This window comes from Lytechinus pictus, chromosome 16, assembly GCF_037042905.1.
Source record: "Lytechinus pictus isolate F3 Inbred chromosome 16, Lp3.0, whole genome shotgun sequence".
NCBI lineage: Eukaryota > Metazoa > Echinodermata > Echinoidea > Temnopleuroida > Toxopneustidae > Lytechinus > Lytechinus pictus.
In genome coordinates this window covers 7879709-8019070 of record NC_087260.1, presented here as the reverse complement: position 1 = coordinate 8019070, position 139362 = coordinate 7879709, and the positions used below count along the sequence as shown (strand labels likewise).

The window sequence follows — 139362 nt, the reverse complement described above, 5'->3', positions numbered from 1 at the left end:
TTGAGGAGGTAACCAAGACTGACATAATTTTTGTCTCACCTGCATAGCAGAGTGAGACTATAGGCGCCGCTTTTCCGACGGCGGCGGCGGCGCGCCGCCAACACCAAATCTTAACCGAAGGTTAAGTTTTTGAAATGACATCATAACTTAGAAAGTATATGGACCTAGTTCATGAAACTTGGTCATACGGTTAATCAACTATTACTAAACATCCTGCCTGAGTTTCATGTCACATGACCAAGGTCAAAGGTCATTTAGGGTCAATGAACTTAGACCATGTTGGGGGAATCAACATCAAAATCTTAACCTAAGGTTAAGTTTTTGAAATGTCATCATAACTTAGCAAATATATGGGCTTAGTTCATGAAACTTGGACATAAGGTTAATCAAGTATTACTTAACATCCTGCATGACCAAGGTCAAAGGTCATTTAGGGTCAATGAACTTTGGCCAAATTGTTGAATTACCATCATAACTTTGAAAGTATATTGGTCTAGTTCATAAAACTTGGACATAAGAGTAATCAAGTATCACTAAACATCCTATGCGAGTTTCAGGTCACATGATTAAGGTCAAAGGTCATGTAAGGTCAATGAACTTTGGCCATGTTTTTTTTTGGGTTAAATTACCATCATATCTCTGTAAGTGTATTGGTCTAGATCATAAAACGTGGACATAAGAGTAACCAGGTATCACTGAACATCTTGTGCGAGTATCAGGTCTGATGACCAAGGTCAAAGGTCAATGGATATTGGCCATGTTGGGGGTATTTGTTGAATTACTATCATAACTCTGTATATTGGTTTAGTTCATAAAACTTGGACATAAGAGTCTTCAAGTATCACTGAACATCTCATGCGAGTTTCAGGTCACATGACCAAAGTCAAAGGTCATTTAAGGTCATTGAACTTTGGCCATTTTAGAGGTAATTATTAGATTGCTGCCATAACTTTCAAAGTTTATAGAAATAGTGTATACAATGTGGATATAGGGGTAATCAAGTATCACTGACAAGTTTTAGGTCATATTATTAAGGTCAAATGTCAATGAACGTCGTATTGTATCATATGAATGATGTTTTTTGTGAATAATTATTAAAAGGTTGTTTTTCAAAGTCAGCACTGCTGCTATTAATATTGAATCGCGTGATGCAGGTGAGACCGCCAGAGGCATTCCACTTGTTTTTCAAAAGAAATAGTAAACTCTTGAGTAAGTTTTTCTATAAACCTAGCTCTACCAATGCATCATCATATGAACTGTAGTTTGATCCAATAATTATTCGACAAGCACATATATTTCAAATCATATTTCTGTCTGCTAGTTAGACCTGACGCAAAGAGAGGTACACAATACTCCAAAACGGGTCTTACGTAGCCAATATAAACGGGACTTATATAGCGCAGGTATCCATTTTGTTAGGTGCTCATCAAGACTTTTCTATATTGCCTCGGCTAAACTAGTCTACCGATTCCGGTGCTCAAAGCTTTATGAGGAATTACTTCCTGCCGGTACCCATTTACCTCACCTAGGTTGAGTGCAGCACAATGTGGATAATTATATTGCTGAAGGAAAACACACCCTGGCTGGGAATTGAACCTTCGTCCCTGAGATTGAAAGACGAGAGTCTTAACCCCTAGACCACGTTGCCCCCATTCATAATTGTAAATGAGGTATCACGTCATGCCTTCTCTATCATTCAATTATTGTTTGAATTTCGGGTGAAGAAGAGCTCTGAAAAATAAGTGTTTTTCATGAGGGGTGTACCCGCTTCTCAAGTGGATACTGTATGTGTCTTAAAATACCATTATACCAATTATCTTTTGTAAGCACACATATGCAAACACTCCAAAGTTCAAGCTATTGATCTATATATAGTAGTTTCGAACTAACAAATTTGTGCCGAGTAGCAGACTAATTACATGCATACAGCGATTGTTTTCATGTAAACACTATCGTATCGAGGTACCACATTCTTAGAAAACAAACTAAAAGATATTAAATGATAAACCTTTGACAGATAAACTATAATAATCAAAAACACATTTGAACACGCAAAGACCTGTCAATTCCAACATTTTTTTTATAAGCTCATTTAAAACATGCAAAGACTTGTCAAATATCTCTGAAACCATTTTTTTTAACACAAACTACATATCATATGAGCCTAAATCGAATATTTAATTGTTCTACTGATTCCCAGTTAAATACAAGTAGTCCTTGGACGAAACGTAAGCAGTAAATTATTGGATCAAATGCTTTTGAGTTATATTAATATAAATGTGTGAAACGTGGAATTCGACATTCTTTTAAAAGCCAGGCGTTATCGGCAAACTGGCTATTTATGCTTTTCAAAACACATCGAGTCAGTCCTATTACTTGTTTGTTTGAAGATGATGAAATATGACTACCCCAACAAAAAAGGAAAACATGAAGATTTTCGTTGAGGTGGAGGAAGGTGAGAAATTCAGCTCTGATATCAAGACGGGTTCTTATATTCTTGGGTCTGTCTTCAAAGACGAAGTGATTCTTACCGATACAGAATCAAATATCTATGCTGCGAGCCTTAAATTGAAACAAACCCACAAGGTTTACAAACAAGGTAAAAACATCCATTCCTGCGCATCGCTTCAAGATGGAAGGATTGTTTGCGGATCAAGCGATGGTGCACGTCTCTTATATTGTGATCAGCATTGGGAGTTCTTGAAGGAAACCAACCTAAAGAGATATTTTGGTAGTTCATCAAGCACTCAATCTTCCCATGTATGCGTTGACGTGGGTGAGGATGGCAAAATACTCGCGTCTATCTTTGATGACACCGTTGTTCACGTCTTCAGTGATGACGCTGACGAAGCGATGAGGTCTATCAAATTTGATGGCCTACGTATCAGGGATCTCCGCTCTTTGTCAAATGGAAGAATCATTGCTCGCATCTCTAAGGACACCGGCACTGATTTATCCTTGATCGACTACTCAGGAACTGTAGTGTTCCCATGGTCGTCCTTCTTTCATGATAAGTACATCTGGAGTGTGGCAGTTGATCCTTTACACGACGCCCTCTACGTCATATATTGGGATGATCAAAGTAACGTTTACTCGTGCTCGCTTTGTGATATCGACGGCGTCATCAATGAAAGAATGGTTGCCTTTAAAGACTCTGGGCATAGTTGCAACGGCCCTACGTGCGCAGTTACAGGACCTGGAAAGTTCGTCATATATTACGACGGATCGTTCCAAACTTATAGCGTGAAATTCCGTTATCTAACTGATCAATAATGCGAATAATATTGCTCTTTTTCGATAAAACATGCATGGAAACTGATAGAAAAGACAATATCTTTGAAGGTTTCTCAATAAAACTCAAACATTGTATAGATTATACTTTTACATGCTATTTTCTGTTTTAAAAAGGAAACATAATGTATTTGTCGATGTAATTTTTAAAAACCATTTCACTCATGAACTAATGACCGATACGCACTTGGTATCCGAAATGTCAAGAAGAAGAATAAATTAAGATCAAGCAGCTCTCAAAATACTGAAGAAAATCGTGAGTAGGCCTACCGGCCTGGTTCCATGAAGAGAGATGTACTGCAGGGCTGCATCATGCCACCAGGTCTGTTTGTATATCGTAAACGGTATCGTGATCAAGTGATATATCAAGCGAAATTGATTACGATATCATCACAGTTGAAGGATGGTGTAGTGAAAAGGGAGGGGGATGCTAAGAAGGGTCTCGACATGATGGTTTTATTTCCTTGAATCTTGTTATTATTCTCCCTAATTCTCAAAGTAATATAGAGGTTTCTCGGCCGGTGATAAGTTGAAGCAAGTCAGTGACTTTCAATGTTGGGCAGATGACTCATGCTGGACAGAAAGTCAGACATGCCAGACAGAGAAATGATAAAGCAACATATCGTCTCTAACAAGCTATATGATTATCAAGAATATCACTTGTACCAAATATAACTCAATATGTAAATGATAAAGTAGGGCGTGTATGTATAATTGCGTATATTCATCCTAGAAATCACCTGAATTTTAGAAATATTGATTATAGATTCATCAGTTATTTCCTTTTACACAGTCTCCTTCTGTAAAATACTTTTTAACTAGTTTAATAGTGAAAAAAAATACTAATGTCGTTCAATTCTTTTGATTTTAAGTAAGCGATTTTTAATCCTCTTGAGAAAGTAAAAGCAAAAATACGAAAAGGTTTCTCTTTTTGTACTTGATGACCCCATTTTTGGAGAGGGGGGGGGGGTGCTTGTCAGATCTTTCAGGTGGAAAATGTCAACCCTTCAACCTTCCAGGCACTCTAGGCACAGTCTTTACTCTCTGAAACAATATCATATTCCATAATATAAATATTTATTTATAGTATTTGCTTTACATGGAAAGTTAATTAGACCAAAGTGCATCTAGTTACAAAAGAGGCCCTAAAGTATTTTAATCACCAAATAACGGATTTTTCGAAGTCTGAACGACTAGGCATTAAATATGAATGTAAAATGAATAAGTCATGATGAAAATGTTTGGTTTTGCACACCTACTCAGATTCGAAAAATAAGTCTATCTATTTCGAAACATGATTTGACATATTGTAGATGTGGTGCAATACACGTCAAATTTGAAGTTGAAATGCGCATTGTAAATAAAATGCATTCATCTTTTATAACAAAGGTTTGCATCCATTTGTAGTAGTACCAATAAAATGTAGTCTAATTGTCATATCTAACACTTTTAAGACTTAGCCCGCCTGGTGGGTGTTTCATAAAGCTGTTCGTAAATTACAAGCGACTGTACAAACGACTGGTGATCCCTTTTTGTTGTAAATGATACACACCAAATGTTGATGTAACCCCTAAGAAATGATCACCAATCGTTCGTTAAGTCGCTCGTAACTTGTGAACAGCTTTATGAAACACCCACCCGTTCTACTATCAATTTTGACTTGTTTATCCTTTTGTCAATCCATTGGTCGAGTGTCCACCTCGTCTACTTAATATTTTGTATTTTTAAAAGACAAATTGGTTAAATAGTTATAATTATCATAAATTGATTGGCATTAGACCAAGGGGATATTACAAGAACTGAATGTGACCTTACTGGAAAATTTAACAAGTGGAGCGCCTCTGGCAATCTCCCTGCATTACGCGATTCAATATAGCAGCAGTGCTGACTTTGAAAATGACTATAAAATAATTATTCACAAAAAACCCACCACCATTCATATTATATGCTACAACGTTCATTGACCTAAATGACATTTGACCTTGATCAAGTGACCTACGACGAGATGAGCAATGATTACCCCTATGTCCACATTTTATTAACTATATCCATAAACTTTAAAAGTTATGATGGCAATTCAACAATTACCTACAACATGGCCAAAGTTCATCGACCTTGGTCATGTGACCTGAAACTCGAACAGGATGTTCAACGATACTTGATTACTTTTGTGTCCACGTTTTATGAACTAGATCTAAAAACCTTTAAAGTTACGATGGTAATTCAACAAATAACCCCAATATGGCCAAAGTTCATTGACCCTAAATGACATTTGACCTTGGCCATGTGACCTGAAACTTGAATAATATGTTTAGTAATACTTCATCACTCTTATGTGTAAGTTTCATGAACTAGGTTCATATACTTAATTATGTTATGATGACATTTCAAAAGCTTAAAGATTCGATGTTGACGACGCCGCCGCCGCCGCCGTCGGTAAAACGGCGCCTATAGTCTCGCTCTGCTATGCAGGCGAGACAAAATTGGTAAAAAGGCTAAACGGCAATTACATAAAAATGATGGAAGCTTAACTGGTAGATGACCCAGGTTAGACCATGAGAAAGGTTATGAAAAGGAAAGTAGACGAACGGCGTGTAGACCAAATGGTCAATTCATCGATGGGTTCAGTTAAGGATTACTAAAAGGCTTCACGGGCCTAATTACAACTGGCAGGCAAAAGATAATTCTAGCCAACCCATTCTCAATTTTTAAATTTTATTTTGCTGATTGACAAAAATGTATGACTATGACTGACAATCTAACACTGATTCTAGGGAGGGTACCTATTGAACTTCCTTTTCCCAAATTGGAAAGATATATCACCACTTTGGAACTTTTTTTCACTGGCGGAAGAAGTAGGGCCATTTTACTCTCTCAAGTGATGAATTTGATAATGTCAGGTGTAGTCTTCATAAATGCCAATTTATTTTGAAAATGAGCCGGTCGAAATACCCTTTTCTGGTTAGATATGGAATGTCAGACATATATCCTATCCACTGGTAGTAAACAACCCTCAAGTTTCCTCCTTATTTTTTATGATTTTTTTTATAGTGCCACTTTAACACACGAGTCTATGGGAAATTATTTAGGCCTGTGATAACAAGAATACTAAGAATACTGAATTAGTTTGACCCCGCCCCTATGCATCGGAGAAGTACCAGAGCTATACCCTCTTTGGGTTGAGTATTATTTCCAAAGAAACGTTTGATGACAAGAACTGACAAGCTCAAGTGGGCAATAGAATGACACATCAATGACATTAATGCTATCAAAACATTACTTATAAAGTTATCTATAAATGACCGCTTTGTAAATTGGCGGCGTAGATGGGGGCAAAGCTATAAACAGTAAAGCAAACCCAATGATGAAAGAACATCTTTTGCAATGGAGTCCTAATCATCATCTTTCCATCAACGCACATACCTCCCCCATCCCCTTTTCTTTCTGCCTCTCTCTTTTTGTCTATGGCCCGTATTCTGAAGTCGGGTTTAATTAAGACCATGGTCTAACTCTGTGCTAAAATTATGGAAAGCCAAAAGTGTCAACATTTTATTAAGTTGTATGTTTCTTATGTTTACTGTGTTCTTTCCTGATTCATCGATGGTGAAGACAATCATCTATTTATACTTCCTAGACAATTATGAATGATTTGAGAGCCAAATGAGCTTAAATATGATATCTCTATACTGTTAGTGATTTATGTAACAATTGGTCATCCATACTTAAACTACAACTTTAAACCTGAGTTTATGTTAAACCTGACTTCAGAATACAGACCTCTGCTTCCCCCCTCCATCTATCTCCCTCCCCCTCTCTCTCTCTTTCCGTCTCTCTCTCTTTCCGTCTCTCACTTCCTCGCTTCTGCCATCCCCTGCTGAACCCACATATCTCTGCGTTTACCTGAATGTTAATAATAAATGTTTCACACCACTTTACATTTACAGGTCAGATTTATTTGACTATAACCATTTATAAATATAATAATTACATCAAAAGAATAGACTTCATTACACGAGACACTGATATTTTTTATCCCTGCGATGGAATATGTATGCAGCGCCCACAGCGTATCGGCTCTGGTGCATATTATAAAAAATAGAATGTAATTAAAGCATATTTCGTCACTTGTTTACATATCCTAATAAAAAAAGCTGTTTCTTAAAAAGTACTGCTTATAAAGATTAATAACTAAATACATTTTTTTTCTAGTTAAGGTTTTTCTAATAACAAAAACATCCTAAAATATTACATTCCCACATGTAGAATTACAGATTCTTGAAAAGCGCGTCAATAAATTAGCACAATAAAATAATAAAAATAAAAAAATGAAAAGCAAGATGTAAAAACAAATGGACTGATTTTCACAATTTCATATGAAAATGTTTCCAAGGGTTTATTTCAATATTATTTCAAAGTCGACTCTGAGTTTATACTGGACGTTTATTGAGGTATTGATTGGCTACAACTTGAATTGCATGTATTTTCCTTTTTCCTTTGCGATAAATAAAAAAAATTGAAACAAAATAGTACTTATTATCATGGGGTGTTTCACAAATATTTAAGTGTGAATCAAAGTCATGCTTAGTGCCTACGCGCACATGATATTTACAGTGCAATCTCACTAATTAACCGATTTTTATTTTCATCTTTCTTCATATATCTATTTAAATCAAGGTACTGTTAGATAATTCGTTTTTTCTGATTTCGAAACGGAAAAGGCAAAAAACGAAATGTTGAGTGAAAATTGATTCTATTTGTCAAAATATATTGAAAATATTGAAAAATGACCGTTTTTCTGCTTCAAATTTCGAAAATAGAATCAATTTTCACTAAATATTTCGTTTTGGCTTTTTCTGTTTCGAAATCAGAAAGACGAATGATCTAACAGTACCTTGATTTATTTAACAATTGTTACTGAATTAGTGTAAGATCTGAAATCTGAAATTGTTGTTCTGATTGTCAATGTAAACTGATGATTTTCTCCAATACTCATGTCGGATGACCTGAGGAAATAACAATATAATTATTGTCATCAGCGGCGCGCGTCATCTAACCATGATGTGGCCAATGCTGTGATGTGTTTCATACTACACGCAACCCCCATTTTAAAGGAATGGTCTAGGCTGGGGATATTTATATTTCAATAAATAGAGTAACATTCACAAAGCAAAATGCCGAAAATTTGATCAAAATCGGATAACAAATAAAGAAGTTACTGAAGATTTCCATTATTCCGGTGAAACAGTTCAAGGCATGTCTTTATGTCTTCATATCCCCACTTGTTCTTTTGTATTTATTACATGAAATTAGGTTTATCAAAAAAAGTTTACCAAGAACTAAAAACATTTGATTGACAACTGATTAAGTGCATTAGTGATTTATTGCCGCAACTTATTTCATCATAATGGAGACACATCATTTACACATGTTAGAAAAAATGGAACATTTATTATTTCATGTAATAACCTAAGAAAAAGGAAATTGGGGATGTGACATCATCAGCCCACCTAATGAATATAAATGACGATGTACATATAACTGTTTAAACAAAATATTGATAAACTTTAAATTCAATAACGAAATATTTGTTATCCGATTTTGATGAAATTTTCAGCATTTTGCACTATGAATTTTACTCTATTTATTTAGATATAAATATTTTTGTCCTGGATCATCCCTTTAAGTGCAAGTTTTATGCATTCACACTTAAATATTTGTAATACACCCCCTGATTTGCGAATTTAATTGAATTGAACTTCATAGACAGCACGGAAGCCCCTTCCTTGCACAGTGGCGTCAGACCTGAATACCAGCCCGAGTTCCCCCGTGTTGAGCTTCAGCTCGTTCGGTGGTGGATCAGCGCCGCAGAACCTAAAATATAAATTAGTGCCAATAAAAAACAACAAATGATGGTGGTGGTGATGGTGATGGCAATGATAATAATGGTGATGATGACGATAAATAATAGTAATCAAAATTACTAAATAATAAAGAGACGATGATAGTGAATTTCACAATGACAGATAGAGTTTCCATCAATGCAGCCGTTACCAACAGTAGGCATATTAATACTCAAAATGACATTAACAACCAAAAACACAACAAAAATAACGACAGCATCGCCAAAAACAATGACTGGTATCATGTTGTTATTTGAGGACTGGAGATACATACGAGAATTGCTATTTTGTGTTCAGTTTTCCCGTTTTATTTTCTTTTACCTTTGACGAAGTCACGTTTATTTTGCTAAGTTATTCTTTCTTCTATATTTATGAATTATAATAATTGTCACGCACATTTGACTTTATAATGTTATATCACTGTGTATCCGGGAAGGTAAATAAATTCAAATCTCACATTACATTCTAACAGTTGGGCTTCACTCAACAATACTTTATTATTTTCATTTGTTTGGCGTCACCTGTGACGGGGAGGCGAAAAGCGAACTGAATCACCCGCAGGTCTCTCCTCCCTATAACTGATTGGGGGGAGTGCAGGTGGACCACTTCACCGGGGTTTCCCCCTACTCTTATACGAATAGTGCAGTGGGTTCTTAACGTGCAAAGGTGGTGACTTTCCTTTACATGATGCCTCCATTCAATGTCCTATCCGAGGGACGGAGTGTTTTCCATTGTAACATAGCCTGCATCTATGAAACATGGGAGAGACGTTTACACACAACGCACTGGTTTCAGTCATCCGCCCGGGTTGGACTCGAACCCACGATCTTTGGTTCGACGGGCAGACGCGTTACCGACTGAGCCTACAACGCTCTCATAAGTTACTTTGTCATTTGAAATTCACGTACCTTCCTATATGCGTCGAGTTGACATTGCTTTCAGGACCATCACGGATCTCAAGGTAGTCAAACAGGCAGCTCGATTCGTATTCGACATCAAACTTCTCGTAATGAAAGGCAACAGTACTGACATTGGATATGGTCCATGTGCATTCCACCTTGCTGGGGTAACTATTGGGGAAGCCAGGGGTCTCGATGACTCCAGTTTCTGCCGGTGGATGAATGAAATCATTAATAACTAGAACTGCAATCGTATCAGAACAATGTGCATGCATTGACGCATGTGATTTTGGGGTTTCAAAATCAATAACAAAATTAGCAATACAGCAATACCTGAAAATACGACACCCTTATTACGTTACGTACGTAACGTGCCCTATCTTGAAAAAGACATCCTTTTTACATGTTTTTGGGGTCGCGAATGGTATCCAATCGTCAATGCAAATGCCCCCCCCCCCCCGAAGCATAAGGCAATGTCCCTGCCTGTTCCCCCTGGGGAATATTTAGGTAAGGAGACTCACCATTTAAAGGTCCGCCACATTTGAGTATGGAGTCATCAGAATCACTTATAGTCATTGTAGTATATTCAATTAGAAAGGTTCCCTCGTGCGGCCATTCGGAGTGGTAATGAACCCAAGCTCTACTGGAGGTCATATTGTAGGTGCGTTCCCAGCTGTTATTACCACAAACTCGAGGATATTGTTCAGAATGCCCCTCTTCGCCACGTATTAGGATATAGTCTGCACACGAACTGTTGCTTGACCAATCGAGTGAGTCTAGGCTGAATGAATATTAATAATGTGAGGAAATAGGAATGAATATATAGAACTGGGCTCAGTTGAACTTCATTGCATTTCATATTTGCATATAAAAAAAAAACCCACAATCGGAGCTTGATGCATTTAATTGAGCAGAGTGAAGGAAATCATGATACACAGAATAGAAAATATAGATTGCTGACTTCTCAAGCTGAATTTAAAAAATCAGATTCATTCCCCTAAAAACAAAACCAACTTAAAAACATATAACCTATAAACATATATCATTTGATAAACCTGGTAAATTGAATATAGTCCTGGTTAAATGGACTACTCGTCTTAATGAAGATGTAAAAGTTAACTAAACTCAATTACGAAATTAAATATATGAGACAACAAAGGGGAATATTTACCAAGGAAATAAACATGGTTGCAAGAAGTGTTATTCTGCTGATGAATAAAATTGAATCGAAAGGAAAGAACTTAACTATAATTTACTTAAAGGTCACAGAACTTTGTTTTTCTGCCAATCAAAACCCTGAACAATTCAGACGCCAAATATTGATTGAAACACTCCCGACTCTACCGACCTGGGGAGTGTTTCATCAACATTTTCATCCGACAAGTTGTCAGATCTGACATCTCTCTCTGATGTTGATTGGCTGAGAGGTATTGTTACTATGGTAACTGTCGGATAAAATGGGACTTGTCGGATAAAACGTCCGACAAGTCCTTTCATGAAACGCCCCCAGAACTGACGATAATGACAGTTAATGGTCTTGATTTACACGATAAACTAAAATGGTGATTGTAACTGATTTGTGGGTTAAAATGTGAGGAAGCTGAACCAACCAGAAGGCCGACCAATCAAAATCAAGAAAATCTGTCAGATCCGACAACTTGTGAGACAAAAAAAAAGGATTAAACGCTCCCCTTTAAGTGAACTGACATACTATGTACTGGGCAGAACTGGAATCGAACTGAACAAACTTAAAACTAAGCTGAACTGAACTGAATTGAACTGAACTGAGCTGATCTGAAGTAAACAGAATTGAACTGAACTGAATTGAACTGAACCTATCTGAACAGAACTGAACAAAATTGACTAAACTGAACTGGAATGAATTGAATTGAACTGAACTCAACGGAACAGAACTGAACTGCAATCAACTGAATTGAACTGAAAACAGCAAATTATTTCAAAAGAAATTGAATTTTATGAATGAATTGGTTCAGAACTGAACTAAACGGGACTGAAATGAACTTTATTGAACTGAATTGAACTGAACTAAACGGGACTGAAATGAACTTTATTGAACTGAAATAAACTGAACTGAATGGGACTGAAATGAACTGTATTGAACTGAAATAAACTGAACTGAACCTAACTGGACTGAAGTGTGAACGCTGGCGTACCTGAGGGATAGTCTGAGGTGATCCAATACATCAATGAACCAGATACAGGCAATAGAATTAGTGTTGTTGGTAGGAATGTAAGGTCGTGTTATGACGCCCTCTACGCCATGCATGAATCCTCCGCAACCCTGTATCACTACAAGAAGAGTAAAATTTGAAGACAAAAATGTGATTCCATTATTCATTGAAAACCTGACATTTTTTATTATACATAAAACATGCAAATGATAGAATGAATCTTCAAATCTCTCCCGGATATACTGAAAATTTCGATAGTTTGAAAAAAAAAAAAAATCAGGGATACTTATGTCTAGCTTACATTTGCTATGGTCATTATACAGTGTGTATCAAAAAAAAGTTTACACTTTTTAATAGAACAAATCCTGTAAAATTATATATTTGTAATATCCTGAAGATTTTCCCACATTTTAACATTGGTACAGATCCATTTAAGCAAATGACGATATAAATGTCGAAAAATATTTACGCTTGAGTGAGCACCACTTACTTTTGAAAAGTTAGTGAAAAATGATTTGCGCAGAACTTTGAAATAGTTATGCGAATAAAAGTAGACCTTAAATCATAAAGAACTAACACGTGAAATTTAGCTAGTAAAATTGATTTGAAGATATCTGTTACCTTTTTTAACTTGTTTCCTTGCCCAAAACACTTCGAAGAGTGCATTGCGCCCCACTCCCCCACTCACCGAGGCCATCGTGACGATATCTGCTTTACACTAAGCTGTGATTTACATGACATGGCTTAGGCTTGATTTTCATTTTGTTAATCATTGTCAAGCTTGGGAAAAGTGAGGAGAAACAAGTATTAAAGGAAAAATGAAATGTAAACCCACTTTAAATGATAAAAACTTAGTGAAAAAATGCTGGAGATGTCTGATATAAACTTTTGTTCAGATTCAGTTATGTCCTCAGATCCAGCTGGCTAAAAGGGGGTAAAGGTCGTGCTTACTAAGTGTTGAAATTTCAATATGGGTAGCAAAATTGTTACACAATGCTTGAATGTATCCGTTTTATTTCAATTGACTATAAGCGCAAGGGAAATCTATGAGAAATGTTTCGCAGGGTAAGTTTGATTTCGCCCTTTCCCCTTGACACAGCGTGAAAACAAGCATTTCTGCGCAAACAGATTTCTGCGAGCTTTACAAAAATGGACAGTGCTCACTCAAGTGCAACATTCTGTCAAAACTTTTACTTTCATTGGATAGATGAGACCCAAACCCAAGATTATATGTGAAAAAATTACCCACATGTTGTATATTGTTTAATTCCCAGGGCTTTTTCAAAGTGTAAACTTTTTTTTGATACGCACTGTAGAATTGTCTACGATTTTCAGACGACATCGTTGTGTATGGGCTACGGTTTTTATGTTTACATTATTAATCGTACGATTTCATGTATTGGTACAGAAAAAGCCATACAGATGGCGTACGGCCGTGCGTGCGATTTCTGCATGGAGATCGCACAATTTCCTATGCTTATCGTACGTTTACTTCACAGTGTGGTTCAAAACTACGATCTTACGATTGAAAAATCAACCTCCGTATACTAAACGAAAGAGTAGACCCTAAGGCCCGTATTCTGAACTCGGGTTTAAATCAAACCCTGGTTTAAAGTTGTAGTTTAACTATGGAAAGCCAGATGTTACATAAATCTCCAACAGTAGAGGTTCATTGTATCACCTTATTTGACTCCCAACACATTATTAACTGCCCGGGAAGGATAAGTATGACAGTTGTCTTCACCATTAAAGAATTAGTAAAGACCACAGTAATCATGAGAAGCTATCGCTGTAAACAAAATTTTGAAACGTTTGGCTACCCATAATTTTAGCAAAGAGTTAGACCATGGTCTAAGTTAAACCCGACTTCAGAATACGGGCATAAGAGTCTCCTGAATCTGTTCGAAAATCGCACGATCGCGCTAAGAAACACTACGTTGATCGTAGACCAAACGATCTTTCTGATAAGGCCGGGGTAATGATAATACCACTGAACTAAAAATACGTATCTCTAGTTCAGTGGATAATACTACGGAACGGCCGAAATGTATTATTTCTATATAGATGGCGCTGCGTATTATATTACTCGAACTTCATATTGAATTTTGTACAATTAACTACATATTAATATTTTTATACATTTTTTAGGGCCCCAGAAACAGGGTGATGAGGATTTTGCCCTGAGGCTGCCATATATTAAAAGTTTAAAACACTTTTACCCGATTGCTCAGAATTAAGAAAGCATATATACTTATAGGCAAGCAACAAGAGGACCGAATATTCAAGGTAATCTCCAAGGAACCTGGCGGGTGTTTCATAAAGCTGTTCGTATGTTAAGAGCGGCTTTAAGAACGACTGGTGAACCTTTTTTGTGGTAAACGGTATGAGGCGATGGTTTAGCGCGTAAGAAAGGATCACCAGTCGTTCTTAACGTCGCTCTTGACTTACGAACAGTTTTATGAAACGGCCCCCAGGTACAGTGAGGACAAATGCCTTACAAAAGGACATGTGATGGGAAAGATGAGATGTATATTCTTACATTCACAGCTCATCCCATCCATGCTCAGGATGAACCCTGGTTGACAGGAGCAAGCGAAATCCCCATAGGTGTTATGGCAGTGATGCTCACAGATGTCAAGGTGAGGGGAATCACATTCATTCACATCTAAACAAATAAACGGACAGGTAAACAAGTAAACAAGCAAGTGAACAAACAAGTAAACCAACAAATAATCAAAGAAACAGGATTTATATATACATGTATTACATAAATGGGGTATATTGAAGTTGTAAATAAAAACGCGTCTCGCAAAGTGTTTGTGCGAGTATAAGAATAGATTATTCGATTATAAATCTCGTTTCGGTTGTTTCATAATTGTGACAATAACCACAATGATAATGATCATGATGATGACAATAATGATAATTATACTACTACTACTACTAATAATAAAAATAATAATGATGATAATAGTAATAATAATAATAAAAATAATAATAATTATAGTATTCATGGTCAATCAGTAAAATATTTGAAAGTGATCTACATACGCTTTTTTTTGGCCTGCAGATTTTTCATCATTGAGAACTAATACAAAGTAGCTGCAAAATTCATTACTTAGTGTATCAAACGTATATGGTTTAATATCCCCAATATACTTGGAAAGGACTATTGATAAATACCATTTCGTCTTCAGAAATCAGTACCGTTGTCATAACAACGAGTACACGAAACGAGGCATGGGGCATCGCCTCGGCGGTGCGGCAGGTGTTTCCAGTGAATAGAGAGGAAAGGCGGTGACTCAATACCTCAACAAAATCATACAAAAACACCATCGAGAACGTGAATCAGTTTGCCAATGCAGAAGACATGCCTTCCTCAATTAGGCATGTCAGTTTATTCATTTAAAACCAGAACTGCATTAACCGCTGTTGATAATGTACACTTTTTTATCAGATACTAAATTTGAAGTACAATACATGGAAGGAATCACATACCGTTAAGGACACTATTTGTTACATGATATCCCATGATATCGAACTAGGGAAACAACCAATATGACAAGAAATAACATTCGAGGAATCTCCACTCAGAAGACAACTATCAATAACGACTGATTTAGCCTTTGCGATGACTATTAGTCTATAGAAGGAGATACTCGTTGACAAATTATTGTTTCGGGCCCTCGTATGAAATTATTATTATTATTTTTTGGTCAGAATATACATTTCGATCTGTGACAATCAAGAAGATGTCCAGCTATCTCAGAACTTCATCCAGTCACATCTCTGATGAGATGGAGTACGAATACCTACCCCGTTATGAGAGGATGGTGCTCATGAAAGACTGGCAGGAACTACACCACAACTACAGAAATTTGGAGCATCGTTTGGACACCATGCAGTCTGACCTATCACAGGTCAGGCTACGAACAACAGAACTCACGTCTAATCTTCAAGACCACGTAGACCAGTGCTGCCGGGTCGAACGACGATTGACTTCCCTTCACGGTGAGTTTGCTTCCCTGAGTGATACAGTGTCGGATTTGAAGCGCCAGTACGTCGACAATAACCCGACATCAGCAGTGGAGGACGGCGATCATTCCATATCCTCCAGTCATTTAATTCGTCGGAACGAAACAGTGACGAGGAAAAAGACATATTCAGTGACAAATTCTGATCATCAAAACATCGATTCGCATTCCTCTCGTAGATATACAGATGACAGTATCGTAAACATTCAAAGCAGGAGCTACAATGATGATTTACAGGAAGCATCTGCTACTGTTTCAGATGAAACCAATCTGTTAACCAATGCTTCATGGGTTGACAACCCTGAAACGGAAGAATCACAAGGAGACTATTATAGCAAGACGGAAGGTCGCCATCGGGGCATGACGGTCATCGAAGAGGGTAAATTTGGTTCTCACCTAGATCATGAGGAACACCTCATATCAGACGAGAGACCTTCAAGAAGGTTTGAAGATATCGCTTTTGATGGAAATCCTGTGGAAGAATGTGTTCATGCAGAAGCTACAAATAGTGAAATACATGTAAATGAATCTTTTCATCACGAGCATGGTGAAGTAATCCGTAGCCTAGAATATTTTAATAATAATGATGATGACCGTATAACGGATTCTTTGTGTTCGACGGAGAGGACAACATCCTATCATCACAAAGACAGTGATTCGGGATTTGTGAGTAAGGTCCTACACGAAAGCGCTGCTTTACAGAGCTGTACTTCTACACCAAATAACTCTTCTAGCCATGCAGACATTTCCCTTGAAAGTGAAGAGTCTTCTGCAGACCTGAGCAGGAGAGCTGAACCAGAAGGAGCTAGAGTGTCATCATCACTTGCGACTAAGGAATCATTGTCCACTTATACATGGCAATTCTTTCAGGTGTTCGATAGACTTGTGGATCGTCGAACGAGCAGAAAGCAGCGATCAAGGTATATTCCTGACAGCTGCTCTTCGACAGAATCGACAAAGGAGAGTGGACCAAGCGACTCTGACTGGGACAATGTGACAGCACGTGGTTCTTCACTCGACATGAAACGGCGCTCACGCCGTGCAATTCTTCGCAGGTTGTCCATGAGCGAAGCTATGTTAGCTGATCTGCAAGAATTCAGCGCGACATTGGGCCACGGCCTGGCTGACTACTTCGACACATCCTCCGTGACATACGCTGACGTCAAGAATCTTCTGTCTTGGATACAATCTGTTGGTCAGGAAGACTTTCGCCGAGTAGTGAAGCTTGAAGACGTGGATCTTAGTGGCAGTTTAAGAGAAGCTTTGCGCGTTGCAATTGCAACAGTCCATGCTACACTTCATCCATCAAAGGAGAGTGAGGATACTGATAGAGATTCGTCTGTCGATATTCATCCATTTTATTCATTCCCTAGAGATTCATCAATCAGCTCACTGCAGGAAATTTCTGGTTCAGGTTAATATTCGGCATGAAAATGTATTTTCTTTTGTAGCCTCGAAGAGTCTTTCATATCTATTTCTTTAGAATTCAAATACTGATATGTATTCCCATGTTGTTTATTGGTTATTCAAATAGTATACTCCTGAACATTTTGTTTGATACAAATGAATCAGCGCCGTTATATATTTTTTTAAATAATATTTCATCATCACCATTATTACAATTACAATGAATTTACTAACTGTTATGATTATTAGTTGTATATATTATTGTGATTACTAGTTATTATCATTATCATTATTATCATTATTCTCATTATCATAATTTGTTATTATTATCATCATTCCCCTCCTCATTATCATCACAATATCATCATCATCATAATCTTCACCATCATCTTCATCATCATATCATACGTCATCATGTGTTTGGTGATAATTTTACAGATCATGAAGCCTGTTTCATAAAGCGTTATAACTACTGTAACCTTATCACTATGATAGCTACCATGGTAACAGGGCTCATCAGCCAAACAGAATGAAGGTTTCCATGGTAGTTGCATATTCTAATGATGGTTAAGTTAATTTCAATAGTTATATAAAACGGTTATAAAACGGAATCTGAAGTCCGTTTTATAACCATTTTATAACCTGGACAGTTTCTTGCATTATCTCATTATGAAAGCATGAAAATTAGTGTGTTTTAAATCCATTATTTTTACGTACTGAATCATTATCATGTACAAACCTTCACAGTGTGTGCTATTATAGGATGAGATCTGTAAACCAGTCGGACATTCACATCGGTAGCTGCCTATCAAGTTCACACACTTATGAGAGCATCGTCCGTTTTCAGTAGCACATTCGTCAATATCTGTATAATAAAGACGGATTAAAGAACGGGGTGTCAACGGGTCTTTGATGTCTACCGTCCCTTTGAAGACAAAGGGACGGTAGGCGGGAAAACCGGGGCGAACACCCGGATGCGGTAAAGATCGACGGCAAAGAACGCGGCAGGGACTTTTAAAGCCTTAAACACAAACGCCCGTGTTTTAATGTCTAGTTTAACTTTAAACCACGGTCCTTCTCGTTACTAAAACTAGAGATGCTCGGCGGGTCGCGCGGCCGAGCACATGTATCCCCGAACACACCGCATCATCCGTCATCGCGATATAAAGCTTACACAGAAATTTGACAAATAAATACGATTATGATGGCAACAATAACCCTGCCCACATTTTGCCTGTGGGGACCAAATTTTGATGACAATAATATGACGTAGCAGCGTGACTCTGCAGAACCTAAAGTATTCTACAGTAGCACCTATTGGGGAAAACAATTATAGAGTAATCTATATATATTTTGTAAACCTAACCCTAAGACCTCCCTCCCACAAAAAAAAAATGATAGGCATCTTCGCTTTACCTTCTAATATTGCTTCTGTGTGGCAACTGCTATGACAAACTTTCTATATGGGAACATCATGATATTATGATACATGTACCTAGGAATGAAGTAACCATGATACATTGGATTGTCATAATTATTGATAACACTCACTTGGATTGTTACCATGTCAATAAAGACCCCCCCCCCTTCACCAAGAATAATAGGTATCTTCGCTTTACCTTCTAATATTGCTTCTGTGTGCCAACTGTTATGACAAACTGGAAAAAAAGCAGCAGTTAAAGGTTTTACCAAATTTTCCACAAAAAATATGGTTACCATGGCAACCATGTCTCCATCCACACCAAAATCAATAGGCGGCTTTGCTTTACCAAAATGGACTTCATGCCACATTTGAAGCTGGTAGAGCGCTCACAAGGACATTTCTGTTATTCCACAAAAACTCTTTTTACCATGGCAACGATGTCTCCGCCCACACCAAAATCAATAGGCGGCTTTGCTTTACCATAATCGACCTTCATGCCAAATATGAAGATGATCAGAGCAGAAATGAAGCTGGTAGAGCGCTCACAAGGAAGTCTCTGCGGCGGCGGTGGCGGCGGAACGAGGCCAAATCCATAGGGTCCTCCGAACTTTGTGCGGGGGTACAATCATGGTGAGCCGAAAATGTCAAAAAATTTGTTTACATTGTTGGTATCTTATCTTTACTTGTCTCTTTCCTGCATATGATGAAGACTTTTTCTAGTTATTGTTTTCCAGAAGTTATGAACGATTTGAGTGTCCAACAAGCTGAAAGATTGAACTTGTACTGCTAATTATATATGTCACCTTTAGAAAAAACTACAGCTTTAGGCCACAGTTTAAATCAAACCAGAGTTCAGAATACAGGCCAATGAAATTAGCAATTGATGAAGAGTTTTAGCGTAAACTGAGACCGTCGCAATTCAACCTTTCACAATAAAAATAATTAAAAAAGTACTTCGTATCGATTTAGATTAAAACCTGAAAAGTAAGTATTCTTTTAAAAAAAAATATTTGGACAGGAGCCCATTGCACAAGTCTCATGTTTGAACCGAACTGCGGACAATCAAACACAACTCGTTTCATTTAATCAGAAAGGTACGTTTAATGGGTGGGGGAGGGGGGAGTATGAGCTCAGTGCGATTGGCCCGTATTCTGAACTCGGGTTTAAATTAAGCCCTGGTTTAAAGTTGTGGTTTAAGTATGGAGAGCCAATTGGGGCACAAATCCCTAAGAGTACACATCCAATTTATTAACTCATATGACGCCCAAGTTGTCTGGGAATGAGAAATTAACTATTTTGAAGTATATTTCTTCATTATAAAAGCCAAATATTAAACGTAAGAAATATACAATAGAAACCGATTTTTCAAATTTTGGCTCCCCATAATTTTAGCACAATAGACCATGGTCTAAGACAAGTTAAACCTGACTTTAGAATACGGGCCAATTTAATCTACTGCATTTAATTACACGTTTGTGAAAATGGCTTCGGAAAGGGGGGAGGGGTGTTTACCTGTACAATGATGATAATCGTCGGCCATGTTATAACCATGCCTACATCCACATACGTAGTGACCAACCAGATTCATACAGGCTTGCTCACAACCTCCGTTGTTCTTACGGCATTCGTTCAAATCTGAATTCGTGATAGAAATAAAAATGTATTAGAATAAACAAAACAAAATGTATTATAGATATATAACTAGAATTGTTTAAGTCAATCAAGAGTTCGGTAAGTGAAGTTCAATGTGGATGATTCAAATGTTTTCAAACAGTTACAATGATTGTACCGCATACATTCGTAATTCCGAAGCTTCGTTATTCCGAAGGTTCGGATATTCCGAAGGTTCGTTATTCCGAAGGTTCGTATTTCCGAAGGTTCGTAATTCCGAAGGTTCGTTAGTCCGAAAACGAAATGAGGTTCGTTATTCCGAATGTTCGTTAATCCGAAAAAGAAATGAGGTTCGTAATTCCGAAGGTTCGTTAGTCCGAAAACTAAATGATTAACTAACCTTATTTCGTTTTCGGACTAACGAACCTTCGGAACAACGAACCTTATTTGGTTGTAAAATTGGATGTAAAATAAGAAAAATATGACATTTTAAAGTTTTGCTTAATTTCACAAAACAGTTATATGCACATCCTGGTCGGTATGAAAATGGGGAGACTGATGACGTCATCTACTTACTATTTCTCTTGTATTTTATTATATGAAATATTCTAATTTTTTTCCTCATTGTCAAGTGAAACAACGATCGATTCCTCCCTGAACGTGTGGAATTAGCATTGTTTAACACTACAAGGTTCAGTCAAGTTGGTCCTCATCGTCAAATAAAAAATAAAAAATAAATATTGTATAATTCAGACAATAAAAAACAAAAGAAATAGTGAGTGATGGACATCATCGACTGACTCATTTGCATGTCACTGAGTTGTGCATATCACTGTTTTGTGAAAAATAAGCGAAATTTTAAAGTGCCATAACTTTTTTTTACATTCGATTTTGATGAAATTTTCTGCATTTTGCTTGTCTGATTTTTCTCTATTGTTTCAAATCAACATTTTTCTGAGGTGGACTTGACCTTTAATGACTAACAAAAGAAAAAGAAGACAGAGTGGGAGAGAGGAGAAAAAAAGCATAACAAATTAGATGTATACATGTAGGTAGTGAATGAGGCTGTGTGTGTGTGTGAGGGTGGGTGTGTGTGTTGATAGGAAACGACACTACTGGCCAGGGGAGCGTTTCATGCATGAAAGTACTTGTCAGACGTTTTATCCGACAGTTACCATGGTAACAGTGACTCTCAGCCAATCATTCTCAAGGAAAGTTGTCAGATCTGAAACTCTCCCCAGGTGTGTGTGTGTGTGTGTGCGTGTGTGCGTTTGTTGACGTACGTCAGACGTACGTTTGTGTGTGGGTGAGTGGGTGGGCGTGTTGGAGGCATAGGTTCGAGGCTAAAAAAAAACCCACCGTTTTTGGCTTCGGCGTCTTGGGAAGACATATACTATTCAGCACTCTTTTATCATACATGAAATAGGTGAAAATGCTTTAATCATTATTAGTATCAACGTGCGCACCTGTTTCGAAAAACACAGATAAAAACGACCACAAAAACTGCTCTTTCGATTCATATTTAAAATATGAAGATAGATGAACAGAAGCTGAGGATCATACACTTGTTATTATGTTGCTATTGTTATTTTTTTTATTGGGGGGGGGGGTCATTCAGCATAAAGAATATTTACTATTGCTAAACATGACATTCGATTGTACAGGACAATCGAATTCCAAAGTCTGTCAAAAGGGGGAAATTTAAATAAAAATTAAACGTCAACTCCGCCCCAATGAAAAAAATTGATAAAAAAAAATAAAAAGTCGATCAAAACCAACTTTTACTGAAGAATTCATTTAAATTGGATGGAAAATAAGAAAGTTTTGACATTAAGTTCTTTTCTTTTTTTCTCACAAAAGAGAGAAGTGCACATTCTGTTTTGGTTTGTAAATGAGAACACCGATGATGTCACACAGTCGATTATGGGAAATGTAAAATATGATTCAATTTATATAAATGCGAAACTGCATTTGATTACTTATGGAAAATTTTAGGTCATCATCAATATTATGTATCATAAAATATCATGGACCTCTGTATCATCAAAGTCTATAAACAAAAACGTACACTGCAAAAACTCTGGTGTTGATCTAACACCAGCCCGGAATCTATATATGTCCACACCAGAGAAGTGTTAAACAACACCCGTTTCGTTTTGGTCTAACACCAGATTAGTATTAAAACAGCATCGGTTTGATTCCAAACTGGTATTGTTTCAATACTTCTCTGGTGTGGACATAATATAGATTCCGGGCTGGTGTTAAATCAACACCGGAGGTTTTTTTGCAGTGTATAAATCAAATTAATATTTCATAACGCAAAAAAAAAAAGTATGTGACGTCATCGGCTCCCGTATTTGGATACTGATTTGGATGTGCATATAACATATACTGCAAAAACTCCGGTGTTGATTTAACACCAGTTTGGAATCAAACCGATGCTGTTTTAAAACTAATTGGTGTTGTATAAACACCTATCTGGTGTTAGACTAATACCAATTCGGTGTTGTTTAAAACTTCTCTGGTGTGGAAATATATAGATTCTGGGCTGGTGTTAAATCAACACAAATAACTAATGAATAACGAAATGAGGCAGTGTGTAAATGTTTTTTAAAGATGTAGCAGCATCTTACCTCTGGCAAGGTACTTGGCCAAGAACCTGGTTATGTCACCGTGGAACTTCTTCGCCATTCCAACCGAGTGTAGCTCAATCCGTAGGGAGGGGCCGGATGACACCACGCCCACTTTCTTCTGAGACCGACAGAGCTTCGTGATGAGTTTCGATCCGCTGTCTGCCCCGTCGATTAGCTTCAAATAATCACCATGGCAACCGGTGGTTTTGATGTGAGGTATCAGGAGTTCGTTGAGACGGAGTTGAACGATGAACCCCTCCCCGACTTTGATCTGCCACATGCTGTCCGTGTCGGGGGGGAAGGAGAGGGGGTAGTTCATGCTCTTGATGATGCCTCGCGTCGCCGTTAGGTGTCTCTTAAATTCTGTCAGTCAAAAATGACAAGAATATATTTCATTGAAATCAGCAAAACACGTTTATGGCTAATGAATCACATCCTATCTTCGTCTGGTTATATGAGAAGTATCCTGCAACAAGAAATGCGTATCATCTTTTTCTTAGGCTTTGACTAGGATTGCAATGCCTGGTCGACGTCAAGTTTCTCTTAAATACTGTCAGACATAAAAAAATCAATAAAATCTGTTAAAATATCAGCAAATACACCCCAAAACAAGGATATCACCCCAAATGTAAGGTCATTTCGACCAAAATTAATTTGACAAGCAAAAAAAAAAAGTTATCTCTCGTCCAAAATACACGTTTTATTTCGATTTTGAATGATGTATTTCTTTCCATCATAAAATACAAAAAAAAATAGTAGGGGGACATTTGATATTGTGTCCCCCATGGCAAAAACACGTTTATGGCAGAACACCAAATGAATAACATCATATATCCGTATGATGAGAATCCTCCAGAAAAAATGGTTGAAGTGTCATTTTGTGAGGGGCAGAAAATTAATGTAAAGGGCAAAATATTTTTCTGTCTGTGAATTAATAACCGGACTGTCTCAACTTAAGAGAAATGCTATCCAAATACAACCGCGTATTTTTTTTCATCGTAATTTAACACAGGGTTGCGTTTTAGGCCAATCGGAAAGCACCTTTAACATGTTTAAAATGAAAACAATCCATGGTTTTATAATATTATATTTCATCCGTCTCTCTTTCCTTTTCCCTTTTCTTTTCTCGGTCGTGATTTTTTTTCGGGGGGGGGGGGGCATGCAAGCGCCCCCAAGCTCACCCATCTTTACGCCACTGATTCTTTCGACATGACAAGATATCTCGTCAAATAGATGGCACTTTAAAGCTTCCTAACATTCAAAACATTTCATTTGAAATGAGTTTATTTATTAAATTACAAAAATCTACAGACTGTTCCGACATTACTTACCCACCGATTGGTATCGTGCAGCGAATCCTGAAAATGTACGATGCCTTTTGCGACCAGATTGAAAGCGCAACCAAAGGAGGCCCCCATCGTTGAGAATGACATTGGGTTTGACGTCACCACAGAATCGACCAATCAGCGGCGATTGCTCGCCTTGTCCTTCACGTACCTCAACATACGAATCGTCGCATTTTCCGTCATCATCCGCTAGATAACATAGAAAGTGAGATAAAAAGTCGACGTCGGGGAACTAAACTTCGACCTGTCCTTGATATTGGCATATTGCATTTTTCATTGGTGTTATCCACTAATATAACCTATGATTCATTCTTTATCCCAAACTAACTACTGTACTGTACGATTCTTAGAATTTATCAATTGCCCAGGAGTTTCACAAATAAATCAATGGTACACACACACAGGCGCTTGCAGGACGCATGTACAGTTGCTGTAAACATGTTCGCTTCATGATTTTTCTGTAAATTGAATTTATTTCGTGTTTGATATTTTAAACTGCAGGGCGCCTTTGTAAAGCAGTTTTAAGAACTGAACAGGCCTACCCTGCAGTATAAAATAAATAAAACAAAATAAATAAATAAATAATAAATAATAAGATCTTTCTATGAAAGAAAAAAAAATGTTTAAATAGGGGGACAAGATGAGCCAAGGTGAATGTGCATTCTAACCGCAAGTATATGAACCTTTTTTTTCTTTATTTTCTTTGATATATTAATATGTCCTTTTTCTTCTCTGTCTCATTTCCCCCAGCTTTTCCCTTTCTTAAAGTTGAATTAAGAAGGGGGTGAGTTTCCATAAATATAGGTTCTACATACAATATAGTATATATAAGTTGTTCAAACACATAGCATGTCACAATAATCCTCTGCCTTCTCGATATTTTGCTTTGAAAGTCTATGAAATTAGCCACCTGTCAGAGCCCGAGAGACGAGTGTACAGAAAAGTCACTCGGAGTGTGACGTCACCGGGGGGAATTTAGTATAAGAGGTGCCTGAATGTCATACAGAAATGCTATGCAGAGAGAGAAAGATATTTTACAATTTTTTTTCAAAGCAACTCAAATCAAACAAATAGGACTGATATGCACAAATCTTTACTTTCCCTGTATAAAAAACAGTATGAATAACCACCATGAACTCTTCAATCATGATGTAAGATAGCAAACAGTGAGTTATTGAATGATATTTTCACTATTTCTCATTTATTTTATCACGATGTTCAATCAAGTGAGTAGCTGGAAAGTAATTCCGGCGGCTAGCTCAGCGCGCGCTGAACGCATAATACTAGTACACACAACACCCAGGCATTGAGTGTACTGTTATGGTCTGGTATGTCGACTTAGTTCATGGCCGTGCAGCGATCCCCTGGCGTTTTTTCTTCTTTTCTTTTGTCTTTGACTCCACTTTTATATCCTCTGGATCATTTCCACTCATAGCTCATTCCACAGAACAATCTTGAACCAAACGTATAGTATTCTTTCTCGGCCTTCTGAGTTGTTTTCTATATTTAATTACGCTAGGGGTCACCGTCACACATACAAACGCAATTCGGAAGTGAGTTGAAGACAGAAAGATATATAGTAATTAGTATACATCTCTATGGTTGAAGACAACAAGAACGGTACGGTAGCTCGACAGCTAGCTGCGCCGGAGCGGGCGGCCGGTCGGCACAAAGCAATTCCGCAACCAACTGTGTTTTTTTGCAAGAGCCGTGTCACACGCGGATAAATATGTCATAATAACACGTCTGCTACGTTATCGACTGGTGAGAAGATCTCGATCAAATTTCATATTATTCACCTTGAAATTATTCCTTTAGGGTCTATGGTATCATTCTGAGGGAATTCACATATTTGGAATAATAGTACGGCCACAAATATTTTAATCATTTCCTCTTTGCAAGTTCTATGGCTCGCAGATACAACTTCAACTGCAGTTATTCCATAGTAGTAGTACACAAAACGGCACTGCCTTGTTTACTAAACCGGGACCGAATACCCCCCGGTGACGTCACACTCAAAGAACACCCGTCTCGGTAGGCATTGCAGGAGCGAACTCAGGGAAAATGGGTAGGGATAAATCGTTCAAATTCACTAATTTGAAAAAAGAAAATGGGGGGTCGAATCACCTATTAGTGTTTGGGGGGTTGTAAGGTTGCTATTAATGTAAATATCTCAATATTTGGAATCGTCTTCTTAATTCAACTTTAAAACAAAATGATAGCGTGGCGCTTCCAGCATATAGTAGAGACCTATGCCGTGTTTTATAGGCCAAAAAAACTCTCAGTGACGAATTCTTTAAATATACGTGTACTTCAATACATACATCATTCTTGAGACTTTCTGCCAAAAGTCTTAAATTTTAACTCAGAGGAGTGTTTTCATGAAGGCGTCCCGTCGATTATTTACGCAGAAAAATTACCCTCGTCCAATGATATTCAATGATTTCAATAGCGTATAACAGCTGTCAGTCAAAATCACTTCATGAAAAGCTCCCTCGCATTGTCAGAGTGCGCGTAATACTTACATGGGAGGTCCATATCCAGAAATTGTATCTTGAGGGCGGAGCCTCGAGGGGCAGCGATTGACCAATCACATGTGATGTTAGGTGACACAGCATGAGGATAGCTGGATGGGGATATAAACCCCCTCCCATCGTATAACGTCCCTCCGCACTCTGTGTAATTGAAGGTTATAAGTAATTGTATAAGAGAGTGAAGTTTTTTTTGCCCCGGAACGAAGAACGCTTTCAAGAACATAGGCAATGTATTGTCAAATGCCCTTCATGACAATGATCAACCAAGAAATCTTTGTCGAAAGTTGGTGAATTACGTCCTAGACAATGGACCAACGACAAATATGCAATTTTTCGTCAGCTCCGAAACTGAGGACGAACTGCTGATCCAGTTTACCAAATTTGGACTGGCGTAAACACCTAAAATATAACAAATGCGACCCTCGCTGCTATGATCACGATGATGGCGTATTGACCTTCACTGATTGGAGTCTACGTAACCTATGCAATGCCATTTATTATTACCCGTATCAGACATCTGGGCTGGTCATTTACAAAATCTATTGCTCTAGATTTTCAGAATATCGGGTAGGGATATGTATATTGTTTGTATTTTGCTCGGTTTCTATGCTCGTTTTGACTTTACATGCAGAGACGATGCAAAATATACCCTTGTATTTTCCCTGGTCTCGCATCCGGGCATTTGAGGATGCTTAGAAAAGAGACACGCTTCATAATGATCCGGGATGCAACAATATACGTCATATTATAAAGGCATCACTGGATATGGGCGCTTACCAGTGTCATAATGGTAAAGTGCAGACCCTAGCCCCTGATATAAACATGACACAATAGATCCCTATTCTTAATAGAATTGTCTAAATTTTAATGATTTTTGCTCTAGATATCTAATTTCGATGATAACAAAAATATTGACTGGCTCTTCTGTCGGGGAAATTGCCCTTAAAAGAACCATATTGCCCTCGTTTAAAGACTCGGGCCAATATGATTTTGTTGCGGGCAATATATTTGATGTTCCCCTCAAGGCCGGTCAATATCATATAAATATCATCTGTCTTTTTTATCCGTCCACCAGCTAGTATGTAGCATTATAAACGTTTATAGAAAATGCAAGCCGTAAAAAAAATACACATTTTCTATTGATTCCGATAATCAATTGATTTTATCATTTTATAACCCTTATAAATATAATACGCAGCATTATCGATAAAAACAAATAAAAATAAGATTTAAACGAACAATACCTCCTATTAAATTAATTTTAGTTCTCCTGACCTTCGTATAAATTCAAACGTAAAATAAAACCGTTACATTGGTTGAATTCAAAACTTAAGTGTTTGAAAACCAATGAAATACATACCTTGCTTACTGTGACATCTGTATAGTATTTTAGTCTGTAGTATATCACCGTCGCTAAGACCTTCTCTTTGGCCGATCTTCCGGTCCTGTTTGGGTATAAGGGTATCTGTGCCTAGACTAGTAGTGAATGACTGTCGGCCATAGTGCATGATGGAGTCATAGTCATAGGGCTGGCCCAACGAGTGGATCTAGGTGGGGATAAAACAAGAGAGGTTGTCGAGAAACTTTGTCGTCGTACATCAAAACAATTAAACCTTCGACAGAATAGATTGTTTGAGGTGTTATTTTTTTGTAGATTATTGACTATAATTCGCTCAACTACGCGGAATGCAATCCTAGGACACAGTAAAATGAAAACCTGAGAGGTCTTGGTCGAAAGATAAGTGAACCGGTACAGATGATCGTCCTAAGATTCGGAGCCGACTACCAATTGCAAATATGCCATTTGTCCAGTCACGGACGATACTACAGTTTTGATCCACCGATTTTCGACAAAGACTACATAGTCATGAAGGGCTTTTGACAATATATTCCCTACGTCCCAGAAAGCGTCTGCGGAGTGTTTGCAAAAATCCCCTACTGTTGGGACAACGCATTGTAGAGGTGTTAGATCTATCGTGTCAGAATACAGAAAAGGTTATCTAATTTACACGAAAATTCTTTGATTTTGTCGTCGTACATCAGTACAAACTTTCAAACAAGACGGCAGTATATATCAGAATAGATCGTTAGGATATAGACATGACACGATCCAAGATCTAGTCATCTGATCATCTCTTTTTTTAATGATGATGACTTGATCCGTAATTCGGACGTCTGATCATTTCTAGACATGACGAGATCCCAGATCATGTCATCAGGGGGGGGGGGGGCGTTTCATGAAAGGATACTTGTCAGACGTTTCATCCGACAATTCCAAGTTTATCCGACAGTTACCATAGTTAAATTGCATCTCTGCCAATCAAATTCAAGGAAACTTGTCAGACGAAAATGTTGATGAAATGCTTCCCTGGTCATTTCTTTTAAAGGATGAAGACATGACCTTATCTTAGATCTATAAGTCATCTGATCATCTGGGTGGCACTTCTAATCTTCCATACGTTGGTTATTATGCAGGGACCTGGCCATGGAGAATTATTCTATTGTTACTGGGGGGTGCTGAGCATTGTCACAGCACCCCCAGTAACAATAGATAATCCTCCGTGGCCAGGACCATGTGATTATGCCATTTTATAGAAAAGAGCAATTTGCATTGTGTATAATACAGTAGGGACTTTTCGATCTGTATGTTCACCATACTGGACTAATCAGTGGAATGAAGCAGTTATCGCAACCACTATACGCAGACGCTTTTTGGAACGTTGAGAATCTATTGTCAAAGGCCCTTAATGACAAAACAGTCTTTGTCCGCGAAAATCGGTGAATCAAAACAGCAGTGTCATCCTGGACTCTGGACGAACGACATATTTGCCGTTTTTCGTCAGCGCTGAATCTTAGGACGATCTGCTGTTCCGATTCACAAATTTTTCGACAATGACCTCTAAGTCGTGATTGAGATTTGACGAGCATTTTTAATAGATTCTCAACGTTCCAGAATGCGTCTACGTAGTGGTTGCAAAAACTGGCTACTGTGCGAATATAACGGAGAGCGTTTCAACAGCATTTGTCGTTTGACAAGTTGTCAGATCGGACAGATTTCCTACACTGCAAAAACTCCGGTGTTGATTTAACACCAGCCGGGAATTTATATATGTCCACACCAGAGAAGTATTGAAACAACACCAGTTTGGAATCAAACCGATGCTGTTTTAATACAAATTGGTGTTGTATAAACACCTTTCTGGTGTTAGACCAAAACGAAACTGGTGTTGTTTAACAATTCTCTGGTGTGGACATATTATATAGATTCCGGGCTGTTGTTAAATCAACACCGGAGTTTTTGCAGTGTATACAAATTATTCTGATTGGTTAATTGAGAAGCACTGTTATTATAAATTATGGTAGCTGTCATTAAAACAGACTCTGTTTGCGAAATTCTTGTTGGTCAAAACATTCTACAAGTCCACGCATCAAAAGGCTCCTACGATCTCGACATTGTCTGACATATCAACTATTCGTGACAACGATTCCCCAAAAGAACGTCTGTGAACATTGTATGATAGAGCATGCTCTGTCTGTGTATGGCGACGCTTTACTACATCGACGTGGTATCTGCAGTAAACACGAAGCAGACAATTATGACACACTTAAAGGGATGCTCCGGGCTGAAAATAATATGACACAAACAGATAAAGAAAAATCAGACAAACAAAACGCTAAAAATCTTATCAAAATCGGACAAGGAATAACAAAGTTATGGAATTTTTAAGATTTGCAGTAGTCCGGTGAAGCTGTAATTCTAGGCATGTCTTCATGAATATTCAATGAGCAAATTGATGATGTCACATCCCCACTTGTTCTTTTGTATTTTATTATATGAAATTAGGTTTATTCTTTTTTTTTTCTACCAAGAATTGAAAAAATGGATTGACAACTTATTCAATGCATTAGATATTCATTGCTGCAACTTATTTCATTATAAAAGAGACATCATTCACATATGTATATGAAAAAATTATGATTTCATCTTAACATAAGAAAAGGGAAGGTGGGGATGTGACATCATCAGCCCAACTAATAGATATTCATGATGACGTGCTTATAACTATTTTTACAAAATATTGCCAAACTTTAAAATTCAATAACTTCGTTATTTGGCATCCGATTCTGATGAAATTTTCAGCATTTTGCTTTGTGAATTTTACTCTATTTATTGAGATATGAATATCTCCAGCCTGGACCATCCCTTTAATGTCATAGTCCCTTCGCGAACGTGCAGATCGGAAAGTCCCTAGCGTCAATCTACCTACTGTTTTCTGACCGTACTTGTTGAAGTTATGTTTATCCATCTCGATGATGTTATCTTTGACTACTGTGACGTAATCGTCTCGATCAGTTCGACTTTGCTCGTGCCAGAAGCCGATCACATGACCTATCTCGTGTATCATGGTGCCAAAGGTCATACAGCCATGTCCCAAGGAAACGTTCTGTGCCCCACCCTGGCGTCCAACGCTGGAACAACACCTACAAACAAACCAAAATCAATTTCTTGTCTTATGATCTTCAATAGTAACCATGGTAACATACATAAATTGATTCAACTGCACGTACGTGGTGACGGTCTCATCAACGGAAATTTTATATCAAAGAGAAACTGGAAGGTTTACAATCATGATATAACTCAATAAAGTCATATTGGCTGCTCGTGGATTTTCAAAGAAATTAATGAATTCTCCGTGAATGAATTTTTCATAACGAATATTTGCCTGCAGGGTTTAGTAAAATCATGGAGCCTTGCACGAAAGCAAAATAACTCAAAATAATGCGTCAATAAAACATGTGCGCAACCAAAAAAAAATGCACAAAAACTTAATTTTAAGCCCGTCGCAAAACTATGCGATCCGGTGCGACGCGATTTTTCAAGAAATCGCATTTTGCATTAGATATGAAGGTTCCAAGAAGTAACTTTTTTATTCAAAGTTTGGTATATTGTTAGGAAAACCAAAATCATATGTTTACTTTGCGGCAAGCCCTATGGTCGGAGTTAAGTCCAAATCGGCTTCAAGTCGCAGCCGATGATGACGTCATTACGATTTGGAAGTGAATTTGTTTTTATTCATTCAGGGAGGCTCTAACTGGACTGAATTTCGATTTCAGTAGTCCTACCACTATTTTAAACTCTGATCTGTTATATTTTATTAGTTGGAATATCCATATCAAATGTTATCACAATTCATTTGAAATTCGGATCGCAACGAATCGCACAGTGTGAGACTGGCTTAAGTTTCTTTTGGGGAGATGCGCGCAATTTTCGATGCATTATTTCGACGACGCTTGAAATATTCTGTTTTCATGCATTGTGGAGTTGTCAGGACTTGACAAAGCCCTCTGGGCAATAATCCGCTAAAAATAATTTTCCACGGATTATCAATGAAACTACTTTCAAGTATCGACAAATAGTGTTATAACAGTAATGACATCATGGACCTCCTTGGTCCGTGACGATGTCAAGGTACCTACCCAACGCCAAATAGAAAGCGAACATAGTGACTTTGATTGGTCCTTGGTATAAACTGTAGACAGGTGTGCTCCATCCAATGTCTCATACTCTTTAAAAGTAGATCTTTGGTTTCATCTATTAGGAGAATAATTTAGTAAGGGGTCATTATTAAAAAGTCATATAACAGAAGTACTCCCCCATATACCTCCACAAATACATCAAAAGAGTACTGCTGCCGGGCTAGCGTAATGGGCGTCAACGGACGCTAACACCAATCCTTATTGATTTTATTATTAGATATCCCGTTTTCTAGCTGATCATATGTACATAAGATATACTTCAGCTCGCTTGCCCTATAGTTATTTTGTCAGTGATGCAATATATTCATGATTAAAATCAAGTGCTTAGGATTTGCCCGTTTTCAGGATATCTAAATATAAAGAAATCTAAGCTCGCGCTTCGCGCTCTCATTATAGGCCTTTATATTATCCTGTTCACGAATTCCTACAAACGTTCTTTTGTTTAATATGTTCCATTGTTAGGTCAGTAGGCCTGAAAAAAAATCAGCACGCGCCTAGCGCTTGCATTATTTGTTTTATACGAATTTTGTTGAAGACATCAAAAAGTGCTTAGAACGAGTAGAGGTCCCGTTTTCAGGTCAGAATATAACAATAATAATAATAACAATAATAATAATAATAATAAAACAAGAAATAAAAATACAAATGCCAGCTCGTGTTTCATGCTCGTACTATTCGTAAAGTTATACCTCGGTCACATTTGCTCTACGGCGGCCGTACAGCGAGACGAAAACAGCCGCTTTATTCATTTTTATTCAAACCACCTATAATGTAGCTGGTACAAAAAATGTTAAAACGGCTGTTTTCGACTCGCCGTACGGCCGCCGTAGAGCAAATGTGACCGAGGTATTAAACACATATCCTGCATGTTCATACTATTCCCCATCTTGCCCTATAGATTGATAACTTACTGTCGAAATCGACATCAATAGTATATGGGATGGTTCCATCAGGCCAAATTCGGTAATCGTCATTGGTAACAGCACGACGAGTACGATGATGATCACGACGATGATCACGGTCAGTTATCAGCCATTGGACCTTCTTCGATCTAGAGTTTGATAAAGAAAAATTCCAGTCGACAAGGTGACAAGATGATCCGAAAATATATTTTTCGCAGAGTCTGGGGCAAGGTATTAGTATCCACTACTTTAACTCATAACAAATTTGCCTGAGTAAACGGATAAAGTTTTCTGCGCTATATTATACAAATAATGAACGATGTGCGAGAAGAGCCAATAGATATACTGGACCGAGGTCCGCAGGACCGAGTGCGGTAAATCCATTTGGCAAGTCGAGCACAGGGTTCATTATTTAGGTCCTCAATGCACAAGAATGCGTACATTGTTACGAATGCTATATTTGATCTAAATTCTAGATAATTCCAGACCTCGCACTATATCCTGCACTCTGCATGACGTCAGAGTGCAGGATAGTGCATTTCGTATGACGTCAGAGTGCAGGATAGTACATTTGGTATGACGTCAGAGTGCGGGATAGTGCATTTTGGATGTCATAGTGCAATTCGCTGAATATCATGTGATCCGATTTGGGCCAATCAGATAACAGATTCTTGGGAGTCGTGTAAGATACTTTATCATTGTTTTCGTTTGGGTACTGAAGGTTCTTTGTGTGTGTGTGAGTGACCGTGGGTGCGCGCGCACGTGCGTGCTTGCGTTTGAGTACATTCCACTTGATACCTGTTTGTGTAGGCTATCTCTTGTCCCAACCCCTATTATTGACAATCTTCCTTTCGTTGTAACCCTATATACAGGCGTATACCGACATAAACTTTACTTTTCGGGACTTACTCTCTAAATTTTAAGGAATATAAAACTAAAAGATTTGACTTTACATCTTTCAAGATTTGAAATAAAATAATCATTAAGATTAAAGTTAAATCCAAAATTTGGCTGGTCACTTTTCACAACTGAAATGGAATAATCTTGTTCTTAATCCTTGAAATTTATAGTGTAGGGTTAACACCAACCTGAACTTGATTTCTCCGGCGTGTCTCGGAGCTCGATGACCATGGTCTAATTGACCTTGGCTTGACCACCGCTGACCAGATAGTTGACCATCACCACCACCTGTTCGAGCGCCCCCTATGATGTCCAGCTGGTACAGACCTGTAAATAAGAAGAGACGGTTGACCAACGGGGTGAGAAGATGAAGGCTTCTCTCAGGGGCGGATCCAGGGGGCACAGCCGGCCCGTGCCCCCCCCCTTTGAGAGGCACAATTAAAATTTGTAATGTAAAAATGCCGTTAAAGCATAAGTGGCCCCCCACTATTTTTTAGTGAATACCTTATTTTTCTTCTTTCTTTCTTTCCTTCTTTCTTTCTTTCTTTCTTTCTTTCCTTCTTTCGATCTTTCTTTCTTTCATTTTTTTGTTGCTTTTTTTGCTTTTCTAAACAAAAAAGGGTCCTCACTTGCCGGCGCACGACATATTCATTCCCCTAACAAATATTTTGTATGGCTTTCAGAGAGGGGGGGGGGGGGGGGCGGGCCGGATGTGCCCCAACCTTGATCCGCCACTGGCTGACGTACGCTGTCCACCCAGGTGACAATAAGTTGTTATTGATAAAAGCAGAATAAACATGATAGTGCAGTGCAGGTTTGATGAAAATCCTTAAAAGAATGACAACGGAGTTATACAATTGTTTTTATGCTGTGACGTCACAAAAGAGGAGCCCTTTCATATACGTCGTGTGATATAAATTCTAATAAATACAATTTTCTTTTGTTACTCTTTAATTATTACCCCTCTAATTAAACGAGAAAAAAGTTCGCCCCCATTAAAATCTACTTGGGACGCCCCTGGTAACAATTGCTACCTTGCTAATAGAAATCCCTTATGAACAGTAGATTATTTCACATCAAATGAATAAGAAGTCTGTCCCAAGGAGGTGGTGCCCCCAAGCCCCCCCCCCCCTCCAAAGCTTTTAGTCAGGGTTACGGAGGTATACAGTGACAACATGGGCACCGTGGCACATAAAAAAACACCAAACAAACACGTGGCCGAGACCAAATAAGGAAAATCTAAACACATTATTGGAGCAAGCAGTGAAATCATGCTGAGTGTATTACACAGACTGATTTGACGCTAGCACCACGTCCATACCAGATTTTCCGATGGTTGAAAAAAAGGGCGAATAAAAATGTTTATCATCCCATAAAATGCGCGCACTCTCTTTCTGTCCCCCCCTCCTCTCTCTCCCTCTCATATTTATCACTCTCTGTCTCTCTAACTACCTCTCACACACACATGCCCCAACACACATAAACCCACATAAACATACGCACCCCACCCATCCCCCCCCCCCTTCTCCCTGTCCCTACCCTCTCTCCCCCTTAGTATCGACAGTTGGCAAAACATGGAAAATGTAAAAATGAATTTGTTTTGGCAGACAAAACCGTAAGCCAGACAACAAAGTAAACATAATTTGAATGAATTATTTATGTTTGGATGGTGTCCCTTCTCTCACCATTATCTCCCCCCTCTCTTTCTCTCTCTCTTCCCAGGCCAACTGTTCATGCAACAGTCACACTAGCGAAACCGGCTTCATGCACACCAGTGGCGCAATGAGCAAAAAAATGAGAGGGTCAAATAATGGCCGTATCGGGTAAAATCAATTTAAAAAAAAAAAGCTGCGAGCGAGCAAAAATTTCCACATTGGTGTTACAAAATCCAATTTTGTGACAGATTCTGACATAATATTCATAAAATGATGATAATTCACCTCTCTTTCCTTTTCTCTCTCCCTTTTTTCAATTGGTCGTGAAATATGGGGGGAGGGGACAAGCGCCCTCACCCCCTCCCCAAATCTGTACGCAGTGCTCCGGAGTGACAAGCTATTCCATTATTTCAAATGACATACCATTTGTTGGTTACGAGTCATTATTTTTTTTTGGGGGGGTGACCGTCCCGATTATTTTCAAAGCAGTGAAAAAAAAAATCGGTTTATTTCCAATTCGTCTAATGCCAATTCGTCCAATTGCCAACTCGTCTACCATCATTTGGTATACCATCAGTTCGTCCACTATCCACATAGTCTAACTGTCAATTCCTCCACTCAACATTTCGTCTAATACCATTTGGTCTCATTGGACTGTGTTCAGTGTGCCAAATGAATGAAATTGAAATGGACATTGGACCAACTGGTTATGAGACGAAATGGTCATAGAGGAAATGATGATAAGACGAAGTGATGATTCGACCAAATGGTTATTTGACCAAATGGTTGTTAGACGAAATGTGGATGGACGGAATGGCATTATACTAAATGAAAGTAGACCATGTGGGGTGTGGACGAGTTGGCATTAGACGAATTGGCAATTTATCAAAAATATAGTGTATAACAAGTGGAGGTGGGGTCGTGTAAATCTCTAATGTATGAACACGCTCATTGTCTAAGTGACTTACGGTGGATTTTATTGGCACGGTGTTAATACACGGCATGAAATTTTCTTATATAATTATAGTAACCAAGAACGGATTGTAAATATATATATTTTTTTTAAACAAGTGCACACCTATTTACCAAGAATTCGTAAAGCATTTCCATTTATTTGAATGCAGGATAAAAGAGCATTGTCGATTGAATGCCTTGCTTACGGGCATAGGTGTCGCGGCCAGGGATCGAACCCCGGACTTTATATGTATAGTCAGGCGCCTTAGACCACTCGGCCACGGCGCTTCCTTGAAACGACCACTGGGATCCATCGTATGAACACACTCTTGGTTTTCATAGCACATGTTCCTACTGACCTAAAATAGATTGTATAGACGCGACGGGGATCCCTAGCCTCTGTGGTTTTGTTCTCTAAAGATATTTGTCCAAACTATTATCGACTTATGGAATCAGCATGATATTGTATAAGATCCTTTGTAGTAAAATATACAACAATAAACCCCCAAAAAGTTCACTGTAAAAAATGAAGTGCTAATTTAGCACTTACAGTGCTCGTATACTTGCTGCACTACATAAGTGGGTATTTTATAGTTCAAATTTAAACTAGAAAATCAGCACTCGTAGTGCAGTCACTATATACTGAATTTTCAGTGTTAAAGCATTTTTCAGTGTTAAAACGAATGCAATAGTTACGACACATTTCGTTTTCGAAATGAGCAACTGTAATTAAATTGATGATTCGCCCCCCTCCCTCTCTCTCTTCGGACCTTGTCACAAAGTGTTAAATTTAGTGTTTTTCAACAGATGATAGAATGTCTGATATCCGATTGAAGGACATCACTTTTACACTTTTGGGGGCAAACTTCGAAAATCTGAGGCATTATTGAGGGTAGGGACAAACCTGATGAAAAGAGCCCTACGGTTTCCACTCCCTTGTATGACGATGTCACCCCCTCCTATAATAGCAGCACACTATAAATATACAATTTGGTGACGTTCACCCTGACAAAAAGTTTATTGTAAAAAAAAATAGCAGACAAAATAATAAGATATATTGGTAAATACTTGAGGAAAATCCATCAAAGAATACAAAAAGTTATCATAATATCAACCTTTCGATTTGTGGCGTCATATTATGCAAGCAGCCTCTCTATAATTATATCGTGAAGTAAAAAAATTAATGAAACGTCATTTTCTAAAAAAAAAATATATTATTAATAGACAAATAATTTCACACCCGCTCCTGAAAGAAAAAAAATCATCATGAACCAATAAATATTGAAATAAATACAATTTTTATTACATAACATATGGGGCAGCTGCTCGTATTATGACGTAAGAAAAAAAAATCTAATAACTATCCTAACCTTTGATGGATTTCTCCAAAACATTCATCAATATTTCATTCTATTTTTTTCGTAATTTTACAACACACTTTCATTCAGGGTGAAATTATCCTTGAAAATACAATTTCAACTGTGTCAGTCAACCTAACATGGGTTTATTTTATCTCTTTGAATTATCGAAACTGTCATCAATCTGTCAGAAAGGAGAAACCGGCCCCATTCCTAAGTGGAATCAGGAACTTTAACGATGTTTTAACAGATGATATTTAACCCTGCGGCTGTCTTATACAGAATGATGTCTGTCTAGTAACGCATGATGGTATATAAAAAAAAAGGTGAGCCCAAAGTTTTTCAGAATATCATAAAAACAAAAGTGCATTTCAAGCAAATTTTACACAAAATAATTTAGATGCTTGTGTTTTCTTTTTCACAGTAGGAATAATCAGCACTGGTATATTCTACATTAATTTTAAGCATTGAAAAAAAAATAATGAAAGCTCGAAGCGCGAGCAGATATTTTCTTGTATATTGACTCGAAAACGGTTCAAACGCAGTTTAATCCTCTTGAACAGGATTTGAATCAGGGAAAGGGAGCGCGAAGCGCGAGCCGACTTTATTTTTATATGGTGACCTGCAATTTCCCAATTTTCTCTCCCCATTATTTACTTCTTCCTCTTCTATTCCTCTTTTTATTTTCTTCTTTTTCTTCCTCCTCCAGTCCAGTCCTTTTCTTTCCTTTCTTCTTTCCACCCGCTTTTCTTTTTGTTTTGCGCTGCTAATATGGGGCCCGCGGCCACTACGGCACTCTGTACCCGCCTAAAAGATACATCACGAAAGATAGACTACACTAAATTTGGATCACCATCATAACCATAATAAAATGTTACGCAGGTCTGGTCATTTCATTTAAGGAGCTGCCACACGCTCCGTTGTTTCTAAGAATCTTAAGAGAGAGACAAAAATTGTCGCAAATCAAGCAGCAGCCCTACATATTTGTATATTATACCTATTTCCATCCCTGCATATTTATATATGGTCACTCAGGGGGTGGTTTCTATTTATAAACATCTTATATGTTTACTATTTGGAGAAAAGTAGCTGGTCGTGACGTGACATCAACATACCCATGCATGCACCATCAATCACAAACAGCTGACCGGCAACTGCACATCCGTTTTTGCATTAGTAACTGCTATATATCAATCTCAACTTTGTTATTTTCGATAAATCATGACATTGAGAGTTGCTGAAAGTCTTTTAAGGGATGGTCACACCTGGGTCCCGTAACACAAAGATTAGCGATTGATCTTAGGCTTGATTTTTACGATTGATTGTACATTGTAGTCAATGCAAACAATAGTAGAAAAATGTTCTACGATCATTGCTAAGTTTTGTGTTACGTCCGGGCCCCTGAATATGTTGGCCAGCGTATAATTATGGCGACGTATGGAGGCCGTTTTCTACTGAATCCCCGTCTAAATCGCATTTCTTGATACCAAGAAATACATTTTGGTTAACAAATGATTCTTAGTAAAAGAAGAATTTGAATGCCCGATTTCATGTTGTGATTAAAATGCTGGCTAATACCGGTTTCAGGAACTTGGGATTTTTTTTATCTGCATCACGCCCGCACTAAAATAGTCCACGTCACAAGCGTTTCAGTAAGTTGTAACTACTGTACAACAGAGTCGCGCAATATCACCATTCCGAATACTCGGCATAATGGGATGACGCTGGTCTGGCTCCGGAGGGGGGGGGGGGGGTTGGGCTACTCGAATTATAACATGATACCTATATGTGCCACACCAAAGTCGAAAATGGAGGGCTCGGGAACTAAATATTGGTTTGCAATCCATCTCTAAATGCCAATGACCAATCGAGATCATTTTTTTAGTGTGTAATAAGTTCAAAATACTAACCAGGAACCAATAAGAGTGCACCTTTCACATTTACAAATTAATCACAAACCGTTATGTTATGGGGCCAAGGTGTAACAGCCCTTTTATCGATCGGGTTATGGCCTTTTATAGTGTCCTCGTCCAGTTCATAAAGTGTTTTATTCCTTCCGACATGCATGGTCATGGTTTCATAAGTAGTGAATAAAACCAATGAAACTTAAAGATTCGAAGTAATTTTCAGGGGCAATGCTCAAAGCAATATTGGGTCGGTATCTCTGCCCTACACTCTTCACACACACGCGAGCTCCCCAACGTCGCACAAATTGCCGATAAATTAAATGGTTAGTAAGTCCATGCAGGACCGGTATTCATTTCGATACTTAAGACAGAATTTGAAGTATTTTTACTCAGTTATTGCTACTAAAAGTAAAAATACTATACCATCTTTGTTATTGAATAGTCTATTTTTGGCTAGGTGTTTTGCTTAAACTTTAACCAATTCTGATTTCAACCTCTGATGGAGAAATGTATATTTTGATGTTGTGCATTGTTTTCAAGAAAAAAAAAAGAATTTCAATTGGTAGTGAGCACCGAGGGTGGTGATCGGGAGGCACAATTCCCCTTCAAATGTCAAATTTTGCACAGCTAGTCTAACTGAGAGAGGGACGTTTTGACCCCCCCTCCCACTCTTGCTGTAGTGGCAAGAAATCTCGCGAAATCGCCACGTATTTGTTTTTAAAGGGAAATGAAACCTTTAGAACAAATATAGTAGGCTTGTGTCGAAACAGAAAAATAAAAGAATAAGAACAAAGAAAGTTTGAGAAAAATCGGACAAATAATGATAAAGTTATGAGCATTTAAATATTCCAATCACTAATGCTATGGAGATCATCCTATTGGCAATGCGACAAGGATGTGTGATGTCACATGTGAACAACTTTCCCTTTGATGGACTATAAAATACCCTCAAAGTGTCTCTCATTGCTTTTTCTTATGGTGATACAAACTCTTTCTCCATGATGTATTCTTTAAAAATCTGTATTACATGCCCTCCTATAGAAAGAACACATGATCTACTGATAGATGTAATAAAAGAGGCAATTTAAGTGAAATATATAGTAAAGTAATGGGGAAAGTTGTTCACAAGTGACATCATACATCTTTGTCGCATTGCCAATTTGAGGATCTCCATAGCATTAGTGATCGCAATATTCAAAAGCTCAGAACTTTCTCATTATTTGTCTGATTTTTCTCAAACTTTTGTTGATCTGTTTCTTTGATTTTTCTGTTTTCACACAAGTTATCTTGTTCCAAAGGTTTCATTCTCCTTTAAAGATGTTTTAATGTTTTTCTCTCAAATCAGATTCATACAATACAGTTCACAAAGTAACAATTGTAAAGAATAATTCTAACAGATTACTTAAACTCTTCTACATATTATGCACATCATGTAATATTATTCAAAGATACTGCATCGTACCAGATGAGGTGTGACTCACAAATATCTCAGAAAAAAACTTATAAAAGTATATGCGCGATTGTACCTATATGCGCGATTGTATAGGTATATATGTTTCAGGCTCCTTTTTTCTTTTAATTTCATTGAGACCTACATTAAATTGTATCGTTTTGGTCTCAATAAAATTAATATGGCCCCTTGACTTACAGCGAGTTGTGGTAACATAGCAACATATTAACATTATATCTGGGGGACCCGCGAGAGGGGGGGGGGGCGGGGATCGATTGGGAGAGAGAAACATACAGAGAAAGGCAGAAGGACAGACTGGCAGAGCAAGGCAAACCCAGAGTGAGAGAGAGAGAGAGGTGGTTGCGGGAGGAGGGGGGAGGCATGGCTCTGGACAGCGGGGGCGCTAGGGTGCTTTGGGGTGCTAAATCTGTTAAGCACTTTCCCCAAAAATTTGACTAGGGGTTCTGCGTGTTGTTCCCCATCGGCAGTACCCCCTGGAAACCAGATAGGTATAATTATAGACCTACTATGCTAAAAAGTAGGAATTTAACCCAAATCACCTTCAATTTTTTGCTTGTCAAAGTTGAAATGAGCAAATTGAAACATTTCAGAAAATATACGAAGTGATACCGGACTTTAAGGTAAAATGGTAAAGATGTTTCCGAATTGAGATTATTTTGAGAAACCACAATTGCTGAGAGCGAATAAGAAGGGAACCTCAATGATAGACGAGATTGTTGCAGTTTGCCTAAAGGGGTTACTGGATAGCAAGTTGCTACTCAGCTGCTAGACATACCGACGCCTGGCTTTATCATAAAACATAAATTCTTTATTTTAAAAACTCCCTTTGTGTAATTTGAAAACAATTTCTATCTGGACTCGGGGCAAGGCGTTATATTATTTTGGTCATATTGGGACTACTTACACCTGCTCCCCGAGACTATGGACCCAAAGCCCAGAATACGAATCAGCTGAGATATCAATATTTTATCTGTTATCTGCTGATCCTATCATGATTTTACTTTTTGGCATTAATAATAATAATCCGCTTTTTGTAGCGCTTAATACATCGGAACAACGTGTCTAAACGCTTTACAAAGATATTATTACCCCGGTCATCGGATTCAATCAGTCAAACCGCACACTGTGCACATCCTCCACTCCCTGGGGAGTATTCCAGTCAGTCGCCGGTGAGGCGCACACAGTACTGGGGCCCGTAACACAAAACTTAGCAATGATCGTAGAACATTTTTCTACGATTGATTCCATTGACTACAATGTACGATCAATCGTAAAAATCAAGCGTACGATCAATCGCTAACCTTTGTGTTACGGGACCCCGGACAAGCTACATTGACTTTAGTCACATCCTACCAGGTACCATTTAACACCTGGGTCGAGAGTGGCAAAGTGTGGATTAACGCCTTGCCAAAGGACGCCAGACCGCGGTGGGATTCGAGCACACGACCCTCTGTTTACAAGGCGAGAGTCAGAATCACTACACCACGACTCCTCCACATTATTATCGACAGTCCGACATTATTTGGTAGAGCAATTCATTTCAACCCCCTTTTCATACACTTTCTGTCTTTGTTTTGTTTCTATTTCTCTCTTCAATCCCCGTTTCCTCAAATTACGATAAAAATACAAAAGGAATCTCAGTTGTTCATAGATGAAGCATAGTTGGAAGCGCCATGGTGTAGCGGTTCTGACTCTCGCCTTGTAATCAGAGGGTCGTGTGTTCGAATCCCACTATGGCCTAGCGTCCTTTGGCTAGGCGTTAATCCAGAATTTGCCACTCTCCACCCATGTGCTAAATGGGTACCCGATAGGATGCGAGAGCCTATGTAGTATGCCTAGCAATTGAGTCTTGGAACTCTTGTTGGAATGCTCCCCAGGGAGTGGAGAAGGTGCATACATTGTAAGCGGGCATGCAAGGATCCGATGACCGGGGTAATAATATATCTGTAAAGCGCTTTTTAAGAGCTATATAAATGCGGATTATTATTATTATTATTATTATAAACGCCTCTAGAAGAGGCATAATGAAGGGACGAATGTGCTCAAGTGTCAACCACACAATTAAACAGCAACAACAACGGGTATTTATATCAATCATGGAATAACCTCAACTGATGAAAGTCCGGGGTTCGATCACCCGCCAGGGCACCTATCACTGGCGGATCGAGGGGGGGGGGGAGGGCACAGCCGGCCCGTGCCCCCCCCCCTTTTGAGAGGCACAATTAAAATTTATAATGTAAAAATTAAAACAGAAGTGTGACTCCCTCTCGAAAGTGAAGACCTTTTTCGGGGACGAAATATCACTGATTTTAGTTAAACCCCCCCTTTTTTTGCTTGTCAAATTTTTCCTCGAAAAATGTGCCCCCCCCCCCCCCCTTTTGGAAAATCCTGGATCCGCCCCTGGCACCTATATATACCCGTGGGCAAGGCATTTAATCGACAGTGCTCTTTTATCCTACATTCAAATAAATGGAAATGTTATATGCATTATTGGTATGTTTTATGTGTGCACTTGTTTTTTAATACTTTTTTTCATTGTCACATGCAATATTTTCAACGATTCAATCATACTTTTCTTTGTAATGTAATGGTTAGGGATTTGGCTTCTTAGTGCGCTAGAGGCAATAATAAAAAAAAATCAATTCAAAACTTTTCTTATATAAAATCCTGACATTGAAGGATCATCATAAAAAACAAAGAAATATAAGAAAATAAAATAATACAACATAAGCGTAACATAGTAACAACGAGGTATTCAAAACAAAACAAAAAAACCAAACAAAGAAAAAAAACAGAAAAATACCAATCTTGGATGAAATGTTGGATGCGAGATACATATCAAAAAAGGAAATTAATATAAGAAACATATTAAGAACATTAATTCTTGAATGTAACAAGACAGGGTTGTTTGCAGGTCACCTTCTCATTCTTCATGACTTTTTTTCATCGTAGTAATGATACGATGTTTGAAGTTCATATTTTCTCGTCTCATGTAACTATATCGTCATATTCCCCCATCATTCCAGCTCCCCCACTCAGTTTCGAGTGCCGATGAGATTGACCTCTGACCCCACGTCTCCCTCAATCAGACGATCTTCAACTTTCGTCAGATCAACATCATCTGTGTATATGGGGGTGTCTGTCGCCCCCTCCTCGATCTTCATCTATCAGTATCATCTTTAGTGGTCTTTCTTGTTTTCTGCTTCTTGTATTTTGTCTCATTTTATCCGACTACGCCTATATAGTGAAAATTACCATCTATAATTTGTTTGATGTACTATAATGAGCCCCACTTAGGCTCAGCCATTCCCACTGTCAAAAACGTGTCCCGCACCCCTGTCACGACCCTTCCATTTCTCCCCTCTCACGAATCTCATCACTTTTAGATCAATGTCTCTCACTACCACCAGCCTCTTCTCTCTCGCTATCTAGATCTTCCTTTTATTTGGTCTTTTTACAGTCTCTTTTCCCCAGCCCCCGCCCATCTCCTTAGAGTTATAACATGCAGTGGTTGACCCAGGGTGGGGTGGAAAGAGGGGGGCAGGGGGTGACTAGAGGAAAACAGTTGATTTTTTTAAAACACAGTTTATAATAATCAATCAAAGGATGTATCGTTGGGTAATAACCGGGGGGGGGGGGCTACTCGAATTATAACATGATACCTATATGTGCCACACCAAAGTCGAGAATAGAGGGCTCTGGAACTAAATATTGGTCTTTCAAATGGGGGTCTCCGCGGAACGGCCCTTGAATCAATAATTGCTAAAAATGCATTGCTCTGGAACTGATCACATAAAAAATGGGGGTCTCTGGAACTCAAACGACTCCTCGTCGATCGAGTTCTCCGTCCCGATCGACCGGCTGAGTAGTTCATGATGGGCGCACACTGGAACGAGAAACCACAAATTTGAGGGTCTCTGGAACGGGAAAAAAAAGGAATTTCTATGACTTTTTAAATTGGTGATGCTCTGGAACGAAAATTTAGGCTGAAAATGGGGGTCTAGACCGCGGCACATACATTTATGCTAAGTGCCCCCCCTCCCCCGGATGGGGGGGGGGGGGGCAATTGTGCAACCCAATCATTCGAGAAAAGGCCGGGGGGGGGGGTAATAAAGACTGGTGAATCCAACCCGGTCTGCAAATGACTTTTTTTTTCATATGCAGACATCAAGCAGCAGTTGCTGTGTTACCCTCGTGGTAGTGTTGGAGAAGCATGAATAACTTATCATTTACAGTTTATAAAAACAAATGTATAGGGACCCTATACTCCTGCATGCGTCAAGAGGGTATGATAACCTTACACCAGGACCCCGTCTTACAAAGAGTTACAATTGATCCAATCAATTGTAATTCAATGGATATCCATCAGTGTCATATTTTTTTCTACCAGAAATTTGCACAATGTCCTAGGTAAACAAAGAGCAGCACAGTGACTTTTCAAGAACACATGGAATGCACGAATATACATCCTAGTTAGAAAACATTTTGAACAAATATGCATAATAGATGTTGATGTTGCTGGCCGTCCATAGTTGCGATTGATCAGATCAATGTCAACTCTTTGTAAGACGGGCCCCTGAACATGCTCCTCAGGAGCGGATGAAGGATTTTAATTCCTATAGGAGGACACATTTTTCCGAGGAAAAATTTGACAAGAAAAAAACATGGTCTTCACTTTCAAAGGGGGGGGGGGCACTTCTGTTTTAATGGCATTTTCACATTACAGATTCTAATTTTGCTTCTCAAGGGGGGGGGGGGCACGGGCCGGCTGTGCCCCTCCCCCCTGGATCGGCCACTGATGCTCCTATAGATCAGCTATATTCCGCAGCAAAACGTTGGCTTATATGTATGATGCAAAAAGATAAAGCCAATTCTTTGGCAGGGCGATCCATCTCATCATCTGGGAGCAGAGGGATGACAGATGTCTGTTCGAATGATATTGAAAATGATGACGGATGAATCTATCTATGATATTGTTATGACACGTGTGATCACCTCCATCGCACATCGTACTTATTCACACATGCATACATGCAGGCAAATAAATTCAACAAGAAATGTCTGTAACTCGACTTGATGAAATTTTAAGCGTATTACTTGTTAGATTTTTCTCCATTGATTCAAAATAACATTTTTCTTGGGTGGACTTGACCTTTAATGATCTTTTACTGATTTATCGATCAACTGGTCTCCGAGCACTGTTAAGTGTCCAGCATATATAATAATAATTATGAACCATTTAGCGCGTCAACTTTACTAACAACTCTTATGCGCTTATCATTACCCCGGTTGTAGCCGAGTCGCCATTTAGGCGCTCAAGCATTAATTTTCTTTCTATACCGGGTACCCATTCACCCCACTTTGGTGGGTAAATTACTTGCTGAAAGGAACACGCAATGGTTGGGAATCGAACCCACGTCCCTCAGATTGAAAGACGAGAGCCGGTCGAGACCACTAAACCACGACGCCCCCAAACATAATGGAGCAAATTGTAAAGCGATTTGTAACCGAAAGGAGAATGCGCTTAACCACATACTCAGTGTATTTGAATCTACAACCCCGTCTACAACCTTCGTTCTTCCAGTGAAATATCGTGCCGATGTCTAGATACACTTGAAGATCTAACAACACCTTGTATTTATCCAGCGATCTTAGGGCGCCAGTTTCAAGGTTTAACTATCTGCACATTCGTGAAATCACCTATGGAGGCCCGGTCACACCTTAGGCACACCAACGCGTGATCGATCGCTACCCAACCAAGACATCAACTTGGTCTACACATGCCATTTGGTCAACACTATATACTTGGTGTAGTAATGGTCAGACGGTCTCTAATTACTTTAAACATTGTCAAACGAGAATTTGGTTCAAACAATATTGATAATTAGGCCTATTATCAGAAGTCGCTAAACGCTCTACAGCAAGGCAACATACCCTGTCTTGCCTTCGCAGAGCAACTGGTACGCGCACTGTGTTTTAAGGAATACCCATTCACCTCACCTGGGCTGAGTGCAGCACAGTGTGGGTAAATATTGCTTGACGGAAAACACGACATGGCTTGGAATCGAACCCACGTCACTCAGATTGAAAGGCAAGAATCATAACCACTAGACCACGACGCGGACCCACAATTCATTCAATCAAATTGGAATAAGTGGTGCTCGAGTGGATATTAGACGAAATGGGTATAGCCCAACAGGAAACTCACCATAAATGGAATATGGGATTCTAGTAAGTCAGGAAATTTAGACCAAAGGGTAGGTAGACGAACGAAGAGGCGGACTAGGAATGTAGCTTGTGCCTGTCCAAAAATAATAATTGTCATTTTTATATAGCGCTTATTACACTTTGCCGGTTTCTAAGCGCTCTTCATTCAAATTATTATAACCCCGGTCATCGGATCCTGGTATAATACCCGCACACAATGTATGCACTTTCTCCACTCCCTGGGGAGCATTCCAACAAGAGCTTCCAAGCAACAAGAGTTCCAAGACCAATTTGCCAGGCATGGTGGGTGTTTCATATAGCTTAGCGATTTTAAGAACGACTGGTGAACCCTTTTTACGCGCTTAACTATATCGCCAATGAATATACCAATTATCACAAGAAAGGATCACCAGTCGTTCTTAAAGTTGCTCTTAACTTACGAACAGCTTTATGAAACACTCACCGGGTACCCAATTATTACACCTGGGTGGAAAGTGGCAAAGCGTTGATTAACGCCTTACCAAAGGATACTAGCTAGGGCGCGGTGGATTCGAACACACGACCCTCTGATTACAAGGCGGGAGTCCGAACCGCTAGACCACGACGCTTCAAATATATAGGCCTACTATTACGAAGTTTACGAACTTGAAGGCACGTTGTGCCAATTTTCTGGATGAAAAATGTTTGATCGGATCAATCATATATCTCAGTGAGACGGGACCCAGAGCCATCAGTGTGACTGAGGCCGTTCAAACATCAAACTATTTTTACATAGTTAACCCTTGAACATGCCTGGAGTAATGGGTGTCCTCTCGTTAACCTCATATACCAGTCATGCCAATACGGGAGGATCAGATTAAGAATCCAGAGACTTAGATCGGAGAAAGGGGGTATACCAGATGGTTAGTATCCCTTTTCCTGGGGGTAAAGGCACAGCGAGGGTGATGGAGAGGTTTATTATCAATCGGTCTATAAAAATGCCAATTCATCCAATAACCAACTCGTCTACTATCATTTGGTCTATACCGATGTTTTGTTATACCGAGGTTTTTTACCTGACTGCTAAGAAAGCACGAATGCCTGTGAGCAAGCAACCAGGAGACCAACGGCTGAATGTCCTCTCCGAGGGACCTGGTAATGAGGATAAATGCCTTACCAAAGGGCACTAGCGCACCACTTGAGAATCGAACCCAGGTCACCGGAATCCGAAACCCCCGCTCTACCGTCTACCAACAGTTCGTCCAATATCCACATGGTCTAATTGCCACTCACCATTTCGACTTATAGCCAATTGGTCCAATAGCCATTTGGTCCATATACCATTTGGTCTTATTGGAATAATTGTTAATTGGGCGAAATGAAAGAAATTAAATGGATATTAGACCAATTAATGGTTATGAGACAAAAAGGTCATAGACGAATTGGTGATTAGACGAAGTGACCAGATGGTTGTTAGATGAAATGTTGATGGACGGAATGGCATTAGACTAAATGAAGTTAGAGCATGTGATGAGTGGACGCGTTGGCAATGTACCGATTGAGGCATTTGCAGATCTAAGGGGGTAGAGATTTACCCCCCCCCCTGGGCTCCCTATAGGGAAAAAAGGAAGAGAAAAGGGGATAGGGAATCAAATTCCAACAACCCAATTCCCCGCTGACGAGGGTCGCAAGTAGAACAGTGGCGGATCTGCGAGGACGCAGTACGTCACAGCTCATCGTGATTGGGTCATACCAACTCCCATCCTCTTCGTAGCAAAAAGTTACATCTGCCACTGGGAGGAACAGACGAGTAAGATTTAACCCCTTTTCACTCCGGCATAGAACTCTTCGTAATATCTTCGTAATAATCATAGTTTGGGGTGTCTTCAACAAATAGGAGGATCAAACCTTTATTTTCACTTACTACTCCAAGGGGTGTTTCAAAAGATTTAATACCGGATTTAATATCGCACTCCCATATGAATGCGAAGATGCATCAGTATTTGGATGCAGGATCTTCCGTGCATTCTCTCATTGTCAAATTTTGAGAAAAAAATAATTTGTGCTGTTCCTTTATTAGTGTGTATAATTCCAATTCCATGTCCGTATTTTACTTGATGAAGTGACTGAGTGGGAAATTTAACCATGGAGCCATGATTTAACTGTGTATCACACATAGCATGGAAATCCAAGGGGGGGGGGGGGCGAGCGAGAATGGGATTATGTTTCATTATAACGCGAAGCGCAGTAGCTTTGACATTTCATAATATTGAAAGATTTAAACATGAAAAGACACAATTGAACTAAACATACGTCCCACTGTACCTTATCATAACTGATAGGAATAATTTCCATGATTAATTACCTTGCTTCTTGCTGACCCATATCACCATATGCGCTCTTTCTCCATCTTGTCCACATGCGTTATCAACGCCCCTTCCTTTCGACGCCCCCCCCCCATCATGTCTACATGCGTTATCAACGCCCCTTCCTTTCAACGCCCCCCCCATCATGTCCACATGCGTTATCAACGCCCCTCCCTATCGACATCTCCCCCTTCCCTCTATCTCTTTCTCTCTCTTATACACACTCTTTCGCCTTGCATTCAACTAAATGAATTTGTGTATTTTTGTTTCTTTCAGTTTTTCTATTTGTTTATTTATTTAAACATATAATTTATCATTCTTTTCTTTAACATCTATTTGTTTATTTGTTCGTGTATTTATTCGTTTATTTACAGATTGCATTTTTAATCAATTATTTAATGGGAGAGGGCTATGCACCTGCCCCAAATTTCAATATTTCTCACGAGTACACGTTTTAAAACTCTTTAACCTTTATACCCCTCAGTATGCACTTATTAGCATGATTACCACTAGCGTATATACCTAAGGGGGGCAGACTGCCCCCTGACGAGTAATGTAATGTAAAAATGCAATGAAAACAGACGTGTGCCCCCTCTTTTGAACTTGAAGACCTTTTTTTTTTTTTTTTTGCTTGTCAACTTTTTATCTGGTACGAAATCTCCTTTATTTGCGGTTGAAGACCTTTTTTTTTTTTGTGTCACATTTTTTCGCGGACGAAATATCCTCCCAAAAATTTGCCCCCCTTTTGGAAAATCCTGGGTACGCCGCTGATGCTTACGGAAATATCAAATTACCATAATATAAAATGCACAAAGTTTCAGATTTTGTGAAACACATACACAAATAATAACAAAAAGAAAGGTCACTTTTGTTTAATTGTATTCTTATTTTCAATATTTTTGGAAGAACTGCTTATATAGCTAAAGTGGCTACCCTGGGCAAATACGAGTTATTATTATCATCAAACCGGGTTTGCATGATGACTTACTTATTTCAACAATGCACATGTGAATCTTATGTGAGATGTCAGAAACAATAATAATCGCTTTTTACTTTTCATTGTAATAACTGCAATAGTTACATTATCTGCATAACGGGCCAAGCTAAAAATAGTTTTCGCTCAGGGAAATTTGGAAAAGAATGAAGTTGTTTCTTCTGTGGATTATGTGTGTGAAACAATGATTTGACGCAAAGAAAAGGGACACCAGGCCGGGCCCGTCTTACAAAGAGTTGCGATGATCCGATCAATCGCAACTATGGAAAGCCAACAAAGTCAACATATCAAATGCATGTTTGCTTAATGATGTTTTCTAGATATGATGTATACTCATTCAGCCATAAATATCTTGACGATTCGGCGTGCTTCTCTTTGTTTTAAAGGACATTGCGTACATTTCCTGCAGAAAAAAATGGATGGATATATAGTTGAGGTTGATCGGATCAATCGTAATCGTAACTCTTTGTAAGACGGGGCCCATATCTACAACGTGAAGACCATCAAATAGCTCCAGCTTCACACTTTTGGCTCAGCCCCCCCCCTCCCCACACTTTCAACATCGTTCAACGGCTCATGCACATAATGTACAAAAATTAGTATCAGAATTTTCCAGCCCGGCGAGAGTATAGGCTTTGTACTCCCATAATGGTTTTATTAAAGTTCATGTCTATCAGGTGTTACTTTACACGTGCTGGCCTTGGTCGATCTAGATAAGTTCGAGATTCACTAATGTCATTCATTTGTTCCGACTTGACTTTTCCAGAATCGTTCAATGAAGTCTTTCACTTTCACTCCTCTTGTCATTATCAATTACCAGGGGCTCGCGCTAGTTGCACGAACCTACATGTACATCTAACGTAACCCCCTAAAAATAAACATGAACTTAACTAAATGCGACCATTATGTTTGATTGTAGATAAATAAATAAGTAAGTTGGAGCTGAGATTGCGGACTGAGGTGGATTGAAAATTGATCTTATGCGATGAGCTCCTGGGTAAATCGCGCAAAATCATCTCAAAGCAGTGGGCGCAAACACCGGGAAACAGTTCAGAAAGGGGAAGGGGGAGGGGCGAGGGAGGGTGGGGTTACATGCCAAGCCCCCCCCTGGTCTTGCCACGGTCTCGAAGTCTTTAATTCGTTTTTTTTTTAATCATCACTCTTTTTAAAACCAGGATTTGACAATGTCCCCCAAATCCGACGATCTGCTCCGACCTGCTCATACGTCCTTTTTAGAATGACCTTTCGCTTTAAACGTGACCTTTTAGATTAGGTTAGTACCCTGGAACTACTTCGTCGTTAATCAGATATAAATTAAATTTACTTCCAACACACATTGGTATGAGATGAGCGTGAGTAACTTTTGATTTTTTTTACCAAGGAATTGGGAGAAAAAAAATCAAACTTCGGGTACCAAAAGACAGTATCGGGAGTAAAAGAATTAATAAAAAAGATCGAAAGTATATAAATGTTTCTGTGAAAACTCAAAACTTCTCAATAATGAAGATATTAGTGTCTATGATAAATACTTACTAAGAGAATGACAGGTTAACCAGGGGCGGCACCAGGGTTTTTTATAGAGGGGGCGAGGTAAGTTGACGTAAGTTTGACAGCAAAAATTTTTTTTAGTTGCATTGCAGGCCTGGGTACTATACAAAAAAGGTACATGCCCCCTAGATCTCATCCCTCCCCCCTCTTCTCATGTTCATTACTTGAAAAAACATGGCTGGCCGCCGCCGATGAAGTTGAGAGCAGTACACAGTAAAACAAAATTATACAACGCTGTTTACTATATGAACCTTACAGGAATTGTTTAAACGGTTTAAACAAGTGTTTAAATCTTAAGCAACAAAGTTTAATTTTCAATATCTGATCTTTAATGAATTAAACATGATTGTTTAAATGGTTAAACAAATACTGTAAGGTTCATATAGTAAACAGCGTTGTATAAAATCTTAAACAGCGTTTTTACTGTGTATATAAAAGGGGAGGGAAGAAGCGGGGGGGGGGGGGTCAAGAGGACGACAAATAAAAAATATATGGGGCAAGTTTGAACCCTGTTCTACCTTTTGTGTGAAATGATACAACTTGTAAAATCTTCTTTTAACAATACGAGAATAGTGAGGTGGTTACTTTCACATCCTCCGTTCGATAAAAGTTTGGATACGCCTCAGTTCATAGGAGCGATTTAACTTGACAGATGAGTTTATTGATAAAGTGGATATTGCATTTGCACTTGGTTTATTTTGACTTTTGACTTTCGCATTGATTGCATCAACAGATGCCCTTTCTTGTATACTTTTGACCCCCTTTCCCCCCGAAGAGGTTTTCCATCAAACTATGCAGCGTATGATTAAAACTTATGTAGAAAATAAACCATAACCCTTATAGGTTTATATTTCATATGTTCCCAAATATCATTGTGATCATAATTCTCAGGGCGGGTTGAGGATTTCAAACAAGCTGGGGGCGGGCGGGCGGGGTGGTTTAAGATCATGGGAATTCGTTCGCTCTCTGGGCATGCATGAATGCATGATAAACGATGTATTGTTTGATTTATGAAAATAACATATCAATATGACAAAGGCGATGACAATGAAAACAATAGCAAGGATGAAGATGATGAGAAGAAGAAGAAGAAGAAGAAGGAGAAGGAGAGGATCGGAAGAAGGAGAAGAAGGAGAAGAAGAAGAATAAGAAGAAGAAGAAGGAGGAGGAGGAGGAGAAGAAGAAGGAGGAGAAGAAGAAGGAGAAGAAGAAGAAAAAGAAGAAGAAGAATATGATGATGGTGATGATGATGGTGGTTATGGTGGTGATGATGGTGGTGATGATGATGATCGATGATGATGATGGTGATATGAGATGGTGATGATGACGGTCATGATGATGGTGGTGATAGTGATGATGATGATTATGTTGGTTATGAAGAAGACGATGATTATGATAATGGTTGTTATATTTCTACTAAAGATAATGAAAATATTATCAAAATAATAATAATAAATCTATGTTGGCAATGCAATTAATAAAAAACTATCAGGAATTAATTATAGATACGTACATTAAATACAAAAATCAATTCTTTTAACATAAATGCATTGCAATAAAAACTGGATCAGTGCGAGTAACATTCCACACAACTTGTTCTGCTATAAGGACCTTAAAATATATGGGAGCACTTACCATCATCATCAAAGCAGGACATCTTATATTTCGTGTGCCCCGAAACAGTGTCACCATCCGAAGCTAGACGACGGAGATCTTCTGTCTCGTCTTTCGAGAGTTCGTCCTCTGACCTAGCGGCCACTCCGCCTTTCATCGCCGTTTCGAATGTCTCGATCCCCGGAGCCACTGCAAGCACAGGTGCTGATGCAGCAAACTCGGTCCCGACCATCTGCGTGTCATCTGCGCCCCGCACCCCGCCGGCTGGCATCCGCTCCCCATCCGGTGTAATTCGGCTACCTCCCTGGCGCTGGAGCTGATGGCTGCCAAAAACAGGTACGCCTAAACACAACATTAACACAAACATAAGCGGGTAACATGTCTTCTTATCACGCCGAAGGTGATCCGACTCATACCTCTCCGGATGCCAAGTCATGGTTGGTACATAGAGGTGATAGTATCTTAAGAACTACTTGATACCGTTATGCCATCATTAACTGTCAGTCTTTAGGGAGCGTCTTTACGTAGCAGCCGACACACAGAGAGTTGAGAGCGCGGTCAAACACCGTCTGGTGGAGTTGATATATATAAGTGGATGTGGCTATAGCGGTTTGTCAACTGGGTCAGATTAGACATGGTGTTGCACCCCTTAGCTGCCCCCCTGACATACATGGGGATTGGTGGAAAACGAGCCAGGCTGTCATCCATCCCTCCCTCATAACTCATCGCACAATGTCTCATGTATTTATTTCTCAATGTGGGAGCCCTATATCTATACCTTTAAAAATCATCCCTAAAAACAAAATTAAAAAACAACAACAATAAAAACTATTCGTCGGTCATTGCGTTATCCTTTAAATGTGTCCTACTTCAGATGTTGGTCCTTAAAACACAAACAACTAAACTCTATTTCTTGTGACTATCTTTCATTGCGTTCTAACTACTTTTAGAAAAATGGTCCCAATATGTATGGACAACCTATTTTCTGACAAGCCCCCCCCCCCTCTTAAAAATGCCTACAAGACTTTATGCATGGCTGATCGTCAGCAAAACAGAGGGTCAAATAAGTCTGAAAGCTATCCTGTAAAAACTCTTCATTTTATGAAATTATTGGAATTTCAGCCTATATATTATTTCAAATAAACAGAACTTTTTTTTATTTCTCGACCGTTCTCTGTAATTGAGGTATCAAACTAAAGAGCAGATATTGAACTTTTTAAAAATGTGAATGACTTTTTGGTTTCCTTTCTTCAAATTGTTTTTGCTCACTCATGCATGAATGAAGAATAATCTAAGTTATTTTAAAAGATAGAGGACACTAAGCTTTACAATGACAGGTCGTTTGTCTATTATATTTGCGATTAAGGTATGATAAATCATCGATAAATCTCGGTTTCGTTTTTTGTGGGACGCACTGTATAGTGAAATTAAGCGAATGTTCATCAATCATCAATATGAAGTTTCCAGGATAAAAATTAATTCATCTTTGTCACATGGATATACTCAAATAAGACTCACTTGTGCCACTCAATATCAAACTATTTACAATTTAGTTCAGTGGAATTTGGTTTTACAATTAGAAATGAGTCATTTTCTTTCTGATGAAATATTAAGAAAAAAGTGTAAATCTATCATAACTATAGGCCTATTACTTGTTTCAACTTCAAATTTATCTTGTCTCTAGACACCCAAAATAAATATAATTCTTCACAATTGAATGATCTTTTGATCGACCTATGTCAACGCTTCATTTGTCTATTTCCACTACATCATAAACAAAATCTTGTTTTTATTTCCTCACTACTTCTTCATTATGAAGGATCCTGTACTGACCCACTCATAACCAACTAAATCATATCAAAATATTACATACTCAATATTCAGAATAACTCATAAACTCCTTCGAAACTAACCACATATCAATATATCATTTTATTTTAACTCTGCATAATCCAGTTCACCTTTTTACAATCGAACATCATAACTTCAAATATAACATCAACTTCACTTCTTGTATCATCAACGTCTTCCTAAAACAGTTTCTTTTCTTTCTTCTTATTTATCTTTCTCACCATTTAACGCATCTCTAAACATCAACTGAGGATCCTGTACTGATTCATCATCCCCCCCCCAAAAAAAAAAATCAACTGTCAATATCCAACGTCAGTCAAGGACTAAAACAAAAGAAACAATAGCAATTGAAAATTCTCACTATATTTCCAAAAAATCAGTATCCAGATCGCTGAACTATTTATCCATCAGAATATGTATATATATAGCGTATACGTCACCATTGCCGACCGTATATCTTGCGAACTTGGGTTCGGTTACTCTCGGTGACTAGCGGCGAATCTCGGCGTCTTTCGGCAACTTTCGACTACTCTCGGCTCCCGTGGCCATTAGTCTTCGGGGAAACACATCCCACGTCGGTATCATCCATGAATATTCAGCAAAACGGGCTTAAAAATTGGTTTTAAAGACCTGTATTCTGACCTCATGCAGGTAGTAACGTTGGCAGCTCAAAATCAGGATAGCATGCTCAGAAGTAAATTAACCTTTAAGTTTAATGTAATAAATTCTGTTCTGGCTGGCTCGAGAAAAACTGCACAGAGATGTGTGCTCTTCAAAGTCTGGAAACGGTGTGTGTAAAAAGCTAATGGAAAGCTATACTGAACACTTATACTCTTAATTGCCCAGAAAAATCCCAAGCAGCTGGTCAAAATGATTGGATCCCTGCCTGGGACAAAAGGGGAACAAAAGGGATCTATTCAGGCAAGGCAGAGAAAGATCACTGCCCTGGAAAAAAATTATTTGAATTACCTATAGTCATCGATGGTAAAGAAGCACTGCTCATTAGAGATTCCTGTCTCTTTTAAGTTGCTACCTTATCTCGAGCCCAGGGTTAAATTGTTTGGGTTAATTAAATCAGAAAATAAATTAATTAATAATTAATTAATTAAATAAAATGCGTTTTTCAATGTGACAATCTTGTTACCTAAAAAAAAAAATATTTGATACCTGTGAAATATAATCTTGCCATCCATAATATGTCAGTACCATTTGTGTGTGTGTGTTTTAGTTTTTTCAAGGTTCAGTGATAATTTATTGTATGGAAGCCAGATTACGACTTTATGAAGTTCAATATTTATGATATATTGATGAGAGAAGTAATATTTTTGTGAGAAAGAGTATATCATCGGCAGAGTATGAAATATCAAAGACTGATGAACAATTTACGAGGTGCATTGATATACAAAAGAAAAAGCAAGGGGCCGAGGACGGACGCTTGCGGAACGCCGTGTGATACATGACTTAAATTCGAACACTCGACCCATGGAGGGGCAGATCCAGGATTTTCAGGGGGGGGGGGGGCATTTTTGCAGAAAACCTTTGGCAACTTAAAAAAGTCCTGATCATTACCAATTCGATGCCATTTTGATACATTAACATTTTTAACAAGCAAAAAAAAAAATCCTCACTTTCCTATGCATTACATATTCCACTAAAGCTCAAGGGGGACTCGACCCTCTGACTCGGCGAGATTCAGAACCACGGTCCGCTACACCACGACGCTTCCAAGAACTATACTGAACTTTGTTGAGATACAAACACGTGCGACAAGAACAAGAAATTTTGCGGGTTTATAGTTGGACGAAAAAAAGAAGATATTTACCCCTGACACGACTCTTCAGGGACGACCAGATAAACTGCCTACATTTAGTATTCTGTGTTTAATGTTACAAATCAATCCACATCACGCACTACTGTGAGTAAAATCCTGGGATTGAAATATTAAAAAAACCACAACCGCTCCAGGAATTTCAAACATGTATGTAGCATAGACAATTCTTGTTTGTCTGTTTTGCTGGGTTATGCAGTTTATCTACGCACACCTGTAATACCCATTCAGTGTTTTGATCTAAACAATTAATCTGCAAATTAAGTGATGGCTATGTTACCCCTATTTTTCTGTATCTCTTTCTCTCGCTAGTTTCCTCTTACAAATATCACATTCCTGTTCTATAATTAACAAACTGGAGCACTTCCAATTTAAAGCCCCCATCACACTTATTCCGAATCAAGCAGAATTGGCCTGAATGAAAGGACTATTGTTTGACCACCAATTGGTCATTTGAATCTACTTCCAACATCGTTCGAGAATACCCCTCGAATGTTTTGAACATGACTAAAACCTTCGGGACGGCCAAAAGAAATGACAAAAATATTTCGAATGCACTCAGAATGCAGTCAGAATATTTAGAATGCCCCTAGAATGTCCAAGAACGTAGCACGAATTATCAATCTGACTCCATTGCGGTTCATTTTGACTAGTGTATGATGATACACCTGGTCAATTTACTGAATTTCAACTCCAGTTTGATGAATTCATAAGTTCCTCCCAAAAATTTCTAGATTTTTTGAATATTTTTTCTTTCCAGCTTCTGCTCGATTCCTGCCGATTCCGAATAAGTGTGACGGGGGTATTACAAGTGACTCAAATTTTCACCGCAAGATGTGGTTTTTTTTAGGGGGGGGGGTAGAAATTCTGCACCTTTGTGCGTTTACGGACAAACGTAATGTGTCATACAAATGGTGTGAATCATCTCCATCATCACTATCATCTTCATCATCACCATCATCATCATCATCACTATCACCATCATCACCATCATCATCTCCATCATCATTATCATCATCTTCATCATCTTCATCATCTTCATCTCCATCATCACCATCATCATTACCGTCATCATCATCATCATCACCTTCATCATCTCCATCATCATCATGATCATCATGATCATCACCATCATCACCATCATCACCATCATCACAATCATCATCACCTTCATCATCTCCATCAGCATCATGATCATCATCATGATCATCACATCATCATCATCATCACATCATCATCATCACCATCATCATCACATCATCATCACCACCATCACCATCACCACCATCATCACCATCACCATCATCATTACCATCATCATCATCATCACCATCACCATCATCACCATCACCATCATCATCATCATCATCATCATCATCACATCATCATTATCATCATCGTCTTCATCATCATCATCACAATCATCATCATCTTCATTATCGTCACTATCATCATCATCACCAGCACCATCATCGCCACCCTTGCTGCCATAAAAGTCTTTGACCTCATCATCATCAACACCATATTCATCTCCATCTTATCCATTTTTGCTTAATTCGTTGAAGAGGTAATAAATACCATTCTTTTAGCTGATCATTTTCAGTACCATACAATCATTTTTGTCTCGCCCACCAGAGGTGAAGGGATCCAAATGTCGTCCGTCTGTCCGTCACAAACATTATGACACATAACTCCGCAACCGTAAGTCACTTTTCAACCAAACTTGGATGATGTACTTCGGGGACCTGCATGTTATGCTGCAGTCAGAGATCACATGGTAAGGTCAAAGGTCATTTTAAGGTCAACATTAAAGTTTACATGCAACAAATGTTATTCCATCCCAATTATTTCAAAATGAACTCTTGATACAATTTGCGTGCCCTTGCAAATCGTGATATTTCTGGTCATTTTCACAAGTGGGCGAGACACAACATCGCTTATGCCTTGTTTCTTCCTTAGTATCATCATGAATAGTATTTTTTTTTCCTAAAAGAAAACCCCAAGAAAACGAATATCCTGAAGCAAACACAAATGATATTTATCTGTTTCTGAAGTCATGTTTATTCCCTTGACAAGAGTTGATGTACATAACTTCAAATAAACTTACATGCCGTAAAAAGTACAAATAATAACAAACATACAGTGATATAGTTATTAGAGATATAATCTAAACCATTTACATCCATGGGTAGCAAAGAAAACAATTCTAGGATTTTTATATATTCCTTACTTTTACTGGAATTCTTGTATTTGGATTTATGGTTTACCATGTATCTTTCAATATTTCAATGTGAATTTGAAATGACTCCATGATTTTAATACACAATACCTGTAATGAAATCAGAACATTTGGTTTGCAAGCAACAAATTTACTCTGTTGAAAAATTATCTCATACTCCAGAGTGGTCCAGTTGATGGTATCTTCAAAGAAAAACAATTATTTAGACAAGACCATTAATTAGTCTGCAAGCAGACTCATATTTGACACTCTAACCAATAACTATGTCTAGAGAGAAGACTAGACTTCAACCTCTTTGTGGCAAATACAGCCAGCCACGGTACATAGAGAATCTAGTCTAACTGCTTTTAACTCCGCATTATGCAATTTTCATATTCAATGAATTACTTGAATATCTGGGGAAACATCACATTACCATCTTTATTACCACATTTTATTCAAATGTCACTTATCCCTAAATTTCAAGGGAGACCTGGAATGTTATAGGTGTTATTTTAGGACTCAAAACACCGATGATGACAAATTCCAAAACAGGAAAGAGAAATGATTAATTATCAAGTATTTAATTCTTCAACTTACTTCCACCTTTTCCAACTTAAGCATGTTCAGACAATAAAATAAATTATCTCGTTTTCAATGCTCCCATGAATAACATTCATGTGCTGTGAAATCTCACGTATGTGAAAAAAAGTTTTATCTGCAAGTAAGACATACAACAATACTTTATTGATTCTATTTATACAAACATATTAATCTATAGCCAATTATTTGTACATGATAACGACAATTTGAAAATTCAATGCTACAATCTAAAATTTCAAGATGGAGTCTCCCAACATTGTTTGCACATACATAAATTGTTCAAGTTATCCAAGCCAATCCATATTTTATTGTTTGTAGAAATACTCAGAAAATTTGTTTTGTTTTGACCTAGGTCTACAAGGCTCTATCGATTTAATGTTGAATGCCAAACAGGGTAGCAGCAACTCCCAACTTCCCGGTTGTTGAGACGGAAACTCTACCAACTGAGCTAACACAGAGGTTATACATCCTATTTTCATCTTGTTGTATTTTCTATGGGGATCCTGAAATTGTTTTGTTTTGTACACAAATTTTCAGATTTTCCTCATTATCTTTCAAATAGCATCTTGCCTCCTTATGAGCACAACATATGTCATGGGAAAATATGATTCACACCACATATGTCGAGGTCAGGGGAGGATAATGTGAAATATGAAAAAAATAAAGGGGAAAATCTGAAAATTTGTGTACTTTCTATGGGATCCTCAAATTGGCAAACGTTGTTGTTGCTAATATCAGGAACAAGTGGGGCAAGAATGTCTAGTCCAAAATGGTGGGGACATCCCTGATGGTAAACAGCAATGGCGTTATCATAGTTCACCTTTTCAGTTTTGAGAGTTGTCCTTTGTTCTTTTTTCCTCCATCCAGTAAAAGATGTTTCCCACTCGAAGATGAAGTTTTAAACCTTTCAGCACATGAAATACTTTTGCAGGACGAGGACTACATACCCTGTTTCATGTAAATTGCCACTCGGTCTACGCCCACTTTGACAAGCGGGTTTTGCCATGATGGTATTAGCCAGTCTTGAGGATTGGACATCTGCTAGAAGACCTAGTGGGTTTAGCCATGACGGTGTTAGCCTACAAACCTTTTTACAAATCTTGATATCCTCAACTGTCTCGGTTCAACTATCTAAATCATGATTGACTTTCAATAAACGCGCAAAATATCAGACAAATTATCCTTTTTTCCCTTGAATATCCCATCAGATTGGAAGCCTTCACATTGGTAAGATGAGATTTGCCATAAGATCTCTGATAGCAGGAAACAAGGTGCACTCAGCTGAAAGAAAAAAAGAGAGAGATATTGGTAACAGTTTGAAATTTTAATGTAAAAAACAAGTTGTGCAAAAAATGGGTCAAGGAATGGTTAAGGATACAAGGACCTGTCAGAATAATAATAACAATAATAATAATAGGCATTTATATAGCGCAATTTATCTAGAAGAAGATCATCTATCATAGGAAAGAAATGCTCATCACATTTATAATGCACTCATGAGTTTCTTTGCAAATAGTTACTAAAGAAAAACACAGAATTCATGGGGAAACAGAATTTGGGCAAAAACCTACAAAATACAAAAGATACAGTACAAAAAAACTTGATAATTAAAGCAAATTCCACTAACACATGACTAAGAATAAGTGAAATATCTGCCAATCAACCTGTTTGCAGTATTTAGCTATTTAGCATGTGTTTGCCTTAAGTTACCTGCATGAAACCTTACAATTTTCTAAGTTTTCACTTTTTACAACTGCTTCATCACTATCTTTGTACATGTCAAGAAAGAATACCGAATGTGTTCTTTAAAAGACAGAAGAACACCCTATTTCACTTCAAATTTTCTTTTTTTGCAGATGTCATCTTTGCAATCTAATTTAAAGGTTTCCACAAAGAAAAATTGCGAAAGCCAATTTCTCCCTTATGTATTTCTTTGTTTTTAGAATTTCTTATGTATTTCTCTGCTTTTTCATCTTTTGTTTCTCATTGTTTTTTTCAATGGAAATTATTACAGACCATTTAACAACTCAATTAAACCCTAAATTAATCAAGCAGACCAATTAGAAGGAAAAATAATCACTTTTTTATGAATTTCATCTCCCATAGACTTTGTACCCCACAGTATAAAAATGAGCCATTTTCGGCATGACATTGCCTCGTAAAAAGTCATGTGACATCGCGATGGTATCCCCGTATGTCACGAATTTGGTCTCAAAAGTTGCGCGAGACTTTAAAGAAAAAAGTCATAAAATTTTGCAGCGCTATCTTTTTGCGTTTCGTAAATATCGCGCGAGGCATCGAGGGGGGGGGGGGGCATCATGGCCCCCCAGTCCTTTTAGGGTTAAGATACTCACGATTGTTGGGGAATTCCGCCCATCTCCTAAGCATGGTGGCAATTGTACCATCGTTCTGACTGGTAGGAACGGAAGGTTTGATGGCCGAGATGTGTTGGGTGGTGTTTGCTTGCATGTCGTACAGCACGGGGACGATGACCGAAGGAGCTTCCTGACCGACCATGGGGGCGTTGTCCTGCCTACGCAGCTGGATCTGCAGGTAAGAACGATAAACAAAGCTTAAACAGTACAACACAATCTAAACCATATGTGACCATCCATCCCCAAAACAGCAGTAAGTCAAACAGAACGAATTTTCATCTTTCCACAATCCATTTTGTTTTTACCTTGTGAGTTTTCACCTACTTGTTTCTGCAGGCTCCTTCAGACTTGCGCTGACTTGCTGTAGATGGAGTCGTATCAGCAGCGCCACAGTGTGAGAATGGGAGTGCATGTCGTAGAAAGTATGTATTGTCTGGCGTCTCGTTTCATGGAATTTGCCTGGTTCTTCTGGATGTGAATGACCTCCCTGGTCCATCTTGTGTATTTATTGTCATATCTAGCTAGGAGTTGGCTCTTATTCCATTTTATACAATAAAAACTTACTACTACGTGCACTCCCGCTCTCACGGACTGCTGATACTACCCCATCTCCGGCGATAATTCTTCAGCGCTAGTCTGAAGAAGCCTGCAGAAACGAGTAGACGAAAGCTCACAAGATTAAAACAAACTATAAAACCTAACTTAAAACCCTACTGCAACCCTAACCCTACATCTTAGACGAAGTTAAGCCAAGAGCAGTTGTCACAGGAGCAAGTGTTGTGTTACCCTCCAATGTGCATACATGAAAAAGTAACCACCTGCAGTGGACAAAGGCATCAAACACTTACAAATAGGAGCATTTTGGTCTTGATGACCACAGCTGGGATGCCGGCCGTGGCAAAGGTCTGTCCTTGGGGCACGGTCAGGCAGAGCTGCATTGACCACTTCAACGACGGGTCTGGCTGGAGCTCCAGATGCATCAGCTGGATCAGGTCCTTGAAGACGCCAGGCATGGCACCCAACATACGGGCAAAGGATGTGATAGCTCTGGGTTTGAACGGTGGGCAGGCAACCTGAGGGGGGGAGGGAGGGGAGAAAATTTATTATCATTCATGATGGCAACAGACTATATCAGATCTTTAAAGACACTAGGCATGCCACCCAATATAAGGGCAAAGGAGGTCATATCGCTGGGTTCGAGCGGTGGGGGGGGGGGCAACCTGAAGAGTGGAGGGATAAGGAATGACTTAACTATGTTGAAAGGTATAATCTATGTCTTCCTGGTGTCATTTGTGGTAACAATTTAGAAATACATGTAAGTTCAAACATAATCCAATAAAATGACCATCCTAGTGTGGTCTTACATTATTTGCCGATGATTCTTGGAGAAATGAAAAAAATAAGCATGGCATTTCGACCAGATGTTGGGTGTTTTTCAAAGCAACAAAAATACACTGTCCCACATGTGCATATCTGTGTTGGTGATCTAAGGTGTGATCATTTTTCAATCTTACATTTCATTTTCACAGAGTTTGATTGATGTAAATGAACTACACCTAATCCTATGATTATATGATGACAATTAATCTTGATTTTAAAGACTTTCTCATGAAGTCAGCATTTTCATGAACTACAGTACAGATACTTGTCTTTAAGGGATGGTCCAGGCTGGAGATATTTATATCTTAATAAATAGAGTAAAATGCTGAAAATTTGAATTTTAAAGATTTGCATTATTCCGGTAAAACAGTTCAGGGCATGTCTTCATAAATATTTATTAGGTGGGCTGATGATGTCATATCCCCACTTGTTCTTTTGTATTTTATTATATGAAATTAGGTTTATTCAAAATTTTTCTATAAAGAACGAAAACAATTGGATTGACAACTGATTAAGTGCATTAGTTTTTTATTGCCGCAACTTATTTCATCATAATGGAGACACATCTTTTACACATGTATGAAAAAATGAAACAATTATGATTTTATGGAATACCATAAGAAAAAGGAAAGTGGGGATATGACATCATCAGCCCACCCAATGAATATTCATGACGATGTGCATATAACCGTTTTCACAAAATATTGATAAACTTTAAAATTCAATAACTTTGTTATTTGTTATCTGATTTCGATGAAATTTTCAGCATTTTGCTCTGTGAATTTGACTCTTTTTATTTAGATATAAATATTTTCAGCCCGGACCATCCCTTTAATATAAGGGTATGGTACAAAGACTACATCGCTCTCACATTCACCTTGTTTTCAAAGTAAAGTTCAATGACCTGTAGTTCCTCCTGACTCCACCGTTCTTTGGCATCTAGAAGAAAGGATTAAAAGAGAACAATCATGGCTTTGATATTATTTCAGTGTGGACATGAAGTTGTTAAAGGCCCGTATTCTGAAGTCAGGTTTAACTTAGACCATGGTCTAACTCTGTGCTAAAATTATGGGAAGCCAAAGGTGTCAAAATTGTTATTAAGTTGTATATTTCTTATGTTTACTGTGCTCTTTCCTGATTCATCGATGGTGAAGACAATTATCTTATTTATACTTCCTAAACAATTATGAATGATTTAAGAGCCAAATGAGCTGAAATATGATATCTCTACTGTTAGTGATTTATGTAACAATTGTATATCCATACTTCAACCACAACTTTAAACCAGAGTTTAATTTAAACCCGACTTCAGAATACAGGCTATAAGAGAATGAAACCCTTGAAACTACATATACTTAAATTCATATTAAAGAGAACAATCAAATAAACATATCTATGAAATTTTGAGAAAGACTAAATAAATAACGAGAGTCATGAGCATTTGAATAGTGAAATCACATTGGCAATGCGAACAAGACCTGTGAAGTCATTAGCCTTTAGCCAAAGCCATGTGTCTGAAATGACGCATATATATCAGAAACCGCGTGACTAGTAAAAAAGACTAATCGCTCAAACCCAGGTTAATGAGCCATCCACTATTATATGACACCTAGATAGGTCCTTGTCATTTGATTGGTTGTTTGATATCGATCATTCAGCCCATTTCACAATGATGTCATCAACCGTGCAATTTTAGACCCATTCATCGTGCAATTTTGGATCCATACGATTTTGTCCATTGCAAACGCGCACTCTGACTGCAGGCACCACTGTTGTATGTACGCGTATAGTGTTCGCGATAATCAACAGATCGAGCTCGCACTGTATGAGCATATTTGCATCGAAATTCACAAATTTCATATGAAAAAGAATATATTTTTAGGTGTCATATAAACCAAATAATGAATGTTCTTTTCATTCGTGCAATGGACAGAATACTTCATTCGATGAAAGATGTAATGAATGATCCATTCAACGAGGCGTAGCCTCTTTCATCTCATGAAGTATTCTGTCCATTGCACTCATAAACATTCATTATTTGTATATTATTATTATTGTTGTTTTATTATATAATTATTACAACTTCTTCTACATTACATGACTCTACCTGGTGTTTGCTTGGCCTGTAGATGGAGCTGCTGCATATGGGCGGGGTTCAACCAAACACGGAATATCAGCGAATCATTCTTGAAATGGAAACCTTGATCACTAGGGGGCAGCAAACTCAGCTAGAAAAAAAAACGAGAAAAAAACCCACAATGATTATTTAAACGTGTTATTTTCATGAAATTTACCGTTCTGTCATTTATATTACTTGAACTCAGTCAACTTAACTCTTTTCAATTCAATTCAATGTAATTCACTGACGTTTGATTTTCATTTGACACGCAGTCACATTACAGTGCACTAGCAATGTGCACTGCCTGCGTCTGTGATGTCGAACCTGAAGTTATAAATTGACCTGTTCGCTGCAACCATCAAGTGTCACACCGTATTGTTAATTCACCGAATTAACAATAACAAAGCTTTGATCTAAAATATATATATTTTAAAAAATCATATGATGATGATGATCCGCAGCATTTACATTGTGCCTATTTCTGTTAAAACATTCATAAGCTCAGGCTCATCCAATAAGTTAATTACTACACATCTGCTAAAATAAGTGAGTTTTGAGGGACGGTTTGAAGAGTTCAATGCTGCCAATTTCACGAATCGATAATGCTTTATTTTCGTTTAAAATAGCCGCTTGAGCACTAACTTTATATACATCTATTCAGTAATTTGATATTAGAAAGCTACTGATAAAGACCAAATCCTGAAACTTTCAGCCCATTGCATGTTTGAGAAGGTCTTTCATATACTTTATTTCCATCAGGCACCCAACCAAATTAAATCTTGGTGAAAAATTGGTAATTTATCCCATAAAACACATTTTGGCCCGTATTCTAAAGTCGGGTTTAAATCAAACCCTTGTTTAAAGTTGTGGTTTAACTATGGAGAGCCAATTGGAGCACAAATCCCTAACAGTACACATTCAATTTATTAACTCATGTGACACCCACATTTGTTCATAATTGTCTGGGAATGATAACTGAGGTATTTTTCTTCATTATGAAAGCAAAAGGAAACAAAATAGTAAACATAAGAATCATACAATATAAACAGAATTTTTAAATTTTTGGCTCCGCATAATTTTAGCACAGAGTTAGACCATGGTCTAAGTTAAACCTGACTTCAGAATACGGGCCTTTTAGTTTATATCCTTTCACTCCAAAGTTGTTTCCTTTCAGGGCACACATATATAATATGATCTAGTAATGCACTTTTGGGAGGGTATACCATGGGCCCGTCTTACAAAGAGTTGTGATTGATCTGATCAAACACAACTATGGAAAGCCAGCAAAGTCAACATATAAAATGCATGTTTGTTCAAAAAATGTTCTAGTTATGAATGCGTATCCATAAATTCATTGATTTCTTGGCAATTTGGTGTGCTCTCCTTTGTTTACAAAGGACACTTTGCAAATTTCCTGTAGAAAAAAATTATGACACTGATGGATTTCCATAGAGTTACGATTGATTAGATCAATCATAACTCTTTGTAAGACGGGGCCCTTAACTAAACATAGGCTTTCATATCTTACCTTTACTCTGCATCCTTGTTCTGCAGCTTGCAACGTCTGGGTCTAAAGGACAGATAAAATATTCATTGCGATTAATAAACAAATGATTCTAATTGGTCGATAAGGTGGGACAAATCAAACAACAAGTTTGCAGTTCGCTCATATTCCAAATGACCTCTAATATCCGCAGATATTTCAAATAATCTGCAAATTCTGCATGTCTAGATTACGATATTTCAGGGCCCACTGGGAGAACATTTTTCTGAACTCAAGTGGCTACCCTGGGTAAATATGCCATCATTATTATTATTATCATTATTATTTTTATCAGCATCATCATCACATAAACAAATAAAAATATTTCTACTAATCTGTGTACACAGATTATAATATGTACATACAGACTAGATTTCTTATTTTGTATCGCTTTATTCAAATATTCACAAAGGATCAGATGACATATAAAATAAAACATTCGCATAGTAATTTACAAACATACATGTAATTAACAGAGGAAGTAAAGTAGTCCAGGTCCTGGCACATTACTGCCGAGGCAGGACGTACGGTATAGAAAATAATACAAGATAGAATAGAGAACAGAATAACATATCATAGCAAAGATATTGATTGCGATTAATCTTGTGATAAATTCTCATATTCTGTAGTCAAAATAAATAAATCATGTAAACATGGGAAAATGCGAACAAGCAAATTACTGATTACCGTACTCGTACTGTAATCTCTATCTACAGATTGTTTGAAGAGACCTAATCTGCAGCCTACTCACAGATTAGGAGAAATTAACAGCTTAGGAGAAATACTTCCTCCCCCCTGGCACTAATTGTGGAGGCGCGATAGCTCAGTCGGTAGAGCGGGGGTTTCTGATTCCGGTGACCCGGGTTCGATTCCCAAGTGGTGCGCTAGTGCCCTTTGGTAAGGCATTTATCCTCATTACCAGGTCCCTCGGAGAGGACCTTAAGCTGTCGGTCCCCTGGTTGCTTGCTCACAGGCATTCGTGCTTTCTTAGCAGTCAGGTAAAAAACCTCGATATAACATAACTAATTGAATTTCATAGGATCCTCTTTACCTGTTCAGCGTTTAAAACCCTCTTGAGATGCCTTTGAAGGTAAGTTGATCCAAGGAAGCGTTCTATCGGAGCACAGAGGTAGGTACTCGGCGTAGTCGGCGTCCCGTGGATGGCCGCTGGGGTGAACATACGATTGAGCGCCTCGTGGGAGAGAATGGTAGGCAAGGAGGTGGCCAGGTTACGCGGCGGGAGCACCCTCGTCTGGCGTTGAACTGTGATGGGACGAAAGGAGTAAAATGACAGAAGACATGATGTGGCTTATTTTCATTCTTATTCAAATGATTTGAATAAATTAATGTTTAAAATAGGAGCTGACAAACAGGCCTGAAGCACTATTACACATTTATTGATTAGGTCATTGTGTATACAATATATATATATAAAGTATACAATAAAGAGAAACAGGAAATATAAGAAAAGAGATATTCAACAAGTTAAACTTATATTAAGTGAATGACCATGCGTTAAAAATATTTATAACACAAGAAAAAGAATAACCCATTCCTATAAGGTATTGAGACATTCACATTCATTTATAAAAGAAACTAAAGTAGGGCAATTTTAACATTTTCAATGTTATTCTTCTTCTCAAATGCATCCTTTAGGTCAAATTCCTTGAATAGAAATCTTGTTATCAGTGTACTTTGTAGTATATTCCTTTCACTCACCAATTTGTCCCGGCTGGCCCGTCATGCCGCTACTCCCCGGAGAATGAGTGGATGCTCCCATGCTGCCTGGTGACTGGGCCATACCAAAGCGCTGGACGGGGGAGGGCCCGGGCATGGAGGGACTCCCGGGCCACTGACGGGATCCGGGGGACGGCATGGTCAGGCCCATTGAAGAAGTGAACGGAGAACCTCCTTCAACTAAACCTGAAAGGGAACAATCAAAAGGCAGAGAATAAGAGAGTTTTAGAGAGCGGGCAGGAAAACGTGCAAAAAAATAATGCAAGGAGAGCAGTCTGGGTGCATCATGGTCTAGTGGTTAAAGGACAAGTCCAACCCAACAAAAAGTTGATTTGAATAAAAGGAGAAAAATCCAACAAGCATAACACTGAAAATTTCATCAAAATCAGATGTAAAATAAGAAAGTTATGACATTTTAAAGTTTTGCTTAATTTCACAAAACAGTTATATGCACATCCTGGTCGGTATGCAAATGAGAAGACTGATGACGTCATTCACTCACTATTTCTTTTGTATTTTATTATATGAAATATTATCATTTTCTCCTCATTGTCAAGGGAAACAACAATTAATTCCTCCCAGAACATGTGGAATTTGCATTGTTTAATACTATATGGTTCAGTCAAGTTGGTCCTGTTGTCAAATATGTAAAAAAATGAAATATTCTATCATTCAAACAATAATAAACAAAAGAAATAGTGAGTGATGGACATCATCAACTGACCCATTGCATGTCATTGAGTTGTGCATATTACTGTTTTGTGAAAAATAAGCGAAACTTCAAAATTCTGTAACTTTTTTATTTTACATCCGATTTTGATGAAATTTTCAGCGTTTATTTGTGTGATTTTTCTCGATTTATTCAAATCAACATTTTTCTGGGGTGGACTTGACCTTTAAGACTCGTCTTTCAATAAGGGACATTCATTTCACAAAGTATTCAAGGAATTACTTCCTACCGGGTACCCTTTCACCTCACCTGGGTTGGGTGAAGCACATAGTTGGTACATTTCTAGCTGAAGGAAAACATGGCAAGGCTGGTACTCGAAAGACGAAAGTCATAACCACTAGACCCAATTATACCAATTGAAAAGTCGACGAAACGGAATCATAATGGCAAAATAAGGAATTGCCAATTAAGAAGGAATATCTCTTTAAAATCAGACCTGCCAACCTCTGGAAATGACAAACTGTATTCTGGGATCCCTAAAACTTCATTTCGAAATAATGACCTCCAAATGACCTTTGACCTTCGTCTAGTTACCTGAAATTACATTTGTCTAATTTCCTATACTTGTGTGGTTGTTTTGTGATATAGAGACAATCTTTCTCAATAAAATACAAATTTTTTCTATAGCAAATCATAAGTTATGAAGAAACTAGAAATTTGATGTGTCCAAAGGACACTGATGCCCCCGCTTATTGCGATCAGAAATTCATTCAATATGATTGAACCAACTCGCATATATAATGACCTGTAACCTTTGACCTGCGCACTCCGAATTCGAACTTAGCCTGTATTTTGGTGTCATCTACCTACACACCCACATTTTTAAAAATCTGTTGAATATTTCATAAGTTATCATGTGGAAACCAACTTGCATATTTAATGAGCTGTGAACTTTGACCTGCAGACTCCGAACTCAACTTAGCCTGTATTTTGGTGTCATCTACCTACACACCAAATTTTTTTTTAAATCCATTGAATATTTTTCGACTTATTGCGCGGACACCAAGTGGGGGGACGGACAGACGGACAGGGGCAACGCTTAATGCCCCCTCCGGACTTCGTCTGCGGGGGCATAAAAAAATAATGCCATAATTTGGATGCAATAACGTAACAATTACGGCAAAAACGTAATGGTCTGATGAGTGGAGAGGAACCTACCTGGTGATGGGGTTCCCTTCATGACGGCGGATGGGGAAGGTCCAGGGATGGATGGAGGTGAGGCTAGAGGGTATGCACCAGGAGACATTGCATAATGCTAGAAGAAAAAAAGAAGAATAACAAACACATTTGACGAGTTCAAGTTAGGTGTCGACAACGATTGTTTTCAGGTATACTCTTGCAACACCATATGAATCTACATGGTGGGACTACGTGTAGACTTTGATGGTGTTGACCGAGTGTAACATCATGAAACGATCTTTCAGAGTCCAAAAAGAGGTGAATATTCTGAATTGCTTGATAGTTTCCGACTTAATCAAAACTATTTCAAGGATATAGGAATATATAAGATAGATGGCCATTTCATGTATTTAAAGATGCAAAATGTGAAATTTCAGCAACTTTTGGTGATGGATTTTTAATAAATTTTTTGCTACCCTAGCTGGTTGAACGTAAATGCCCAATTATTAATAGCGTTTACACTTGATTCAAAATAAATGTAATGACTCGGGCCTTATCAAGATCATCACCATTATCATTCTCATCATCATCCCCATCACCATATAATTAATGAATATTACCCACCTGTTGCGATAAGACCGACGTATGGGGTGAGGCCGGGGTGGCCGGATTGCTACTTCCCGGTCCTCCCGGTCCTGTGGGTGGGGTCATGGGGTAAGCAAAGCCCCCTGACCCGCTCTGACCCAGCCCCGCCCTCGACATGGGCGAGGCTCCGGAGGGGTAACCCGCCGAGACTTGAGTGGGGAGGTACGGGTCCGGCGGGGTGGGGCCTGCATCGATGTTCATCGGTGACAGAGGGTTGCCGTCGTCCTCGTTTGCCGGGAGGGTACGGCTGTTACGGTGCTGATGGTGGTAGGAGACCGTCTCATCGATGAATAGCTCCAGAAAAGCCTGGTAGGTGATAGTAAACAAATATTAGCATACCAAGGAGGGCAACGGTAAGAATTACACACACAAGTTACTCTTGGAAAAGTTCTTACGCGTCTGAAGTCTGGTATCACAGCTCTACAAATTTAGGCTGCTCAGTATTAAAGATTAAAGTTACTACTAAAAGTTGGAGAGCTGGTGCTTTGGATATTTTATGACTACTTTGTCAGGTAAAATGAAAAAGAGTACATAGATTGTCTAGAGCCTCGCCCACTCAATGCGACGTGATTGCACCATGGTTAGATTGCAAAAAAATCTGCCAACCTATAACACGTTGCAACTGTGATGCGCTTTGTTGCTGTAGGATCGCAGACCAAACCTCAGAAATTTGACATGTCAAATCTTTCTGCAATATTGCTTTTTTTAACCAATCAGTTTTGTTCTATATGATGACACTTAGCTGCACTTCTGCAGCGCTGACAACATACGCGCAAAAGTAGAGGCGCCATGAGATACAGCGCGTTGCAGAGCTGTTGCAATGAATGCGCTGGCCTGCGATGCGATTGCACTGAGATGGGATTGGCAACTTGTTGCAATCAGGGCACCGTCTTACAAAGAGTTACGATTGATTCAATCAGTCGTAACTCTATGGAAAGCCATCAGTGTCATAATTTTTTATACAGGAAATTTGCAAAATGTCCTTTGTAAACACAGGAGAACACACCAAAATGTCAAGAAATCAATAAATTTATGGATATAAATTCATATCTAGAATTTTTTTTGAACAAGCATGCATTTTACATGTTGACTTTGCTGGCTTTCCTGAGTTGCGATTGATCGGATCAATCGCAACTCTTTGCAAGATGGTGCAATCGTGTCGCATAGTGTGCGCTGGGCTTTAGATCATCAGTTTCAATATGCAGGTGATATTTTACCAAAATTTATTCAGAAAAATTGCAAAAATCTGTAAAATATAACGAGTCCCGTGCATGGGTGTTGTTCAAAGAACCCTCATCTGTCAGAGCAAATTTCATGCAGGGAGCTGCCCAAAAAAAATTACCAGAGTGTTGCGTGGATGTTGATACACAATCTTTTTGATTTATCAAAAACTCACCAGAAAACATCAGTTGAATAAAATCAAGTGTCAAGCATACATATTTTCATGGGATTAAAACGATATGAGACCATTTTGAGACCATTTAAAAATAATGTATGAAAAAACCATAAGGATGTCAGACTTACCTTGAGATTAGGTACAGTGTAGAGACCTTCAACAACTTTCCTCACGTCAAACAAACTAAATGCACCATCTGAAAGGGGATAGCAGAAGACAGTTTTACATCAAATTCAAATAAAGAACTTTACCCTTATTTTTTCTAATCAAAATTTCAAAATTCTGTGTAGAAGTTAAGCAAAAAAAAATCAAAATCGGTCAACAAAAAGAGATGGAGAAGCATTTTTTATGAATTTTGAAAAATGAGCATAAATTAGCATACATGTATTCAATGAGTTTAAAATTCTGTGTAGAAGTTTTTAATCCCCTACCTAGTGCTATCATATAAAGCAAACAGAATTGACATCGGACTTGAAATGACGAAGAAGAGGCATTTTGAAATTGTGGACGGACGACGGACGCCAAGCCACGGCATAAGCTCATCTCGCCCTTCGGGACGGATGAGCTAAAAATGAATAGAGAATACACTACCCACCTCTGACAGCAACAGTATTCTTCCCTTTGCAATGAACATCCAAGCAGAACGCATTGTGGAAGACCATCCGATAATGTGTGCTGGATTGAGGGCAGAGAGCAAACTTATGGATAGGCCCGGCCACCTGGCTGGTTGCCGCGATCAGACCCAATGATGGGATCAAGGGGAGTTTGCAGATTGAATGCAGGGGTCCTTGACTTTCACATAGACTCTGGGATGGGTTGAGGAAAGGTGGGAAATTGTAAAAAATAATGTTATAGAAATATCCCTCAACGGTCCTTGTTTTATTAATTTTCTATTAAAATTTAGTGAAATTATACAATATGTTAAAACAATAATTGCTCATTGAGGAAAGAAGAGTAGCTCTCCAAAATAAAATAGCCCCCAAATTTATCAATTGCCCAAATGTGGGGGAAAAAAATAGTACCTTACGTTTACATTTCAACAATTACAAACAATTGATAAGCATAGATAAAAAGGACAAATATTGATTATAAAAACCTTGATAAGTTTCAGGAGATATTTTTTATCATTCAGCTCGTGTTCTATGTACATGTAAGACTGGATCATGATGAGACAGTCGGCTGTATTTTATAATTGATGTTTAGTCAATGAAATTACCCCCTACAAACCTTGGTAAGTTTAGGGAGACTTTGTTCTTCATTCAGGTCATGTTCGAGATAAGTCTAGATCATGATATGAAACTCAACTGGAACTTTATAACTGATTTTTAGTTCATGACCCCTCCTAAACCTTAAAATTTAGGGAAACTTTGTTCCTATTAGGCATAGGATGTATCATGAAACTTAGAATCAACTTTACAATCGATTTTAGTAAATGAAAATTCCCCTACAAACCTTGATAAGTTTTGGGAGACTTTGTTCTTCGTTCAATTCATGTTCTAAGTAAGACTGGACCATGAGGTGACAGTTAGCTGTCGAGGTGGAACCCACGGCACTGAAACTAAGACGAAACTTCAGACTATCTGGATCCCAATACACCATAACCTAGATAACGACCAAAAGAAAGAACAACATGTTGTAATTAACTTCTAACCACATGAGGTAGTAGTAGTATGGTCTTATTCACCAATCATGGCAACCCGTAGGCTACATGGTTCATTTCCTATCCGTCCAGTTGCCAACTCGTCTACTATCATTTGGTCTACCATCGGTTCGTCCACTATCCACATGGTCACCCACATGGTCAATTTGCCATTTCGTCCTCTAACCATTTCATTTACTAACCAGTTGGTCCAATATTCATTCAGTCCATATACCATTTGCTCTAAATGGACTAAATGTTAATTGTGCAAAGTGACAAAAATGGAATGGATATTAGACCAACTGGTTATGAGAAGAAATGGTCATAGACAAAGTGGCGATTAGACGAAGTGATGATTGGACCAAATGGTTATTGGACCAAATGGTTGTTAGACAGATGGTTGATGGACGGAATGGCATTGGACTAAATGGGGCTTGAATCATGGGATCTTTTGGGTGTAGTCGATATGTGCAAATCATTCATGGTGTGGGTAACGGCAGCCACATATAATTCAGGTTCGAAGGGTTAAGACCTTGTCATAGAAGACAGGCATTAGACTCCAACCTGTTAACATCATCTGCAATACAGAATACATTTCATTATACAATCAACTCCTTGAAATCAAATAATACTCACAGTGCTTGATCTGTCCTTTCCATATGCGATAGTGATCTTCTGGTATGTGAACGACTGAATATCCACCAACGTTGTGAATGGAGGGTTGTCTAGTCGAAGAAAATTAAAAGGGGAAAAAAAAACATCCTTTCATTTCTTGACAAGAAGTTTGGGAGCATTAGTAAGTAACAAAGCAACAATTTACCAAAGAAGGGAGGTGTTTTTACAAAGAGTTAAATGTGACTTAGGCCCATATTCTGAACTCAGGTTTAAATTAAACCCTGGTTTAAAGTTGTGGTTTAACTATGGAAAGCCATTGGGGCACAAATCACTAACAGTACACATCCATTTTATTAACTCACATGACACTCACATTGTTCACAATTGTCTGGGAATGATAACTGAAGTATTTTGAAGTATCATTCTTCTTTATGAAAACAAAATAGAAAACATAAGAAATATACAATATAGACAGAAATTTTGAATTTTTGGCTCCCCATAATTTTAGCACAGAGTTAGACCGTGGTCTAAGTTAAACTGACTTCAGAATATGGGCTTTATAGTCATGTTTAAGTGCCGATGCGCATATGATATGTAACACGCAATCTTATTGATAAATAATACGCTGTAGCGCGCATCCTCTGAGCCTTTTATAATACACGCAATCAGGAATTCAAGCGCGACTCTTAGCCAGACTTATATCTTTGTGAAACTCCCCCCGAGAGTAAACAAGTAATTCACACCATCAAGACCATTAGAAGAATTTGCACACACGAGGTACCATTTGGATCAAAAGGAAACTATTGTTGTTTAGTGATTTGGATCGTTGTTATTTGACAGGGTGACACAACATTTGCTCCTGGGACATTTGCTTCAGTCTTAATTTCTTAGAGGGCATCGGGATAGAGTTAGGAATGTAATAATTTTGATTCAGATTAATGTAAAGATAAAGATGAAGGTTTATCTAATTTTGGAGGTTAAGCTTTATGCTTGGCTTAACTTGCAGATTTTCCACCGGAGCAATTGGTCATTGAAGCAAAGGTCATGGAAACATTTGATAGACCATGGACCTATGAGAGATGGACATTCAACGCTATAATTTTTTTGATCGAACAAGATCCGCCGCCTATATTGATTATGTGCATCTTAATGAGAACATAGTCAGGTGTTTTGACAATAGCAACTACCAAGGCGTGTCTGATTATTTACAAAGGCACAGCTTTCCTGGTTTTGGTTTTGTTGGCTGATGCCCTGTGTTAAAAAATGCTTTTCAACCTTCATGCTTTGAATTTGTGACATGAAATATGTTATCATTTGATACGCACACTTCCGCACGCACAAAATTTCCTAAATAATAATAAGAGATAAACGCTGTCTACACAATATGAGCCATGTATCTCTGGAAAATTAGGAGGAAAATTTGAAAAATGGGATTATAAATGATAGACAATCTATTACAATATTGCCTCTATCTTAAAATATGCATACATTTTTTCAAATAAAAGACACGGAACTAAGATTGCCAACGGTAAACCAAAGCTGCTCTGATGAAGCTTGAAAAAAACCCAAGCAAGTGCTTAAACGCACAAACAAAATGTTCGCTTTATGCATATGCTTTTTAGCAATAGCTTAATAATCGTCAAGGAAATGCTATCAGTCAATCAGCGATTGCTGGAACTTACTAGCAAAAGCATTTGCTTGCTTATTTTTATGCATATGGAATCTAGCAAAAGCCAAGCAAAGCCTAGCGAAAGCAATTGCTACTCTTTATGCCTCTGACCCATTGACAAATTTGACTGTTAGCTAACATAAATGACTGCTCATGTGATAGACTTCAGCCAATCATTAATTTAGCCCAGACCCTGCCAAACTCTGGAAATGAAAAATTGTATTCTGTGATAAAAAAAAATGTATTTTTCCCCAAAAAAGTGTATTTCATAATAAAATGCATGGCGCACTCGCTCATCGCGGCGCTCAAGCTGCATGCAAGCTAAAACGCGCACTGATCTTGCCAAAAAAAAAAATAATAACTGAAAAAAAAACAAGTTACCTGAAATTACATTGATCTAATAACCATATTTGTGTAAGTTTTATGAAATAGAGACATATAGAGATGATTTTTCTCAATTTCTTTTATTTATTTTTTTACAAAAACATTTTTTAAAAGAAAAAACGTATTGCCGTATTTTGGTTGCAAAAACGTACTAAATATGCCAAAAACGTACTGGTTGGCAGGTCTGTATCACCAATTTATAATAGTAACACAAAGTCTTACCTTGTATCAGTCCCGAGCGCGAAGAATGAGACAGAGTCAGATAGGGCAGCCATATTGGCAGGTCAAGGGTCAAATGATACAGGCGGCCGATGGAGTCCCAGTCGCGCAGGAACTGCTTGACCACGGAGTGCATGCCTAGCACCTTGTAGAACAAGTAGACGAGGCGTGTGGAACCTGAAAAAACAATAAACCAATAATATAATAATATTCCGCATTTATATAGCGCTTAACACATCGAAACGACGTTTCTAAGCGCTTTACAGATATATCATTACCCCGGTCATCGGATCCTTGCATGCCCGCATACAATGTATGCACCTTCTCCACTCCCTGGGGAGCATTCCAACAAGAGCTCCAAGACTCAATTGCTAGGCATACTACATAGGCTTTCGCATCCTACCGGGTACCCATTTAACACCTGGGTGGAGAGTGGCAAATTGTGGATTGACGCCTTGCCAAAGGACGCTAGGCCATGGCGGGATTCGAACACACGACCCTCTGATTACGAGGCGAGAGTCAGAACCGCTACACCACAGCGCTTCCACTGTGTGAATTAGCTTTTGTCCTCGGTCGGTTGGAGAAATGAAAATAACATATACAAGAATGTTGACAGAGAATACATGTAGAACTGCAGTATTCTGAAAAGTGAAGACAACATGATCTTTTTACCGAACAACTTTTTGTTCCAAGAGAACTGTGAAGCAATACAGTGTTGTTGTTTTTTTCAGAAAAATTAACCATACAGCCTTGTAGAAAACATTGCACACTAATATTATGCCAGTTTTTACGGCGCTCATGTGATTGGGGCCAAGATCATATACCCCCCATCTCCCTGACCATTTAACACACACAAAATTCCAGACTGGTTAGGGTTAAACCAGCTCTATTTTCAACACAGAAAGTAGAGGGAAAAAAACAGAAGAGCAAAACAAGTTAGAATATGACATTATGTGAAAAAAATCAAGATTTTACACTCAGATTAATTTTTTTTTAAACCATTTATCTCAAATGGAAAGCTTGGTTCATCTTCTATACCGAGCATTCAAAACAAAATTGCTTTCTGTTTAAAAAATGAGATAACAATTCTATTTAAAGGTCAAGTCCACCACAGAAAAATGTAGATTTGAATAAACAGAGAAAAAATCAAACTAGCATAAGGCTGAAAGTTTCATCAAAATCGGATGTAAAATAAGAAGGTTATGAAATTTTCAAGTTTCGCTTATTTTTCACAAAACAGTGATATGCAAAACTCAGTGACATGCAAATGAGACAGTCGATGATGTCAATCATTCACCATTTCTTTTGTTATTCATTGTTTGAATTATACAATATTTCAATTTTTACAAATTTGACAATAGGGACCAACTTGACTGAACTATATAGTATTAAACAATGGTAATTCCACATGATCAGGGAGGAATTAATCGTTGTTTCATTTGACAATGAGGAGAAATTTAGAATATATCATATTTCACATAATAATTAAAAATACAAAAGAAATAGGAGTGGATGACATCATCAGTCTCCCCATTTGCATACCGACCAGGGCGTGCATATAACTGTTTTGTGAAATTAAGCGAAACATTAAAATGTCATTACTTTCTTATTTTACATCCAATTTTGATGAAATTTTCAGTGTTATGCTAGTTGGATTGTTCTCTTTCTATTCAAATTAACTTTTTGTTGGGGTGGACTTGTCCTTTAACTTACCCTGTTCTCTGGTGGAACAGCTAGTAACAGGACAGTTTGCAAAGACCATCTGAAAATTGAAAGAAAATCAATAAACAGGTTTTGATAACAGAACGAATGAAAAATATGTTCTTAATCATGAAAAGTATACAAAGAATAGGTTTTAAATCATACAGTAGATGAAAAATAGGTTTTCAATCGCAAAATACATTATAAGTGTGGTAAAGAACATTCTTCTATCACCCTACAATCCGATTTCTTGAATTCTATGACAGCCAGACTACACAGACACTAAACAGATTAGACATGAAAAAAAAAACCAAAAGACTCCTCTCTCGTTCAGTTGTGTTGCATTATGTAGCTTAATGGGCAGGGGAGATTTGTATTTAATGAACCTTTGAAAATACAAGGCATAAGCGATGTTGTGTCTCGCCCACTTGTGAAAGTAACCAGAAATATTGTGATTTGCGAGGGCACGCAACAGAATTGAATCAAAAGTTCATTGTAAAATAACTGGGATGAAATAACATTTGTCTTGCACGTTAACTTTAATGTTGACCTCAAAATGACCGTTGACCTTACCATGTGACCTCTGAACACAATAACATGCAGGTCTCCTAAGTACAACTAGAACCGAAGTTTGGTTCAAAAGTGACTTACGGTTGTCGAGTTATGTCATAATAATGACATCAAAATGACCTTTGACCTTACCATGTGATCTCTGACTGCGCCATGATATGCAGGTCTCATAAGTTCATCTACAAACCAAGTTTGTGTGAAAACTTATTAGAAAATTAGAAATGAATTAGAAAAGTGACTAACGGTTGCAGGGTTATGTGTCATAATGTTTGTGATGGACATTTGAATCCCTTAGTCTAGCCTTCACCTCTGGTGGGCGAGACAAAAAACCATATATAAATATTGTCTAAACTGAAATTCTAGACCCAAATTTTGACCCCAAACCCATTCAACATATAACAAGATAGCGTTTCGACTGTGTGCTGTTTGCCTTTGTCAGATAAGGAATTAATCACAGACCTAACTTCAACAATTTCTGAATGATGATCTTGGGTAAGTTTTCAACGTTGACGATGCCGCCACCCACAGAAAAGTGGCGCCTATAGTCTCGCTCTGCTATGCAGGTGAGACAAACAGATGAATCAGTGATTTCAACCAACCTGAACTTGCCACATGCCATGCTGATTCTTATGAAGTCTAAATGAACAGTCCAAGAGGGCAGCATTCAATGCTGTACTGGTTTCCTTGGCAACGCCTTTACATGGTGGGAGTGAGCAGAGCTTGATGACGAGCCCGACGCCTTCCCCTTCCACTTGAATACCCTGGTGGGCGAGGTTGTTTTCCGACAGCTGGTTAACACCAAAAACAGAGAAAATTTTGATTAAAATTATGGTTTATTTTTCATGGTCACATTTCATAGCCAAGAAGCAAAGAATTCATACATTCAAAAATTTACAAAGTTCTCGGACTTTCTCTCACATTCCAAGGGCCTGGTGAATACTTGAGAAGATATAAAACGGTGATATGGATCCTCATCCAATGATTGGCTGAAATCAATCATGTGACCAATCATTTCCATTAGCAAATTTGAAAATTTGCCAAGGACTGATACTAATGATTAGTTGTATTGACTGGGTATGGTTTGTAGACGATGGTTTATCAATTAGCAAGGATTCCTGTCACATCGAAACCGGTGTGTTGGCTCAATTAATCGGGAGTTCAAGCCCGGCCGCATCAGACCAACAGACGTTAAAAGATGGGAGTTGCTGCTACCCATTTGGCATTCAACAATGTACGGATAGAGCACTGCACAGTGGCTTTTTATTCATAAAGATTTCCATTTCGAACGATAAAATATGGATTATTTTTCATGTGTCTTATAAAGCATAATACATGTACACATTTTGCTCAGGTAATAAAGATCTCAGCCGCGTATTGCGCGATCACAACGAAAATTTGCATGATGGTAGAGAATGACGTAATCTACGCAGTTGCATTGGTTAATTTCACTGAATTCATATATTTTTATTTCATATGAATTAATTATGCTAATTTATTCATGAAATCATACTCTTTGCTCAGATTCACTAAATAAAGCTCCTAGAATGCTATTTTTGGGTGAAAATATTCTTTATAGCATTCCTAACAATTGTGAATGAAAAAATTCTGGTACCAAGACCGATTTCTTATGTATTTTATTGTTTTTTAAATTTCTTATGTATTTCTTTGTTTTTTTATTGTTTTTTCGATGGAAATCGTTCCAGACTTAATTCTGATCATAAACAAGGCAAAATTAATTAAGTTTAATCAGTACAAGTAGAAATAATGATACATTTATGAATTTTGGCTAATACACAATCTGCATTGGATTTGTACATGAAATCATGTTTATGAGCAATTTGGGGTCTGACATGGACTTACATAATGTTGCGTAATGTCGTAACCGCGTACCGGGCGTCACAAATTTGGTCTCAAAATTTGCGCGAGACTTGAAAGTAAAAAGTCAGTGAGCGGCGAGGTCAAAAAATTTTGCACAGCAGATATATCGCGAAAATTGTCGAGGGGGGGGGGCCATTATGGCCCCCCCCCCCCCCCCCCCCCGGAGAATTAGGGTTAAATCATGGTCATTTGATCTTTGAAAAAAAAAAAGAGTGCCAGAAGGCAGACTAAAAACATATAATTTCTTAGTAAATGTACTGATATGAATGTTACAAATATTAGAAGGAAATCGTCAGTCACTGATGTGAGTATGACTTCTACTGCACATGTCAAAATATTTCAAGTGTTCTGAATAAAGAATGCTGGGTTATGTATGTGTGGGTGATTGAACTTTTGCATACGTGTATTAATCCTCTGCTGTGATTGTTTACATCTAGGGCCGACATTTAAAGTCATCATCCGAAAGACGTCACCGGGGCTCAAACCTCTGCATCACTTCATAACTTCCCCAAGTTAGCTTGGATTACAGACGCAAGCCACAAAACCCAGTTATCATGAGCTACTCTAGTAGCTACAAAGTGGGTGGTGCATAGTGGCTTTCAAACTCACCTCTTCGCAGAGTTTGATGAACGGTATGCGTATATTGCATAATGAGATGACGTGAGAGAGCGTGTAGTTGAAGAATTCACAATGACTTGTCAATTTCTTCTTCTTGGGCTTCCCTGTCGATGTGTAAACAACCTGAAATGACAAAGAGGGGCACGTAAAAAATCAACATGCTTTTGCTTCGCTGAATTGAATGAATAGCAATAAAGAAACGGTGTCAAATACATGTACAAGAAAAAAAATATGCTGTATACATTGAATGGCAAAATAAAAGACAGCCCGACCTTTCATTTCTTTCATCATGATAGGCAGATTTCAAAGCAAGATATTATGTAAGCATGCTTTACATAGCAGGATGCAAAGTGGTGACTACAACAGCACACCAATGAACACTATGTAAAGGTATGTGCTGCATTTCTACTTTGAATGCATTAGTATGTTGTTCTAACGATGTACTAGGCCAACTGTGAAATAGCAGCCGATAGTGGATGCATTGTTGTTTTTTGTTGATCTAATGCAAAACACAATTCAAAAGAAAATACGAATAATCAAGACATCAAAGTTGTTGCTTATCTCATTAAATATAAAACCACCATGACACTTTAGTACAAATGACCTTCTGATTATGCGCAGAATGGAACTTTGAACTGGCTTACTTATTAATGTAGATTCAACATACCTTTCTTTTATTTTCGTCATCATATTCACCCAGGTCTGTAAGAAACAATACAGAATAGAAATACAGAAGATCCACAAAATATACATGTATGCTGTTCAAAGCTAAAGGAATGCATTTGCAGTAAACATGGATATTATGTCTTCAAAAACTCTTATAATCAATGTACAATGCTTAAACATTTCATGAAATAAAGGCATCCAATAATTGTTCCTCCCATCTCCCCAAAGTGAGTGAGCAAATAATGTCACATATCTAACTCAGTGAATAGGGAAAGTGCTTATACATGTATGTCCTAAATATCTGTGTTTAATATTCAGCCACTTGAGTCTCATTCCAGTTGATCTCATGCCTACCCACCTACATGTATCAAGCCACTAAGATAATAATAATATTCCGCATTTGAATACCGCATAATACATCGGAATGACGTCTCTAAGCGCTTTACAGATTATTACCCCGGTCATCGGATCCTTGCATGCCCGCATACAATGTATGCACCTTCTCCACTCCCTGGGGAGCATTCCAACAAGAGTTCCAAGACTCAATTGCTAGGCATACTACATATAGGCTTCCACATCCTACTGGGTACCCATTTAACACCTGGGTGGGGAGTGGCAAATTGTGGACTGATGCCTTGCCAAGGGACGCTACGCCATGGTGGAATTCTGATTACAAGGCGAGAGGCAGAACCGCTACACCACAACGCTTCCATGTCAAGATATCCTTAATAGGCAAGCTTTATCTTGATGAACAAATCCCTATATTAAGTGCATCATTTTTTTTATTTGTTATTTGTAGTTCATATGATAATTTTTGTCCATTAATTATCTAAATGCAAAAAGGTCAGACTTGTCTTTACCCTGAAAGATAAAAGACCTTTTGATATTTGAAGGGCAGGTCTACCCCCCCCTAAAAAAAGTTTATTTCTATACATCGAGAAAGTTTAAACAAGCATAGCACTGAAAATGTTATCAAAATCAGATGTAAATAATAAAACAAGTGGAATGCCTCTGGCCGTCTCACCTGCATCACGCGATTCAATATAGCAGCAGTGCTGATTTTGAAAACTACTATAACTCGCACAAGATGTTCAGTGATACTTGGTTACTCTTATTTCCACGTTTTATGAACTAGACCAATACACTTATAGAGATATGATGGCAATTCAACAAATACCCCCAACGTGGCCAAAGTTCTTTGACCTTACATGACCTTTGACCTTGATCATGTGACCTGAAACTCGCACAGGATGTTCAGTGATACTTGATTACTATTATGTCCAAGTTTTATGAACTAGACCAACACACTTTCAAATTTATGGCTGTAATTCAACAAATACCCCAATTTGGCCAAAGTTCATTGACCCTAAATGACCTTTGACCTTGATCATGTGACCTGAAACTTGCACAGGATGTTCAGTAATACTTGATTACTATTATGTTCAAGTTTCATGAATCAGATCCATAAACTTTCAAAGTTATGATGGTAATTCAACAGATACCCCCAATTCGGCCAAAGTTCATTGACCCTAAATGACCTTTGACCTTGGTCATGTGATGTGAAACTCATGCAGGATGTTCAGTGATACTTGATTAACCTTATGTATAAGTTTCATGAACTAGGTCCATATATTTTCTAAGTTATGATGACATTTCAAAAACTTAACCTTAGGTTAAGATTTTGATGTTGATTCCCCCAACATGGTCTAAGTTCATTGACCCTAAATGACCTTTGACTTTGGTCATGTGACATGAAACTCAGGCAGGATGTTTAGTAATACTTGATTAACCTTATGGCCAAGTTTCATGAACTAGGTCCATATACTTTCTAAGTTATGCTGTCATTTCAAAAACTTAACCTCAGGTTAAGATTTGGTGTTGACGCCGCCGCCGCCGCCGCCGCCGCCGCCGTCGGAAAAGCGGCCCTATAGTCTCACTCTGCTATGCAGGTGAGACAAAAATTATGACATTTCAAAGTTTTCAACAGTTATATGCATATCCTGGTCAATAAAATACACCTGTTTTTTTGGGGTGGACTTGCCCTATGAAAATTACCTTCTACATATGTATCTGGCCCCCGCAATATAGTGGAATGATCCAGATCAACAAATGCGTCTGGTTGGAGGTACTTCTCTGTGGTCTCGCTAGCTTCCTTCTGATTGGTCGGGGTAGTCCCACCCTGGGGTACGTTCTGAGTGTCGACGTACGCGACGGAACTACAACGCATCAGATGGTACCGGCAAACAAAGTCACTTAACCCCTTTCCAAGGGCAAAGTCTACGACCTGTTCATAATAATAAATGACAATAATGATAGTAAAAAAAAAAAAATGATATGAAGAAAACTACTACTACTACTTCTACTACTACTACATGTACAACTACTACTACTTCTACTTCTACTAAGTACTACTACTTCTACTTCTACTACTACTACTTCTACTACTTCTACTACTACTTCTACTACTACTACTACTACTTCTACTACTACTACTACTACTACTACTACTACTACTGCTACTACTACTACTACTACTACTATTACTACTACTACTACTACTACTACTACTACTTCTACTACTTCTACTACTACTACTTCTACTTCTTCTACTACTCCTACTACTTCTTCTACTACTACTACTACTACTACTACTACTACTACTACTTCTACTACTACTACTAACTACTAACTACTACTACTACTACTACTACTACTACTACTACTACTTCTACTACTACTACTTCTACTACTACTACAGCTACTACTACTACTACTACTACTTCTAGTACTACTACTACTGCTATTACTACTACTACTACTACTACTACTACTACTACTACTACTACTACTTCTACTACTATCACTACTTCTACTACTGATGATGATAATTTGGATAATTCTAGACTTACCACATAATACTGAGGATGCTGAGTGAGTCGTAGGTAGATATAGTTTGGCAAGAGACGTTTCAGCGGATGATCGGGTGACACCGTCACAAGAGGGAGCTCCTTCATGAAGGTGACAGGCAGCATAGAGACGGAGTATTGACAATGACGCATGTACAACAAAACCCTTGAATAGAATATTGTGGGAATCAATCAGAAATCAAACATTATTTTTACTGTCATCTTACATCACCATCATCATTCATAAAGGTAAAAGGCAGCATAAAGACGGAGTATCGACAGTGACGCATGTACAACAAAACCCTTGAATGAAATATTGTGGGAATCAATCAGAAATCAAACATTATTTTTACTGTCATCATCACCATCATCATTCATAGAGGTAAAAGGCAGCATAAAGACGGAGTATTGACAATGACGCATGTACAACAAAACCCTTGAATAGAATATTGTGGGAATCAATCAGAAATCAAACATTATCTTTACTGTCATCATCACCATCATCATTCATAAAGGTAAAAGGCCGAATAAAGACGGAGTATTGACAATGACGCATGTACAACAAAACCCTTGAATAGAATATTGTGGGAATCAATCAGAAATCAAACATATTTACTGTCATCTTACATCACCATCATCATTCATAAAGGTGACAGGCAGCAGAGAGACGGAGTATTGACAATGACGCATGTACAACAAAACCCTTGAATAAAATATCAAAATCAAAATCAAACATTATTTTTACTGTCATCATCACCATCATCATTCATAAAGGTAAAAGGCCGCATAAAGACGGAGTATTGACAATGACGCAAGTACAATAAAACCCTTGAATAGAATATTGTGGGAATCAATCAGAAATCAAACATTATATTTACTGTCATCTTACGTCACCATCATCATTCATAAAGGTAACAGGCAGCATAAAGACAGAGTATTGGCAGTGACGCATGTACAACAAAACCCTTGCATAAAATATCAAAATAAAAATCAAACATTATTTTTACTGTCATCATCACCATCATCATTCATAAAGGTGACAGGCAGCAGAGAGACTGAGTATTGACAATGACGCATGTACAACAAAACCCTTGAATAAAATATTGTGGGAATCAATCAAAAATCAAACATTATTTTTACTGTCATCATCACCATCATCCTTCATAAAGGTGACAGGTAGCATAAAGACGGAGTATTGACAGTGACGCATGTACAACAAAACCCTTGAATAAAATATTGTGGGAATCAATCAAAAATCAAACATTATTTTTACTGTCATCATCACCATCATCCTTCATAAAGGTGACAGGTAGCATAAAGACGGAGTATTGACAGTGACGCATGTACAACAAAACCCTTGAATAAAATATTGTGGGAATCAATCAAAAATCAAACATTATTTTTACTGTCATCATCACCATCATCCTTCATAAAGGTGACAGGTAGCATAAAGACGGAGTATTGACAGTGACGCATGTACAACAAAACCCTTGAATAAAATATTGTGGGAATCAATCAAAAATCAAACATTATTTTTACTGTCATCATCACCATCATCCTTCATAAAGGTGACAGGTAGCATAAAGACGGAGTATTGACAGTGACGCATGTACAACAAAACCCTTGAATAAAATATTGTGGGAATCAATCAGAAATTAAACATTATTTTTACTGTCATCATCACCATCATCATTCATAAAGGTGACAGGCAGCAGAGAGACGGAGTATTGACAATGACGCATGTACAACAAAACCCTTGAATAAAATATTGTGGGAATCAATCAAAAATCAAACATTATTTTTACTGTCATCATCATCATCATCATCATTCATAAAGGTGAAAGGCAGCAGAGAGCCGGAGTATTGACAATGACGCATGTACAACAAAACCCTTGAATAGAATATTGTGGGAATCAATCAGAAATCAAACATTATTTTTACTGTCATCATCATCATCATCATTCATAAAGGTGACAGGCAGCAGAGAGACGGAGTATTGACAATGACGCATGTACAACAAAACCCTTGAATAGAATATTGTGGGAATCAATCAGAAATCAAACATTATATTTACTGTCATCATCACCATCATCATTTATAAAGGTAAAAGGCAGCATAAAGACAGAGTATTGACAATGACGCATGTACAACAAAACCCTTGAATGAAATATTGTGGGAGTCAATCAGAAATTAAACATTATTTTTACTGTCATCATCACCATCATCATTCATAAAGGTGACAGGCAGCAGAGAGACGGAGTATTGACAGTGACGCATGTACAACAAAACCCTTGAATAAAATATTGTGGGAATCAATCAAAAATCAAACATTATTTTTACTGTCATCATCATCATCATCATCATTCATAAAGGTGAAAGGCAGCAGAGAGCCGGAGTATTGACAATGACGCATGTACAACAAAACCCTTGAATAGAATATTGTGGGAATCAATCAGAAATCAAACATTATTTTTACTGTCATCATCATCATCATCATTCATAAAGGTGACAGGCAGCAGAGAGACGGAGTATTGACAATGACGCATGTACAACAAAACCCTTGAATAGAATATTGTGGGAATCAATCAGAAATCAAACATTATATTTACTGTCATCATCACCATCATCATTTATAAAGGTAAAAGGCAGCATAAAGACAGAGTATTGACAATGACGCATGTACAACAAAACCCTTGAATGAAATATTGTGGGAATCAATCAGAAATCAAACATTATTTTTACTGTCATCATCACCATCATCATTCATAAAGGTAACAGGCAGCATAAAGACGGAGTATTGACAATGACGCATGTACAACAAAACCCTTGAATGAAATATTGTGGGAATCAATCAGAAATCAAACATTATTTTTACTGTCATCATCACCATCATCATTCATAAAGGTAACAGGCAGCATAAAGACGGAGTATTGACAATGACGCATGTACAACAAAACCTTTGAATGGAATATTGTGGGAATCAATCAAAAATCAAACATTATTTTTACTGTCATCATCACCATCATCATTCATAAAGGTAACAGGCAGCATAGAGACGGAGTATTGACAATGACGCATGTACAACAAAACCTTTGAATGGAATATTGTGGGAATCAATCAAAAATTAAACATTATTTTTACTGTCATCATCACCATCATCATTCATAAAGGTAACAGGCAGCATAGAGACGGAGTATTGACAATGACGCATGTACAACAAAACCTTTGAATGGAATATTGTGGGAATCAATCAAAAATTAAACATTATTTTTACTGTCATCATCACCATCATCCTTCATAAAGGTGACAGGCAGCATAAAGACGGAGTATTGACAATGACGCATGTACAACAAAACCTTTGAATGGAATATTGTGGGAATCAATCAAAAATCAAACATTATTTTTACTGTCATCATCACCATCATCATTCATAAAGGTAACAGGCAGCATAGAGACGGAGTATTGACAATGACGCATGTACAACAAAACCCTTGAATAAAATATCAAAATCAAAATCAAACATTATTTTTACTGTCATCATCACCATCATCATTCATAAAGGTAAAAGGCCGCATAAAGACGGAGTATTGACAATGACGCAAGTACAATAAAACCCTTGAATAGAATATTGTGGGAATCAATCAGAAATCAAACATTATATTTACTGTCATCTTACGTCACCATCATCATTCATAAAGGTAACAGGCAGCATAAAGACAGAGTATTGGCAGTGACGCATGTACAACAAAACCCTTGCATAAAATATCAAAATAAAAATCAAACATTATTTTTACTGTCATCATCACCATCATCATTCATAAAGGTGACAGGCAGCAGAGAGACTGAGTATTGACAATGACGCATGTACAACAAAACCCTTGAATAAAATATTGTGGGAATCAATCAAAAATCAAACATTATTTTTACTGTCATCATCACCATCATCCTTCATAAAGGTGACAGGTAGCATAAAGACGGAGTATTGACAGTGACGCATGTACAACAAAACCCTTGAATAAAATATTGTGGGAATCAATCAAAAATCAAACATTATTTTTACTGTCATCATCACCATCATCCTTCATAAAGGTGACAGGTAGCATAAAGACGGAGTATTGACAGTGACGCATGTACAACAAAACCCTTGAATAAAATATTGTGGGAATCAATCAAAAATCAAACATTATTTTTACTGTCATCATCACCATCATCCTTCATAAAGGTGACAGGTAGCATAAAGACGGAGTATTGACAGTGACGCATGTACAACAAAACCCTTGAATAAAATATTGTGGGAATCAATCAAAAATCAAACATTATTTTTACTGTCATCATCACCATCATCCTTCATAAAGGTGACAGGTAGCATAAAGACGGAGTATTGACAGTGACGCATGTACAACAAAACCCTTGAATAAAATATTGTGGGAATCAATCAGAAATTAAACATTATTTTTACTGTCATCATCACCATCATCATTCATAAAGGTGACAGGCAGCAGAGAGACGGAGTATTGACAATGACGCATGTACAACAAAACCCTTGAATAAAATATTGTGGGAATCAATCAAAAATCAAACATTATTTTTACTGTCATCATCATCATCATCATCATTCATAAAGGTGAAAGGCAGCAGAGAGCCGGAGTATTGACAATGACGCATGTACAACAAAACCCTTGAATAGAATATTGTGGGAATCAATCAGAAATCAAACATTATTTTTACTGTCATCATCATCATCATCATTCATAAAGGTGACAGGCAGCAGAGAGACGGAGTATTGACAATGACGCATGTACAACAAAACCCTTGAATAGAATATTGTGGGAATCAATCAGAAATCAAACATTATATTTACTGTCATCATCACCATCATCATTTATAAAGGTAAAAGGCAGCATAAAGACAGAGTATTGACAATGACGCATGTACAACAAAACCCTTGAATGAAATATTGTGGGAGTCAATCAGAAATTAAACATTATTTTTACTGTCATCATCACCATCATCATTCATAAAGGTGACAGGCAGCAGAGAGACGGAGTATTGACAGTGACGCATGTACAACAAAACCCTTGAATAAAATATTGTGGGAATCAATCAAAAATCAAACATTATTTTTACTGTCATCATCATCATCATCATCATTCATAAAGGTGAAAGGCAGCAGAGAGCCGGAGTATTGACAATGACGCATGTACAACAAAACCCTTGAATAGAATATTGTGGGAATCAATCAGAAATCAAACATTATTTTTACTGTCATCATCATCATCATCATTCATAAAGGTGACAGGCAGCAGAGAGACGGAGTATTGACAATGACGCATGTACAACAAAACCCTTGAATAGAATATTGTGGGAATCAATCAGAAATCAAACATTATATTTACTGTCATCATCACCATCATCATTTATAAAGGTAAAAGGCAGCATAAAGACAGAGTATTGACAATGACGCATGTACAACAAAACCCTTGAATGAAATATTGTGGGAATCAATCAGAAATCAAACATTATTTTTACTGTCATCATCACCATCATCATTCATAAAGGTAACAGGCAGCATAAAGACGGAGTATTGACAATGACGCATGTACAACAAAACCCTTGAATGAAATATTGTGGGAATCAATCAGAAATCAAACATTATTTTTACTGTCATCATCACCATCATCATTCATAAAGGTAACAGGCAGCATAAAGACGGAGTATTGACAATGACGCATGTACAACAAAACCTTTGAATGGAATATTGTGGGAATCAATCAAAAATCAAACATTATTTTTACTGTCATCATCACCATCATCATTCATAAAGGTAACAGGCAGCATAGAGACGGAGTATTGACAATGACGCATGTACAACAAAACCTTTGAATGGAATATTGTGGGAATCAATCAAAAATTAAACATTATTTTTACTGTCATCATCACCATCATCATTCATAAAGGTAACAGGCAGCATAGAGACGGAGTATTGACAATGACGCATGTACAACAAAACCTTTGAATGGAATATTGTGGGAATCAATCAAAAATTAAACATTATTTTTACTGTCATCATCACCATCATCCTTCATAAAGGTGACAGGCAGCATAAAGACGGAGTATTGACAATGACGCATGTACAACAAAACCTTTGAATGGAATATTGTGGGAATCAATCAAAAATCAAACATTATTTTTACTGTCATCATCACCATCATCATTCATAAAGGTAACAGGCAGCATAGAGACGGAGTATTGACAATGACGCATGTACATTACCACGAAACCCTTGAATAAAGTATTGTGGGAATCGGTCAGAAATCAAACATTACTATCACCATCATTCCAATTGTAAATATTACCAATAACAAATCTGAACTTTACATGAATATATCTTCATTATCACTAATACAGGATTTACTGTTTGTTCTTTTATCTGATTTGGAATGCCCTTAAATTTTCTTGATCCAGGGAAGTTCATGCTGACGACAGATTAAGAGTTTCGCATTAGCAGAAAAAAATTGAAGAAAAATATCATTAAAAGTATGACAAAAATCCAGCACAGAGAATAAGAGTTACAAGTTTTTTAAAACTTGAATTTATGATGTCAACTGCTCCCAAATATAATGACTGAAAATATTCTAGGGGGTATGAAATGTGTCACCAAATCTTCACCAATATGTTTCTTTTGTCTTTCTGCTTTTTATCAAAACCAAATTCACGCCAGCATGAACTTCCACTTGAATCTGCTCTTGAAGAAAAGTTGAGCGATAACGTTGGTTTACCTGAGCTTTGCGATGAGAGATTCCAATTTACTACGTTCATGATTCAGACTGTTATCTATCTCATCTAAGAGTGTAGTCCCTGAAAGATAAACAAACATATTTGAATCATTTTCTTTTCTTTTTTTTCAATTTCAGATTTTCATTTCGGCATTTACCAACAATATTCACATGAGATGATCTATGTAGGTTTGCATGGTGGAGTTTGTAACGTGGAGAAGGTTTACGGTTCACCATCTGTAATATGAAGAAGGGAAGGAAATACAGGCAGAAAGATTGAAATAGAAAGACAAGATAGAATGAACAGAGAAAACTAGAAGTATTCTTTTCTTAAAAGTGAGTGAAGTCCTGAAAAGGACTGTAAACCAGATGAGATGAGCTGAATATGGCTTGAGTAGCGATGGTTTGAGTAGAAAGTCCTGAAAAGGACTGTAAACCAGATGAGATGAGCTACTCAAACCATCGCTACTCAAGCCATATTCAGCTCATCTGATTTACAGTCCTTTTCAGGACTTCACTCACTTTTAAGAAAAGAATACTTCTAGTTTTTCTCTGTTCATTCTATACTGTCTTTCCATTTCAATCTTTCTGCCTGTATTTCCTTCCCTTCTTCATATTACACATGGTGAACCATAAACCTTCTCCACGTTAATATTCACATGTTTGTAGATTATAATGAAACAAATGAAAGAAAGTGTCACAGTCTAAATGGGAACAGAAAATAGAACGTTCTGGCCTGTGCACACATTTTTTTTTTTTTATGGAGGGGGGGGTTCACTTTGGCCAAAACTTTCTTTACCTAGACCAAACAAATGCCAACCAGAGAGGTAAAAGCTAAGATCACGGGAATCAGTACCGTAGCTGAAATATAGGAGTACCTAGCAGACCTAACAAGGATATGTGCGCAATAAAAGTATTCAGCATTATCATCAGATAGCTCAACGAAAATTAACAAGCAAAAAAAGAAGGGTATCAACTCTAAAAATTATCAACATTTTATCCTATGTAAATTCCTGCAAACCCTTACTTGGTACAGCCTTGTTTATGCAGGTGACTTTGTAAAAGTTTGATCTGGGCCCCGTCTTACAAAGAGTTACGATTGATCCAATCAGTCGTAACTCTATGGAAAGCCATCAGTGTCATAATTTTTTATACTGGAAATTTGAAAAATTTCCTTTGTAAACAAAGGAGAACACACCAAATTGTCAAGAAATCAATGAATTTACAATTCATTTCTAGACAATTTTTGGAACAAGCATGCAATTTATATGTTGACTTTGCTGGCTTTCCATAGTTGCGATTGGTTGGATGATTCGCAACTCTTTGTAAGATGGGCCACTGATGATACAGGCTTCATAGAGAAAATTATTATGGTGAATGATGACTTACCACAATGTGCAATGCTTGGTATAAATGATCCAGTCTGCATATCAACGGATACCACAAGCTGCTCGTCATCGCTGCATGGCTTTACAACAGGGATATATAACAGCGAGGGAGAACCTTCAACATGACCTGAAATAATCAAATAATAATAAGTATTAGTTTTGTATGGGGCAGCTTTTATATGGATACATTCAGCTGCGCTTGTTCAGAGCTCTTTTATTTTTATTCTACACAGCAAATTTTCTTCACTAAAGAGGTATGTTTCTAATTTTTATTTGAAGAGAATCAAGGATGGAGAGCTTCTTATGTCAATTGGCAGGCTATTCCATAGTTTGGGGGCAGCAAGTGCAAATGCACGATCACCAAGTGTGACTTTTGTTTTGTGAAATGGGATCTGGAACAATAGTATATCTGTGGAACTTCGCTATATCAAATAAATCTGAGGTTTCCAAAAAAGAAAGGATGGCAGCCTCTTCCCCAAAATATCAGTATTTAAAGGGATGAAAATAAAATTTTGGGTGGAAAATAGTACCTTCATCTTTTCTGCAATAGATACATTGTATGTCATATGTGTATAATAAGATTTTGGGGAAAATGTATTTCTTATAAAACCTGTAGTATATTTATCCAAGAATAGTACAAAATACTGCAAAAAAATAAAAGTTTAAATCCTTGTAATGACGCAGTAACTTTTCATCTACGCTGCCTGAATGTCGAATAGAAAACAGCCGTTTTTTCTATTTCTATAGAAACCACCTGCATGTACATAGATGGAACAGAAATGATTAAAACGGCTGTAGTCAACTTGCTGTATGGACACTGTAGGGAAAAGGTGACTGTGCCATACATGTGAATTATTATTCTTTTTCTTTTTCTTTTCTTCTTCTGTTTTTTTTTCCTCCGTTGTCTTTTACTTCTTCTTCTCCTTTTTCCCTTCTACTTCTTCCTTTTCTTCTTCTCCTTCCCTCCTCTTCACCTTTCTATGATTCCTTTGTAATATTTCATTGATGCTTCTGTTTATGTTAACATTTTTTTTCTCATATATATTGTTCGTTAAACACTTGTTTTTAAATGTTTACAATGTCAATTGTACATCATGTTCCACATGGCCCCAATGGAAATCAGTCTGTGAACTGTTTGGGCTTTTTAACTGTGTATAAATAAAATCAATCTTATCTAATCTAAATGGGACGAGCCTACAATGATTAACTTACATTTGACTCCAGGGAGGTCCTTCTCCAGTTCTTCTTGTAATCCCTGAATAAAAGTTTCAAACATTAGAAGAAAAAACAATTGACATCATACAGCTAAACTTGCATTAATGGACCTTTCATAAGTCAAATGCTTGCACTGGTAGTGTTTCATAAAGATGTTCTAAAGTTAAAAGTGAGTTTAAGAATGACCGGTGTACCTTTTTTCTTTTGTGCTAAATAATCACCAATGAACATTTGGTGAATATCATTTACCACAAGAAAGGATCACCAGTCGTTCTTAACCCTTTGGGCGCATGCCGGCGAATCCAAAGAGTTCTCCCTGCGGCGGTGCCGTTTTGGGTACACTACCGGTAATTGGATCTGCAGCGGTGTTTTTCGAATTAATTGCTAATTGCGCCAAACTGGCATGTTTTCAGGATTTTTAGTTAATGTAAAGATGAAACATCATACATTTTCCTTTCTAGAAATAAAGGTTTTGATTCTCAAATCGACAGAATAGTTGAGAAATTTACGAGGAAAAAGCTGTGTTATTTATGTTGTGTGATATAATTTTTGAATAATGCAATTTTGTCAAAAAATTGAAGGTGAATTTATTTGTGTGGTGGATATATCACCAGACACATTATTTGAAATCCCCTTCTATGAGAACAATTTTATTTACATCATGTTCCATCAGAAAATTAAAATCTATGGAATTCATATTACATGGTATATGGAGAGCTGCTCGCATCTTGACATCACATATACTTTTTTTTCTTATTTTTCTATCATTAAAACCTTATTGTCAGGGTAAACTTCCCCTTTAAATCTTGTGAAACAACATTTGTGCATCAACATACCTTGAGTTTGATTCTTGACCTGACCAGGACAGTCTCTACAAGGAGCCTCTCAACGGATAGATGATCACACTGAAATAAAAACCAAATTAAGATACTCAAACCATTGCATAACATTACTTACGTACAAACAAACATATCAAAATGATAGTAATGTCATAAATCATGGGAAAATGGGAAGCTTACTGCAGGGTGCTACATAATTTTTTAGAAGCACTTGCCCAGTTGGGCAAATACATTTTTACATACTTGGAATATACTTCCCCAAAAATCTATTACACTTGCCCCCCAAAAAATAATTGAATAAAAAAGTTTTACCTCTTCAAAAGAAAGTTTTGCGGCTTTATAATCAATTGACACTTTTCTCTCTTTTGACATGAACTGATCTACTTTGTTATTGCTTTATTTCTTTTTCCAAAATGATTTTATCTTGCCTGCCATGACCAAAATTAAGGTCAATATATCATATCAACCCTAATTTTGGTCATTCTACTGTGAGCATTTTGCTTGCCCAATTTGGGCAAGTAGTTTTGGTCTTCACTTCAAAACACTGGCCCGACTCTACTTTTACTTGCCCCGGGCAATCGGGCAAGTGCTTATGTAGCACCCTGCTTACTGTATTCACAAATGGCCTATTGACTTGCATATTATGATCTGTCCGTCTTGTGAGACTGTCGGACTAATGTGATAAAATCACAAATAATTTCCTTTTTATCCTCATTCGGGCAAATGCAGAATTTTAGGCGATATTTCTTTTATTTTAAGGCTAATTTTTCAGGGAAACAAGCAATTACATGCATGCAAGTAAATGCAAATATCATTAGTCTGCCATAATTAGAATATTGGTTTTTCTAAATAATCCTGAATATTGTTTGTGAATTGAATTTATTAGAACGTCACTGGCATTCGCCAATATTTTGTTCAAAACAAAAAGTACATACATGTATCAAGGGGCGACTCGAGAAAGAATGGTTGGCCCAAATCATGCACTTTGGGGGAATTTTAGAGGTGATTTGGGCTGTCATGAAGGTGAAATCTCCAATTTACCCTTCATGTATTTTCTTCGCTGCTACCACAATTTGTGGGGGGGGGGGAGGGGCGTTAGACTTACCCTAATAGCCTGATTGACACGGACAGCATCTACCATATCAAGCGGAGGGTCATGCATTACTTGAAGAGGCTTAGCTACGTCATCATCATCAATGCTCACTGTCAGCTTGTATAACTCGGCCTTCTTAGAAGTATGTAGGCTTTGTGATCTGAAATAATTAAATATCATAGTTGCTTAATACAAACAAATTACAAAGATAACATTTTTAAAATTTTAATCAAGTGGAAGTTTTTGTGTTCAGATGCATATATATATGCATCGGCTGATGTAAAAAAGCTGTTGCTGTCCATGTTATTTATCCTGTATAAAATGTTTCTATAAATATATTCAAATATATTCTTCGGCAGTGTATTTATCACATATTGCCTGGCCTTAAATACTGTATAATAATAATAATAGCTGGATTTATAAAGCGCTTTTTGCCTAATGATACAAAGCGCTGCTATTATTACCCGGCTTTAGCTCGAGCTACCATCACCGGCACTCAGTGCATGCAAGGAATTGATCCTGCCGGGTACCCATTCACCTCACCTAGGTCAAGTGCAGCACAGTGTGGATAAATTTCTTGCTGGAGGAAAACACGCCATGGCTAGGATTCGAACCCACACCCCTCTGTTTGAAAGGCGAGAGTCGGAACCACTAGACCACGAACTGCCCACAGACCAGGGGGGTGTTTCACAAAGATTTAAGTATGACTTAGAGTCACACTTAAATACCGAGTTGCGTACGGAATGAAATGCTTGACCGCATTGGTCAGATCGTGTCATGAGGACGCGCACTAATGCGTATCTATCAATAAGATCGCACGTTGCATATCATGTACACGTCGGCATTTAAGTGCGACTTAAGTCATACTTAAATCTTTATGAAACAGGGGGCCGTTTCATAAAAAATTAAGTGGGCCGTTTCATAAAGAATTAAGTATGACTTAAGTTGCACTTAAATGCTGACGCATACATGATATGCAACGCGCGATCTTATTGATAGAAGATGCAAACACATACCTCCAGTATGACATGATTAGGCATTCCCCGGCAGTGTATTTATCGATTACAACATGCTCTCCCCATCTCTCGCTGATCAGCCTTTGCACCTGAAACACAAAGATAAACAAAGCAATGATACGGTTTCTATTTCCAGGTGGGTGTTTCATGAGGCAGTTTGTAAAGTTACGCAGGACTTTAAACCCTTATTAAACTGGGGGGGTGTCAATTTGACCCCCCTCGACAAATTTCGCCACTACGCAGTCGTGCAAAATCGCTCACTGACTTTTTACTTACAAGTCTTGCGCATCTTTTGAGACCAAATTTGCGATGCCCGGGTACGCGATTCCGAAATTATGCAATGTTTTGTAAGTGCATGTCAGACCTGAAATTGCTCAAAAACGTGATTCCGCGTACAAAGTCAATGCAAATTGTGTTTTTCAACCAAAAATCATAAATGTATGATTATTTTTACTTTTGTTGGTTTAAATGGATTTATTTTATGCTATTTATGATCGCAAAAGAAACAAACAAGAAAGTATATACTGGTCCATAATAGCCCAGTTAAGATAATAATAATAATAATAACTGGATTTATAAAGCGCTTTTTGCCTGAGGATACAAAGCGCTGCTATTATTACCCTGGCTTTAGCTCGAGCTACCATCACCGGCGCTCAGTGCATTCAAGGAAATAATCCTGCCGGGTACCCATTCACCTCACCTGGGTCGAGTGCAGCACAGTGTGGATAAATTTCTAAGATAGGGTTATCCACGACTGGTGACCTTTCTTGTACCACGCTATCCCCATGTAGCCGACGTTATAGCACCTAAGAACATGTTAAGTTGTGCGTAACATTACAAACAAACAGCTTTATGAAACGCCCAACTGGTCTACTAGCAGTTGGTCTTCTACTCAGATAGTCCAATACCAGATGGGCGAAATCTTCTCGGGCCCCGTCTTACAAAGACTTGCGACTGATTTGATCAACCGCAACTACGGAAAGCCAGCAAAGTCAACATCTAAAATGCATATTTGTTTGAAATATTTTCTAGATATGATGTAGATTCATACATTCATTTCTAAAAAATTAAGTGAGCATTTTTTTTCTGTTTACAAAGGACATTGCAGAAATTTCCTGTAGACAGAAATTATGATGTTGATGGATTTCCAAATAGTTGAGGTCCAAGGGATCAATCAAAAACTCTTTGTAAGACAGGGCCCTGGTCTACTTTCAATTTGACATTTGCTGCTTAGTTTACACATCACTTGGACACGTAGTCTTAACCCTTTAGCACCTGAACCGCCCGAGACCGCCCTTCCTATTACACACTGAACCGCCCTTAACCGCCCGTACGTTTTCTTTGCGCTATAGTATCTCTTGTCTATGATTTACCGTGGTAATATTGCGTGTGCATACCGTATAGGTTGGCTGCTATATAGATCTGCATAGAAAAGTGTATGCTCCTATTGAGTATAATAGAGAAAAACCGATTGACATGCATCGGTGTGTAGCAAGTTCCAGACTGTTGCGCAGTCGATCTCAGCAAAGATGGCTGCGTCCATGTCTCGGAAAACCACTTACTTCGCCGAAGAAGCTCGGGCGTTGCTATATGTTCATCAAAACGTTGGATATCACACAGAGTGACATCTAGATGTGAGTTCGAATTAATTTTTGACATATTTGATCCAAGATTTGGCGAAAACTTTAGTATTCTGTCAGTGATACTTTACATTTTTTTGAAGTCGTCGGACTGGGGCGGCTGAAATCCGAACTTTTGTTTTTTTTCTTCTCGCTCTGCAAACGATTGTCAAAGGTCAATATTCGTACATCTGATTGAACTTTGCCATGTACCATTCTATTCAACAGGTCCTATGCTACAAAATAAATATAACTTGTAATGAACAAAAGTAAATTTATAAAAAACTATTTCAATTTGTTTGGAACAATGCCTACTTATTACCAGTTTTATTGTTTCCTCCAGTGAGTAATTGCCATTATGCATAGAAATCTGTAGGTGCTATAGGGTTAAGCCTCCGTTGGTAAAATCCACTTTGTTTACTTATTATTTGTTACTTTGTGGAACGTTGTGGCCTTGTGGATTAGTCTGCGAACTCTGAAAAAAAAGTCATATAGTCTTTCTTCTGCTTCTTCTTATCATTATCATCATTACTGCTATTATTGCCATAATCTAGTAGATTGATAAGTGAATATTACAAACCTGTGAATATAGAACCTCAAGCTGCAAGGACTGGCAAAAGGTGTCTGAGAGGATTAAGTTAAATTCAATTAACATCACTAGTAGATTTTCATCAAGAAATTTGTTACCGACTCCCCAGGGCCCTGTAACATTCTTACATGTGAACAACTTTCCCTTTGATGGACTATAAAATACCCCTAAAATGTCTCTTTTTGCTTTTTATTACGGTGATACAAACTCTTTATCCATGATGTATTCTTTGAAAATCTGTATTACATGCCCTCCTATAGAATGAACACATGATCTACTGATAGATGTGATAGAAGAGGCAGTTTAAGTGAAATATATACTAAAGTAATGGGGGAGAGTTGTTCACAAGTGACATCACACATTTTTGTCGCATTGCCAATGTGAGGATCTCCGTAGCATTAGTGATCGCAATATTCAAATGCTCATAACTTTCTCATTATTTGTCCGATTTTTCTCAAACTTTCGTTAATCTGTTTCTTTGATTTTTCTGTTTTCACACAAGCTATCTTGTTCCAAGGTTTTATTCTCCTTTAAGCTTAAACCCCAATTCTATAGAAAGCAAGACCTCTGAAAGACTGTTGTGAGACCATGAAACCTTCTTGATCTTTCAAAGCTCTTTCAATGAACTTTCAAAGACGTCTAGAGGACTTCCACGAATCCTGATGGATCTTTCGGTGGTCTTCATGGTCCTCGTGATTCCAAAAACTTTTTTTGAAACGATTCAAAACAGTCCTTCAACGGTCTTTCAGGGAAATGGCATTTCGGTGGTCTTTCAGCGGTCTTTCAATGAACTTTCAAAGTTCTTATTAGTCTTTCTATTATCTTTTGAGAGTCTTCCAAGATTTGTGAGATCATTGAAAGGCCAAAGGAAAAGTCCATGGAAAGAATTCTGAAAGATCACTTGTTGCATAAAAGATCTCTGAAAGACCATTGAAAGATATCTATCACTGAAAGGCCAGAAAAAGTCCATGGAAAGAATTCTCAAAGATCACTTGTTGCAGAAAAGATCTCTGAAAGACCATTGAAAGATATCTATAGGAATAGTCTAAGAATTATCAATCCGTCTTTCAGAGTTCTTTGAGGGGTCTTTTGGAGCCATTCCACAGAGATGACAAATTTCAGTGATCTTGGAGACTGTTGTAAGACCTTGCCAATTTTTGGTCTTTTAAAGGTCCTTCAAGGTCCCCCCCTATGTGGAATGAGGGCCCTAGCAATTGATCATGGGGCATTTTTGTAAAACTGATGATACTCAACAATTTATGCAATCATTCAGAGTAAAGACAAATGAAGAGTCAAGGTCTATCTCAAATAAATTGCTACCATTTACCACTCTCATCGAGAGTTTTTTCTCAATTGAGGAATCAATTTACAAAGGATACGTAATACGTTGTACATGTCGACTAGGGGTTTGTCGTCACCAAACAGCCTTGACTGGACTAACTGATGAATGCACATGACCTGATGGAGATAAAGAAATGGCAAGAAATAATCAATGTGTAAAGCAAAGTTCAATTAAAAGCATGTGTATAGGGTTGTATCCACTTGATCTACTATCTTTGGTATAATTACCATTTGGTCCTGACCTTCGCTAAAATGCCTCTCCGAAATATGCCTCGCATCGGCCTCTGAATTGACTCAAATTTGATGACGTGTATGATGGTACCAGAGACGTGATTAGCTCTCCCACATCAAGCTCCACTCGCGTGCAAAACCTATTGTGAATGCTAGTGAACGTGCGATTTCTCCACAGGCATTTCAGCGCTATTTAATTGGCGATTTCCACCTAATGTATTATTTTCGTTTTTTTCAAATGACCAAATGATAATCCCCACATCATTACCTTTCCATTGATATATAATAAGGCCATATGTTCATAATCAATATATTGATTGGAATATATTTATCCCATCCATGGGATAAACAAAACAAATAATACATAGATGACTCAGAGACCCTGAGAAGCAATGCTTATAAAAAGTTGTGCTGTTATCGGTAAGAAAATTCTGTTGTTATATCGCTGAAAATATCTTACCGATATCGACAAAAGTCCATTTTATTAATAGGTGACAATTTTGTTTATTACATAGAAAATCAATACGCATTGCATTGATTAGCGATGTCTCATTACTCGCGCTGGTCAAAATTTGTACCAACAATGCTTTACAATCCATGTTCATCGAATCTAAACGAGTACATAACATAGTGTAAAAAACATATTTAGCATGAATGCATCCTCCCCTTTCACGTTATTAGCATTATTTTAGGGTTGAATGAAATTTTATCGATGATTTGGGGGCTTATTGGACATCGTTGAGCAGCCAACGATTTTCACCTATCCGCCATTTGGGATTACGTGCTGTTACATCTTCGAACGTAGAGGGCAGCAACACGCTCCGTGTGGCTTGTTTGGAACTTGTTTTGGTCGCTAAATTGAGCTTTCGATACAATCGAGTGATGGAGTCAAGGGCAGTCACGATGCTTGGATCGTCATGATTGTACAAAGTGAGATCTTGTTTTGTGGCCAGTAAGTATTCATGTTTTGTTGAGATTTTGGAGTGATTTTTGTTGATGTACTGTGCATTTTGAGGAAAAATATGTTTTCTTTCTGAAAAGCCACTTTCTGTTTCAAAAGGCGGTTTCCGTGAATTCCGTCCGAAAACCACTGTCCCTACATAATAGCGGGTGTTATCGACGAGAGAAATGTAATTGATAATTGCTAAGTGGCAAAACATGCGATTATCGATAGGACTAGCGATAAAATGATTATCGATGACAGCACTAAAAAAAGGGGTCACCAGAAGAATAGTTCAATCTCGAGATCTGTGTCAAAGCATTCTTCTCCTTATGTGTTATTGGCCAATTGTCATATTTTTTTTCATTTTTTCTGAGCGCATTGGGAATTAATTCATTTTTGTGATATGCATTATAAAAGAACAGTTCATTTTCTGGCAAATCAAGTACTTTCATAGTTTTATCTGCAGGCTTCTTGACAATAAGGAAACTTTCTCAGTTATCTGGAGTGTCATTAACACCGTATTATTGTTAATATTTTAAAATGAAATAAATTACCTGTATAGGGTGAACCAGGGCTTTTCCATCTGAAATATGGGAAGAAAATAAAGAAAATGATGATCTACATTCAATCATTACTTAATCTATTTGTAATTTTATTTACAGAGGGTAGCATCGTCTGTTACAAGACTGCTTTCCAGCGTTTCCACAACGGCCCTGTCCACAGAACATGATTTTTAATGAATCTATAATCCATCCATCAGCTTTTGTTTAAAATTGAATATTTCAGCAAATTTAAAAAAAGAATCGGATCTGTATTAAAATTCAAGCAAGAAAATTATTTGAGACATCCTACTTGATACTCTTTATTTCCATAGAGTAACTTGGTTGCATAGTATCATGTGAAAGATAAGACATATATAGAACTAGATAAAGAAATATAGGTCTCAAAGTGGGTAATATTCTAAGTCTTTGATGAAACTGAATTTCTCATGTATTTCTTTATTTTAGTTGTCAAATCGTTCTGGAAAAAAAGTTGCACCGGTGACTAGGAGCATTGGGCGGTCAACTGGACCGCCCAGTTTAACTCAACCCTAGTTTTTAACCATGTATTCAAAACCATGTTTGTGAATTTGAACCATTATTTATGTACGGGACCGTACAACCTCACATCCAGCATTTCAGTATTGAAACTAGACCCTTTGATTATGGGATCGAACGACCTCAAATCCAGCATTTCAATATTGAAACTAGGCCTTTTGATTAAGGGACCGAACAACCTCACATCTAGTATTCAAATATTAATTCTAGATCCTTTGATTATATAAGGGGCCAAATAAGCTCACCTCAAATCCAGCATTTCAATATTGAATCTAACCCTTTGTTTATGTACGGGACCTAGCAACCTCACATCCAGCATTTCAATATTGAGACTTGACCCTTTGATTAAGGGACCAAACAACCTCACATCTAGTATTTAAATATTGAGTCTAGATCCTTTGATTATGTAAGGGGCCAAACAACCTCACATCTACATGTAGCATTTCAATATTGAGACTAGACCCTCTGTTGTTGTTGTTTTAGCTTATACGGTGCGTATCATTCAGTAGTGAATATTTGATTAAAGGACCACACAACCTCAAATCCAGCATTTCAATATTGAAACTAGACCCTTTGTTTATGTACGTCGGGACCTAGCAACCTCACATCCAGCATTTCAATATCGAGACTTGACCCTTCAATTACTAAGGGACCTAGCAACCTCACCTCCAGTATCAGGATCTTGCACCAGTATTTCAATATTGAGAAGCCTCCAAGGAATAGTCTTGTTATCCTCCATTAATGTCAGTGTAACCTGAAAGAACAACATAAAGTTAATTATTATTATTTGTTTGGCGTCACCTACGCCTGGGAGGCGAAAAGCGAACTGAATCACTATGACCCGCAGGTCTCTCCTCCCGATATAACTGATTGGGGGAGTGCAGGTGGACCACTACACCGGGGTTTCCCCCTACTCTTATACGAATAGTGCAGTGGGTTCTTAACGTGCAAAGGTGGTAACTCTCCTTTACAAGGGGGCCTCCATTTAACGTCCTATCCGAGGGACAGAGTGTTTTCCATTGTAACATAGCCTGCATCTATGAAACATGGGAGAGACGTTTACACAACGCACTGGCTTCAGTCATCCACCCGGGGTGGACTCGAACCCATGATCTTTGGTTCGACGGGCAGACGCGTTACCGACTGAGCCAACAATGCTCAAACAATAATTAGTAAAGAGCCCTGTTACATAAAGCATAGTGATTGATCTTAGGGCTTATTTTATAATTGATCATACACAATAATCAATGCGATCAGTTCCAGAATTCAGCTCCACAATCGATCACTGTAAAAGATAAAAGATAATGTCAAAAGACCCCCCAAAAAAATTATTTGATCAACTTTGCTTTATGTTGTCTCTCCTTAATTCACATGGAGCCATTTAAAACTTTATACAATAACTATATCAAAACTTAACAAAGCCAAGCTGTTTTAGGTGGTAGATTTGACAATACATGAATACATGCAACTCCCTTCTTTCTTAGTGTATTGTATACTATTGGAACCAGCTCCCTGCCAGTGTTACATCTGCTTCTTCTCCGAACAAGTTCAAAGGGGAATCCAACCCAAATAAAAACCCATTATCAGAGGAAAAAGAAAAATCAGCCAAGTTGATAGGTGAAAATTTGAACAACATCGGATAAACAATAAGAAAGTTATGAATTTTTAAAAGTTGTAAATATTGGTAATCACTATACCCATGGATACTTCAAATTGGCCGCATATGTGATGTCACAGTGATGTAAGGCAAGGACTACTCTTCCATGTACTCCCATACATAATATGACTAAAATTTCTTTTTTTTTCTCAAAACTTCTACTTCAAATCATAGTTTTCTTTCATGAGGACATAAAACAATCTACTACGTACCTGGGTTTATGTTTACTTAACTGCCCCAGGGGAATGGGTACTTAGGAGAAAACCACAAATCCCTGATAATTAAGGACATGGCCTATGGGAAAGTTGTCCTTGCCCCTTGTCATAATTTACTTACCCAATTGCCAATTTGAAATCTACATAGTCTTAGGGATCTCAATTTTAAAGCAGCCATAACTTTGTTATCGCTCGTCCGATCTCTTTAAAACTTTCACTATTCTGTTTTATTTATTTTCCTCTTTTTTTGTGACCAAGGCAGAAATCCCCTTTAAGAGGCAGTTGAATAGGATGATGCTGCAACAGATGGGAAAGGAGGTTTACTTGCACAAGGTGCACTGTGTATAAACCTATAACACCACTGATATTTAATAGCATATGAAATGCAGCAAAGCACACTTGTCTCTCAGAACCGCACTAAGTATGTTGCCAAGAGGTCTTACAAAGAGTTATGATTGATCCAATCAATCGCAACTATGGAAAGCCAGCAAAGTCAACATATCAAATGCATGTTCATTTCAAAAAATTTCTAGATATGAATGAATATCCATAAATTCATTGATTTCTGGACAATTTGGTGTGATCTCCATTGTTTACAAAGGACATTTTGCAAACTTCCTGTAGAAAAAATTATGACACTGATGGATTTCCATATAGTAACGATTGATTGGATCGATCGCAACTCTTTGTAAGACGGGGCCCTGTGCTACAATGTACTCCCGGAAGAAAAGAGAACTTCTTACCTCAAATTCTTGAGGAACTCGAAACTTGACCCTACCGTCCTCTGTTCAGGGAAAAATCAACAAACAAAACCATTAGAATATCTGTAATGAACTTTTTATTCATACATGTAGTTTACAAAACATTACATTACTATTCTGATTAAGTCAGAAATAAATAAATGAAACTAAACAATAGTAAGATTAGCACACTATGGACGGAGTTCACTAGTCACTAATCTAAGGTGGATAAACCGATCCAATCAGAAACAACTGAATTCAACTAACCAATTGTGAGATTAGCAAGCTGTGGAGGGAATTCGCTCGACACTAATCTATGTTGGATAATCTGATCCAATCAGAAATAAATGAATTCAACTAACCAATTGTGAGATTAGCAAGCTGTGGAGGGAGTTCGCTAGTCACTAATCTATGCTGGATAATCTGATCCAATCGATGAAGGACCGTCTCCTTCTCTGATGAGGTGATGGGATCAGGTGGGACAATACGCTCTTTGATGCATGCCGGCATACGCTTGTATTGGCGCATGGTTAGTACATCCACGGCATGGGGTAGACAGAAGTTTGGCAACCTGAAAAATATACAACCATTGACTTGCATTTAATAAAACAATCAGAGAAATCAGTTACTGTTTTCACAAAGACAAAGTATGTATCTCAAGACCCCCCCCCCCACCCATTTTGATTAAAAGCTTCCAAAAATACAAAATAATTGATGGTCATTTAGACTTGATTTCTCCCTAACTACCAAAAATACAAAAAAACTCACATCAATTTATTAATTTCAAGAGCAAGATTACTTATGAATCCAAATTCACAATACATACATGTACCTAAAAGGGTTTTTTAACAACTGTGCTCCTTGCTATTTTCAAGGCTTGAATAGCAAAAAGGGCATGTCGGCCAGTTTGGAAAAAAGGGCACAGCCTTTTGGGCCGTGCATTGATCATTTTTTTAGGGCATCACGGCCAGTTATAGGGGCATCAACGGCCTGGCTGTCGATTAATCTAACCCAAGCCCTGAAGTATCGTGAATAAACAGGCATTTTAGATGTGGACGTTGCTGGCTTTCCATAGTTGTTTGATCGGATCAATCACAATTCTTTGTATTAAAGACGGGGCCCTGAACACAATGGCTAAGCTTTGTGTTACGGGTGGGTGTTTCATAAAGCTGTTCGTAGGTTAAGAGCGACTTTAAGAACGACTGGTAATCCTTTCTTACGCGCTAAATAATCACCAACATATAATGGTGAACATCATTTACTACAAGATACATGTAAGATCACCAGTCGTAAGTTAAGAGCGACTTTAAGAACGACTGGTGATCCTTTCTTACGCGCTAAATAATCACCAACATATAATGGTGAACATCATTTACCGCAAGAAAGGATCACCAGTCGTAAGTTAAGAGCGACTTTAAGAACGACTGGTGATCCTTTCTCATGCGCTGAATAATCACCAACATATAATGAAGAACATCATTTACCGCAAGAAAGGATCACCAGTCGTAAGTTAAGAGCGACTTTAAGAACGACCGGTGATCCTTTCTTACGCGCTAAATAATCACCAACATATAATGGTGGACATCACTTACCACAAGGATCACCAGTCGTACTAAAAGTTGTTCTCAACTTACGAACAGCTTTATGAAACGGGCCCCTGGTCCCAATGCTTACCTGGCATGTACAAGGTTTTCCCTGGCCATCCTTGAAAGCATGTCAGCAGTGTCTACAAACAAAAACGATTGCTGGTCCAAAAATAACGAAATTGCCTGCAAAAACAAAACAATGTGCATATATATAAATATATGAAATAACGTTTAGCAGTACAAGAGCAAGCGAATCAATTGGCGTGAAAACTGATCATACTTACATGTAGGCATAATTGCAAATAGAGCACCGGTGCTTGAAGGAAGATTGAACAGTGTCATTGATTGTGTGCATAAATAGCTGTACTTAAAAATGTACCTTTCAGAAAACTATTAATAATTCAGAAAATAAATTAGCCTACTATTTCAATTGTATAGAGAAACTAAAAATTCTCTACAGGAAGAGTGCATATTTACAGTTACTTCATAATACAATTATTGCGGTATGAATGTAATGACTAGTGAATTAGTGTGTTTTCATTCAAGTGGGTTTATATTACAAGACTACATTGCTGAGAATGATGCATTATGGGTAAGGAACCTGGCCAGTTGAGGACTGGAGGTGGATCCTGGGCCCAGTCTTAAAAAGAGTTACGATTTATCCGATCAACCTCAAGTATATGGAAATCCATCACTGGCATCATTTTTTCTTAAATGGGAAAACTTTGCACAATCTCCTTTGAAAACAAAAGAAGCTTACAGAATTGTCAAGAAAACAGAGAATGTATGAATATACATCATATCTAGAAAATATTTTTAAACAAACATGAATTTTAGATGTTAATGTTGCTTGCTTTCCCTAGTTGCGATTGATTGGATCAATCGCAACTCTTTGTAAGATGGGGCCCTGGTTTGTATTTGCTTAAAATCATGCTTGATCATGCTTATTTCCACCATCCCACTTTATTGGTTCAATCTAATATCATGAGAAAATTTAATAAAAAAAAGAAAAGTTATTACTCAAACCGATTCATTTCCAAAAAAGTGTGGATTGACACCATGCCGAAGGACAATTGGTAAAAAAGGCAGAAAAAAAAAATCTTGTATGTATGCACTTTATCCACTCCCTGTGGAGCATTCAAAGAAAAGAGTTTTTTTTCAAACTCAACTGCTACATGTACATGTAGGCATACTATTTATGCTTTCACATCCTACGGAGTACCAATTTGGCACCTGGACGAAGTGGCAAAGTGTGGACTGACACCATGCCAAAGGATGCTAGGCCGCGGTGGGATTCAATCACACGACCAGCTGAATACAAGGCGAGAGTCAGAACCGCTACACCACGATGCTTCCACAAATGATACATGATAAATAATTGAAATTGAAGGCTTTACTCACCGCACACTTGTCCACCTTGGCTGCACTGCCAGCCCACTTGACCAAAGCCAAAAGGCGGATAAACGACTGCCTTGTACTCCGGGCGAATTTCACGATCTCAATTTTCCTGTTGTTCGTATCAACATAATAAGGACAGTTACAGAGTGACCATTCAAGAAGTCCATAGTAGAATTTCATATCATCAAGATATAAGGGCTAAATTAAACACCTAAAGTAAAATCAATTTAAATCTCTGGGTTTGAGTACAAAAACCTGTTTAACACATGCACTGACATATTATATAAACCCATTTGCTACAATCTTCGTAGTACTATTAGTCTACAGTTTTTTGTGGCATCCTTGATGGCTATGGGCTAAAATTTGAGTGTCTATGTTCATTACCACCATTGTAATATTTCTTGTGTTGAGCATAAAAAAGGGAAAAGATAGAGCCATAAAGAAAGAGCAATGCCCTTACAATGTATTTAAGGACTACATGTATGATTCTACAATTTTGAAAGTTTTTTATTACTTCATGCCTAAACAAGTGGAGTGCCTCTGGCAGTCTCACCTGCATTACGCGATTCAATATAGCAGCAGTGCTGACTTTAAAAAATACTACTAAAATAATTATTCACAAAAAACACCATTTATATAATGATTCAATACTATGTTCATTGACCCTAAATCATATTTGACCTTGATCATGTGACCTAAAACTTGTCAGTGATACATGTACTTGATTACCCCTATGTCCACATTTCATAAACTATATCCAAAAACTTAAAGTTATGACAGCAATTTAATAATTACCTCCAACATGGCCAGAGTTCATTGACCTTAAATGACCTTTGACTTTGGTCATGTGACCTGAAACTCACATAAGATGTTCAGTGATACGTGATTACCCTTATGTCAAAGTTATATGAACTAGATCCATACACTTTCAGAGTTACGATTGTTATTCAACAAATACCCCCCACCATGGTCAAAGTTCATTGACCTTAAATGCAGACCTGCCAACCCCCTGAGAATGAAAAATTATATTCTGTGATAAAATGTATTTTTCCCCAAAAATGTGCATTTCATAATAAAATGCGTGGCGCACTGGCTCAGTCATCGCGGCACTCAAGCTGCATGCAAGCTAAAATGCGCACTGCTCTTGCAGATGAAAAAAACAAACATTTAAACATGTGTATATCTCAACCTGGTTTTAACAAAATGATTGAAAAAGAAAACAAGTTACCTGAAATTAAATTGATCTAATAACCATATTTGTGTAAGTTTTATGAAATAGATACATAATTATAGAGATGATCTTTCTCAATATTTTTTTTGAACATATTTTTTAAAGAAAAAACGTATTGCCGTATTTTGGTTGCAAAAACGTACTAAATACGCCAAAAACGTACTGGTTGGCAGATCTGTAAATGACCTTTGACCTTCATCATGTGACACAAAACTCGCACAGGATGTTCAGTGATACTTGATTCCTCTTAAGTCCAAGTTTTATGAATTAGATCCATAAAATTTCAGAGTTATGATGGTAATTCAACAAATACCCCTAACTTGGCCAAAGTTCATTGACCTTAAATGACCTTTGACCTTGGTCGTGTGACCTGAAACTCCCACAGGGTGTTCAGTGATACTTGATTACTCTTATGTCCTAGTTATATGAATCAGATCCATAAACTGTCAAAGTTATGGTAATTCAACAAATACCCCCAACTTGGTCAAAGTTCATTGACCCTAAATAACTTTTGACTTTGGTCATGTGACTTGAATCTCAGGCAGGATGTTCAGTAATACTTGATTACCCTAATGGCCAAGTTTCATGAGCTAGGTCCAAATACTTTTCAACGTTATGACAAAATTTCAAAAACTTAACCTTAGGTTAAGATTTTGATGATGATTCCCCCAACATGGTCTAAGTTCATTGACCCTAAATGACCTTTGACCTTAATCATGTGACCTGAAACTCAAGCAGAATGTTCAGTAATACTTGATTAACCTAATGTCTAGGTTTCATGAAGTAGGTCCATATACTTTCTTAGTTATGCTATCATTTAAAAAAACCAGCATGATTAAGATAGCAAACATGTTATACTCACTTTTCCATGTCCATCTTACGCGGTAATCTAGAATCAGAAAAGATAATAAATATTTTTAAGAGTTAGGAGAGAATAAAATATTTAATATTTTAGCACAAGTTGGGAACCAAAAGAATTAAATGGCAGATGACCAAAAATCACGATACCTGCAGTGGGGTTGCATGCATAAGAATGTCAGCTTGAATATATATCTGGAAATAATAACAAATCATAACTAAATTTCAGATTACTTTAATGGGGAATGAAACCTTTGGAACAAGAAGGCTTCTTGTCGAAACAAAAAATCAAAGAATAAGAACAAAGAAAGTTTGAGAAAAAGCGGACAAATAATGAGAAAGTTATGAGCATTTGAATATTGCAATCACTATGCGATGGAGATCCTCCCATTGGCAATGCGACAAGGATGTGTGATGTCACATGTGAACAACTTTCCCTTTGATGGATTAAAAAATACCCCCAAAATGTCTCTTTTTGCTTTTTTTTATGGTGATACAAACTCTTTATCCATGATGTATTCTTTAAAAATCTGTATTAAATGCCCTCCTATAAAAGAATACATGATCTACTGATAGATGTGATAAAAGAGGCAGTTTATGGGGAGAGTTGTTCACAAGTGACATCACACATATTTGTCACATTGCCAATGTGAGGATCTCCATAGCATTAGTGATCGCAATATTCAAAGGCTCATAACTTTGTCATTATTTGTCCGATTTTTCTCAAACTTTCGTTGATCTGTTTCTTTGATTTTTTTTTTCACACAAGCTATCTTGTTCCAAAAGTTTCATTCTCCTTTAAGAAAACATTTCAAGCCACTCCCCTTTTGGTTCGCAGAGTCATTATTCTACTTCTACATGTTTCATTATCAGGCCCCTGTAAATACCAAGAAAGAACTGAGAGTGTCTACCATACAAAAATTTTGAATCTTGGGAGGATCTTGGAAGTCACTTACAGTTCAGCCAAAACAGTGAGCTCATGGTATGTCTTCTGGACAAGATGTTCCAGGAGCAGGCCCAATGATATGCTGGCCCCTCCTCCTGCTACCTGGGGTTGCATTGGAACCATCTGCATCCCGGCTGCCTGGGCCGGAGCACCCATCATGTTGCCTCCTGGTCCTCCGGGGTTGGGGGTTTGGACGCCAGGCATGCTTAATCCTACTGGAGGGAGACCCTGAGGGACGGGGATCGCTGGAGTCTGGACACCACCTCCTGGGACCCCTGACATTGTTTGCCTTCCTCAATCAACAGACTTCTGTTTATTTTCTAATTGCGAAAAAAAGAAGAAAATAGGCAGAGTTTCAATTATTTTGGTGAAAGCACTGAAGGAAAGTTTAATGTCAATGTCAGACAAGGCATTTAGCAATTTTGTGTCTCGCCCACTTATGAAAATAACCCAAAATACTGTGATTTGCGAGGGCACGCGCAAGAACTGTATCAAAACTTCATTGTGAAATAACTCGGATGGAACAACATTTGTCATAAGAGTCTTGCAAGTCAATTTTAACGTTGACCTCAAAATTAACTTTGACCTTATTATGTGACCTCCGAACATAATATTGCAGTACCTAGAAGCTCATCAACATTTTGACAGACATACATGTACATAGAGAATACCTTGATCATTTGGGTGAAGGTATGACCCACTAAAGACAGCAATAACAAAAAAAAAGAAGAAAAGAATAAAAGCCTGCCTTCTGCTTTGGTAAAGGGTCAATGATGCAAATGCACATAATTCAGGGTTAGAAAAAATAACTCAAAGAAAAAAATGAATTGCATAATTCTCCAAACCTTGATTATACTTGACCAAAAAAATATTACACATTGAATTACCATTAAAAAGGAATCTGAAATTGCTATGCCATAATTTGCCATGGATCTTAATTGCATTACTGTTTAAAAGATATAATAAAAAAAATAGAGTTTAAAAAGTAAAAAACTTACTCAGGAGAGCTTAACATGTTGAATCTTAGGCATTTTATTTTAAATAAATAGTTTGACAAATAATTTGGTAAATACAAAACAGTGTCTTGCCCCCTCCCCCTAATAATAATACCGGTAATAAAAAAAAATAAAAAAAACTTGAGTTAAAATGAATTGACTCAATTTTCATTCAAGTTGACTTGAGTTGAAGAATGACTCACAGCATGCATAGATTGGAACTTTAATGTATTTTGTAATGAATCCCCCAATGTTTAGAACTCGCACTTTCATTTGCATGAATAATGCACAGATTAAATTAGAGGTCTAAAGGAGTTTGGCATTATCGTGAAAGCTGATCTGTTACCAGTCGATTGCACTGGTCTGCTTTTTATTTCATCAGCGATATCATAAGTCATATCGATTATTTTGTAAACAGCTTCGAAATTTGGAGGTGGGAAAATCAAGTCAATTTTTTTTTTGCTCCGTCATGACCGTGCTGGAATGCGCTGAGGGCCTGGGTAAGCGTTGCACAAGCGGCCGGATGCAGAGCATGCAATCAAAATCGTCTGTATTTTCGATGGGGGTGCTGTTACATGATTAGGATAAAAATAAACTTCAAATTAATGGCGTATAGGCATCATAATTACACAATAGGTTTCATTTTGGGGAAATAGAAATCAAGTAAGTAGTAAAGTACTACGAAGGCGCGGCAAAAAGCTCATAGCTTGTTTTATTAAATATCAGGCATAACGTCAAGTCAACGTATGTAAACTTTGTGCACACTGCCCATGCCAAAGGCCGGCCCATGACAGATTTCATTCATAAAAAAATGTGAGTGAGCGCCGTGGCTTCTTGCACAAATACAGAACTTCAAGGTGGGTATGAAAGTGGAATTTTAGTGACGTGTACAAATAAAACAAAAAAAAATAGAAAATTCTACGCACTTTGAACGAAGCCCGCAGTGCTACCGTTCATTTGTCAATAAACGTTCTTCACCAAAGTCTTTACAGTAAAAAGATTGGACACTTTGCCGACTTCGCGTAACACTTTGCATCGATTTACGTGTAAAATAGTTTTTGTGCCTAGGGCTAGGCCCTAGTCTTTCACTTGTAGAGTCTTTGATATGAAGATAAATTGCGGGCCCTCTTTACTTTACATGCTTCAGCTAATTAGACGAAAAATTTCGGAAATAGAACTTAGAAGAAAGCTCCATATTTTGTCAACGAGAAGAAAAATCAGCGCTTAAATGACGCTATTTGACATGTTTGAGGGATGTTCATGATATTAGGGGGAATTGAATTCACATAGTTCGGTAAGTTTCGTAGAAGGACTTGATTTTATAAAACCTCTTCTTAAATTCGCGGGAGGGACATGCCATTGTTGCAATTTTGCATGCGCCATGCCTTCAATTTTCCTGTGTGGTAGGGGGTCCTAAACTAAGTTACACGGGTCCTAAAGCTACGCACCACTCATCGCGCATGCAGTTTTCAAGGCAAATGCGCACTCTGTGTGTGGAACTGTGACTGCAGTGACGAACGATTCCTATTCAATTTTTTTTCTACAGAGCCAGGCTGCAATCTCTATGCAGAGAAAACCAACAACTGTTTGGAATTTAGGAGTTATAAATATAATTAATTTTATATATCTTATAATATTGTGAACATATTTTAGAAATTGAGGCACAGAAAATACTAATTTTTGCATTATAAATCGAGTGCGTATGTAGCTTTAGAGTTTTTTACATCGGGCGGCGAGATCAAGAGTAAAGTCAGAGAACACGGCGGGATTTTCGCATTACATACCTGTGTCATGTATGTGAGTTTTGCAATATTTTCTTCTTGGACTCGGTTAATGATCTTTAGAATATTGGCCACAAATTAGTAAATGGTAATTTGTTCAAATATTGAAATTGGCATAGTTTTTATCATTTGAAAACAAAGTGCGTAGCTTTAGGTCCCCCCCCCCCCATCATACACGGCGGCACAATGCACCCATGGGTAAACATCATGGTAAAACAGACAGCTGGCAGCTGTCTGTTTCGAGTTTTTTAACATTTTTTTTTCTCCTCGTACACAGACGGCTCGCTATCGTGCATAGCCAGGCGGCTTCTAGAGAGTAAAAATCATTTTCTAACGTAAGGTTACTCTCATACGAAGCCAGGACTTCTACCTCATAGACCCACACAAAGGAAGCCAAAACCTGAAACTTTCACCCCCGAGATTTCTACTTTCCTTTTAAAAGGATAGCTCTAAATCATGTACATGGGATAAAACTTCATTTCCGACATTTCTACGCTCTCGTTGTTATTTTTAAAACAAGAATTCATCAAAAAAATGAAAAAATATTGTGAAAAGACGGAAGAGACTTGCCTGATGTTTACGCCGCCATCTTGTTTCTTATTGTACTTCCCCAACATTACGCACTCTTCCGTCTTTTCATGATATTTTTCTCATTTTTTTAAATGAATTCTTCTTCAAAAATAACAAGAGCGTAGAAATGTCGGAAATGAAGTTTTATCCCATGTACATGATTTAGAGCTAGATCTTTTAGAAGGAAAGTAGAAATCTCGGGGGTGAAAGTTTCAGGTTTTGGCTTCCTTTGTGTGGGTCTATGAGGTAGAAGTCCTGGCTTCGTATGAGAGTAACCTTACGTTAGTAAATGATTTTTACTCTCTAGAAGCCGCCTGGCTAATCGTGCAGCCACCATAGGGGGTGAACAATGCAACCCCCCCCCCCCCCCCCCCCCGACGGGGCTCATTGATTTTTTTCTTTATTTCATAAAAATGTATAAAAAGAACTGTAGTCTGTACCAAAATAAAGATTATTATTCCGTTTTGGCCAGAAATGCATGACAGGGAAAAATAAACTTAATTTTAAGCCAGGCAGGGGAAAAAACAGTGACTTACTTCGTCTTCGACTTCGGCTGTCGCGCAACTTCACTTCCCTGTTTTATTCGAACTTAATACATACACATACCGGTATGGCCATCGAGTCCCCTGTACAGATCGAGCTAGAACTTCGGTCTCTGTATTTGGTGAGTAGAGTCAACAGAGTTCAGCGGAACAACCAACATATGGCAGTGAGTCCAAACTTCGCGCGTGTCCATACTTCGCGGACGGTCATTATCTCAAAAACTAGCCAATATCCTTAAAATCTGACATCATCAACATGAAAAGCAACCTAAAATTACCCTTTGGTGTAAGTTTCTTTCAGATGAGTTCAGTATTCATGAAAATATTGACAAAAGATCGGCAAATTTGTCACCGTTAGCGCCCGTTTTGAAGAAATCTGATATTCTCAACAAGCATTACGATATCACCATTTTGCAAGCAGAAATCATCAAAAATGTGAGTTAAATGTGGTATGGTAGTGGATCGTATTACCAAACACTTTTCATGAATTCAATCATATCAAACACATTATTCTCATAAAATTCACCAAACTTTCACCATAAATACACAATTACCTACAAAATATAAATATGTAAAAATTTTGCCGAAATTGTATTTCCTTTTTACGATATTAGCTTCCAATCGGACCCCTCTTCGCATGTGAAATATTTTTGGTCACTTGAAAAAGGTATCGTATTACCGAACGTGTGTTTTCTATGGGAAAAGTTGAGAAAACAACAAAATCACTGATGTCGTGATGAGCTATTTTGACCATATTTTATTATTTTTAGAATATTAAGACTTTGAAAATGTGTTTTTTACCATTTTTCATCATCTTTCTATTCAAGTTCTCTTTGGAAGGATTCTGCAAAATTTTGAGCGTATGAAATTATTTCTGATGCGTATGATGCGCGCGTTCGGTAATACAAGGCCGGTCGGTAATACAAGCACTCACTATACTAACCGATTCTATAGCATTTTGCCGTCAATCTGATATAAATATGTCACTTTTTGAGCTTGAGTTTTTGTTTAAATCTCCACAAAACTTTGGTCCGCGAAGTTAGGTCACACTTTTTCAGAACGGTTTTCTAGCATAGCGCGCATTCGCCAATCGGAATAGAATTTTCAGTAGAGGCGCACGGCCAATATGGGAGACTCTTTCCAATAGGGGAGACAATCTCCCACATTGGAGACTTGCTTTGCAAAAGGACGAAAGAAACAACACCAACAAAAGCATGATTTTTTCCACCCAAAATTTTGTCTCACTGAGGTCAGAAGCCCATTTGTTTTGTGTGTGATTGACAACAAAAATCCTTATCAAAACAAAAGTAGACGGTGAAAAGGGGTAATTTTTCATGAGGAATCTGCTTATCACATTTTTATTTGCCGCCAAGTTAATCCTTTTGCAGCAAATGTAAACAAAGGAAATTGGACTCCAAAACTGGAGACTGTCTCTGAAATTGGATACCCAAATTATTTACAAAAGTCTCTGATATTGGAGATAATCTCCCACATTGGAGACAGTCTCCAATATTGGCCGTGCGCCTCTACTGATTTTGAGATCGCGATACCGGCGAAATCCCTTGACCTACTTTACATTTTCGTCCACGATTTTATAGTTTAGGATCTTGCCGTCAATGTGGTAACTATTTCTTGAATTGGTTTTGTATAAATTATGAATATTTTGTGAACAAATTTAAGCCTGATGAATATTTTTGAAAAGTCCGCGAAGTTTGGACACCCCATCCATACATAACAGAATCAGAGACCGACGCTTTTGGTCTAGGTAAAACAATACACAGATTTGATAGGACGGGACAACATTTTACACAATTTTTCTCTCGCACTTTTTTTTTAGCTCTAAGATTTCTCCGAAAAGGACAGCACAAATACCTTTCAAAGTGTAATATGATACAACTTAGAACGTACTAATATTATAGGCAATCGATCATGGCAATAGGAATAAATACTGCTCGTAAGAATAAATAATGTTTTACCTTTATTTAGATTCACTTCCCGACCGTGAACAGTAACATTCGTCCGCCATGTTCGTTTAGTACCGTCGGGTCGTAGTCTTTGTTCAAAAGACCGAGCCAGCTCGAATTGATGGCGCAAACTAGGCATGTAGTCTGCAGACACAGTACAGACCCTTCTTTTTAAAACTTTTAGTCGACAGTATCTTCAAGCAAGCGATATATTGCATAAAATAAATTGCATCGCCTTCAATAAAAATGTCTTTGTGAATGCGTTTAATATGGTCCAGGCTGGAGATATCTATATCCCATATCTCAATAAAAATTCAAAGAGAAAAATGCTGAAAATTTGATCAAAATCGGATAACAAATCTATGAACGAAGTTATCGAATTTTAAAGATTTGCATTATTCCGGTGAAACAGTTCTAGGCATGTGTTCATGAATATTTATAAGGTGGGTTGATGACGTCATATCCCCACTTGATCTTTTGTATTTTGTTATATGAAATTGGGTTTATTCAAACTATAAAAAAAAAAACCAAAGAAGATCGACAACTGATGGAGTGCATTAATTCGTTATTTATTGCCGCATCTTGTGGAGACACATCATTTACACATGTATGAAAAAATGAATCAATTATGATTTCATGTAATAACATAAGAAAAAGGAAAGTGGGGATATGTCATCATCAGCCCACCTAATGAATATTCATGATGATGTGCATATCTGTCTTTCACAAAATAATGCTACACTTTAAAGTTCAATAACTTCGTTATTTGTTGTCCGTTTTGATGAAATTTTCAGCATTTTGCTCAGTGAATTTTACTCTATTTATTTAGATGTAAATATCTTTAAGGAGAAGTTCACCCTGACAAGAACAATATTGTAAATATACCAGAAAAAATAATCAAGAATATTCGTGAAGGTTGCACAAAAATTCATCAAAGATTTATCAAGTTATCATGATTAGAATTTTAATTTTGATGTCATTTTCGAGCGGCTTCACATGTATAATTATGAATTTTCTAAAATAAAGAATTGTCATTTTATACAATATATGGAAATGGGTTATTTTGTTGTACCTTAATAATTATTTCACACCCGCTCATGAAAGAAATTTTTTAATCATCACGAACCATTAAGAACTTGAAATTTATGCATTCTGTATTACATAACAAATGAGGCACCTGCTTGTATGACATCAGTGACATACAGTTGGGGGTGGGGGACTCCAAATGAAGAAAAAAAAACGAAGGTCAGCACTCCCAAATGATGGCATTTAGAGTTCTCCCTTTTTTTGTTGGCATTTTTTATGCTATAAAATTCTTTTCTTTATCAAGTTGAATTATTTTGATGAAATTATGTCATCAATGGTTTATTTCCAATTCGTCTAATGCCACTTCTTCCATTCGCCAACTTGTCTACTATCAGTTCGTCCACTATCCATGTCTAATTGTCATTTCATCCAATCACCATTTTGTATAATAAACAGTTGGTCCAATAGACATTAGTCCATATACCATTTGGTCTAATTGGACAAAGTGTTACTGGTAATTGTGCAAAATGAATGAAAATGAAATGGATATTAGATAATAATAATAGCTGGATTTATAAAGCGCTTTTTGCCCGAGGATACAAAGCACTGCTATCATTACCCTGGCTTTAGCTCGAGCTACCATCACCGGCGCTCAGTGCATTCAAGGAAATAATCCTGACGGGTACCCATTTACCTCACCTGGGTCGAGTGCAGCACAGTGTGGATAAATTTCTTGCTGAAGGAAAACATGCCATGGCTAGGATTCATACCCACGACCCTCTGTTTGAAAGGCCAGTCAGAACCACTTGACCACGATCAACTAGATCAACTGGTTGAGACAAAATGGCGATTAGACGAGGTGATGATTGGACCAAATGGTTGTTAGACAAAATATTGATGGATGGAATGGCATTAGACTAAATGAAAGTAGACCATTTGGTGAGTGGATGAAATGGCAGTTAACGAATTGGCAATTTACCGGGATCAATATGCAATATGTGAGCTGATGATGCAATTTTAGTTAAATCCTGTTGTAATATGAAATTCATAATTAGTCTAATTTACAGCTCAAAAAAGTACAGGTTTGGATTGGCTACCGAGTTCATGTGTAAGATATCTTTATACATATTTGTTTTTGGTACAAGGGAGACATGTATAAATAATATTTGATGAGGATTTAATATAATTTAAAAAGAAAGGGAAGACGAGGAATGTGCAACATCAGCTCATTCTTTGCATAAATTCCTGACAACACACATACAGTATTTTACAAAAGGGAATGATGAATTCAAGGGGAAGTTCAACTTCACAAAAATTTTAAGGTAAAAAAAGCCCCCCCCAAAAAAAAACATTAGTGAAGGTTTGAGGGAAATCCATCAAAGATTTAAAAAGAATTTTAGTTTTTGTTTTGAGATGTGAGTAGCTTCCCATCGTGATTTCAGAAGGAAAAAAAAGAAATGTAATTTTCTCAAACAATTGAAATTGTTTTTTTTTATTGTACCTTCATTATATCAACGAATTATTTCACACCTGCTCCTAAAAGGAGAAAAGTTTTAGCCATCATGAACTATTAAAAAATTGAAATTTATGCCTTTTATATAACATAACATACGGGGCAGCTGCTTGTTTGACGTCACAAAACAGAAAACGTAAAATGCTAATAACATTCATACTCTTTAATGGATTTTCCACAAACCTTCACCAATATTTTTAACGATTTTTTTCTGGTATTTTTACAACAAACTTCAGGGTGAACTTCCCCTTTAAGAGAGGGAGAGATGAAGAAAGAGATAGAAATAAGAATTCAACACAAATGAGATAATAACCAGAGTTATCTGAACTTTAAAACGTTGGTACAAAAATATCCTTTTATTTTACATGGCAACAAATTACACAGGGTATTATCAATCAAGGCTACTGCACACCTTACAATTGGGTGCAAGCAGGGGCCCGACTAACAAAGAGTTGCGATTGATCCGATCAATCGCAACTATGGAAAGCCAGCAAAGTCAACATAAAAAATTCATGTTTGTTCAAAAAAATTCTAGATATGAATGTATATCCATAAATTCATTGATTCCTTGATTTCTTTGTTTTCAAAGGACATTTTGCAGATTTCCTGTAGAAAAAATTATGACACTGATGGATTTCCATAGAGTTACAATTGATTGGATCAATCGCAACTCTTTGTAAGACGCGCGGGCCCCAGATTTCATAACAAAACCTTGTAACATTTGATGCAAATATGAAGACAGTGAACATCTTACAGTGCAAAGTACCTAAACATTGTAGGAATACTTATGTGCACATAATAGACCATGCTACCCTTCTCATTATTACGATAAAGGCGATTTTGGTAGCTGACCGTAATAATGTCATAGCAATCACAAGATTGGCCACAATTTGAAACCAGTTTGGACTTTACTCCAAAATAAGGCTTAAAGGTATTGTTTAACTTTGTGAGCAGCCGATTAAAAAAATTCTCAAACCAAGATGAAACATGTGTACAAGTGCATGTATTTATAGAACTAATAAACCCTGAAAACAACCATTATTGAGAATGAAAAGCTAAAACTACAAGGCAAACCCCGATTTTGTAAATAGGCGTCTTATAGACGCCTAAATAGTACACATAAGTGTATGGGATGAAATTAAGATGGTGTTTTCTGTCACTTTATATTTCAATTTTTGAAGCACTAAATAATTATTTTCAAACGCAATTTTTTCTGGGCTTCATTTTTGTAACATATCACAGACACAGGTGACAAGTGTGACCTTCTAGCTCAGATTTTTTTAAAGTCAAACCAATGTTAACCAATCACTTTAATTACTATCCAAAATTTTGAAGTAGGCCTATACTTACAGCTAGTCAATGTGCACATCAAATGAAAAAAAAAAATACTTTCAGGATATATAAAGCAAAATGCAATTTGTTTTTAAAATTAGGTAGTAAGATGTGCTGCAGCCATAGGATCTCAAGAATACGTACATAAACATAGACCAGAACATGTCTACATTTCATGTCCTCACTTTATAGAAATTTTGTATCCTACCACACAATCAAAGAGTTGTATCTTCCTGATGCAAGAACAATACATAAAAGAAAATAAATAAACTAATATGCTGCATAGCATATACCATAAAATATTGCACATGATGAACATTTATTTATTTTTTTTATTTATATATTTATTTTATCATTATTATTATTATTTATTTATTTCATTTTTTTTTTGGGGGGGTGTAAAGTCTTTTCATCACTTTTTTCTTTCAAGTTTTGCATAACTTTTGAGATGAAATTTGCATTGCCTGGGCACACACTTCGGCCCCGTCTTACAAAGAGTTACGATTGATCGAGTCAATCGTAACTCTATGGAAATCCATCCATACCATAATTTTTTCTACAGGAAATTTGCACACTCTCCTTAGTAAACAAAGAGAATCACACTGAATCTTCAAGAGAACGATAAATGTATGAATATACATCATCTAGAAAATGTTTTGAACAAATTTGCATTTTAGATCTTGACGTTGTTGGCCGTCCATAGTTGAAGTTGATCGGATCAATCGCAACTCTTTGTAAGACGGGGCCCTGAAATTACATAACATTCTGTAAGTGCATGTCAGATCCAAACTTGCTCAAAAACATGAATTCATGTACAAATCTGAGGAAAATTGTTCCTAGCCAAAATTCATAACTGTATCATTATGTTTACCGGTACTTCATTTATAGATAATAATCAATTAATGTTATATCTGATCAGAAAAGTATCACCAACAATGTCCATTGAAATAAACAAAAAAAATAAATGAAAAACAAAAAAGTACCTTGAATAAAAAATACATAAGAAACAAATTTTGATACCTATTTTTTTTAATGAACATTTGATCATAATCATAGTCTCTCTAAACAAATAAATTGCACTTCAATGGCTTCACTTACTGATTTACAGCTGAAATATAGTATCAAGCAAAAATTAGCAGAATCAATTAAAGCATAAATTTTGATAATTTTGTAAAGATCAAATCTAAAATTCTGTAGATTATGTCATGGGTGACGTGCATGTTGATCCTTGGCGCGGTTGGTGACCGAGATATCAATTTCCAGCCTCCAAAATACCCAAGTCCTTGTAGGGTTAAGGGCTAATAATCCTCACTTTGATGTAACTTAATGTGTAAAATAACATGTTCTCTTTTCACACTCATATGAAGAATTTCTACATGTAGCACAGGGGCCCGTTGCAGAAAGAGTTGCGATCAAACGCAACTAAAAAAATCTTGCGCAACTTGATTTTCAGCCAATGAAGCACCCATATTTGGGACTTGCGCTTGATATTTTGACTTGCGTTTAAACGCAACTCTTTCTGCAACAGGCCTCTGGTGACATAAAATAATTTGATTATTCTAGAAGTGGCAATCATTTCTTTTTTGCTATTTCAATACAATCTTCAAGTGAGCCAATTTACTTTCTTTTGTGATCGTTCACATCATCCATGTAGCTATTTCATAAGTACATTTTCGCAGCCTTTGGGGGCTAGTAAAACAATGAAAATCATATATCATTATACAACTCATACAAATATTCTTGTAATTTGATTGGTTGAAAGCCATTCAATATTTGATCTATTTTGTGCTGCATGCAAATTTAATTTTCCATTGCACGGCGACCGTGAATTTTGTATTTATACATTGCACGGTTGAGCTCTCTCCTTCATCTGCGATTTACGACCTCATCCAAGACTAGTCTTTTAATATATATTGTACCGATAACAAGCCAGTCTAGTCTCAGCTTTTAGTACCAGGTCGAAGACTTGCCAGTAACCTGCTCCCTCGTAGAAGGCTACACATCTCTGTAAAAGAATGCCAAGAACAGAACATTTATTCATAAACAGTTTTAGATATGCTCCTATGCAATTCTTGGGAATGATCAAATATTTATGCAAATAATTATGTTGTGTGCTACAGTGTGTACTGTACAAGAATTATTTGTAATTATAATAATTGGCATTTACATAGCACTTTATCAATCTACGACTGCTCAAAGCGCTTCAAAATTATTTTTACCCAGTCACTGGATTCATAGCATTTCAAGCAGCCTGTTAGGCGCACACTTGCTAAACCAACCACAATGATGGTTGTTTCCTACCGGTATCCAATTAGCACCTGGATGAGAGTGGCAAAGTGTGGATTGACGCCCTGCTAAAGGACGCTACGCCATGGTGGAATTCGAACACAAAACCCTCTGATTACAAGGCGAGAGTCAGAACCGCTACAACAAAAATGGAAAGATTAACTATGTGGAAACCCAAAGATTCTTAACTTGGCCATCGCAAAATAAAAAGAAATATATATCATATAAAAGAGAAAAGTACAGCCTTTGTTTGGCACCTAATTCCAAATAGTGATCAGTCATGCATGAATGATTACGATTCACTACATGTATATACAACAATGCATCTTTTCAGACCTTGAGATCACTGAAGCGCAGAGCATAATGCTTCACTGATCATGACTTATTTCATACTTTTAAGAGAATTTCAGTCTATTACTTAAACTGCCAATATAAAGTGTATCTTGATTGGTAATATCTCAAAAACGGGTGTACTGAAGAGAAAGGGCAGTCCTTACAAAGATAAGAACATGTTAAGAAGATTTTCAGAATCCTCTGGGGTGTTTCACAAAGATTTAGGTATGACCTAAGTCGCACTTAAATGCCTACGTGTACATGATATGCAACACGCGATCTTATTGATAGATACGCAGTGGTGCGCGTCCTCATGACATATCTGACCAATGCGGTCAAGCCTTTCGTTCTGTAAGCAACTCGGTATTTAAGTGCGACTCTAAGTCATACTTAAATCATTGTGAAACAACCCCCTGATTTGCAATGATTTTTAGCGTCTTCCTATTTCAGTAAGATAAGATGAAAGATACGAACAGAGATAAGAACGTTTTCAGAATACTACCCTGTATTTTAATCTGTGAGAACCATTATTTATACACTCTTTAAAAACCCCTGATTTTACAGAAAAAAAAAAGATTTTGCAGAGAGCAATAACAGAATCATTCTGTAAATTCATAAACAGGAATTTTTCTGCAATTTAATAAAACAGGTCTGTTTAAAAAGGGGATAAGGGTGTTTTATTTAAGGAAATTTGTAAGGTTCCATACACCAAATACCAATTTCCTGTAATTTTACATGATATAATGTAAGATTACGCAATCTGGTAAGATTACAGGTGTTCTCGAGACTCTGCTGCAGGAACTTCTTTTATTTTAAGGATAAATTTTCTAACAGTATAGGACCTACCTTGAATAAAGCTATTGGTGGTCGAGTCCCTTTCAGATTTCTTGCTTTCAAACAAAACGACAAGGTTCATTCTCCGGTCCACATGGCCGATGAAATAAGTCATCATTTGAGGCTACATAAAAAAAACATTCAAATCTTGTTAAAGGGGCCTGTTTCATGAAACTTGCTAAAAATATCAAATTTGCAAAAGCCACTGAAATCCTTCTGTCTGATTGGCCGATGATGGTAAATTTGTTTTAAAAAAGTGTGCATTTGTTACTAAAAGAAGTCATTATGAAATAGAACCAAGGTCTATCCTTTAGTACCTAATGAAAATTACTATCAGCTGGGGTTTAAAGGCACTATGCCACATCCATTTTTAAAGAGCGCCATCTTGAGACCTAAACTACCTCATATGGACCCAGTCTCCTGACCCACGACTGATGTTTATGAACTAGGGCTTAACGGTAGGGCGCTTTTGCATTTTTGTACTTTTAATTGTGCAATCTGGTGCACACCTTGACAGAAAATTCAGCCTAAAAAATTACTGTATCTTGGTACGTTACAATAGAAGACAAATGCACCCTAATCCAAATAGATCTAGATCTAGGTCTAGACTGTATTTTTGTTTTTACTCAGTCATACACAAACACAGTTTCATTCAACAGGGAAACTGTTCCTCATAATTCCTGTCTGAAGACTGAACTTCTGTGTTCATCTAGCTGACACTTTTTCACTCATGGTTCATTATTTTTTCACAGAATTCTTCGGGCAAACAATTCACGCTTTGGTGGCCATTGTATTGGATTCTTTTTGATCTCATTTTTAGATCGTTACTACAAATGGCGCTTGTCTCCCAAACTTCTATTGTGCACAAACAAGAATCCTACCTGTTTACTTATCTTGTCACATTCGTATGTTATACTGTCTAACGAACCAGCCTCGTGTTTGGTCATTATCAACATCACGATGTTTGGCCAAAGGTTTGTGGGTCGCTCCTATCAGATTAAAAAAGAGAAGAAAAAAAAAAATCTTTAATTTAAAAAATATGGTCAAATTACTGTATATTACATACATATTAAATATTTAAAGTAACAAACTTATTTACTTAAAAGTTCAAATTGTAGGTACATCAAAGTTTGTCTAACATATGGTTGTTTTATTCACTTTGTATTTTCATCAATACAACAGATGCAGGGCCAACCTGAGAATTAAACTATTCGCAAGTAGACCAAATGATGGTTGGACCAATTTAATATAAGACGAAGTGGGTTTAGCCATGATGGTGTTAGGGAATCTGAGAATGACACCATTTGCTTTTAGACCAAGTGCTGGTTGGACCAAGTGGGTTTAGCCGTGATGATGTTAGAAGATCTGGGATTTAGACCATCTGCTCGTACAGATGCAGACCACGTAAGGGTTGAACCAAATTACCGGTACTCACATTTGGATAGGAGAAGATGGCTGGGTAGCTATCCATACCGGTGGGAGGCTCTGTCATTTCTGACGGGAAATGATACCCAAGGCCTTGGAAGTTGATACCGGATGCCTGGGTATTGAGAACCAAGGATATGTTGAATGCGTCTGTCTTACGCTGAAAGGCAACTATCCTATGACATAAGTGGAAATACAAAAGGGAGATAAGTAAGGAACTATTATAAATGATGATACTCCTCCTACTACTGCTACCACTACTATCACTATGACTGGATACCAATCTATAAAACAGATGAAAGAAATTAAAAGAATAATGATAACATGAGATGCCCTATAATACTACACTCTACTTCTATTATACCACACTGACCAACTGCTACTTACTTCTACAACTAGTACTACTACATGTTCTACTACTACTACTACTACTTCGACTGCTACTAAATGTCTTTCTGCAATTAATTCATGCCCGCCTTCCTGCTCATGTCTCCCTCTCTTGTTCCCTTTCCTTCTCTTCTTTTCTCTGCCCTTTCCTTTGTATTGTATTTTTGTCTATATTAGGCGTATCCCGCCACAAGCCTCAGCTTTTAGGGTATACGCCTTCTTCTTTAAACCCAACATGTACATATTTATATTCTTCATAATATTGATTTTTTTAGTTTACGTAATGAAATGTAAAGAAATTGAAGAAAATAAATGTTCATTTGAATTGAAATTGAATCGAAAAAAAAGAAGCCCCTAATTATTTTGACAAAATATTTTTTTTTCAAGGAGCTTACTTGTTATAATAATCAATGGGAAGATTTGAGAGGTGTGTTTTCATCTCTCCCGGTGGTGCTTGTTTGCTTAGTGTGCTGTGGAAGTACAGGCTGAACTGGAAATGTAAAAACATAAACAAGTTTAAAATTTTAATACGTCAACAATAATATATTATTCCATATGAAGAAAACACTGACATGTGTACTTGCATATCCACCAAGAGGCCTGGAAGTATTAACAATTGATGTAATTGATAAGTATAGGCCTACCAACAATCAGCAACCAAATACTACTTCTTAAGGCCTCACCTTATGACCCGACTGGTCTGCGATTGGCTTGCGACTGAGGGGAGATGAATCGCAAGGTAGTCATAAGCCTCGACACCGCACACCTTGCGATCCGACTTCCATGCTGTCTGCGACTCACGCATGCGCTTTTTGCTTTTTGCCATAGCAACTGAGAAAATGGCACTTACTACTGCGTATGTGCGTTGTAGATGTACGCGTCGTGTAACTCTGATGTCTGATTGGCTGGAAGTTGCATTGAGCTTGTGATCCAGTCATAAGGATTTGACATGTCAAATCCTTACGATTTTCCTTGTGACTTGTCTCTGACCAGTCTGCGACTCTCAAACTGGCATGAGGTGTGAAGTCACATCTCCCCTCACTCAGTCACAAGCCAGTCGTAGACCAGTGTGCGGTGGCCTTTACATTTATCGAATGCTCACCAAATGCTGATTACTGATTGGAGACTTTCGATTATCAAAAGAAAATGATACTAATCTTTGATATTTGAAAAACGGTGAAGATAACAAATGAAATTGAATTCCAAGCATTGCTACTCTTTCAAGACATGATGACGGCAGCACCGATGACTGTGCATCATTCAGTTGTGTTAATGTGCACGTAATAGACACGCGACTGAATGTAGCTCGCTCATGTGTTTCCACAGGTAAGTGACATAAACAGGTAATCTTTTTTTGTGATTTCTGATAGTCTAGGAATGATGATTGTTTGAACTATCAAATTAATTACTCTGGCAAACAATCAAATAACAAAAAAGGATATTTCATTCGGGCATTCACAGTTCCGCCCCGAATAATGGAGGGAAGAATTATCTTTTATCTAGTGACTACACCAACCCGCCAATCACTTATTCAGAATACTCATGAATATTTATAGATGGAACATGATACTACATTGTAAATAACAACATGGCAGAAGACATACCTTAGATATTAGAGATCCTTGCATCTTAACCAACCAAACAAACAGAGGAGGAATGCCTGAATTCTTCACTTGAACAAGGGAGTACAACTTCTTCTTGGGCTGCAATAATAATGATATGTAACATTTATATAGCGCTTAATACAAATGTTTCTAAGCGCTGCATTCTATTACCCCGGCTTTAGCACGGCTACCCTGATCGGGCGCATCGAGCATTCAAGGTATTCCTTCCTACCGTGTACAAATTTACTACACCTGGGTTGATAGTGGCAAAATGTAGATAAACGCCTTGCCAAAGGACGCTAGTGCTGTGGTGGGATTTGAACCCCGGACCTTGTGGTTCACAGTCCAGAGACTTATCCACCGAAACACAACACCTCTATGCAACAAAATGATATTTGAGTAGAAGAAATAAGCTGTTGTTTCACGATGTATCAAACGTAGTAGGAAAGCGACGTTTCGTCTGCAAGCTGCTCGTCTTTGCTCATTGCCTGATGAAGTCTAGCAGCTTGCAGACGAAACGTCGTTTTCCTACTACATGTAGGTTTGATATATCGTGAGACAACTGCTTATTTTTTCTACTCAATCCTTCACCACGATGAACCTCTTTCACATCAAAATGATTTTTTTTTTCTAAGAATCTCACATGACATGGTCAATTTTAGTTTAAGGGGAAGTCCACCAACAAACAGTTGGCTTGAAAAAATAAAGGAATATCAAAGAGGGATAATACTGGAAATTCCATCAAAATCAGATATAAAATTAGAAAGTTATGACATTTTGAAATCTTACATATTTTCACAAAACAGTTGTATGCAGAACATTGTAATGTTAGTCTAACAGCGCTAGCTAGTGATTGGGCTAACATTACGCTTCTGTACGGGAATACTCACTAACAGGGCTGTTAGTGCTCCGTTAGCGCTAACAACGTTTCTCTGCGGCTGGTACTGGTCTAATGCAGTGGTTCCTGTTTAATATTGGGGTTGAACATTGCAGATTTGTATTCCGGGCGTGTTTACATAGCATTTTTTCTTTTAAAAATTTAACAATTACTTGACTACCTATCAAAATGAATGAAAAGAAGGTAATTTTGAATGATACTCTATAGAGCTAAATATAAAATTGAGACTTACATCTTTAGCTTTGAATGCAGCTCCCCATGCATCCAGCTTGGCATGTAGGTCTTGCAGACAGAGTAGAGCAGGGAGGAATCTCCACGAACTCATGTGACATTCAATCTGCATCAAGGTGAAAAGAAGCTCAAGCTCTACACTAAAACTATTACGGATCGGGACCAGGACCGGGTGATGAAACCGTTTGGAGGTCCTGTAAAAAAAGAGAGGATCGTAAATAAAATGTCAACCACTGGAACTATTACAGATTGGGACCAGGCCTGGGTGATGGAACAGCTTGGACGTCCTAAAAGCAAGAGAGAATTGTAAACAAAATGTCAACCACTGGAACTATTACAGATTGGGACCAGGACCGGCTGATGGAACCACTTCGTTGTCCTGCAATTAAACAAAATGTTAAGATCAAGCTCTTCACTAAAACTGTTATGGATTGGCACCAGGCCTGGGTGGTGCTGTTATTGGTACAAAAATTCTCTGTTGATAAATCACTTAAAATATCGTACTGATGTCTATAACTATCAACAAAAAGGAACATAATCAATACGCATTTTTTATGCTTAGCGATGTCACAATACTCGCGTTGGTCAAAATTTGTATCTGGCACTGTACCAACAACGCTTTAAATCTGCGTTCATTGAATGTAAACCATTATATAACATTTTTAAACAAACATATTTAGCACAAATACATCCTCACCTTTAACGCTATTAGCATTATCTATGGGCTGGACTTGGATCAAGTTTTATCGATAATTTTGGGGCTTTTTGGAAATTGTTCTGAGCAGACAACGACTTTCGCCTATCCGCTATTTTGATATCGTGCTGTATATCTTTGAATGTAGAGGGCAGCAACACACGGCTGTGTGCTGCCTTCTACATTAGTTGGAACTCGTTTTTGGCTTTTAAATTGAGCTTGCGCTTGTGAATGTTTTCAATACATTCGAGTGGAGTCGAGTGCAGTCACGATGTTTGAATTGTCATGATTACATATATATAGCGAAGTGAGATCGTGTTTTGTGGCTAGTAAGTATTCGTATCTACTTATGTGTCATTATGTTTGTGATGGACGAACGGACGACATTTGGATCCCTTAGTCTCGCCTTCACCTCTGACGTTGTCGAGACAAAAAGCCAGCTTTTGTTCTGAGTTGGTTTAAAACAATACAAAGCATTATTACTGGTCAATAAATAGTGATCAACTATTCCCAATCGTCAATATTTTGGTCATATCGAGTTACCACAATAAATCAACATAATCATAAAAACCATTATCGAATATTTAAAAAAAATTGCATCATTTCAATTTTTACATGAAAGTATCAGCCAGCACTACAATCAGCCTACCTTTCTCGGATGTCTTCCACAGCACATTTTAGTTCAACAAAGTCCACTTCATTTTTCTGTATGCCCAGGGTACACAAGCGCTCATATCTGATTTCTGACTAGTCAAGGAACATTGTCACTGTGGATACGTCAATACCATTAACATGATACTCAAGAATTATTTCTCTTAAACCTTGTGTCGAGGTTTCTTGAATATACGGTACAAATAAAGCCAAAATCATGAATTGAATACCAAAGTCATTAAAGAAGTGGATATACATGTATCACCAGACACATATTTGAGATCCTCTTCTATGATAACAATATTTTATTTTCATCATATTCAATCATAAAATAAAAATCTATTGAATTGAAAGTAAAAAGTCAGCGAGCAGCACGGTCAAAAAATTTTTTGTGGCGAAAATATTGCGCGAATCGTTGAGGGGGCCTCCGAGGCACCCCCCCCCCGGCCTACATAGGGTTAAGCTGGTCCTACAGATATCGACCCTTGACCCTCCAATGACCTGACTTCATGACCTTTATCCAAAGTTCCCTGATGGTTAATAAAGGATACATGTTCATCAAATCCTGTCTGGCCTCTATGAAATGACTCAACTGCTCACACAGATGAGCAAGGAGTCTATCTCTGGAGGGCAATGACCCATGACCTTCCAATGACCCGACCTCATGACATTTGGCCTCAATCCGTCTCAGTTCACCCATTGCTACTGTGTACAGACCCTTCCTGGTAGACTGAAAGACAGAAGAAAAGGATTAAAAATAAATCATCAGGTACTACATCAATGTTCCATGAATGACAGACTTAAACAACATGGTGGTTGAATAACAATTTAACACAGATTAACCCTTATTAAACTGGGGGTCAATTTTGACCCCCCCCCCTTTCATCACTACGCCGTCACGCGAAATTTTATGCTATGTATGATCGCAAAAAAGGTCCCTGACAAAGTTCATGAGAAAAACAATTAAAAAACAAAGGTTTGAAAAAACAAGAAATACATAAGAATTTTAAAAACAAGAAAATACATAAGAAATTAATCATATTTTTGCAATGTCTTTTTTATATATATGTTAGAAATGTAATAATTGATACTCCCACCAAAAATTAGCATTCTAATTGCTATATAAATTGAGTAAAAGGCAAAAACATACACACAAAAAAACGCTTATTTGCATAATTAATAAAAAATTAAACATAATCTATTTTTTGAAAATTGCACTATACAAACTTGTAGTATACATCTGGCTCTACGCGTGTGCAAATTTTTGCGGCGATCGTGCCATCAGCAGCCGAGATCTGAGGTCTGGTCTGAAAATAGGGTTAACATTGCAGTGAATGAGGGCACTAAGCCCGAGGGTAATTCTTTCCCTCTGTTTTACCTCTTTTCTGGCAAACCATTTCAGCTCGAGAAATGTAAGCGAAGTGTAGCTCTTCTCCGCAGCACTGAGAAAGGTCAGGGCATTGAGAAGTGTGGTCCAACTACCCCCTCCGCTGGTACCGCTTGATGTTCGACTCGTCTCCTTTTCTTTATCCTGTAAACAAGAGAAAAAGAAAGGATTAGTGAAGGAACATCACAGGGTAGATTAGACCATGATTTTTTTTGTCTGTGTTTTGGTGGAGATCTCACTCGTACATTTCATCAGACTAAAAAATCTGCTGTCTCTTCATTTTTCTCCTCCTCCTACACAGACGGAAGACTCCCGTAGGACTCGTAATGGTAGAGATTCGCCAGACGCTAAACTAGTGTCACTAATGAACCCTTGACTTGAAGTTAAGTGCCTTTCTCCATTTCATCAGACTAAAAAATCTGCTGTTTCTTCATTTTTCTCCTCCTCCTACACAGACGGAAGACTCCTGTAGGACTCGTAATGGTAGAGATTCGCCAGACGCTAAACTAGTGTCACTAATGAACCCTTGACTTGAAGTTAAGTGCCTTTCTCCATTTCATCAGACTAAAAAATCTGCTGTTTCTTCATTTTTCTCCTCCTCCTACACAGACGGAAGACTCCCGTAGGACTCGTAATGGTAGAGATTCGCCAGACGCTTAACTAGTGTGACTAATGAACCCTTGACTTGAGTTGAAGTTGAGTGCCTTTCTCCATTTCATCAGACTTAAAAATCTGCTGTCTCTTCATTTTTCTCCTCCTCCTACACAAACGGAAGACTCCCGTAGGACTCGTAATGGTAGAGATTCGCCAGACGCTTAACTAGTGTGACTAACCCTTGACTTGAGTTGAAGTTAAGTGCCTTTCTCCATTATACGCTGTAACTATATCTGACATAGAATCTAACGTTACTTAGACCTAGCTAGCCCTAGCCTAGGGCCTATTAACTTAAAAATATTAAAAATGGCGGTTGTTTGCTCCACCGAGTCCACCATTAGGTCTATTACAAGCCAAATGGCCATCATCCGTCTGTGTTGGACAAAAAAGGAAAGACTTCCTTATGTCCCCTCCACTAATTTTAAGAATACTTCTCCAAAACCCCCTTCTTTCGTTCTCCTTTTCTTTTTCTTCTTCTTACTTCCGGTTGGAACTTGGATTTGAACCTCTTCGGCTCTTGCTGCAGAACGAAGCGTCTCCAGTCTGTCGCCTTACTCACTGAGCTAGCAGGAATTGTTGAAAGCCAGGCATGGGTTCATAACGGTTATCAAGCGATATTACGACTAGTCTACTCTCCAAGCGTATCGGGTATTTATTTTTCTGACTAAATAAACCGATGCTCAGGATTCTATTGGGAATTACACATTCACGGCTGATTTCAAAACATCGCATGCGATCGCGATCAGTTTGACCTGCGACCGATCGTGATCGCATGCGATGTTTTGAAATCAGCCGTGAATAATATGTGTGAGGAAAAAGATACTGGCCCAAAATCACCAATTTTGAGGATAACCAGAGGATGGAAACGGAGTGAAATACGGGTGTAGAGTAAGAATCTTTGATATTAAGTTATTCTATTCATCTTTCTCGTTATATTTTTTTTCTTTAATTTTTACGATAAAAATGATTTCCATCCCCCCTTTGTGACTCGGTATATTCGCACTGGTTCACTGTCTCGAAGTTCGGGTAGGTGGAGTGGAGCCTGCACGAACTTCGCTCGAGGTAAATTTTAGGGTGACTGCACAGAGCAACAAATTTTGTCCTCTCTTTTCATCACATTCACACAGGCCACAGCCAATGAAAAATGGTAATGTTCTCATGGTTTTGTCTTTGAGGGAAAAATCAAAATTTTGCATTGTTAACCCCCTAATGGTGGATGCACGATAGCGAGCCGTCTGTGTACGAGGAGAAAAAAAATTGTAAAAAACTCCTCGAAGCAGACGGCTGCCAGCTGTCTATTCCATCGGTAGCGGGATGCGAGGCGAAGCTGGCCCGACACGGTCGGCAGATCCGTGCGTCGAATTCAGCTCCATGCATGCCAATGGCAATGCAGGGGAATGAAAAAGGTGGATATTTACCAATTGTTCTTTTGCTTTGTCGAATGCCAACTGACTCAGGGTCTCAAAATATTTCTCAATGAAGATTTCTTCATGATCCGGTGATAATTCAGGCTTTGAAGATAGATTTGTGCTCATTTTCCCCTCTTCTTTTCAACCGGTTGACTAAACTTTTCTTTTCCCCTTTAATTGATACGGTACCTTATAGAAGTCTGAGCGATAAGGAAAAAAAAACACTGATATCCCTCGCCTATCGGGGCCCCATTCCACAGAGGGGAGACCTTTGAAGGATCTTTAAAAGACCAAATATTGGCTAGGGGCTAGGTCTTACAGCAGTCTCCAAGATCACTGAAATTTGTAATCTCTGTTGAATGGCTCAGAAAGGCCCCTCAAAGAGCTATGAAATACTGATGGATAATTCTTGTCTTATATACTGGTCTTAGACTAGTCCGAGATCTTCAATAGAGATCTTGTAGATCTATATATGCAACAATCGATCTTTCAGAATTCTTTCCATGGACTTTTCCTTGTCTTTCAATGATCATTTACAGATCTTTCAATTCTCCCATGAGCCTTACAGTGATCTCCGTAAAAAAATCTTGAGAGACTGATCATAGAAAGACTTAATTGTAAGAACTTTGAAAGTTCATCATATACATGTCGATCGTAGATCGGACCGCTGTCCAGAGCTGGTGAAAGATCCACCAAATGACCATTTTCTTGAAAGACCGCTGAAAGACTGTTTTGAACCGTTTCACAAAGTTTTGGGACTCACGGGGACCACAAAGACCTTTGAAAGATCCATTAGGAATCGTGAAAGCCCTCGGAGATCTGATTTTGAAAGTTCGTTGAAAGACCCTTGAAAGATCAAGCAAGTTTCATGGCCTTACATCAGTCTTCAGAAGTCTTGCTCTCTGAATGTGGAATAGGCCTAGGGGGGATGGGGTTTAACTGGGTGTGCTGGGACCATAGAGGTATATAAAAAACCCATTCCACAGAGAGCAAGCTAGACCTCTGAAAGACTGCTGTAAACTTTAGTAAAGACCATGAAACTTGCTTGATCTTTCAAGGGTCCTTCAACGAACTTTCAAAATCAGATCTCCGGGACAAAGACGCAAAAAACAAAGTCTGGGTAGCGTTTCATCAACATTTATGTCCGACAAGTTGTCAGATCTGACAACTTGATTCTGATTGGCTGAGAGGTACTGTTTTTAATTGCTATGGTAATTGTCGATCGGCCATAAAACAGGACTTGTCGGATAAAATCCTTTCATGAAACGCTCCCAGCTAGCTCACCCTGTTCACACTCTCATCTCTATAACTCCCCCCCCCCCTTCACCACACACATACACACGCCCACCCTTACACACAAACACATTCACAAACAGTAGAAACACACACACCTACTGAACAAAGGAGGGACTATTTCTTAGCAAACTTGATGTATAAATGCATTCATGGAACGGCACCATCTCGTTTATGTAATAATATTGAAATGGTTTGTGAAAGACATGTTAAAATACGTAATTATAATCAGGGGCGGATCCAGCTCCCGCCAATAGGGGGGGGGGGGCCCGAAAAAAAAATTCACATATATTTTTCCCCGATCGGCCTCTCAAAGTTGATTTTTGTTTGTTTCTTTGAAAAGGTTGTCCCATTGTTGTAATGAGCCAAACATTTTGAGGGGGCTCGATACGGCGTGAGCGAGCGAAGCGAGCGAGCAAAAATTTTGACAATTTTATTACAAAAATCAAAGTTTGTGATAGATTCTGACATAACATTTGGAAAATAATAGGCCTATATTTCACCCTTATCCCTTTCCTTTTCTCTTTTTTTCTAAAAAATGGTCATGAAAAATTGGGGGGGGGGGGCAAAACACCGATGTCCTAACAGTCATTTCTTAGCTTTATTCTTATAAAACAACAAAAAAGTGTAATAATCTCATAAGCCCTATTTAAATAAAGCGAGCCCGAAGCGCGAGCTGAATTTTTTTTGGAATTTCATGTATTTTTAATATGGATTTTGGCTTGATCGAAAAGGAAAATGTTCAGAACGTTTTGCAGATAGCCATTAAGACGATATATACATGTATTTCAACTATTAAATAATGCGAGCGCGAGCTGAATTTTTTTTACATTCCGACTTAAAAAATTGACATTCTATGCAATTTTTGTAATCATTAACGATTAATGCATAAAACCAAACAATTGATGCGAGCGCGAAGCGCGAGCGGAAAAAATTGAGATTTCAGACCTAAAAATGGGACACTCTATTCATGTTTTGTAAATCATGAAACAGGATGGGTAATTTGGCATCTTCCTACATTAATAATGCGAGCGCAAAGCGCGAGCACAAAATTTTTGATATATTGGATAATGATTTAAATAGAGAACAAGCTGCGTATCTGAAAAAAACATGCGCGATCTAGATTCTGGGCATTCTATATACCTTATTTTATCATGAAAATCAAAAAAGCGAGCGCAAAGCGCGAGCTTAAAATATTTGATATTCCGATCTGAAAGGTCAATTCAAGCTCTGTATTTCAAGCACTTTGAAGGAAAATTGTGAGGTGGATATGGATCAGTTAAAAAAGCTGATATGTTTCAATATTATTCCTTTGAGTTTTGACATAGGACTGGGGCATTCTAGAACATTATGTCATCATATGAAAATGATGACTATCTTCCTATTTCCCTTCCTATATAAGCGCGAGATGAAACTTGTCGATATTCCATTCTGAAAAAAGGAAAGTTTGATTATTAAATTAATATATTATTTATTAATCTAATAAGCCTAATGAAAGCGCGAAATCTGTTAATATTATGGCTTAAAAAATTGACATTTAAAGCACTTGTAATTATGAATAAGATGCATGAGTTGATATATTTTCAACAATCAATACGAGCGCAAATCGCAAGCCGAAATTTTTGATAAACTGTCATGAAATTGAGATTTTGTCATGAAATTAATATTGTGATATACATAACTCACCAATCAAAATGCGAGCG

General features: G+C 37.7%; 3 protein-coding genes across 5 annotated transcripts; all 3 read right to left on the bottom strand.

Annotated features, from left to right (window-relative positions):
- Positions 1–7222: 7222 nt before the first annotated feature.
- Positions 7223–34932, bottom strand: LOC129278906 (tolloid-like protein 1). Its single transcript, XM_064111472.1, has 15 exons — positions 34799–34932; positions 33720–33859; positions 32749–32863; positions 31539–31752; positions 28631–28817; positions 27262–27411; positions 24722–24925; positions 23391–23753; positions 20659–20781; positions 18463–18588; positions 14822–14947; positions 12265–12400; positions 10612–10871; positions 10100–10298; positions 7223–9162 (listed from the first exon to the last, which is right to left on the bottom strand). The coding sequence occupies exons 3-15, from the start codon at positions 32832–32834 to the stop codon at positions 9033–9035; spliced, it is 2304 nt and encodes a 767-aa protein (XP_063967542.1). The 5' UTR covers positions 32835–32863; positions 33720–33859; positions 34799–34932; the 3' UTR covers positions 7223–9032.
- A 25447-nt stretch (positions 34933–60379) lies between these two features.
- Positions 60380–120103, bottom strand: LOC129279212 (mediator of RNA polymerase II transcription subunit 14-like). Of its 3 annotated transcripts, none has more exons than XR_010296153.1 (39): positions 119715–119803; positions 113861–114170; positions 112909–112935; positions 110819–110924; positions 109506–109600; positions 108194–108402; positions 107835–107875; positions 105886–105973; positions 104677–104705; positions 102987–103065; positions 101599–101642; positions 99400–99488; positions 98396–98543; positions 97288–97356; positions 96449–96491; positions 95238–95363; positions 93852–93930; positions 87076–87238; positions 86222–86450; positions 84168–84202; positions 83492–83623; positions 81604–81792; positions 80447–80495; positions 78737–78910; positions 76483–76571; positions 75660–75809; positions 74803–75013; positions 74336–74403; positions 72791–73117; positions 72206–72302; positions 70300–70503; positions 69632–69843; positions 68566–68607; positions 67026–67146; positions 65796–65857; positions 64387–64611; positions 63518–63710; positions 61878–62444; positions 60380–61706 (listed from the first exon to the last, which is right to left on the bottom strand). XR_010296153.1 is itself a non-coding variant. In XM_064111671.1 (38 exons), the coding sequence occupies exons 2-38, from the start codon at positions 114130–114132 to the stop codon at positions 62383–62385; spliced, it is 4578 nt and encodes a 1525-aa protein (XP_063967741.1). In that variant the 5' UTR covers positions 114133–114170; positions 119715–120103; the 3' UTR covers positions 60380–62382. The 3 variants fall into 3 exon arrangements, 1 of the variants encoding a protein (XP_063967741.1); XR_010296154.1 differs by having other exon boundaries at positions 62078–62444; XM_064111671.1 differs by having other exon boundaries at positions 60380–62444; positions 119715–120103.
- Positions 120104–125319: 5216 nt separating this feature from the next.
- Positions 125320–136568, bottom strand: LOC129278569 (KICSTOR subunit 2-like). The gene is made up of 11 exons (XM_064111425.1): positions 136376–136568; positions 134295–134447; positions 133468–133646; positions 132915–133001; positions 131573–131765; positions 130443–130541; positions 129234–129328; positions 128462–128627; positions 127908–128015; positions 127039–127150; positions 125320–125578 (listed from the first exon to the last, which is right to left on the bottom strand). The coding sequence occupies exons 1-11, from the start codon at positions 136490–136492 to the stop codon at positions 125514–125516; spliced, it is 1374 nt and encodes a 457-aa protein (XP_063967495.1). The 5' UTR covers positions 136493–136568; the 3' UTR covers positions 125320–125513.
- Between the last annotated feature and the right edge of the window lie 2794 nt (positions 136569–139362).

Bases quoted from the DNA above. Each gene is read 5' to 3' on its own strand.
- LOC129278906 (XM_064111472.1), bottom strand. From the start codon at position 32,834: ATGAGACATTGGATGGAGCACACCTGTCTACAGTTTATACCAAGGACC. The intron at 14,948-18,462 runs GTTTGTACATGA...TTATTTGTTTAG, and splicing joins TAATAGCACACACTGTGAAG to ATGTGAATGAATGTGATTCC. The intron at 10,872-12,264 runs GTACGCCAGCGT...ATATTCATTCAG, and splicing joins CACCTCAGACTATCCCTCAG to CCTAGACTCACTCGATTGGT.
- LOC129279212 (XM_064111671.1), bottom strand. From the start codon at position 114,132: ATGTCAGGGGTCCCAGGAGGTGGTGTCCAGACTCCAGCGATCCCCGTC. The intron at 110,925-112,908 runs GTGAGTATAACA...TACGAACAACAG, and splicing joins CGTAAGATGGACATGGAAAA to GAAAATTGAGATCGTGAAAT. The intron at 83,624-84,167 runs GTATGTTGAATC...TTGTCATTTCAG, and splicing joins ATGACGAAAATAAAAGAAAG to GTTGTTTACACATCGACAGG.
- LOC129278569 (XM_064111425.1), bottom strand. From the start codon at position 136,492: ATGAGCACAAATCTATCTTCAAAGCCTGAATTATCACCGGATCATGAA. The intron at 131,766-132,914 runs GTAGGCTGATTG...CTTTTTTTACAG, and splicing joins GTGGAAGACATCCGAGAAAG to GACCTCCAAACGGTTTCATC. The intron at 129,329-130,442 runs GTATGTCTTCTG...TTACATTTCCAG, and splicing joins AAGGATCTCTAATATCTAAG to TTCAGCCTGTACTTCCACAG.